We start from the raw sequence: 106,161 nt of genomic DNA, 5'->3' as shown, positions 1-106,161 counted from the left end.
CAAAAAAAAAAAAAATAGAAAAAACATACCGAACTAGACCATTTGGTCAATACCAAATTTATTTAGGTCTGGTCCTAGGTAGAGGTGGAAGTGGGCACGTGGACCAATAGGCCAGCACACCCTAGCACTGCTCATGACCCGTTTTAGTACGACACGGAATTGGCACGGCAGGGGACATGACCAATCCAAATACGACTTGGAACTTGACTAGACTCGAACGTGAGCCGGACATGGCTAAACCTAAAACAAACTAGACAAATAATAACTCGTCTAAAAACAATCATACTCGAGAATTATCCGACGCGAAATAATCAAAATAACTCTGTAACATCTACTTCAATTAGAATTCATATGAGACAATACAAAGTAGAAATACAAATAAATCTATGATAGTCATGAATGAGTACAACAACAACAACAACGCCTTAATTCCAAAATAATAAGAGCATGTGGCAGTGTACTGCGGCGAATAAATTGGTCGTCACTCGGAGAGAAGATCTTCAAATTAGCCACTATTATGAAGACAATAAACTTATTTAGAAATGTGAAGGTGTTCAAATGTCATTTTGGTGAGCCAAAAAATCTTAACTTTTTTACTTGAAAGTGCTCTCTCACATGCATTGAATAATTTCTCATGCTATTTTTTATATCACTCTCAAGTCTCAACGGTTAATTTTTCATAATAATAATTAACTGCCTTTTTTTAAAAAAAATATATATATATACAAAAAAAAAATTCTAAAAAATGACAATTTTCCCTCCTCTATAAATAGGAGTGTAATTTTCACATATTTTACACTCAATTCTTTCTTCTCTTATTCCCTTATATATCTCCTTATAAGACCATCCCCAAGCAAGGTCAATTGCTTGGTCATGACCTTGCTTGGTCATGGTTAATCAAGTAATTAGTATTGTTAATGTGTGACCAAAGGTGGGTAATTTGTGACCAAAAACAAGAAATAGTCAATTTGCGACCAAGATTGGTCAAAAGAGATATCTTATTGACCTTCTATGTGTCAATTTCTTATTGGTTCAATAATTATAAAACAATAAAAAAACAATGATTGAGAATATTGTAAAGTGGATAATGATTGAGTTGATGAATTAGGTCGCGACCTTCTGCTTGGGAGAGTGAAAATGGGTCAAGGTTAATAAAGTGGGATTAAGAGTAAAATCGGGTCGCGACCTAGTTAGCGCGATCACTGCTTGGGGATGGTCTAATATACTATAACTACTTTAGATCCCGTACAATAAATGCATGGAATATTGAGTTTTTTTTTTTTTGAATAAAGTACTTATATAAAAGTAATACTCCCTCCGGCTTGCTGTTTTCTTCCCATTTCATTATAATACTCCTCACATATATTAGAGAAACGGGAAGAAAAATAAAAGCCAGAGGGAGTATCACATTAATTGTTCATATATCTCGTCACAGCTAATAGACTATATAAGCAGTTGTAGTACAACTTGTGAAGTAGAATCCGAGCTTTGTAAGAGCAAGTCCAATGGTAAGCTAATTCCTACTAGCTTACATTTGCCACATTAAATTTTAAGCTACAAAATTTTTGAGTTAGGAGCATCCACAATGGTAAGCTAGTTGGTACTAGCTTACCTTTGCCACATCATTTTTTTGAGCAACAACAATTTCAAGCTACAAGTTACTCCAATGGTGAAGCCAATTTAGTATTAGCTTGATGAGACATAACTAACACAATTTTCTCTTAATTTATTTAATTCTTAATTTCTAAATAAAAAATAAAAACTTTATAAATGAGACAACTTTTTTTCTATTGGTTATATTTTTCTTGTGGGTCCATTTAAGCAGGTAGCTTAATTTTTCACTAGCTAGATTGGACCCATATTTTAAGATACTAACTTTTTATTGGTTGTTTACTTATGGTAGCTCCGAAGCTAGTTGCTTAAACAAAGCTAATCTATACATACACTTCCAATGGTTTAGCCACTAACTTGCAATTTTTTTAAAATTTTGCAATGTTTGTTCAAGAAATCCTGATGTTCAGACAACCCTATGTCCCTACTTGTTTATTCTATGAGTTGATTTTTTTTAATTTTTATCTAAATTTATCTATAGTTGAATGGCTAAATTGTCCATGTTGACACATTTAACTATATAGCATGAAATGCTAGTGCTAAGGCTTTAGCTACAATGTCAGTGTGCTGTTGATAAATTCTGTCATTTCTAATAGGTTAGACTGAGTGGTAGTCTAAATCTTTGAAGGGAGAGATGTCGTCAGGAAACTGATATGTTGTGGTTCTCAGTTTATATACCTGGCATTTCCCCAATTCTTATTTCAGACCAAGGTATCCGTCTTATTAATAAGACGGATACCATATTCTCTCACAAAATACCCATTTAGGGTGAGTGGAGAGGCACATGGAGGGTCCCACCTTTGTCCCCTCTACCCATTTCCTCTCACACAACGACCCGTCTTAAAATCCGACCCGTTTTAAGCAAGACTTACTCCTGGCATTTAGTTGTCCTCTATCATCCTCCTTATTATAAACTTCTATTTGAGATGCTCTAATGACATATACATGTTTCCCATTGAAATTTCATGTCCCTCCTTATACATCTTGTTAGTGTAGTATTCAACTAATAATAAGAAAAGTGAAAACATGAGAACCTAAAGGAAAATACTGATGCGGTTCAGATTTCAAACATCTTTCACAGTTATTGTCATTGATGCAGGTTCCTAAAGGTTCAATGTTCTTGATACTCAAAATTTGTTCAGTGTTAATAAGGAGTTCCTTTCTCCTGATGACAGAGATGCACTTTCCATTCTGCACATTGAAATTTCCTCGGATTGCCTTTCGCTTTTGACGCAATGGATGGGGAAACAGACCAAACATCATCATATTAGGAACATCTTGCAGGAGATTACTCTTCTTTCATCTGATTTTCATTGTTTCTGTTTTAGTTATGTTCGCAGGGATTGTAACTTAAGAGCTCATGCCTTGGCTAAACGGGCTATGGGCTTGCACTAGGAACCTTTCTTTCCAGCTGCCAAAAAAAAAAAAAAAAAAAACTTGGTCCGTTAAAATCTCCGGGACCTGATGGTATTCCTGCTATCTTCTTCCATAAGTGTTGGCATTTTATTAAGCATGATGTTGTTGGGACTGCCTTAGCTATCCTCAATGGTAATAGCTCACCAGAGTTTCTGAATAAGACTTTCTTAGTTCTTATCCCGAAATCTAGTGCCCTGAAAGCTTGATTGATAACTTCCGACCGATTAGCTTATGCAATGTTATAATGAAAGTCATTACTAGATGTATCACTAACCGATTGAAAAAGTACATGGGAAAACTAGTGGGTGACTTTCAAAATGCTTTTGTTCCGGGGAGGAATATTGGTGATAATATTTTAATTACAAATGAAATATTACACAAAATTTCCTCTTCTAGAAGTGGTAGGATGGGTAGGATGGCCTTTAAAGCTGACATGAGCAAAGCCTATGATCGGTTGGACTGGAACTTTATCAGAGGCACGCTTCTCTTGATGGGTTTCCCTCCTAATTTCATTCAGCTGATTATGAAGTGTATCACGACGGTGTCTTATGAAATTCTGGTAAATGGAGTTCCTTCAAGACGTATCCACCCGAGTTGTGGCCTTCGTCAGGGCGATCCTCTTTCCCCTTATATCTTTGTTATGTGCACGGAAATTCTCTCGTTAAACATTCTACGTATGGAGAAGGAAGAGATCATACGAGGAATAAATATCAGCATAAATAGTATCCCTATCTCCCATATGCTCTTTGCGGATGATTCTATGTTCTTTATTGAAGGTAATTCTAAAAGTTGCGAAAATCTTGACAACGTTATTAAAGATTATTGTCATGCCTCCGGCCAGGTTATTAATGATAATAAGTCCTCTATGATGTTAAGTTCGAGCTCTAGTCTGTCCTTTGCTCGAAAATGCTTGAAAACCTTCAACATACCGTGTGGCACTAATTTGGGATCTTACTTGGGTATCCCTACGGACGTGAGACTCTCAGGTGGGAATAAAAGTAAAAGGGAATTTTTTGAGTTTATCATTGATAAGGTTAGGAAGCGATTATCTTCATGGAATTGCATTCTTCTATCGCCGGCGGGTAGATTGGCTTTGATTTCTTTTGTCTTGTCCTCTCTCTCAGTTTACTTTCTATCGGTGTTCAAAATACCGGTAAGTGTGACAAAAAGATTAGATGCTATTTTGTCACATTTTTGGTGGGCGGGTCATAAGAAATCACCCTCTATTAGCTGGTGTAGTAGGCTTTTCCTAAGTCAACCCAAAAGGAAGGGTGGTCTGGGTATTAGACGTATGAAGGAGTTCAATCATGCACTTCTAGCAAAGATTGGATGGAGAATGATCACTCACCCAGATTCTATTCTCTGTAAGTCTATTGGTGCTAAATATAGTCTAAAGTGGCGTGATGGTGATCTGCTTTTTAACGATGGCAAGAGTAATTCTTCGTGGCGATGGAAAGGTATTGTTTGGGGCCTTCAACTCATCAAACCTCATTTAGCGTGGAACTTCTCCCCTTTTTCTGACCTTGGTGTTTGGAATACTAAATGGGTTCATGGAACGGTGCCGAGACCACGATGTGTTAAGCTTCTTACTGATTCACCCAACTTGTGTAATTTGAGAATCAAAGATCTTATTTGTAATGAAAGAATAGTTGGGACCATAGACTTGTGTCTATGTCTTTTGATGAAACTTCCATGAAGGACATTCTTGCTATTCCAATTCGATGCTCTGAAGGCAGCGACATCTTCTATTGGTCTGCCTCGTCATCTGCGAATTACTCAGTTAAGATTGGCTATCACATTGCTCTTCAAAATTACTGGAACACTTCAGCTTCCCCAAAGGACCGATCAAGAGTTCCTGCTGCATGTATGGGTGTCTTTCAAAAAATCCTTTGGAATGCCCGGGCCGAAAAGTGGATCATTCTCTTATGGAAACTTCTCACGGAATCGTTACCCACTGGGGAAGGATTCCTAAGGAGGGGCTTTGATGGTCCTTTTTCTTGCGTGCTTTGTGATTCACAAGAAACAGAATCACCGGAACACCTGTTTCGGGACTGTTCATTTGCTAATAGAGTTTGGGCTGGAAGTCTCCTGGGGATTAGGGCACATTCAGGGGATAATTTGAGTCTCCGGTCTTGGGTTTGCAATTGGCTCTCTGTTCTTGTTAAGGCTGATAATAAGCATGAGGCTTGTCTCTCCTTTTTGTGTACCATCTGGACTATTTGGGTGGTAAGGTGCAGGAAAATTTTTGATAGTATTGAGTGCTCCCCTATTGGTGCTATCTTTCATTATCAAGACTCTCTTAATTTAGCCCTTTCTGCTGAAGATGGGAAACCGGGGTCCATAGCTTTCCAAACACCGATGGAGGAGGACTTGACTGACCTTAGGAATGGAGTACCCTTTCCTCTGATTCAGAGTTCTGTGAGTTGCTCTCGGTCTCATATTTATGTGGATGCAGCGTGGTCTAAAAAGTTTGCTGCTGGGTTTGGCGGATGCATCCTTGTTGATAATGATATTGTTTCTGAATTCTGTATCAAAGGAATGGCGGAGAATGCTGAACAAGCGGAAGCTTTGGCAATTAGGGAAGCCTTAAAGTGGGCGCTCTCGCGCAACATCCTCCATATTAACATTTTCTCTGATTGTCTACAGGTTCTTGCCCAAGTCCTACGGTTCTCTCAACTCAAACATTGGACAAGGAACACTATTGACGATATAACCGATCTAGCGGCAAACTTTCATTGTATTTCTTTTGCTTATGTTCCTAGAATTTGTAATAAAGCCGCTCATAGGATAGCTAAGCGTGCTATTAATATGTAGGTCTCGTTAACCCGATTGTCAAAAAAAAAAAAAAAAAAAAAAAAGACTTTCTTCATATCTACAGCTGACTATATATAACACTTATTTTTCAAAGTTTGCCATTATTCTCACACTTCCTTCATATTGTTAGGATGCAGTTTTGACATTTCCTTCATACTGACAGGTGGTATAAATTGAACTAATTTAGAATGTTGCTTCTTTTGCAGTGCTTCAAAGAGAATTGAACCAGGTAAGAAGAGTATTTTTTTATGTGATTTCCTTGTTTAGATTTATGACAACTGTATAAACATGATTTTATAGAATGTTAACTTCATTATTTTTGTTGAAATAATTTGTGCAGGCCAGATTCCACGGAAGAATTTGTGACAGGCGCTTAGTTTCCAGGTTGCCAATCCCATGTCCACGACTAGTTCTAGGTAAAACGTTTCTACTATTATTCCTATGTTTTACCGTATTTGTTTGATTTAATTTAGGGTTAGGTGAAAATTAGGAATTAATTTAGAGTATTTTTTGGAGTCTCGGTAGATGCAAGTAGTTAGTCTTGAGAAGTTAAAATTGTTTTTAAACTATGTCCTGCCGACAAGTATTTGGCTTTCCGACTCGTCTTATTGGCTCTATTGATAATTTGTTTATTTATGCAAGACCCCTTGTATGTTATATTCTCATTTCACTTCTGCGTGTCGAATCAAATTCAGCCTGTCATGTGTGCAATGCAAGATGACCAGAGCAGGTCTGAGGCTGTCTAGAAGTTCGTCGCGCCAAGAAATCTCGTCCCTTGTACTTATTTATGTAACATTTCTATTTTTGTTGATGGGTTAGGTGTCTAAATAAATTTGAAGAAATTATGTATGATAGATATTTTGGTAATTGCCTTTGGATAATCTATTGATTGTATAAAGATATCTAATGTGATTATTGAACCGTCTTGTATTTGGGATCATGTGTAAGACTACAACCTTCAGCAACATGACGTAATATATTTTTTTTTATAAAAAACAATATTTATAGACATTAGATTTTTCTAAAGACAGATGTCTGTGATTTTTAACCAGACATCGGATTTTTCAGATATCTGATGCCTATTGTCCGAGATATACATCAGATTATCAAAACATCTGATGTCCATTTGACAAATAGACATCAGATTTCTGAAAAATCTGATGTCTATTGGTCAAATAAACATCAGACTTAAGTCCGATGTCTATTAGTCTTATAATGGATATCACTCAACTTAACTTCGGAGGGTAGTCTGATGTCTATCATGTTTTTTGTAGTAGTATAAGTTATATTTTAATTTTTTATATTATAATTTTTTTCTCTCGATAAATAGCAAATCTGAAAATTAAAGTTGAAGTTAATATGTTAATTAAAATAAGATGTTGAAATATTAACTCTGAAAAAAGAAGGGAGAAAAGTGTGGGATAGGACAGAGTAGAAATGTAAAGATAGATAAATATTTAATGGGATATGTGATGTATCACTTTCATATATACTTTTATAGCTCCCTTTACATCGTATTTCATACCGTTTCGTGCCTATTATATCATTTATATGCTTTATTTCAATGAACTGTCGATACTGCCGCTATTTTGTGTTTTGATGCAGAAATGACTCAATATGAGTGTGATCAAGCTGAGATTAGCATAGCGGAGGAGACGGCACGGTAGAGTACACGAAGCATGGCACGGGAAACGAGGAATCATGAAGACTAGAAGTCAAAGAAGAGAAGAAAGAACCTGTGAAGCAAGTTCCTCGATCGAGTCACTCACGACTCGATCGAGCACCTCTGACTCGATCGAGTCACCTCGACTCGATCGAGGATCCTTTTCGACGGATTTATTTCCGGAATTTCCTAAAACACTTATCTTTTATTATAAATTAGAAACTCGGGTTTTATTGTTGATTTACGTTTTATTTTTGCTAAGTATTGCTGGAAAACACTCTTAAGAACCCTAATCTTCCTTTTGTATGGTACTAATCTTTCCCCATTAATTTAATCATTGTTTTTATGTTCTTCAATAATTGTTTTATATTTGCGATCATGTCTTCATCTTTAATCATATTTGTTGTTGCTATTATAGTCATGAGTAGCTAATCCCCTCATCTAGGATGAAGGGGATCTAGGTTAATTAAAAGGGAAAGTCAATTAATTGCTATTGATATCATTAAAGTTGTTGTTTGATTGTTGTAATTCTTCTAGTTAATCACTTGAGGCCTGAGTTATTAATTAGTGTAGCGAATCGATCCTATCGCCGACCGGGTTAGAATTGATATAGGCTGCGACAATCAAATAGAGAGTATCTAATCATAGCGACCGCATATTAGAATCGATCTAAAGGGCATAATGGAGTCGACCGATCTTATGACCTTAAACAACTCGATAGATTTAGTAATTGATTGATAATCCCGATCGATTGATCTAGTGAACCTAATTCCTAGACTTTTAATATTATTGTTATTCATCATTTATTTACATTGCAATTAGTTTGTTAGAATCAACTCAAAACAAAACCCCCGAAATTGGTTACTTCTAGACAGTTTAAATACTCTTAGACTAGCTTTCACCGCCTCCCTGTGGATTCGATACCTGTCTTATCACTAGCTATTCTTGTTAGTCCTGAGATAGTTTTACTTTGATTTGGTAATACGACTTTAGCCACATCAAATTTGGCGCCGTTGCCGGGGAGGCAACAATTGTTTAGTCTTTTTGTGTTTATTTTGTCTTTTTGTCTCAGGGAACCCAGTTCCTTGAGACCGTTCTCACACTTTCTTGTTAGTTCTGTTTATGCCCAGGTCTAATAGGTCCGAGATTATACCTTTTGATCCTGAACCTGAGAAGACTTTTCGCTACAGACGGAAATTTAATCAAGAAGTGAGTCAAGTAGAAGACTTGAGTATACTTGACGTCGAAACGGCGAGCTCCACAGAGTCAGCCGGTCCGCCCTACGAAGAGGAAGAGGAAGAAATTCCTATCTCTGATATTCCTATTCCTGAAACTCCTGTTCCTGAAAATATCATCATGTCTACCCTAGCCAGTCACTCTGAGCCAACCTTAGATTCTATTCCACAAGGTTTCAAGCTGCCCACTTCTACCAATGGAACATTCGAGATTCGACCATCTTACATTAATTTGGTGGAACGAAACATGTTTGGAGGGATTGCTTGAGGACCCCGCAACGCATATGGAAAAGTTTGTCACTTACTGCTGTTCTATCCCATTAACAGCTGGAGTGACACAAGACAAGTTAAGCGGTGCTCTTTCCTTTCTCTACGAAAGATGGAGCCGCCGAGTGGTTAAGAGATATGGATATGGATACGAAGGAGTTACGGAATTTGGAATTCCTTGGCTCTTGCTTTCTACAAGAGGTACTTCCCGCCTCAGAAGACTAATGCTTTGAGGAATCAAATTACTAGTTTCAAGCAAGCAGCCACTGAAGATTTGAACGAAGCTTGGACTCGCTTCAAGCGTTTAGTTCGATCAGTTCCCCATCATGGTTTCCCAAAGTGGTTCCTTTGCAACCAGTTTTATAACGGGTTGTTTGACGATCATCGTGCCCTTTTGGATTCATCTGCTAATGGGAGGTTTCAAGATAACACACTAGATGGTGACGCGTGGAAGTTGATTGATCAGATTGCTACCCATACCGCAAGGTATGGAAATCCTAGGGAAGCACGCGAGGTGCGGGGTTGATAGTGCTTTGGCAAAGACACCGTGGAGGCTATTTCTGCCCAGATTGTTGAGATGAAGACTACCCAAACATTGGGTAGTAAAGAGAGAGTTCATGCTATGAGTCAGCAAGTAGAGGAGACTTGTGCTAGATGCGGTTTGGATGGTCATGGTGCAGCTGATTGTATGAGCACATTTGAGCGGGTTCTTGCCTTTCAAAGCTTACGGACAAGGTGCACAAGGTACACCTTTCTCCAACTTCTACAATGAAAGAACGAAGGAACACCCTTTCCTTCAATGGTCTAGCCAGAATGTGCAAAATCCGCAAAATCACAACCGCAAAAGAATACTTATATCCCTCCCAATAATCGCGGTAATCAACAACAAGGGGGATATCAAAGGCAAAATCAAGGAGGCCAGCAGTTCAACAATCAATATCAGCGACCTCCTCAAAGCAAACTCCTCAACAAATTCCTCAACAAGCTCCGAATAATGATATGGCAGAGTTGCGTAATCTTTTGCAACAAACTTTGTCAATGCGACAGGACATGCTATTTCGATTTTCGAGTTGATTGCCCATAACAAGATGCTAGATAATCAAGTGGCTCGGATGGCACTTCAAAACCCATCAAAACAGGCCCACGGTCTTCCTCCTCAAGGTAAGCAAGCTCATGAGCAAGCTAATGTTATCCAGCTGAGGAGCGGTACTTCTTATACGAACCCCGACCTGCAAAGTCTTGAGAATGAAGTGCCCATTTCTTGTTGATGAAGTCCCTTACATGCATCCCAAAGGATTGGGTAATTTGGAGCTTAGTGATGATGAGAAAGAGCCTGACGAAGTTGAAACACGAGCCGACGATAAAAGTAAAAAAGACGAGAAAGTCTGAACTGCCAAGGTTCTCGATCGAGTCACGAGCGACTCGATCGAGGATCAAACAGCTCGATCGAGTCACCCCGACTCGATCGAGGATCCAAAGTATTGCCAGCCGACGGTCTTTCAAAAGTTATTTCTAAAGAGAAGCAAGCCGAGCCCATAACTATTTCTCTACCTTTTCCTCACCGACAACAAAAATCCAAGCTGGACAAGCAGTTCGGTAAGTTTATGGAGGTCGTGAAGAATCTACAGGTAAGTGTCCCTTTTCTTGAATTGATTACTCAAGTGCCGGCTTATGCAAAGTTCATGAAGGAGATTTTGACAAGGAAGAGATCCTTTGACGCGGTAGAAACTATTGCTTACACTCGAAGTGCGGTGCCATGTTGCCAATTAACTCACCACCGAAATTAAAGGATCCAGGAAGTTTTTCTATCCCTTGTCAAATTGGTCATCTTTCTATTAGTAAAGCTCTTTGTGATTTGGGAGCTAGTGTCGGTGTTATGCCGTATTCTATCTGTAAAAAGTTAAATATGGGTCCGTTGTGATTACTAATATGACACCGCAGATGGCCGATAGAATCGTTAAACACCCCTGGGGGTGTTAGAGGATGTTCCGTTCGAATAGGGAAGTTTTTCATCCCCGTTGATTTTGTTGTCATGGACATGGTCAAGACAACCAAATCCCTATCATCTTGGGCGACCGTTCTTACATATCGGGGCGGTCATAGATGTTAGGCAAGGAGATTGACCTTAGGCGTGGGGGATGACACGATTATTTTCAACTTAGAAAAAGCATTGAAAAACCCCATGATAGAAGAGACTTGTCATAGTATAGATGTTGTTGATTTTACTATTGATGAGTGTCTTCCTATGTGTTTTGTGGGATCCTCCGGAGATTGCCCTGGTTTCGATCCGGTGATCGACGGGTTCATGGAGTCCAGTTCATCGAATTGAGAAGCTTCTAACTGGAGAGGAATGCCCACATCAGAAGGTATACAATTTGGGTGTCACACCTAGGGTAAGCGAGGTAAAGAAACCCGAATTGAAACCCCTTCCCTCTCATCTCAAATATGAATTTCTTGATGACTGTGAGATGAACCCAGTGATTGTCAATGCTAACCTTATCAAGGTCAACTATCTCGCTTTGTTGTTGTTTTGAGAACTCATAAAAAGGCAATTGGGTATAGCATTGACGATCTCAAAGGTATTAGTCCCGACTTTTGTATGCATAGAATTCACTTGGAAGAAGGCCACAAGCCTAGTGCACAAGGTCAGAGACGACTAAATCCTCCTATGCAGGAGGTGGTAAGAAAAGAGGTACAGAAATTACTTGATCTTTGGTATTATTTTCTCTATTTTCGATTCTAAATGGGTCGATCTGTCCAAGTTGTACCTAAAAGGGAGGTACTACAAAGTAGTAAAGAATGATAAAAATGAATTGATTGCTACTAGACTTGTCACGGGATGGAGGATGTGCATTGACTATAGGAAGTTGAACACGGCCACTAAAAAGGACCATTTCCCACTTCCTTACATTGACCAAATGTTAGAGAGATTAGCATGTCATAGTTATTTCTTTTACCTAGATGGCTACTCCGGTTTCTTTCAGATACCCATTCACCCCGAGGATCGTGCAAAGACCACTTTCACTTGTCCGTATGGTGTATTTGCTTATAGGAGGATGCCCTTTGGTTTATGTAATGCTCCTGCTACCTTTCAGCGTTGTATGATGGCCATATTTTCTGATTACATAGAGTCTATCATGGAGGTCTTTATGGATGATTTCAGTGTATATGGTACTGATTTTGATGTTTGCTTGAGAAACTTGACTAAGGTTTTGCGTATTTGTGAGGAGAGCAACCTTGTTCTCAATCGGGAAAAGTGCCACTTCATGGTAATCGAAGGAGTGGTACTCGGTCATTTGGTGTCGAGGTAAGGGCATTCAAGTGGATAAAGCTAAGGTTGAGGTAATTGAGCAACTCCGTGCCGGTTAATGTTAAAAGTGTGCGTAGCTTTCTTGGTCATGCAGGGTTCTATCGCCGCTTTATAAAGGATTTTTCTAAAATTGCTCAACCTCTAACTCAGCTTCTTCATAAAGATGCTCCTTTTGTGTTTACTGACAAGTGTGTTCAAGCCTTTGACAGGATCAAACAAGCACTTATCTCAGCTCCTATTATCCGATCTCCGGATTGGAGCCTTCCTTTTGAGATTATGTGCGATGCCGGTGACTATGCGATTGGAGCTGTTTTGGGGCAGCGAAAGGACAAGGTGTTACATGCCATTTACTATGCAAGCAAGACTCTCGACGATGCACAAATCAACTATGCTACTACAGAGAAGGAGCTTCTTGCAGTTGTCTATTCTTTAGACAAATTTAGAGCTTATCTTGTTGGTTCTAAAGTTATTGTACACACTGACCATGCAGCTTTAAAATATCTTTTAACCAAACAAGAGGCTAAACCTAGACTTATTAGATGGATTTTATTATTGCAAGAATTTGATTTGGAAATCCGTGATAAGTCCAGTCTTTGAAAAATGTTGTTGCAGATCATTTGTCCAGATTGAGATTCTCAGGAAGAGAGATTTTGCCCATCGATGATTCTTTTCCAGACGACCATCTTCTAGCTGTAGCTGCAAATACTCCATGGTTTGCAGATTATGCCAATTATTTGGTAGGAGGAACGCCTCCTCTTGACTTATCTTATCGCGAGAAGAAGAGGTTCATGCATGATGTGAAGAGGTACTGGGACGATCCCTATCTGCTCCGAGAGTGTCTTGATGGTATATACAGACGATGTATCCCGAGAGGGTGAGGTACGTGCCATCCTTTCTCATTGTCACTCTTCTTCATATGGTGGTCATCATGGTCCTTCTAGGACATTTGCTAAGGTAATGCAATCGGGTTTTTATTGGCCTACTATCCTTAAGGATGCTACTAACTTTGTCCGTTCTTGTGATGCTTGTCAAAGAACTGGCAATATCTCGCAAAGGCATGAGATGCCTCAAACTGGAATCTCCGAAGTTGAGATTTTTGATGTTTGGGGCATTGATTACCAAGGGCCGTTCCCTACATCTTTTGGGAACCAATACATATTAGTAGCTGTAGATTATGTTTCTAAATGGGTGGAGGCAATTGCCACCCCACTTGTGATGCTAAATCTGTTGTTAAGTTGTTTTGAAGACTATCTTTCCTCGGTTTGGAGTGCCTCGCGCAGTGATTAGTGATGGAGGCACGCACTTCAACGAGCGTCACCTCAATTCCCTCATGAAGAAGTATGGCGTTACGCACCGAAGAGGATTGGCTTATCATCCTCAAACCAGTGGACAAGTAGAAGTTTCCAACAGAGAGCTGAAACAGATCTTGGAAAAGGTGGTAAGCAAGAATAGAAAGGATTGGAGTCGGAAGCTCGATGATACTTTGTGGGCTTACCGTACTGCTTTCAAAACGCCGATTGGCACCTCACCTTACCGACTTGTCTATGGCAAGTCCTGTCATTTACCTGTGGAGCTTGAGTATAGGGCTATGTGGGCCATTAAGGAGCTGAATATGGATCCCTCACTGGCGGGTGAGAAACGACTGATGCAGTTGAATGAGCTCGACGAATTTCGACTGCATGCCTATGATAGTGCTCAAGTTTACAAGGAGCGAACGAAGAAGTGGCATGACAAGCATATCTTGCAAAGAGAATTTCATGTTGGTGAGAAAGTTCTCTTATTTAACTCTCGTTTGCGCTTGTTTCAAGGTAAATTGAAGAGTAGATGGTCCGGACCGTTCTTCATTCGATGTGAACAAATTTGGGTCGATTCACCGCATTCGACACGGGAAAGACCTTCAAAGTGAATGGGCAACGCTTGAAGACTTATTATGAAGGTGCTTTCGTGGGGGTAATAGAGGCTCTTGACCTCTTCCCCATTGATTCTTCTTACTGATGAAGAATTACGGTCGTGCGGGACCGCAAAAAAAAGCGCCTTCGAGAGGCGGCTCGGATTTTGTAAATCTTTAGTTTGTAATTAGAATTTAAATTCACGTATTGCTTTTGTTTTTATGTTTCTTTGAACTTGGAGAGACGAGGAGAGGGTACTTGATTTGCTTTCAAGTGTCTTTTGCAGGAATTTTGACGGGATTTGAAGCTATGAGTAACAAAGAACGAAGAAAGGAGCCCAAGCTTACTTCCTCGATCGAGTCACAGGCGACTCGATCGAGGAACCTATCGACTCGATCGAGTCAACTTCGACTCGATCGAGGAACCTGTGCTGAATTTAGAAAAGTTTAAAACGAGAGTTGGGTATTTTTTGAAATTGGTTCCTCGACCGAGTCACATGCGACTCGATCGAGGAACCTATCAGCTCGACCGAGTCACATGCGACTCGATCGAGGATCCAATTCAGACCGGGTTCCGCGTTAGATTTTTTTGCCGGTTTTGTGTTTCATTACTCTTATTTCCTTCACTTTGCTTCTTCCTTTTTCGACATATTCCTGCATTCTACCTCCTCTATTATTCATTCTCTCCTTATTCTTCATCAATCATCATCAAAACTCACATATAACTTGTGCTTACTTGCTTATTACTTGATTGAATCATTCTCTTGTGCTTATTTTCTCCATTCTTTGCTTAATTTGCCAAGGTAAGTCGCGTTTTTGGTCTTTACTTGTCTCGAAAATTCTGATTTTTCATGCTTAAATCTTGAGTTTATTGTATTGAATCTTCCCTTGCTAGTATACAATTGCTATTTCCTTGCTTTCTAGCCCCTTACTTGTTGAAATTCATGCCTAATTTGCTAATTTGGGAATTAGGGTTCTTCAAAATCCGGGTAGAAATTTTGCATTAAATTGGTTAGAATTGTATTCTATTGCTTGGAATCTTCAGTATTTGATATATACTCATGTTCCCCTAAGTTTTTGGATGCTTTCATTGTCATTTGGAGTCTTAAAAATTGATTTTTCAGACCCATAAGTGCCAAAACCGGGATTTGTTTTTGTGACATTGTTGGAGTTTAATTTTTACTTGTTCTTGTGTAGATAATGTCGACTTCCGGCAAGGAAATAAGCGGACTAGACAAAGGAATGCACCGGTTCAACAACCCGAAGTCATTCCGGAGGAGATTGTGTCTTCGGAGGATGAGTTGTCTCCCTTAGACGATTATCCATTTATCGAATTTCGTGACAAAGTGCAGAAGGACAGGTTTGTGTATCTGTTATCCAAGTCTATGAGTGCCACTCGATGTGTAGATAGGGAAATTTTGCGCACTTTGAAGATCGATGATATTATGTTTGGCATGTTTAATGAAATCGGGTTGCAGGGTCTTTTCACGCTCCACGAGTTATCCTACCCCCGCCCTAACCCTTGAATTTCGAGCTCTTATACTTATTTCCCTAGTGATCACCTAATCCGATTTCGTTTGCTTAATGTTGAACGGTCTTTAACCTTTGGCCGTATTTTCGAAATCTTGGAGTTGGATAAGCATCTTGAAGGGGACTTGTATGGTGTTGGTGGGTTGTCGCCGTTCGTTATTTTCCATTGTTTCTTGGTTATATGGATGCGGACGTTAGTGCCATGGCCTTGTTAGATGTCCAACACGTTTGCCTTCGTCATGTTTTTTGAGGTATCCGAGTTACTTGTTGTATGGTCGGAGTGATAAGAGCAAGACCTCCACTATTGAGGTCTTAATACTTGCTAGTTACTTAAATCCTTATAGGGAGGAGACATTCCAATTCTCTCCCCCTGCTCTTGTCTGCTCAGCATTTGATAGGGCGATTGGGCGGACGGGAACCTTGATTTGTGGTGCTCTTGTCACCAAAATTGCTAGGGCTGTTTGTGACTTTGAGGGCGATGACCCATATGAGCCCATGGCTGACTATGCGCCACTTGTTGATGATGACCACCTTCGCTACGACATTTCTTATATTGATATTAAGAACGGGACGGACCATTCTTTGGAGGGTCGCGGTGAGTCATACATGCTTCTTCCTTGCGCCCGTTTGCCTCATTGTTGACCCCCTCGAGGAGAGTACGGCTGTGGTGCGCCCACCACCCGTTACTTATCTGATTCCCGAGGATCTTTTGATTACTTTTCCTGGGTCTAGTACTACTACCACCACCGGCGGGCGCCGGAGACGTCGAGCACCCACTACCCATTTGCCAGGTTCCTACCAGCCCGCTCCTCCTCCACCTCCTTCAGCCTATTCCACTTCAGGCTATGCTCCAGGTTACCATTTTGATCCCGTCGTTGAACGGGAAGTGAGGATGCATACTGGCATCAACACTGCTTTGACGGAGAGGAGGATGTGGGAACAGATGGAGGCTATGACTTTAGCTTCGGGGGCGATGATCGCGGTGTGTCACCTTCTTACTACACTACTCCGGTGACGACAAATCGTGTGTTTCATCTTTACGGAGTGACTCCCACGAGTTTGGACAGTTTAGCACCGAGTTTGGTGCATTAGGCCGTCCCTTCTACACTCCGGTCCGCCCCTCTCGGCCCTACTTATTTTTGGGAGGACACCGGCATCCCTTGTTCCCAGAGAGGCCCGTTCGGCCAGTTTGCTGCTTCTACTTCCACCGCTGCTGCTACTGGAGGCCGTGTTAGGACACCCACTCGTGGTCGCGGACGTGTTCGACCACCCACTCGTGGTAGAGGCCGAGCGCAGCGCTGCCGTTCGATCCCGAGCTTATGTCCTTATATGCCGATATTGATGGTTTTGATGATGGTTGGAGCCCAAAGAGTGGTGGTGGTCACTACATCCCTCTTTTTCCATTTGGTTTGGGGAGGCTCTTGCATTACAAATTTGGTATTATCTTTCTTGTTTTGTTTTATTGCATTTCTTTTTACCCTCTTTCCTTTATTAGTAGTGTCCTATAGGTTCTTTGGTTTTTCGTGTGATTCTATCTTTGTAGGCGTCACAATGAGGACACTGTGACATTTAGGTTTGGGGGAGTGTGTTTATTTCTGTTGTGTGCTTTTATTTATTGTTGTGTGAAAAAAAAAAAACAATCAAAAATTCAAAAAAATTGAAAAATCATAAAATCCAAAAACATGTCTTTTATTTATTTTTGTCTTTTTTTGAGTCGAGTCTTGGTGAATTGTATAGCAATGATGATAACTTGCTTTGTCTTTGCATTTGAGTCTCATTTAGCTGTTCATGTACATTGTTTTGACCTGTTAGCTATGATGACCAAAGCTCTTTACTCAAGTCTTGACCGTCACAATATACCTTATGCCGAGTAGACTTGACTTTATTTTGTTGGTAAACCACTTAAATTTCTGAGGTCTTTAGAGCTTCCTAGGCCGGGAACATTAATAAACCGGTCTCATTGTTATTTAGGCTAATGAGTGTGGTCTCCTTGTGGTATATGTAATATCAAACTGCATAAGTGTGACATTAGTTTCTTAGCTTTTGCGCGTTCATTTGATTAAGTACATGTGGATAGGCGATTCTCATTGTTCAAATAAGCCTTACATTACCCAGTTTTGTTAGCCCGTTTGAACCATGTAGCCATTTTATATCTTATTTCTTAGCTACATTCCAGAATTTGCCTACCCTTTTCGGGACAGTCGCAGTTGTTTGAGCCTTATTGTTATAGCTACTTTGGTTGGGTTGGGACTTTATTTGTCATGTGGGTAGTAGCTATCTTTTTATAGCAACTGTGTGATCTCTTATGTGGAAAAGGAGAATGTTATGAAGCAGAAAAAAAAAAAAAAAAAAAAGAAAAAAAAGAGCTTCGAACAAAAAAAAAGAGTTCAAAAGAAAAAGGAAAAAAAAGCTTCGAAAAAAAAAGAAGAAAAAGAAGAAAAGATGAATAATGTTTGCTTCATTGATTATGTTAGGAGATCGTGTGTGGTAATTACTGGAGTCTAATGCACATTTGGAGAGCCTTACATTTCTCTCATATGTTGTCAAAGTTGAGATTATTTCTCCAGTTGGATGTTTGATTTATTACTTATTAGTTTTGGCTATTGGTCTAGAGCTGCGACTACCGTCTGAGCCCCACATATCCATACGTGCTTTGGCACAAGCCATTTCTATACCCATGCCACTTTACCACCATTCTGTCCTTGATACATGTACTTGGTCTGTTTCGTGAATGCGTATTAGCTGGAGGATCTCTTATCACATTAGATTGCATGCATATCTCATAAGTTGAGTGAGTGTCTTATTTCTTTCTATCTTACATAGATCACCCATTATGAGTGCATGAGTGAAACCGCGAGAATCCGACAAAATGGTCTTGCAAGGTTGAAAAGTGTTTGGTTGAGTCTCGGTATCATGTCACATCTTGAGTAAGAGCTGCGTTAGTCTATTACCCGTGCTTTTGAATTTGTTTTATTAGCACAACTTCGGTCATTACTTTGTTATAGATATGGACAGCTGAGTCTTGTATGTGCCTAGACATTTGCTCTGAGTTATTCATTCACCATATGTTTGTTGTCCTTTGTTTTGGTCTGATTGCTTTGCTTGAGGACAAGCAAAGGTTTGGTTTGGGGGAGTTTGATGTATCACTTTCATATATACTTTTATAGCTCCCTTTACATCGTATTTCATACCGTTTCGTGCCTATTATATCATTTATATGCTTTATTTCAATGAACTGCCGATAAATCGCCGCTATTTTGTGTTTTGATGCAGAAATGACTCAATATGAGTGTGATCAAGCTGAGATTAGCATAGCGGAGACGGCACGGTAGAGTACACGAAGCATGGCACGGGAAACGAGGAATCATGAAGACTAGAAGTCAAAGAAGAGAAGAAAGAACCTGTGAAGCAAGTTCCTCGATCGAGTCACTGCTGACTCGATCGAGCACCTCTGACTCGATCGAGTCACCTCTGACTCGATCGAGGATCCTTTCTGACGGATTTATTTCCGGAATTTCCTAAAACACTTATCTTTTATTATAAATTAGAAACTCGGGTTTTATTGTTGATTTACGTTTTATTTTTGCTAAGTATTGCTGGAAAACACTCTTAAGAACCCTAATCTTCCTTTTGTATGGTACTAATCTTTCCCCATTAATTTAATCATTGTTTTTATGTTCTTCAATAATTGTTTTATATTTGCGATCATGTCTTCATCTTTAATCATATTTGTTGTTGCTATTATAGTCATGAGTAGCTAATCCCCTCATCTAGGATGAAGGGGATCTAGGTTAATTAAAAGGGAAAGTCAATTAATTGCTATTGATATCATTAAAGTTGTTGTTTGATTGTTGTAATTCTTCTAGTTAATCACTTGAGGCCTGAGTTATTAATTAGTGTAGCGAATCGATCCTATCGCCGACCGGGTTAGAATTGATATAGGCTGCGACAATCAAATAGAGAGTATCTAATCATAGCGACCGCATATTAGAATCGATCTAAAGGGCATAATGGAGTCGACCGATCTTATGACCTTAAACAACTCGATAGATTTAGTAATTGATTGATAATCCCCGACTGATTGATCTAGTGAACCTAATTCCTAGACTTTTAATATTATTGTTATTCATCATTTATTTACATTGCAATTAGTTTGTTAGAATCAACTCAAAACAAAACCCCCGAAATTGGTTACTTCTAGACAGTTTAAATACTCTTAGACTAGCTTTCACCGCCTCCCTGTGGATTCGATACCTGTCTTATCACTAGCTATTCTTGTTAGTCCTGAGATAGTTTTACTTTGATTTGGTAATACGACTTTAGCCACATCAATATGGATAACCCTCATACGTTTAGTCTTATGTGGAAATCACCCCCATGACTTTCAGTATGTGCATATTAGCTCCGCAAGTTCACACTATGGTACAAATCAATTTTAATTTAAAATTTGTGTATTATATATATATATATATGAAAATTATTTAACATAATTAATGAATATTATACAACCACATATATTATTAATAATTTATTAAAACTCAATTTTACCCTCTTCTTTATCACCACGCCACCACATGCCTCCCTCCGACCACCACATTACTATCGACAACACCTACATCAAACATGAGATTAGTTCAAAATCACCATCAACCAACCATGAAGATTGCCATACTCTACCTGTGACCACCTTTACAACCATCTCGTCCTAATCGAAACCGACCCGGCAACAAGAACCACCATTCAATTCCTAAGCTCCGAAAACCCAATTTACCCACGAAATCTCTCTTTCCCGTCATTGAAAAACTTGCAAAGGGGGATGGTGTTTCATGTAGTGAGGTCGGATTCCGAAACACACGGCCTTGATGTTCCATTCTCCGATAAGTAGTGTTCTATTATCGGATTCCGAAACACACAACCTTGATGTTGTGCTGGTCTGGGCGGTTAGGAGTAAACGTATGAGGGTTATTTGTTACTTCCCCGTTTAACCGATGTATATATGTTTTGGTGATAATTCAATAATTGAGACGATGAGAGATAAATGAGATAAATGATAAAAGATATTGTTGTGAAAATTGTTGAATATTCACCACACTAAGGCTGAGCAAAAAATCCGATTATCCAAACTGATCCGATATCCGATCCGAATTTTTGGATATCCGATCCGAAAGTTAAGTTTGGTTTGGATATCTGATCCGAAATCTTTGGTTTTGGTTTGGATATGGATATTAAAATTAAAATATTTGGATATCCGATCTGATCCGAAACTATAGGTTTCTAGTATAATTTCGATAAAATAAAATTCTATTTGCTACAACAACTTAATTAATGTTTAAAATATTAGAGAAATATCTAGGTGGTATTCAAATTTTATAGCGAGAACAATGGAATAAGAATACAAAAGAAAATCATCATGTAAAACTATGAATATAATCGTGTTTCAAACTTAATTTTAAAGTACATTCAAAAATATGGATATCCGCATCCGATCCGATTATTTTGGATACCCGAACATTGGATATCCGAGACATTTGGTTTGAATATTGGATATCTAACTTTAGGATTTTTAATATGGATATCCGATCCGAAATAGCATTTTGGATCAAATACCCGATCCGTACTTTGTCCTACACCACAGTGTATGGTCTAATAGTAAGCATTTTAGGCCTTGGCGTGATGTACTACAAAATACAAATATATTGCAGTCTTACAACGGAAATAGATCATCTCCATTTCTTTTTCGCTCATTTTCTCTCACAAACATCTATCTATCTATACTATCTAATTAAAAGGCTACCTTAACACATTTAATTTTATTCAACATCACCTTAACACATTCAATTTTATTCTACATAGGATTTGTACTCCTTATTAATTTGTGTAATTTCTATTATTTTTATCTATGAAATAATTAATAAATTTATACAATATAGTTAAAAAGCTAACTAAAGCATTCAATTTTATTCCAAGTGACATTCTCATAATTGATTTTATTTATTGTTTGATTATATAATTATCATAATTAAAAATTTAGAATAACAAAAAAAACCATATAAAATAAAAACCGCTAAATCTTTAACAAATTTTCACTTAAAATTTGATAATTTTAACCCTTGAAAAGCAAACGGGGATTAAATAGAAAAACGAATAAAGGGAGTGGACAGTAGTAACAATAGGAAGTATCGTGTCATTATGTTTAATTTTTATAATTCACATCCTATTTTATAATTTGCCATGTTCATTTCCAAATAATTCGTGTTTATACATATAGTATTAACCAAAAGGGGGAAACTTATACAAGACCCGTAATTTTTTCAGGTGTTTCAAAACTAGTTATTATATTATAATATATTTCAATCTCATTCACTTATCTTTTCATTCCTAAGTATATCAACAACCACCCGATCGGACACATATTTAATCAAAACCATTGAGAAGTAATGGACATTTTTTAAGAAATGGAAAAAATCCTTACTCTTTTACAACATGCCTGAGGATGACAAAGTTTGGGAGTTGAGTACGTTAAATCACCGTTAGTTTCTCTCACTTAATCAAGGCCAAATCTCCCTTCCCTGGCTTATCGCTTTCAAAAATTTTTTAGGGGGTGTTTGGTTCAACAAATTCTAGAATCAGGTATGAGTTTAGAATGTTCCAAACACATACCTTGTTTTTGGTTGGAGTTTTTTGTAATTTGGATACTCGTACCTCATACTCATGAGGTATGAATTTCTCATACCCAATGAGGGAGGTGGGTATCATACTCAGACAACTTGAAATAGGATCCTCTCCATTTCATAAAAAGAAATGGAGGGTCTATTTCCTCTCAGCAGTTGAGATCGTTTTTCAGTGCAATCCAACGACTCTTTATTTATAGATAACATTAAAGGAATAATAAAGTATATTGGACAATACATAATTATATGTTTGTTGGAGAGGAAATGAACCCTCCATTAATTCCATCTTCATACCATTCCCTGGTATCAAATTCATGTTAGAAAAAAAAAATTCTATCAGCTACACGTATTGTTGAATCGAAAAAAATTCAACCTCATAAAGAAAAAATTATAAAGCACCCAAATCTATAAATATAATAAAAAAGACAATCTAATACATCATATTTCACCATTCCACTATCTAAGAGTAATTTATCAAGCCACATCATCATCTCTTCTTTTGAAAAGAAAAAAGAAAACAAAAATGAAATTGTAAACATTAAATGCAAATAATAACATAATCACAAATAATAAATATTAAACTTTAGCCTACTTAATTTTAAAATAACTTAAGCAACAATAAAAACTTAAATACATACTCCCTCCTATTTCCTTATATCTTCCCTTTTCTTTTGGGCACAAAAATTAAGAAAGGGGGAGAAAGAAGGAATAAAGTAGAATAAAGTATTGTAAGTTGTGAAATTTATAGGTGAGAGAAAATAATAAAGAATAAATGATGAATAAAGAATATATAAAGTAATAAGAGTTGTTGATTTTTTAGGAGAGAGAAATTAATAAAAAATGAATAAAACTTACCAAAAAAGGAAAAAGAGAAGATAATCAAACTTGTGTGAAAAGGGAAAGAGGAGAGATAATAGGAAATTGGAGGGAGTACTAAATTTTAAATTTTACGTTTATTATTAGAATAAGATAAAAGACAAATAAAAATCACATCATTATAATTTTATGCAGTTTATAAGAAATTAACAAATTTGTAAACATTAACTGTTAATTAATAATAGTAAAATAAACAATAGAGTTTGGCTTTTTATATTTTTCGATAAAAATAAACAAAAATTCAAAATCAGAATTCAGACTAAATTTTAAATTTTGTTTTTAATTGTTATAATAAATCAAAATGATAAATAAAAATCACATTACTCTAATTTTAAGTAGTTTATATATGCAACTCCCAATTTTTGATATATGTTTCCCTAATTTAATTAAATTGAATACATCTATCATCTATAAATCTAATTAAAAAGCAAACTAAACCACCTACCGTCATCCACAAGTCATATATTACTTTCATAAGATAACTTCTTAACCACTTTCATGCAAAGTGGATTTTGTAAAAAGAAAATAATAATAATAATAATAATAATAATGAAAGCTGCTAAGGGTGTGGGAGCCCAGCTTGTTTCTCGGCTCCCCACCAATTTCATGTAAACTTTTATTCTTATTTTAATGAAAGCTGCGCGCATCCCTTTATAATAAAAAAAAAAAAAAAAAAAAAAAAAAAAAAAAATAATAATAATAATAATAATAATAATAATAATAATAATAATAATAAACTGGTTCAGGTCTCATGGGGATAGAGTCTACTGGTGTAGGGCACTACATGGTACCTCAATTATTCCCAGCCATAAATTCACTCTCTCACTTGCTATTATGCATAAGCTTCCTACTACTGATCTGCTAGTCACTCGGGGGATGTTTCTGGTGAATAGATGTGTGCTCTGCAAATCCAAAGCTGAAACCCATAGACACCTCTTCTTTGACTGTGCTTTCTCGCAGCAAGTCTGGAAAAACCTCTTGCAGTGGATGAATATTAGCAACAGGACCATCAATCTCTGGACTGAGGTTCGTTGGATTGCTCAGGCTAAAGGTTTAAGACATTGGAAGCATGCTTTGCGTCAGAGTTGTATAGCTGCTGCAGTTTACTTCATTTGGCAAGAACATAACCAAAGGATCTTCATGGGGAGAGACAGCATGGTGGATCATATTGTTAGTAACATCAAGATAGCTATTAGATATAGACTATTTACTCATGCTTCTAGCTCTAGTTGCCTGATGTCTATGTTGTTTTGATTGTTTGATTCCATCCTCTAGTGGATAGCTTTGTAAGTTTTTATCCTCTTCTAATAAAATGAGGTATATCTTCTTATAAAAAAAAAAAAAAAAAAAAATAATAATAATAATAATAATTTCAGGCTCATTTCTTGCTGCTCTATCATCTATAAAACAGTGACTAAAATTATTACTCTGAGAATGCAAGAGCTCATGCCTGGTCTGGTTGGAGAGGAGCAAACAGCATTCATTAAGGATAGGAATCTATTTGAGAATGTCATGCTTACCCAAAGCCTTGTCAAGGGGTATCAAAGAAAAGGAATCACTCCTAGATGTATGCTCAAGGTGGACATTAACAATGCTTTTGATTCACTCCAATGGCCATTTATTCATCAAATGTTAGCTGGGTTGGGCTTCTTTCCCCTCTTTGTCAAATGGATTATGGGCTGCATTACAGGGTCCTGGTTTACTATCAAAGTCAATGGGTCACATCATGGGTTCTTTAAAGGACAAAGTGGAGTGAGGCAAGGGGATCCTCTCTCTCCTTATCTCTTTGTCCTTAGCATGGAACTCTTGTCTAGGAAGCTCAGACACTTATGTAACACACCTAATGTTTCTTTCCATCCAAAGTGTGTTAAGCTTGGTCTTACTCACCTTGTATTTGCTGATGATCTCATTGTAACAACCCGGCCCAAACCGGGTCGGGAGCGGTTAGTTATGATAGCTCACCAGGCTGTGTACATGGCCCACAGATCAACACGGGTCCTTTACAGCGCATTTTGTCCTCACTCATGCGCATCCCGGAAACCTTACAAGGAGGTCACCCATCCTAAGACTACTCCCAGTCAAGCACGCTTAACTTTGGAGTTCTTTCACATGGATGACCATAAAAGAAAGTGCACTTTGTTGATATGAGTAGTACTTCCAATCCCTTTAAGCACTAGTCATTTAAGCCTATCACTGGACCTCTTCAATTACCGTGGGGTGTTACAGTCACCCCCACTTGAAGAACGCAACGTCCTCGTTGCGCCTGGGAGCATAACTGCTAACCCAAAATCCTCCTCCGCTAGGTGTGTGATCACAATGGAGCGTATAACCACTGCCTCCAGGAGCGTATAACAACTGCCTCCGATCACCACACGGTCGCAGGGTTGCTCTGATACCATTTATAACATCCCGGCCCAAACCGGGTCGGGAGCGGTTACTTATGATAGCTCACCAGGCTGTGTACATGGCCCACAGATCAACACGAGTCCTTTACAGCGCATTTTGTCCTCACTCATGCGCATCCCGGAAACCTTCCCAGGAGGTCACCCATCCTAAGACTACTCCCAGTCAAGCACGCTTAACTTCGGAGTTCTTTCACATGGATGACCATAAAAGAAAGTGCACTTTGTTGATATGAGTAGTACTTCCAATCCCTTTAAGCACTAGTCATTTAAGCCTATCACTGGACCTCTTCAATTACCGTGGGGTGTTATACTCATGATCTTCCTTAGGGGTGACCTGCCTACTGTTTCTAAAGCCACTGAAGAGCTTGCCCATTTCTCAACCCAGTCTGGCCTGACTGCTAACCTGGATAAGACTGAGATCTATTTTGGAGGAGTGAGTGAGGAGGTTAAACAGCTCATCTTGCAAGCTACTAGTCTGCAGGAAGGTGTATTCCCATTCAGGTACTTAGGGATTCCCATCCATGCTTCTAGGCTTCATGCTGACATGTATGGTGCTCTTCTTCTCAAGCTGCAACAACTGCTCATTAGTTGCCCATCTCAGTATCTCTCTTATGTTGGGAGAGTTCAAGTTCTCAACTCTGTTCTCTTTGGCTTAGGCAACTTCTGGTGCTCTTGCATCCTGCTGCCACACCATCTCAAGGAACACATTCTAAGATAAGCAGGCAGTTCTTCTGGGGGTATTTTCCTGGTTGCAAGAAAATGGTCTATAAAAGCTGGGATAGTATCTGTGCTCCTTGGGCTGAGGGTGGATTTAACATTAACAACCTTACAGTCTGGAATCAGGCAGCAATGCTTAGCTGGCTCTGGAAATTAGACCACAATAAGGGGTCCATTTGGGTGAACTGGATGTCCAAATACTATTTACAGGATCATTCCATCTGGTTGATGGAGATAAGGGAGCATCATCCTGAGTGCCTTCGTGGTATTATTCAAACCAGGGACCATTGTATTGTTCAGCTGGGCAGTAGCTCCCATGTTAAGCATCTATTGCAGCAATGTACAGTGGCAGGCAAGTTTTCCATCCAGCATGCTTATAATGCTTTAAAGACTAAGTATGCTATCACTGAGTGTAGCCCCGCCATTCAGAAGGGTTTTTATCTTCCCAGGCATCGTGTTATTCTGCAATTAGCTGCTCATGACAGGCTCGCTACTGTAGATCGTCTGGTCAGTAGAGGCCTCCCTATGGTTAACAGGTGCTCTCTCTGTCAGAGGCAAAGTGAATCTACTGCACACTTGTTCTTTACTTGCAGTTACTCTACTGAGGTCTTACAGGCCATCAAGCAATGGGTAGGGGTCAACACTCCTGATAATTCTCTGCCGCAACTGTTAAGTTGGGCTAACAAAAGGAAGAATAGAAGGCATTGGCGCATTCTATGGGTTCAGAACAGCATTGCAGCTACTATATACATCATTTGGAGTGAAAGGAACCTGCAAATTTTCGAGAATAAGTGTAGACCAAGTCATACACTCATACGGGATATCCAATACACTGTTAGCATCATCTTGTTTGCCAAAATACAGGATGTTTTTCATGAAGAAATACTTGATAGTTTCCTAGCATCTAGGAAATAGTCTCATGAAGCCGTGTGCATTGTACCTTAGAGGGTTTGCTTTTGTAAGAAATCTCTTGTATTCTTCCTTTGGAATATAATGAGAAATTATCCTTCTTGAAAAAAAAAATAAAAAATAATAAAGCAAAGCTTTTTCATTCCATTTCATATTTATGTTTATATTAAATTTGTTAATAATAAAAACATGGTGCTCAAAAGTCATGAACTTTGCTCCATATTAATTTATTTATTAAATTTGATAATAATGAAAAAATTAAAGATGCTCAAAAGTCATAAAATGCATCGTCAATACGTGATTGGCGTCTTATCTACAATTGCCATAACAATACCATAAAACCAATACCCCGTGCATTGGACGGGAACCAAAACTAGTTATCTTTTATCTTTCAAAGTATATTTCGCGGGTGAAGTTTTTCTTGATTTTTCCCATATTTATTGTTTTTTGTGAATTTTATTTTGTACTTGAATGCGATTGTATTGTGAATGAGAATGTATCATGAGTTTTTTGATGAATTTTTTTTTTTTTGGTTTTAAAGCACTAACTAAAAATTGGTATACCCATGATGTTGAATAATTTTATTTTATATAAGTAATGACATGTTTTTATAAGGATTTTGTACTTTTCTTTATATACTAAAATTTATTACTTTATACAAAAAAAATTATGATGTAAAATTTATTTATACCATTAATTATTACGAGTATTTTTTTATTAGTGTAAAATCATTACTTCTTTATTTGATTCCTAATACATGTAAAAAAAATGAATCAAACAATTGGAAACAACCAATCAGGAATCAAGTTCTAACTCATACGGCTACCACCAAATCCATATCATTCCATGAATCAAACACCCCTTATCTTTCTTGCAAAATGATGAACCCATATGCACAAAAAATTATTCTAAAAAATTATTGTTGTGATACCATATTAGTACTATGCATTTGATGTGAAAAAATGTAGAACGAATTATTATTAATGTCTTAAATAATCTCTTTTTTGTGTCACTATGTGCTGCTTCATAATCCGATGTTTTTCTTCGTTAAATACTTTTGTCGATAATGCTTAAATTAAAAAAAATCATATAATCCCTTTGTGTTCTAGGAAAATTATAAAAGTACAAAAAAGTTATATTTTAGTGGGATAAAATATTTTAACAACAATAATTTTTTATAGATTTTTTCTTTTACATACAAGTAGTTTGTAGTACTCTTTGTATTATATTTGTAGGATCTGTAAACTTTTATTATTGACATTACGGATATTATTCTCGTAAGAGTTCGAATTTTCTATCTTATGAAAATGTGACACAAGATCCAGAATTATTTCATGGATCTGATCAATATAAAAGTATTATAATTTATACTCAAATGCTTGAGTATACAACTATTTAACATTATTGGGAGTTAGAGACCATGTTGGTTAACCGTTCACACTCTTTGACTTTGATTTCTGTATATACATTATACGAGTAGTTGAATGTATTTAGTTAACATGTGTCGTCTCAAAGATGAGAGTTGAGACACTCTTATGTTAACTGATCGATGCATTTTGTATCATGTTTTAGTGGTTCTCTTATGTCAAACTTTTAGTAAGACTATAAATTAAATGTTGGAAGTTTGTGTTTCTATAAAACTTTTCTTTAACTCTAAAACTGACACCTACATTGTGATTTTTTTTATTAAACTACTGAAAACTCAATTTATATAACTTATTCCTCATTTTGAGTTCATGACACTGATAATTACATGCATCACATACATAAAAAAAATAATACGAGCTTATCCCATCCAGAAGTGCTAAAACAATTACTGGATGTATGTTAGGTGTGAAAAGATTATTAAGCATCCTTCTCGTGGATCTCGTCAATGACTTCACCATTTCAAGCCACGCGCATTGCGTTTTCGCAATATTGGCAAAGTTGCTCAGAAGTTTTGACTACCAAAACGAACCTGAAAGATCATAGCGCGATCTTTCTTTTCGATATATATGATGGCTAAAATAGTAGTATATTTAACGGGGATGCATAAGGGACAACTTCTTTTCTTTTTGTTGGAAAAACGACTTTGTCATAGTTATAGTCAAGTTACGTGAAAAAATCAACAATTATATACTCTACAAAATTGATATAGTTGACTGATTTAGTATAGTTGCTATGATTTTTGTTTTTGTGCTTAGATCCCAAACTGATAACTGGGAATGCACCTTAAAACTTTGTCTTACTAATTAAGTTGTCACTAAACAATGCGGAATTGGAGTTTAAAAAACATTTTGACATACATGTTTCTTTCGTAAATTTTTATGTTGAAATTTCATGTAAGTATTACAGTTTTTAAAACGTTGCTCATTTTAGTTATTTTGAAACTTGCAATGTAGAAGGCGGATTTAATAATTTAGAGGTCTAATATGTGAAGAAATTTGTGTCCTTTTTCATAAGATTTTTTTTTTTTTTTTACCTTTTTATACATGCATAAAACTTAAAAAAAAAAAAAGGTTTCATCTAAATATTTTATCTTACGCGGTTCTCATTTATCGTAGTCTTTTGCACTTGTTGTACTGAACAATTTGATCATTCAATAACATCATCGTTCATTTGTCATCCATCAACAATAATCACTTTTTCTCCTATTAGCCTTTGTGCAAAAATAAAAGATAAGCAAATGACTGAAACGGGGAGTATATAATAATGAAAAAGAAAAAGAAAAAAAGATGATGACAACAACAAAAATAACAATAATCGTGGCAAACTTTTAGTAATTGTCACAATATATGTATTGGTTAATCAATTTTTTTTTCTTATAAGGCCATTTTGTCCTCAAGGCTTCCTGCACTGAGTCAAATTCGACATTGGTTTACCTGTGTTTATACGTAGGTCTTGTAACCCTAATTAACCATAGCCATAATTCTTATATTAAAATATTAATTTCTTTTCATTAACCTATTTTTACGCCATATTTCTTATTTTTGATGTTTTATCAAGACCTACCTCAATCTACTTAAAAATTAATTGATAAAAAATACACACCAAAATATGTCAAATATGGTTTTAATTTGTAAAACATTTAAAATTATGTATTGATATGATTTATTGAAAAAAGATATTTTTTTTTCTTTTGATGGTTTTTTTCCCTTTTTTTTTCTCTCCATTGTCGTAAACACGCATATCGCTTACAATCTAAGGATATGCGACGCGAAGCACACTTATGTCATGATTAAGCTACCACCGACATATTGGTGAAATACGGAGAATGAGAGGATGTCATACCTAATGCGAGAGGAAGAGAATTAAAATTTGTTTTGACAATTGTTACAAGAGGCGTGTCATAATGAGTTGCCCCTATGGAACATGCTGAACTTAAAGATTGATCGATACTTCCATTTAAGAAGAATCTACACACTCAAAACGCTTATTACAAACGACATAGGAGATATACTCGTTGAATTAATTTTGGTGGTGGAGCTCAATGTTCATGCAAACTATTCTGAGGATGGTGATAAGCCTTACATGAGAAGGCATCCGCCAATGCGCATTGTGAATTATTTTACAATACAAAAGCATGTTGTTGTATTTGTAGGCGAGTACGAAGATAATTCTTTATTTGCCGCTAATAAGCATGTGTAACCTTTATGGATTTACCAAAAACTCTGATGCATGGTCATAAAGACTTGAGTTTTTTTTAAAAAAAAGACTTAAATGTCGTTAAGCATAGTTAAATTCATGATTGTTTGCACATGTTTACATGTTTACTACTCCGTATCTCTTAATTGACAGGGTACAAAATATGAGCTCGTGGATGCCATTAGTAGCAATGGCGTTCTGTTGAATGGAATATGGTATCACTGCAATTTCACAGCTACAAATGACATTTCATCTGAATCATCCACTAAGTTGTTCTTTGCCGAGTTGAAGACTGCTAGACTGAAATCTGGTACTCTAAGTACATGGTCACTGCTTGTCGCCCCATAGATGGTAAGACACACTCTTATGTTAACTTTTCAACGCATCAGTACTTTTTTTATCGTGTTTTAGAGGTTTTCTTACGAAACTTTTAGTAAGACAACAAATTACACGATGAGATTTATGTTTCTTTGGATCTTTTCTTAAAACTTTAAAACTCTCTTCACGTTATTTATTCTTGTTTGTGTTTCTGTGGATGTTTGATTTAAAACTCAAATTACACAACGTATTCCTGATTTTGAGTTCATGACACAAATAGTTACATGCATCACATACACAATAAATTAATACGGGTTTATCTCCTCTACAGATGCTAAATCAGTTATTGGATGTGATATGTGTGGAAAGTGTCTTCAACATCCTACTCGTGGATTTCGTCAAGGTCTTCATCATTCCAAGCCACGTGCCTTGCGTCCTCGTAGTAATGGCAAAGCTGCTCGGAAGTTTTGATTACCAAAACGAACCTGAAAGATCATAGCGTGACCTTTTGGATATATATGGTGGCTGCATTAGTAGCTATACCGAACAATACTAGAGTAATTAAAGAGGATGCACGGTGGGTCTTTTCTTTTTGCTAGGAGAACGACTTCGTCTTAGTTATAGTCAAGTTCTCTGATAATTGTTCTATTTCACAAAATTGACATAGTTGGCCGAGTAAGATAGTATAGTTGCTATGATCTTTGTTTTTTGTGATGAGATCCAAAATTGATAACTGGAAATGCAGCTTGAAACTTTTGTAATCGTATTATTTATTAGATAATGAAAGACGCGTTGTTGATGAAAGGGGCCTTTCTTCTTACTTTCCTTTTAGCTTGATTTCAGTTCTAGACGCGTTGTTGATGAAAGGAGAAGATTCATCATACGGCCGGAGGTGGAGGCCGAAGAGTGTGCATTCGGAGGTGGGATATTCTCCTTCAATGTCAACCTTGCAAAGAACAAAATCCAACTGCCTGATACATTATTCGACAAAAAATGGATACCAATTGAGCATGTAACCCCAGCAAAATAGACAAAAGAAGAAATCCGTCTTGATAATAAGACTCGTTTTATTATCAAGACGGATACTTATCCGATTCAAGAAAGACTACCTGAAAATCTTTTGAGGTATTAATTTGACAAACCACAAGTGGTGTGGTGGGGGCAAAAAATGTCACCACTTTCATTGTATTTGACCCGTCTATAGCAATAGACGCAATAGATGGGCCCGTCTATAACAAGACTAATGGTAATAAATGCTCATAACATCAACAGAAGAAATTATTTTGGAGGAATACCTAAAAATCAAACATTAGAATAGTCAACTGCTGTGAACATATGAAGAATGAGTGTGACTGGAAAAGTGAGAACACAAAGCACACACCTTGACAAAATATTAATTGAACAAATCCCTACCAAATTTCATACTCCGTACTATACAACAATAGGTCTTGGTATAGACGGGTGGGGCGAACAGACGGGTAAAGACCTCTAATAAAATGGGTAGGGGGGACAAGGTGGGGCACTCCCCATGTGCTTCCCACTTTATGACAAATGGGTATTTTGTGAGAGAAAGTGGTATCCGTCTATAGTGTTCGTCTATAAGGAGAATTTGTGACTATACAATATTAATGTAAAAAAGTACTATGTGTGAATAAAAAAGTCTTGTTTGACACTTTGACATCTCGTGATTTAACATATTTCCATTTTATTACCTTAAATTTCACTATTTACGTACATTTTAAGGATGTATAGGGGTATTAATTTTGAATTTGATGATCAAGAGATTAATATACAAAATTACTTTATTAGCTTATTTAAGGAGTACAAAATAGAAATCATTAAAATCACAACTAACCATGAATTTGTTACCGGGTTTTCTATCGTAGACTTAAGGACACATGTTAAAGAGAAACTTAAAATAAAAATTGACAATAAATATCTGATCGAAAAATGAAATTGATTTTCTACTTCAATTCTTGTGATTTTTTCTATGTCAAACCTATTTATAACGCGTTATCATAAAATATACGTTGGAAAAAAAATCGATTTTTGATTATTATATTTAGACAGAGCACACTTTTTTCAGGCTTGTGTTTCTATGTTACTTCCAGCTCAGAGTAGCATCCACAATTGAAGAACAAAGACTTGTCTCCTGTGTCAAGTCTTACTTTCTACACCAACTTCAACATTTACAGTATTCTTTTATTATTAATTTATTATTTATTATTTTTATTATGCTGCAACAATAACATCACACAATCTATCTAATTTGATTTATACTGTATTCATTAAATGATTCTCTGTCATAATCATCATCCCCTTCAGTTTAAGGTAATCAATACTGTTTTTAATTATGTTTTTTTTTTACAATTTAATTGAAAGTTTAGAACTTTTAATTTTATAATTTGAGCTAGAATTATGCAAATAACAATTTGATCATATATACTTATTAATCTTAGAATTATGCAACTGGGTTTTCTTAAATTTCTAGTTTTGATGTATTAAATTTCTAGTTTTGTGGTGATATGTTTAATTGTTGTAATTTTCTCTGAACCCATCAGAGCAATAGCAATAGTGGTTCTTATTCTTGGGGTTATCAATAAGAATTCAAAATAAAAAGTTCTTCTATTGCACCTACAAGGTTGTTCTTAATTTTAAGAATTACTAGGTTTGGTGCCCGGCTACGCCCGGGCTACCTTTATTTAACATTTAAATTTTATTTTCTATGAAATATGATTTCTCTAAATTTGGTTAACACATACATTTACAATTTAGATATTAAAATTATGATGAGAGGTAAAATTAATCAACAAATTATGAGACACGTTCACCTCTCCCGCTGTTAATATTATTACTTTCAATACATCCCCTGTTAATACTATTACGTTCACTACTTCTTCGGTTACTGTTGTTTGTTTTACTATTCGTGCTATTTTTACGGTTAACCCGTTAGTTTTGTCAAGGTCGTATATCTAAATAAAATAATATTTTCTTAAAATCGAATTGTTAGTTAATTTTTCATACTCTTTCCGTTGTTCTTACTGTTACTTTCATTAAATGTGTTGTGACTACTATTACTTTCACTTCTCCTGACGTCATCCGTTGCTGCTAGTATGACTTTCACTACTCCCGTTGCTATATATTATTGTTGCTTTTACTACTCACATGGAAGGTTACTATCATAATAGTTGATTATCTAGTTGTATTAGAGTTATATATATTTAAATAAATCTAAAATATTAAATTAGAATATTATTTAAGAGCAATCATTATTATTTACTAATTAAATTACAAATCTAATGAATTATGGAATATTATATTTTTTGAAAATCTGAATTGATTTACTTACCTTTAAATAGTTTCCAAAATATAACATATACTTATATTATATTTATGTATGTTAAATAATTAACATATTTATATACTAATTAATACCATAAGTGGGACTCGCCATATTCTAATATTCTCTAAATTTATACTTTTAACCAAAACTATATAATATTTACCTTGAAGTCCCTTGTTCAGGTCCATCACACGACGCTAGCGATTTAAAACTATATAGTATAATTAATGTGTATAGATTTATTTAATTACATGGAAGTCCCTTGGTTTCTGGAATTAATATATAGTATTGAAGTTCTAAAATAAGAACTTGGTTGTTTATACATGGGAATTTGGGGACCAATAAACATGACTTTGAAAATTGTGAATACCAATTACATATTTACTATTTTCCATTTAACAACTTTATAAAATTGTCATCTATTGTGAATAAAAGTTCTTAAACATTGGAATTAATGAAATGTGATATGCCAAGATAAGAACTTTAGGTAGAGTTCTTCTATTGCTATTGTTCTTAAGCTAAGATGCTAATTGAATCATTATTGTATGTCCTCGGGACACACGTTAGAAAAACCATCTTGTTTTGAATTCGAAGTTCATTAATTTGTCTCAATTTTCATTGGAAATGTGCTGTTTTAGGGTGGCAAATACTATTTGAGATGCTGATGATCTTGTGTTTCAATTTTTGATCCTTAGATAACAAAATTTGGGAAATTATAATATTTTGCTTGAAATTCTATACTTGGTTTGTGAACTGAAAAATTCATAGATCTTCCGAGTGTACCATGTTACCGTACACCCTAACCAATAATAAGTCTCGTTTTGTTATCGGGTTTTCTAACATAGCCTTAATAACGACACATATTAAAAACAAACTTAAAATAAAAATTGACCAATAAACGAGAAAAAGAAACATACAGATGTACTACATCCAACTTTTTTATTTTTTGAGCATATATGTATTTTTTTTGAACTTATTATCTCAAACTTTATTTGTTTTTGAGCATATGTGTATTTTTCTGAGCATATTAAAGTTTATAAGTTAGAGTTTAATTTTTTTCCGTCAAAAGTCAAATTTAACTAAACTTATATGTAGTGTTTTCGAGTTTTATTGTAATTTTTTAGAGCTTAATATTTAAGTGAATAAACTCAGAAACTTCATATTGAAACTCATAAACTTTAAAACAAAACTCAAAAACTTTATTATAATACTCAAAAACTATAGAATTGGAGGTAATACATCAGATGTATAAACCACTTACTGCAAATAAACATCCGATTGAAAAATGAAATTGATTTTTACTTCAAATCTCATGATTTTTTTTTTGTCAAACCTATTTTTTACGCGTTATCATAAAATATACGTTAGAAAAATCGATTTTTGATTATTATATTCAGACAAAAACACTCTTTTCTGGTTGGGTTTCTACTTTCTATGTTACTTCCAGCTCAGAGTAAAATGCATCCACAATCGAAGAACAAAGACTTGTCTCCTGTGTCAGGTCTTACTTTCTGCACCAACTTCAACATTTACAGTATTCTTTTATTATTAAATTACTGTATTATTTATTATTTTTATTATGCTGCAACAATAACATCACACAATTTATCTAATTTGATTTATACTGTATTCATTAAATGATTCTCTGTCATAATCATCATCCCCTTCAGTTTAAGGTAATCAATACTGTTTTTAATTATGTTTTTTTTTTTTTTTTTTTTTTTACAATCTAATTGAAAGTTTAGAACTTTTAATTTGAGCTTAGAATTCTGCAAATAATAATTTGATCATGTATGCTTGTTTAGATTAGAATTATGCAAGTGGGTTTTCTTAATTTTCTAGTTTTGTGGTGATATGTTTAATTGTTGAATTTTCTCTGAACCCATCAAGCTAAGTTGCTAATTGAATCATTATTGTATGCGCTGAGGGCACACGTTAGAAAAACCGTCTTGTTTTGAATTCAAAGTTCATTAATTTGTTTCAGTTTGCATTGAAAATGTGTTGTTATAGGATGCTGATGATCTCGTGTTTCAATTTTTGATCCTTAGATAACAAAAATTGGGAAATCATAATATTTTGCTTGAAATTCTATACTTGGTTTGTGAACTGAAAAATTCATAGATCTTCCGAGTGTACCATGTTACCGTACACCCTAACCAATAATAAGTCTCGTTTTTTATTCTATTTCGATTATGCTTAGTTATTTTTGGTCAATCTTATTAATCCAAATTCTCTTATTGGTTGGGGTGTACGATGATGTGGTACTCCCGGTGGACATAAGAATTTCTCGAACTGCTTTAGTTCAATATGAATTTTATGGTTTGGGTATTGAATGAATTTTATGGTAGTAGTATTTTTTCACTAAATTGATTGTACTTTGTAATCAATCAGACATGAGCTGTGGCTGTTTTGGAGGCCCTTTTTCTCAGAAGAAACAAATTTCTTCCCCTTCTGTCAGAGAATTCGAGGGTAATTACTTGTTTTTCTAAGATGATCGTTTGATCTCGTATGAAGTTTTGCGTTTATGAGATTGCTAGGTGAAAGAAAGCTCATATCTTTCTTTCAAAAATTGTCATTCACTGCTTCCTTTCCTGAAACATGATTTCAAGAGGTAGAAATGTAAATTCAGAGTTACAGGAAGATGTCAGCTATACATTCTTCATAGTTTGTACTGTTTCACGATGTTGGTCGAGGAATGCTTTCTGATTGATCAGAATGGATAATCATGATTCAGCATTCATTTCTATGACCATAGCGATTAGCGATGATTAGTTTCTAAGCTTTTGTGCGTCTACTTTCATATTTTACTTGGTATCTTATGGTTTTAAAATGTCTTGCCTTCTTCAAACAGGAAGGTTGCTTCAGAACATCAGACAGTTCTCGTACAATGAATTAAGAGCAGCAACAGATAACTTCAATCTCAACAATAAAATAGGCCGTGGAGGTTTTGGAATAGTTTTTGAGGTAATATAAATAAACTCGTATGCAGGACTGTATTCATGATTTTAACACCGTGGTTTAGCTGCGTAACGTTCTTAAGACTCTTATGGAAATTTTCTTGTTTGTCACATAAAATCGTCTCTTCTTTACCTTCCCTGGTGTCACGCGGTGCCCTTGAAGTTTCGAATTTTGCCCGAAATACCCAATTTTTTGTTCCGGAAAACTCTAAGAGGCTATAACTCGTGTCTACGAGTTTAGAAAGTGATAATATTTTTTTTCAAATCGATTATCTTTCCGAGAACTACGATTTGAAAAAAAAATTGTCGTATTTGGATCCCGTGGCTAGGAGTTTTTGTACATCAAAAAGTTTTTTTTACCGAACAAATTTGGAGTGACCATATCTCTTGGTCACCAATTCTAAACTTGACAAATTTGTTTTTTTCAAGTCGTAGTTCTCGAAAAGATAATCAATTTGAAAAAAAATACTATCACTTTCTGAACCCACAGACACGAGTTATAGCCTCTTAGAGTTTTCCGGAACAAAAAAATGGTTATTTCGGGCAAAACATCAAAGTTTAAAGGCACCGCGTGCATTTTCCGTATTTTCTTCCCTTTTTGAATGCATCTAGAAGCTTTAGCCAAATTTGTGACTCTTGTGGAAGTTCTGATTACGCCGAAGATTGAGACGATTGCTTCACAATCAAAAGAAGTGTGGCCAATATAGTGAGCCTTATTTGGTTATTCTATCATAATGCAAAACCTAAGAATAGCGCGTCTTTAGCTCCATTAAAAAAGGGAATACATTTATTCTTTGGATATACTGCTACATTAATTGTGGAAAAAATAAAGTTGTTGCGTTTACTCAGGGAATCCTCAAGGGTGGACTCCGAGTTGCTGTGAAGACACTTTCAACCGAATCAAAGCAAGGGCTAAATGAATTTCTGTCTGAAATCAACACTATTTCAAATGTGCGGCATCCAAACCTAGTTGAGTTGATCGGATGCTGTGTTGAAGGCCCAAATCGTATCTTAGTGTACGAGTATGTAGTAAATAACAGTCTAGATCGCGCATTATTAGGTAAGATCACACTCTCTAAAACGACTCTTTGGCGAATTTGCGAAGATCTAAGGTGTCATTATGCTAACTGTTATTCTTGCAGGTTATACTAGCGATCGTAGTAAATTGAATTGGGAAAAGAGATCAGCTATATGTTTGGGTACGGCTAGGGGTCTCGCATACCTTCATGAAGAACTCGTGCCACCCATAGTGCATAGGGATATCAAAGCTAGCAACATACTTCTTGACGGAAACTTTCTTCCGAAAATTGGAGATTTTGGGTTGGCTAAGCTGTTTCCTGAAGACATCACTCACATTAGCACAAGAATTGCAGGAACAATGTATGTATTCTTTTTAATTAGGATCCTCCGATTAACAATATCGACATTTAATAGAACAGAAATATTTTAGGATATTCTCTCGTGTACCCTTCAACTTTTTCATTTTCCAAGATGTACCCCTCTTTTCTTACAAAAAAAACTTTGACCGTCAATAACTCTTGGTTACAAGTTCAGAATACGACATTTTTTTTTTCAAATTGACCGACGTCTCAACTGGTAGTCGGGAATTATGGCCGGTCAAAGTTTATTCGTTAAAAAGCTTTGATCAACCATAACTACCGGTTACGAGTTCAAAAACAGTGAATTTTTTTTTTCAAATTCAAGGCCTTGACGAGATAATTGGTTTGAAAAAAAGAATTACCGTTTTCTGAACCCGTAATAGAGAATTATTGTCGGTCAAAGTTTTTTGTGAAAAAAAGATGGGTACACCTTAGAAAACGAAAAGGTTCAGAGGTACACAAGAGAATATCCCAACATTTTAAAAGCACCCCATGAAATTTTTTTATATCCGCTAATGTGAAGACCTGACAATTAAGGTTGACACTATCGTGTTCTTGATGCAGGGGTTACTTGGCACCAGAATACGCTTTGGGTGGTCATCTGACAAAAAAAGCGGATGTTTACAGCTTTGGTGTTCTCATACTTGAAATAATTAGTGGTCGAAGCAATTCGAGAGGAAATTGGGATGGATCACAAAAATATCTTCTGGAATGGGTATGTCTGTTAGCTATCGTCTATGTTACTTCGACACTTCATATGAGCTCACGTACCCGTGTCCAACACCCGATCCTTGGACACTGGTATGACACTCGGACACTTCATTTTAGACCAAAAACTTCACAATTTTTCTTAAAATTGCCGTGTCCGACACTTGGATACGCACCCGTGTCCGACATAGGCTATCGTATATTGCGAGAAAATACTCTCGTATAGAAAGCTACTCCGTTTTATTGAATTCAGATAACACTGCAGTTTGTAATATGAGGTTTGTTCTTGTTAGGCTTGGAATCTATACAAGGAAGGGAGAGTCCTGGAAATAGTAGATTCGGAAATGGGAGTATACGCGGAGGACATGGTTATAAGATACATGATAGTCGCTTTTTTCTGTACTCAAGGAGCGGCAAATAGAAGGCCGCTAATGAGGCAGGTTATTGAAATGCTCTCTAGGAAAACACGACTAAATGAGAAGCAGCTGACAGCCCCGGGGTTCTTTCTTGAAACCGAGGGCCCACAGGAGCAGACGACCATCGGCTCTAGCTCACTTCACTTCAGCTCTGCCCCTGTAACAATCACTCAAGTGACCGCAAGATGAATTGAGTTTACTACGGTGTACCATTCTTTATTTGATTCTTCGAAGTCACTATTTTAAGCATTGGACTACAGAGAATTACATTTAGTGTAGTAAGATTGACTTGTTCTTTTTAAACTTCTACTTCAGTATTGAGATCGATAGTCGATACTCAATATTATCAGAAGGAAATATATACAGTATATGGTTTGAGGCATGATATTAAATCTCTGATTGAAATCGTTCTCCGTGGTTTGGTAACTCCGTTGTGTTTGATGTTTTGACCAGTATACAACTGGTGGTAGTACATCAGATGTATAATCTACCTACTGGTATTTAAAACCATGGATTGAGTGGTTTTCCCATGTGATTTTTAAGAAGCGAAAAATCGCATATGGAAACGGTTGAGAGAAAAGTTGGCTTTGTTTCCCAGTTCGTTTCTCAAGAATATCTGCTTTCTTGATAGCTGAGCGTCGATTTGGACAGGATTGAGGATTAATTCGCGAGTAGGTTTAATGTAAAGTTCTTAGTTTCGTTTTGAATGCTCTGCATTTTTTTAAAAATCTGTTAATTCGATTGTGCTTTGCATTCCGCAATAAATACTCCGTAACAAAACTTATCTCGTACTGAAAAAGAGAATTTGTAGGCGAATACCCCGTATGATTTAGGTTTGTGTTGACGAGAAACACCAAAATCGAATCCATAATTTTAATACAAATTTCTTAATTAGGTAATGAAAGAATGAAAAATCCTTCACAAGAGGAGAAAGAACTACAAGGCTCAAATCGAAACTCCGATCATATCCTCCAACACAAACAAGCCTCGTGATCCAGGCTCGGAAAGAATCCATCTACATAAGTTTAGTTTCTTTCTCCAATAGTACACAGCTTAACGAAATCAAAATGGTAGTATGAAATTAGGACGCCGTAATAAGCGAAAAGAACAAAAAACCGCTTTAGACAAATCGATCGTGTTAAATCAAGCAGCAGCCACTGGCTCGGCTTCTGGCTCAGGCGCAGCCTTTTCAGCTGTTGCCTCTGGTGGAGTTTCGGTTTCGACCTTTTGAGGATCGATAGGGGTAGCAGCTTCCGTAGAAGCAGGAGAGTTCTTTGCCGCATCCTTTCCAGTTGTAGCATCTTTACCAGTTTTAGCATCTTTGCCAGATTTAGCATCTTTACCAGTTTTAGCATCTTTGCTATCCTTGGCAGGCTCGGGTTTGGGTGGAATCATGTGGGGTGGGGGTGTATGCTTGAGCTTAACTAGTACCTGACGCATCCTTGACATGTCGGTTGGCTTACCGGGCTTTGGGCCTTGGATGACAGTAATGGACGCTTTCTTGTCTTTGTCTTCTTTCTTTTTTCCTCTCTTCTCGAGGGTGGGAACCTCATAAGGAATGAGCTCGGCTATTGCCTTCCAGTATTGTTTATCCGCATCTTTGTGGAACATGTCTTGGTTCACCAAGTATACCTGATACAAGCAAATTCAACAGCAGGTAGGTTAAAAAGAGGCAACAACAACAACAACAACATCAGAGCCTTAATCCCGAAATGATTTGGGGTCGGCTGACATGAATCATCCTTTGGAACCGTCCATTGGTGAACGCACACCTCAATGCGAAAAAAAAAGTGAAAAGAAAAAGTGAAAAACAAAAAGGATAGAGGAAGTAAAAAGAGGAAGTAATTTTTTTGGCATAGAGGAGGTACAATGCTTGTACATATGGGGGATTCGAAACGTCAACCTATCGTATTGGTTAAAATTAAGAGGGTAATGGGGGAGAAAAAGTTAACATTGTTTTGAAATTATAAGCAAGTAACCTTTTCTTTGGTTCTGTTGTCATTTTTGTTGGTCTCGGCGTTTTGTCTCCTCTTCTCCATAAAAGCACGTTTGAACTCCTCAGCTTCTTCAATAATTTGCATCCTCATTTCCTTCTCCCTCTTCTCCTTCTCCTCCAACCTAATGGCATTCTGACTGCGCCACACAAAGCATAAAATATCCACTATTATAATTCTAGTAGAGTAAATTTGCAAGTAACGGATCAACTCAAAGACACCGTTCCCTAAAATGGCACAAACACGGATCCAGAAACCATGGACACCAGTTAAAAGATGTTAAATTTTGGATCCTTTTTAGTTTTTACAACTACGCCTCCATAATTGGGCCAACCGCCACTATAACAAGCAATGATTAATCTCATTGACGTAAATCTAAATTTCAACGTCAAATCATCTTTCCATCAAAACAACCACAAATCTCACACTATGTTCGCTACATGACAAACCGGCAGAACACATTCAAACTCGAAACAAATATACTTAAAGACACGAGGCAATTTAGAACATGAATGTTTTTTTTATCCAAGTCATTAAATATACACAAAAAAGTTAGCAAGGGTGCAGCAAGCCACCATCATGCTCTGGCATTCATCAAATACAGCCAATAACATCTAACTGGCATCATCAAATACAAACTACTCAAAATTCATGTTTGGAGCGCAAATTCCTGCACTAAGAATGATAAAATACTAGGATGGGTCATATAGTCTGGGTTTGCTATAATCGGGAACTACACATAGACGTGGCTGGATTCTAGCAGTTGTTCAAAGGTTTACCCATGGTTTTTCCTCAAATAGGGTAGAGCCGCAGAGAGCCCCGAATAACTGTTAACAGAATACTTGCATGATGACAGTTGCTGCAAATTAGAACTGATGGTATGGGAAAAGCAAGGATCAAATGTGACTGACTTACGTGTTCAGCATATTACAGTTAAACCGTAAAGATATGATGATTCCATCCCCTTTATCTTGTTTCCATTTTAGAGAAAGAAGTCAATTGTTTAGAGTTTAGACAATGGACAGGAAAATTACCATAGAAATAGAAAATTCTTTGTATGTTTGTAATCAAATAGAAGACATGCATAAACACGCATCAGGTTGAAGACTAAAGTTGGGTTTGTATAATCGACGACATTTTAAGTTTTAAGATCATTGCAAATTTCCAGCACTAATGATATAGTAACTCAGATAAAGATGCCCAATTACAAAATCCACATCCTCAACTTTTTATGCCTAGACAATTCATTACCTTATATACATCAAAATACTATACCATAACAACCATCAAACTCATCCAAATTCAGATACTTACTCAGAATTAAAGCACACAAATTAATGAACGCAACAAGTATGGTTCTTTCGAGCCAGAACAATATTAGTTATCATGATATAGTAACTCAGATAAAGATGCCCAATTACAAAATCCACATCCTCAACTTTTTATGCCTAGACAATTCATTACCTTATATACATCAAAATACTATACCATAACAACCATCAAACTCATCCACATTCAGATACTTACTCAGAATTAAAGCACACAAATTAATGAACGCAACAAGTATGGTTCTTTCGAGCCAGAACAATATTAGTTATCATTAGCCTCATATACACACAAATCTAGATCTGATCTATTACTGAAAAGGCAACTATTAATGGATTCCCAATCATGGATCTAAAAATTGAAATTGAATCAACAGTTGTCAGGATATCAGTGCATACACAAATTGAAAAGGAAAGTATTAAATAAACAAGTATGGAAAAAGTCTAACTAGATCCACATACAACTAATCCATCAGATCAATCAAAGACACTGATCTTTAAAATGGCACGAACAAGGATCCAGAAATCACAAACAGCAGTCAAACAATGTTGAATTTTGGATAATTTTTACAAAATTGCAGCTATAGATAGGCCACCAGCCACTATAACAAGCATGATAACTTTCATCTACGTAAAACTATCATCTTTTCATATAAAAACCCACAAAGCTCACATTATGTTTGCTCAATGACAAAACCGGTAACACATTCAAACTCAAAACAAAATACACTTCAAAACACAAGAGGCAATTTAGAATATGAATGTTGTTTAGCTGAGATATAATATATACACAAAACAATTAGCAGGGGTGCAACACGCATAACTGATTTCTAACAGGATCCAACTAACTTCACATAATTAAGAGCCAATCAGCGGTAGAACGAGGTGGCTACCAGTGACTACTATCCCTATCCAATTAAAGAAATCAACTTTTTGGTATAGATTTTTGATTTTCCTAATCAAGATCCAATCAGCGGTAGAGCGAGGGGGATACCAGTTGACTACTACCCTCTAACCAATGAAAAAAAACCGAACTTTTTGGTATAGAATTGTGATTTTCCTAATCAATAGTAATTAGCCGCCTAATCAATCAGATACAACTAACTTAGGCTATTTAAGATCCAATCAGTGACGCAACGACAGCAACCATTAACTGCTGCTTCACCTAACCAATGAAAAATACCGACTTTCAAATTCTTTTTTACAATCATAAATAGCTTGCATCCCCAAAATTTCTGATCTATATTCATCACTTCATATCCTACTTCGGCCATTAGATCAATCAAATCTCGAAATTAAAAACCCGCAATTACAATTACCTAACTTTAAATTGTAGCGCTGTCACTAGATCAAATCATTAAAACATCGAAATCACGCAATTACAATGACCTAAACTTTAAATCCTAGCTCCGCCACTAGAACAAATCAAATCACTTCCACGCAATCACAATCACTTAATTTTAAATCCTAGCTCTGCCACTAGATCAAATCGAACCACCAAAATTAAACCAAAAACATGAACATGATAGCATGCTATTACAATTACCGAATTTTCCCTCCTATCCCAGCCACTAGATTAAATCAAATCACTAAAAAATTATACCCACGCAATTACAATTACCTAACTTTTAAGTCGTAGCGCTACGTCACTACTCACTAGATCAAATCAAATCACTAAAACATCGAAAACACGCAATTACCATTACCTAAACTTTAAATCCTAGCTCCACCACTACATCAAATCAAATCAATAGAAAATTGAAAACACGCAATTACAATTACCTATATTAATCCTAGCCCCGTCACTAGATCAAATCAAATCACTAAAAAATTATACCCACGCAATTACAATTACCTAACTTTTAAGTCGTATCGCTACGTCACTACTCACTAGATCAAATCAAATCACTAAAACATCGAAAACACGCAATTACCATTACCTAAACTTTAAATCCTAGCTCCACCACTGGATCAAATCAAATCAATAGAAAATTGAAAACACGCAATTACAATTACCTATATTAATCCTAGCCCCGTCACTAGATCAAATCAAATCACTAAAAAAATTAAAACCACGCAATTACAATTACTTAATACTTTAAATTAAATCCTAGTTCCGCCACTAGATCAAATCACGCAACCACAACTATATACCTAACTTCAAATCCTAGCTCCGCCACTAGATCAAATCACGCAACCGCAATTATATACCTAACTTCAAACCCTAGCTCCGCCACTAGATCAAATCAAATCATAACAATTCGAAGTATAAAAATTCAAACAATTCAAAACAAAAAGAGAGATCAATATTATACCGACGCCATTCACGAAGAGCGGAACCTTCTTCATTCATCTGATCAGGAGGAGGAAGCATAGGACCATCAGCCGCCAAAAAAACACCATCACCTTCACCTTCAAAATCTCCTAAATCGTACGGTGCACCATTACCGTTCGACACGTGGACAGCGTTATCAGCGGCGAAAGGAGAGTAACCGAACGGCGTCGGAGAATCATCGGCGACTGTCTCAACAGTAACATCATCGTCACCAAACGGCTGAGACGGTGGTGGCGCGTCGTAAGGGACGTATCCGTCGTCGCCGACATCGTTGAATGCGTCGAACGACATGTTGAATTATACGGCGGCGATTGCGGTGGTTGTTGCGGTGGCGCGAGTGGTGGTTAGGGCGGTGGATCTAGAATTGAGGAGTTGGTGTTGGAATTTGACTTTTTGATTTTGATTTGTCGAGTTGGATTGTTGTAATGTTATGTAATGACTGCCAGCTTTTGGTTAGTGAAGGAAGCGTACTACTTTTAAACTAATTTTAGAGAGAGAGAGAATCTAATCGGATGATTACGAGACGGTCTTACACAAGTTTATTACCGACTCATTATTACTTTTATCACAAAATCTCATTTGTGACTGCACGTATCCGTCACTTTGGAGTGACGGTTACCATTTTCCCTCACAAATGACCCAAATAGAGGAGAGAGGGAAGCACATGGGGTGCCCCCACCTTGTCTCTCCTATCCGTTTTGTGAGTGACATTATCCGTCACTTACTCCAACCCGTTTTCAGCAAGACTAATTGTACTTTTATAATACTTGTATGAAAAGATCGGATTTTCTAACGTGTGCCCTGTAGAAAAACGTTAATAAACTTATTATGGAAAGATTATAAAAGATTCTCGTAAAACTGCCGGTATGAACTTATCTTTACCATACTTAATGAGAACATCTTATAAATCTTTCCGAAATAAGCTTATTAACGTGTGTCCTAACGTGTTAGATAACAAGAGTTAGCTCAAGTGGTAAGAGCAAATGAATACCTGTATAAGACGCTTTTATACAAGTTTATTTATAACTATATGGAGTATATGATAAGTTTGATCATCTTACCCTAATTTAAGGTAAAACCGCGTTAAACAAGACTAATTGACTTACCGCTAGTAAAAATGAAGTTTTATAGATTAAGACAGTCTCACGATGTAACAGTATAAAATTGTTATTTTATTGGTTAAATATTTAGATAATCCATTTGGTATAGTCACAAGAACCGTTGTGATTATCACCCGTCATGTTTTTATCAACCTGTCATGTTTTATCAACTATGCTAGCTGACATCACATTTCTAATATGTGACTGAGAATCAATATTTCACCATGCACTATGAAAAGTCGAAGGAAACGGAAGGGAATTGAAATCCTTTTCCTGGTTGTTATGTTTTACGTTTGGTCTTCTGTTACAACGTAGCAATCACAGGAATAATTCGTCACGTCGAAGAGAGTCCAGATCTGTGTGCTTACTTTATACTTCAATAATCTGAATAGATCCACCTAACTACTTGTGATAATCATTAATCACGACTCGCTTTTTACGATCCCAGATGTATGGCGAATAGGGTCAAGTTGATTTCACAATCTATCCAAGAATGTGATGAATTCTCCAACCATTCCCTTGGGATTTCGGACCTGAAAAAGGCAACTTTAGAACGACGAAAGAAAGTCAAAGGCTTTGTTTTTTGAAGCTGCCATCTTTGAATAAATCAGCCAGACCGATGTCAAAAAATTGATCTCCCCGTCTGCATGTATACATGCAGAAGCTATACCGAGATTGAACAAGACAAATACAAGGAAACAGACCTGACACTAATTTCAACTATACATCCTACATGAATACATTCACTCAAGAGTCAAGTATAGCACTCTGGCTCTAGCCTTTCGAGCAACAATCGAATCATCTAGCAAAGGAACATTGGCTCCTCGACAATGCTGAAGGGTAGTAGTATCAACACCTTGTACAACACAATGTGGCGGAAAAGTCCAAGGATGACATTAACTCAGGTCATTTTTGTAAATTGCAAACCCCCACTCAAACCTCGAAGAATTGATCATCTGGTGAAAAAACGCATGGCGGCAAGGCTTTTCCTTAAAATCTGTGGTTCCTTGTGTCAATGCTGTGATACTACCATACCTTGCAACATCCGATAGTCTCCCGAGACATTTAATGTGTGTATATATATTATACCATTTTCAAAGCACGGGAGATGCATTCCTAGGATTCCTTGAAGATGGCATTCGCTGATAAACCTGAGGATATTCTGCCTTGTAACGTTTGTTTGTCGTCACTTGTAATGACCTGCAGTTAGCGATCAATAACAAAATGCGTAAAAACTTTGCCAGGGAAAGATCCCTCCTATACAGGTATCACAAATTCTCATTATAACCCATGAGCACTTAGATCAACTGGCAAGGGGTTGTTCTAGCTTAACCAAAGGTCTCGTGTTCGAGCCCTGGGTGTTAAAACTCATGAGGGAGAGCTTTATCGCCCTAGTGGTCCTACCCGGCTCGAATCCGGATTAAACCGGATGGTTTACACCAAAAACAAATTCTCATTATAGACGGGAGATATCCGTCTATATAGACGGGCCAAATATCCACCCACTTTAAGCATAAGACAAGCAACAAGTTGCATGGTGGGGCCTAAAAATGTCACCACTTTAAGCATATTTGACCCGTCTTTCACTTTAGACGGATATATCCGTCTATAGTGAGACTATTTCAAGCATAAATAAAGAAAATATGGCATTGCAAAGGACTTAGAAGGATTATTTACTCAATATTCTTAAATTTGGTTTTATTTTCCTTATATCCTTGCTTAATGAATATACTAACCTTGGAGATCCCGGACGTTTCAATTGACTAGGCATGGACTTAAGACTTGCAAGAGCTTTCTCAGCAGCCTGAAGAAAAAAATTGAAAACAGTCAATACAAATTGATACAGCGCAAAACCTTTCCACAGAAGAACGAACTTCTACCTGAATCTTCGCTTCGTCCCACGTTAATCCTGTGCCTTGGCCTAGAACTTTACCATCTATTGTCACCTGCACCAAGAATTGTATGGATTATGTGGTCGCCATTTTATGATAAACCAATTTTAAAGGGATTTCAAGCCATACGAAAAACTATGAGTACCTCTACATGTACTTGATCTCCTTGGTTGGTACTAGTAGAAGATGGAGACGGAGCTCTAAAATCAATACTGAGTCCGTCCTTCATGCACTGTCACATATATAACGATAAATTAGTCAAGCACATGGATCAAAAGAAAGTGTGTTGTAACAACAAATACAATCTCACGAGACCTACCAATTCTTTAAGAGCAGATACTGAACTAGCAGAGTCCTTAGAATCATCGACATTAGAGTCATCTGGTTTAGTTGGCTCAACTGAAGGTGATGTCTCCTCTTTAGTTACGGGTCGATCACCAGGAGAATGTGAATCACTTGGATTTCTGATGTTATTGGGACTCTGACCACGACTTGTGTCACTTTGTGGAGTGCTGGAATCTGACTTAATGTGGGTCAAGTATCTATCTGTAATTTAAAATATCATCAATAACTCATTCTACGAGTAGAATAAATCATTACGAAATCTCTGAGTACAGATTATAGCATAGCTGCATAATGATGTTAGTCCTAGATTCGGGAGCGAGGATCTTACCAGCCAGATTCATCAAAGCAGCTTCTGAAGCGCGATACTGGGCTTCCTTTCTTTTAACACCAGTTCCTTCACCAACACGCTCCCCAGAAAAATAAGCCTACACATAATATTTTCATACCAAGTTCAATAGCAAGACAACAAAATACTAAATAGTAGTCACTGTGATGACTAAAGTTATCGTACAAAAATATTGTCCAGCAATGAACTATCCGAGCAATGACACTTATCACTGATTACCACCGACTCCATTGATAAAACACGATCTCTATACAAGGCAAGCTTAATCTTAGAAGCACCACCTACCTAACTTATCAACCTTAAATGCTAAACATGGGCCATTTAGGGCGTACATTGAGCCATTGGTAAGACCGTCAAAATTAGCCTCGAAAGGCACCAGACATAAGAACACACAAACAACAAGAAGTCACGCAGTATTCCTCTATATCACCGACTAAACTATGGTCACTAAGATGACGAGGCAAATCTTTGTCATCTACCAACATAATTGGCTACATTGTAATCTTCGATTTCGACCAACTTCGACATTGTTGCATTTATCGCCTCTATAAACTCAATACCGTTAAATTATGATTTCCTTTTTAAGTATTTTCCATATCTAACTGAAACAAAGACTTGGTATTCTTTGACTTATGATTTTCCATTTTCCTTTTTTAGTAATAACAAATGACCAATATTTTGTTGATTTTGTCCTCCTCCCTTTCCCTTCACTCACTATTGCTTCAAATCCTTCCATCTAAGCAAACCCTAGCTAGTCAGTATTCCATAAGAAAGGATTTTGTCTGATTTTGGTATTATCAATGGTATATTCATTTCAACCGCCACAACCATGTTAAAGAAGAATATGGACAAGTGGAAAAGTAAATGACACTAACTTTCCAGAACATAGATAACTAATATGGACAGCAACCGCGTGACTATGATAACCATACCTAGGAAAACGAAGAAATACGACAAACATAAATAATAATAATAAAATGTTTGCACATGAGAGTGCACACACCTCCATTAAGAACCTCAACTCTGTGGAACGGACCAATCCTGTTTTAAATTCAACCTACAAAAGTCAATATATCAATCAACAAATAAATAAACAAAGATGGTAACTAGAAACATAACAAGGAAGTAAGTTGATAACCGAAGCCACCGAATCTCTTAAAGGCATTCTAACTTCTAAGCATTACCTTCGCTCCAACCTTCGCTGCTATATCATATAAAGCACCAGAAGGAGTTTCTGGAAACGAACTACCCCGTTTGGGCACAACTTCAGAATCCTTGATGCTTGATGATCTACTCAAGGAGATGTCATCACCTTTGAAAGAGAAAACAATAGTTTTAGATGTACAGAAGAAAATTTTCTAACATTAGCCCTTGACCTTTATAACAAGGAAGAAGCAACAACTAAGAGACAGACATCACAACTGCATCAAAGAATGGGATATGGTACAAGAATTATTTAACTCTCGATACACCAAAATACTTTCAGTAGGTATCGTCCTTTCCAAGTTACTCCTACTATATAAGTTTAGAACTTTTTTCTTCTCAATTTATTAATGACAGACACCAACATTTCACAGTTTACAAACTAAAATGTATTTAAAGAGGTTGCAAGATAAACAAGTTATTCCCATAATAAGTCACATTATCCATAGTACTGCGGAAAGCAATGATATCAATATCTAAGATTATTTAACGTTAATTATAGTGAAAATTTTCCAATTTAGACTCACTGATTACCTTTAAATGACTGGTGGCCAGGTAGTGAGTGACTTGATCTCAATCTGTCGTCTCTTTGAGGAGCCTGCAGTAAGAAAATTCGGCTTATTTTTTTACCAGCATCTAACAACAAAAAAGGATTTTGATTTCTGTTACACGACGTCTTTCAAATAAAGTTGTTTCCTCGTAGAGTAACATTCAATGCATCTTCAACATCAAGAAATTTCTACAACAATCATAGTAATACAAAGGAAAATACAAGATATCTCTAATATTGAAACCAGACAGTAATGCTGAAGAGAGGGAATTTACCTCCCTCGCCGGTCTCAGTTTTTCAGGAAAAGGTCGATTTGATCTAACAGAACTATCCACCCTTCGTTGAAAAGGAGGTGGCCGTTGCTTTTCAATATATCCAGAATCAGGACCAATAGGATATTCTTTAGGTCCGGGTCTACTCATCGGTCCTGGGCTCATGTGACCCTCAACTGGAAACCAGCTCCCTCGTGATTGCACCCGTGGAACAGAAACAGGACTGGACCCAGGACCAGGAGCTTGAATTGGAACTGGACCCGGACCCGGACCCGGACCTGCGAGAGGCAGTGGCCCGGGCATATGACCTGCGACAGGTGCTTGAAGTGGAGATCTAACAGGAAACTGAGCCTCATTTGGTAAGGTTTCTCTAAAATCATGCCCGTGCTGCAATATGAGAAGTCGCCTCCTTGTATCAGGATCAAGCTCAGATTCAGGTACTTCACCTTCTTCTCGCGCAGGGGAATTGTGCAACCCTAGCTCTGGAGGACCAATACTATTTAGTGGTCTAACTAACGGTCCTGCTTGAGAGAACAAGTTAGTAAGGAAAGGTGTCAATGATGCTTGAGCGGTAGGCTGAGGGATTGCCATGGAAGGAACAGCCATTGTGAATGGCAGAGAAGACGCCAGTTTGGGATCAAGAGTAACACTTGCCGGAGAAGGTGCAGAAGGGAATGCTGTTGAAACTAAAGCTGCTTCCTGTTAACAGAAACACAAAAATTTAGGTTTTGTGTTGCTAAACAATTAAAAATACACACTCATATTCTCATGATAGTATTAAATTAATCAATGAGACTAATTCCTATGAGAATTTAACGGGGTAGTAGAGCCTGTAGGTTTATAGGTATAAGATAGGTAGAGCCAATAGTTAAATGAGTTGATCTCAAATTATAACTGTGTGAGACCATCTTTCAAGAGACTGATAACAATAATTTACCCGAGGAGAACAAGAAATAATGAAACATAGGGAGCTTTCTTTTCCATACGGTAGAGAAACTTTAAAACTCATAAAATACCCTTAAAAGTCATCATACAAGATTTACCTTGAGCCTTCTTTCAACCTCTGCATCTGCCATTCCATCAAAACCGAGTTCTTTATTCCCGTTGGAACCAGAGCCATCATCCTGTGTGCCGGAACAAAGGTATTAGCATATGGCTCGCAAGAAGAAAAAGGCAACCGTCAAACTAAAAAGACCAAATTTTCTGTCAGCAGCCCAAAAAAACCAATATCAGAAAAGAAGCAATCATACCTCGGCCACCAAATAATTTTTGACATCAGGAGGAATTGGGACATCTTTCGGATTATCTTCAAAATGAACTTCATTAATCCGTGGCAAGAGAACATCATCGAATTCTCTGCCAAAATTCACATGTCAAGTGAAGCTAGAAATAGAACATAAATACAACACAATAAATCTATATGCCATTTAAGGCAACCAGGAAATAACAGAGAGAGCTTGTAGAACAAAAAAAATGTTGAAACACAAGCTGTACTCCCAAAGGCAGTAATATTTGCAAAAATTCCAAAACAGCCAAAAACTTACTTGAAAAAGCCACCTCGAACATTGCACGCTACGTTTCTAGCAACACAGAGAACTGGAATGGCATTATTTGCCTACAATACGAAGTTACACCCGTTAAAGAAAAAGGAAATTCAGCAATATATGTTTGTTGGGTACACCAGACAGACTAGAAATATATTACCTCCGCCTGGGGTGAATAATATGGAGCAAATGCAGGAACAACATGCACTCGAGGCTGATCTTTCTCATCCCACACCTTTAACCGATCATCGATCACCAAACCCATTTTCGGATGACAAATGCCATCATGGAAAACATTAAATAGCGACTTCTTTGATCCTATTAAACACAAAAACTATGAATGTGAAATACTGCAGTTCATAATAAAATTCCAGTAGATCTACATGAACCTCCTCCGAATATAAACAAGGAAACACAAACAAAAAATTGACAACTTTATGAATAACTGCACAATATAAATTGCAACTTTTTTAACTCTTACCGGACTTGACACACACAATACGATCCAAAACTTCTGTTGTACTTATCAAATTGGAGTCAGGATCTAGAAGTCTCCACATTTCCAAAGCATAATCTCTTTCAGCCATTGTACAAACATAAACCTCAAAACGTTTACGACCTCTGGCAGTTAAGTAGCTGCGTAGTTCCTCCCATGCAGGTCTCAGTCTTACAAGAACACTTGTATCACGAATCTGAGCATGTACAACATTTAAAATATCAGAAAACAATCCTATAACAGTAATCACATGAACTATCAAATATGTAACCAAGTACATATCTGTGACCACTTGGTTATAGGTTATATAACAACAACATTACCCCAATGCCTCAATGGCTCCCGCAAATTGAAGGGTAAGAGAAGGGAAAGGGGGGGGGGGGGTCGGATGTACGCAGTCTTACCCTTGTGTAAGCAACACAAAGAGACTGTTTCCGAATGACCCGAGATGAAAATTGGGTCGAAAACTACATCGAATGGCTGTTACTTCACAATTAAAGCAGCGCAGTCACTTTAGGTTAGTATATCAAGAAGAATTCATACATTTCAAGCACAAGGAGGAAATTCTTGCAGAAAACCAACCTGTGGATTTATTCGAGTAAGAACAATGTTTTTATCTGGTAACCGTATAAGAGGTCTAACAATAGTCTGGTGATTGTCCGAGAGCGCTGGAACCACCTCTGCTTGAATTTTGTGAACTTTACCATTGTCCACCACTTGATCAGTTTCAGCATACTGCTTTAGTATAGCCTTGTCCTCCTGGTAACGTTTCACTTCAGCAGTCATACCCGCAATTCTTTGCGAGTCAATTTCTACAATAAGTTTCCTTTGCAAGGCCTCAATCCTATCCTCAAATGACCGCAACGTGTTTGCAACGATCAGTGTCTCATCAAGGTCAAAAACAATGCCAAGACATCTAAGATTTAACATGTCAAGGCATGCTTCATATAACCCTCGGGTAAGACTGAAACCCCAAAAGCAAGCGGTTTTGTCCATCCTTCTAGAACGCATCGCCACAAAATGAATATCCTCATCACCAAAGGGCACAACAACAGTCTGCAGAATTACAAAAGCCAGAGCATGGTTCATGACTTCATGTCAAGTTGAATCAAAATTACTTCTACCCTATGTTGCTCAGACTCTTTTAATAGTATCTGAGACAGATGGGTTCCTATGTAGCGTACTCGGCTATTTTTAAAAAAATCTGCATAAATTGGCTTAAAATGAGGTGTTTAAGTGTCATGTCAGGTTCGAGTGTTGGACATATGGTCATGTGGGGGAATAAGAAAAGTTGAAGTTGCAATCTTTTATTCTTAATCATAATAAATCATTGTTCATCAAAGCTCAAAGTTTCACACACCAACAAAGCAGTTTACAGCCCATGGCAGCATTCAAATTGTAATTCCACCCAATTAAGTTTTATTCGGCATCCAAATTAGTTAAGAACCCAGTTTGCACCAAACATCAAGTAAATTGTCAATTTCATAATCAGCCAACAACACCAATGTACTAATAAGCACCGCAATCTTTTTAAACCTCTCAATTTATTTCCATATCAAACTGAATAATTTTAGTAGTATCATAATTAATCATTAAATATTTAAATCGCCAATCTTTCCAATCCAGTTCCATCAAAGTGTCAGTACCCTAAATCCTACTACAGTATATCTTACATGAATTAATTCATCACAAAACTTCAGTTCGACTCAACACTCATGTCGATAGCCAAAACATGTACATTCTTATGACCTCAAAATGTCACATGTCCTTTGCAGCTCCATCACTACATCAAGTATACATCATGACCCACATGACTAGGTTGCTTCATCAAATTGTACACCAAAATCCACCAAAGTGTCAATCTTTCTAACCCAGATCATCGGAAAATCAGATTACTCATTTTAGTCCAGCCAATTCTTCATTTAAAATAAAATCATCATCATCATCATAATATTTGTTCTCATCAAAATTACTCAGCAAACCACAACTAACCCAGTTCACAACTAATGTCAAAGGTCAAAACTCATCTTCACATCAACATTTATCTCATCATCTCAACCAATAAACTTCAAATCTAATCAAATTAACTTAATATCGCAAAAATCCATTCAACTTCATTCATCAACCCGCAACTAATGTCAATGGTAAAAAAATATCGTCCTCACAATCACAATTTGTCACCAATTCACCTCATCTAAACATATAAACTTCAAATTTAATCAAATTAACTTAATCTCACAGAAATCCATTCAAGTTTATTCATCAAACCACAACAAAACCAGTTCAACACTAATGTCAAATTCTCAATGGTCCAAAAACCCCATCTTCACCATCACATTTTTCTCACTAATTCACCTCATCTCAACCCATAAACTTCAATTTAACGAAATTTAATCGAATTCAATCATATCATATTTAATACTTAAAATCAAGATAATTCAGTCATTAAACCACAACTAAAACAATTCAAAACTAATGTCAATGGTCCAAAAAACTTAATCTCACTAAAATCCATTCAAGTTCATACATCAAACCGCAACTAAGCCAGTTCAAAACTAATGTCAATGGTCCAAAAACCCGTCTTCACAATCACATTTTTCACAACAATTACCACATCTCAATCAATAAACTTCAAATTTAACCAAATTTAATCCAAACTAACTTAAAATCATCAAAAATGGTTCATTTATCTTGGTTATATTACCTTGTTTTCTCTGAGACAGGTAGAATGCAACCCAAAAAGCTGTGTATCATGAGGATGTTCTTGTTGTTGTAGATGAAATAATGGTGACTTGTATTCAATCAATTTGAAGCAAACTCCAGAAAAACTACAATTTTCAGATGAAATTGTATGAAGTACAGCAAGTGGATGACATCTTTCACCACTCTTTGATATTTCTCTTATCTTCAACCCATCCCTCAATAATTCAACTACTTCAAATGAATTTGCATATTTATATTCATCAAAATATGCTTCTAATTCTCCAATTATTTTTCCCTCTTCATCATAAATCACTGTTTTCATCATCTTTTTAGTCTTAAATTTAGCTAAATTTTAGGGTTTCTAAAAATGGGTTTTCAAAAAATTAAAAAAAAAGTTACTAATATGAGTAATTATTATGTATGATCTACTAATTTCAATCAAAGATTCTTCCTTTTTGTTGAATTTAGACTTGAAAATTAATTCCAGAAAAAGGGTATTTAAGAAAAATTGAAAAAGATACTGATTTGGGCGTTTATGTATGATCTGCTAATTTCTAGGGTTTGTGAGAGACGAATAAATTCCTGCAAGTTTCAATTTTTCTTCATCTTGTGTTCGATTAATCGATTCACAATTCAATTAGCAGATCTATCGAATCAAAATCCTTTCAAAGATTACAACGCCATGGATCCGAATCACGAGACTGGAAAATTAGGGTTTTTGAGCGATAATCGTACGATGATTGATACGAGCGATAGATTTAAGTCCAGTATGATGTAAAATTCGATTGATACGCGAATTTAATTAGGGGTTTTTGCTTGAATCTTGATTGTTTGAATGAAATTGTTTTAATTGTGAATTTTCTTCGGCGATTAAAAAAGTGTGTGGGGGAAAAGGGGGAAATAGAAAACCCTAGGGGTAAAATGGTAATTTCAAAATTCCACTACAAGATGTGAAATGTGATGTGATGTGCGAAGGTCGTGAGGGGAAGAATGTGTGATTGAAGAAATTGGGGATTTTGATTTTATTGATTTTGTTAATTAGGTCATGAAATATGAGTGTGTATAATAATTGTATGATTGTATGAATGATGAGGCTTTATCAAATTCAAATTTCAATCAATCTCCTTTTAAGTGGGTGTTGATTGTATGTGAATGGTAATGAATCGGGTTAGAATTTGAATGACTGGAGTTTGATTTGTATCGATTAGTTACTTTAAAATGTTGTATTGATCGATTTGTTATTTGAGCAGCTTGTTTCGTACGGTTTATACGGATGATCAGATGTCACCTGGAAATGAAACGGATGTTCAAGTGAGAAACACGTGATTAGTTATAAAAATAAGTTATTAGGGAGCTAAGTGAAGTAGTTTTACACTAATGAATCAGGTTTGAATCGGGACATCGGGTTAAGTTCACTACTTAGGCGATTCTTTCGTCTTATTTATTTCATGACGTTTGTGTTACTTGTGGATAAAGCGGAGGGTCGAGGGGAAAACACGTGAATCATTAAATGTGTTACGTACTTACGTGGTAAAATTGTGAAGTGGTTTCATGCTAAATGATTACTGTATATTTTAACAATTGGTCTCCCTTGTGACGGGTTACCATTTGTGACGGATATTTTGTGAGATAAAATGGTAACAAAATGGGTTAGTGGAGAAAGGGGACCACATGAATAGTGTTACAGAGAGAGAAAAAGTGGGTACATTGTGAGGTAAAATGGTATCCGTCTTCAGCTTGTGACGGATATGTCATGTCTTCAATGAGAATTTGTGATATTTTAATTAAACGTATGCATAGAGAAAATAAAAGGTTGAGTATTTTAGGTAGTAAATATCTTAATTTGGTAAATTATGTTACTCGTACTATTTTGTTATAAAATGAAGAATATCATGGATCAAAAAGATATTGTTGGCAAGGATTCAAGGAATAACGACTCACCATCCACTCGTCATACATTTTTATCCGTCACTATGTGGATAAATATTTAACTGATGTAGGTGAAGTAGCAACCTAAACTCGTTTGACATAACGCTGATGTATATTATTCGAGTGCCTCAAAGACTCTTGCAAATTGCGGGGTAAGGTCATAAGAGGGAGACAGATGTACCAACCTAAACTTATTCAAGGTTACCCATAATCAATCATTCATGACGACATATAACATTTATAGCGAGAGTTATTTTTCAGCGTATATATTAATGTATACAACATTGTGTTAGTTCTAGAATCGAGATTAGGTAAAGAAGTATGATTCTATAAACGACAAAATAACTTTCAAATCGGAAGTTATTTTTCGGTAGTAACATATACGACACCAAAATCGATTAGTTATGTCGCTCATGTGATAGGAAAAGAACTACAGTTCCATTTACGCGTATCATCTTGTTCAAGATTAAAATTATTAGATATTAAATTAGATTAGAGGTGATCATGGGCCGGGCCAATGCGGGCTTGGGCCGGGCCCTTCTAATAAAAGCGGCCCATTTGTGTGGGTCGGGCCGGGTCGGCCCAGATGTGTGGGCTTATTTAGCAAGCCCAAACCCGGCCCTTATGGGCTAATGCGGGCTTTTGGGCCTAAATGGACTTTTTCGGGCCCTAAAATTTACGACTTACCCTAGGAAATAATTAGCGTAATACCTTCAGTTACAACTTTTAAAACATACATAGTGTATAAAATTGCACAAAATATGATGAAATGCATATTAATTGCTCTCTAAAATAAAATAATGACAAAAATCACCACTTTAGAATGCTTAATCATGCATTCTTAGATATGATTTATGTTATGTATACCTTGTTTTATAAATTTAAAAAAATATACTTGAGTTTGTAAAGAGTTGAGTATAACTTTAACGCTACTTTAATAGGTTTTATTAGAAAAATATTCATTATTAATAAATATGGGCCGGGCCGGGCCAAAATTTGGGCCAAACGCTTGGCCCAAGCCCGGCCCCAAAATATTTTGGGCCTTTTTAGGCCGGCCCATGGGCTTTTTTGGGCCAAAACTAAAGGCCCAAGCCTTTCAAAAAACCGGGCCGGGCCGGATAGGGCCAATGGGCTGGGGCCATTTGATCAGCTCTAAATTAGATACACCGAATATATCACGTCATTGCACATTTAAGCCAAGAAAACACCCATTTCTCATTCAAGATTAGACATAAACCTCTTCTCTATTTTTTTCCTTTCTATCCATTTGTTGGAGTAGGGAGTAGGACTTCTTTTTTCCGCTTTTTAAATTTGAACCGAACGAAATTGAACCGAATGAAGTTTGAATCGAATGAATGGATGAAATTTGAATCGAATCGAATCGAATAATTTGAATCGAACTAATTTGATTTGATTTGAATTGAATGAAAATAATAATAATAATAATAATAATAATAATAATAATAATAATAATAATTTATTATTATTATTATTATTATTATTATTATTATTATTATTATTATTATTATTATTATTATTATTATTATTATTATTAGAAGAAGAATAAGAAGAACATTAATAATAATATGGGTAATTTAATAACTTATACCTTGAATAAGCCACTTTTTCAAATCTTATACCTAAGATAACTTTTTTTAAAATCTTATACCTAAAATAATATTTTATTCCAAACTTGATACCAAATCTGAAAAAAATCCTTGAATTAACAATTTTACCCTTACTAATTAAACATTGTCATCATCTGCCTCACCTATTAACACACACATCCACGATTACCACCACTAAAAACCATCAAATTAGTAAGGGCAAAATCGTTAATTTAGGGATTTTTATAAGATTTGGTATCAAGTTTGTAAGAAAATGTTATTTTAGGTATAAGATTTTAAAGAAAATTACAAGTTATCAAATTACCCTAATAGTATTAATATTAATATTTGTTCCGGGTGTAATTCCAGAGCAAGTATCGTTACCACCCGTGGCTTGTAGAATAATGTCTTGAGTTGAACCCTTCTTGCCTCTATTATTCATCTCGGCTTCTTGATGGTTATCAAATAATACCTCGCAAGTGCACGATTTATCGTTGTGCAAAATTGAGGGTCGATCCCACAAGGAGCTAGGAAGACTACTAATCGTTTTGACTCTTTTGTTTAGCTAAGTCGACAATAAATGATGAGTGTAAATATCTAAAAACTAGACTAAACAAAATGAAATGCAATTTAACTAGAGAATGTAAAATGAGCAAGAAGGACTTAGTTGTAATTCAAATAATTAAAAGGCCTAGAACTCGGTTCTCCCACAACAATTCGTAATTCCACATACTAATTCCCTAGGCTAATCACTCGGGTAGACAAGCAAGGAGGAGATGGCTCTAATTCGCCTAAGACCCCCCTCTCGGGTTCGAAGTAGGACACTAGCACTACCCACCAACCCCCCTCTCGGGTTCGAAGGTCGGAATCCCTAACTCAACACTCAACAACCCCAAAAACATGCATATTTCCGAGGAGGTCAAGAACTTGGTCAAGGTCATTAAGTACTCATCGTAATCCGAGTCATCCCACTCCCCCTCTCGGAGGTCGATTTCAAACGCTAATTTAGAGGTGCCCTACCCGGTTCTCCTTTTCGGTCTCAACCTAGGTTAACAATATGGTCGAATTCCGGGTATCCAAATCACAACCTAACCAACTCTCGTTGGTGGTCAAGGGTCATAAATCGACACTACCCAAAAATCAATCCATAAACCATATCATTCCTCTAAACTACCCTCACCAATTTTCCCAAATAATTAGCCTTTATGTGAATCAATTAATGAAATTACTCATGTCGGGTCAAACCGAGTCCTAGTAGAAGACTACTCACTAATCATGTTTCTTAAGACAAAGGAGACAATAAAGATGGATTCTTTAATCATGAACATGGTGGGAGAATAAATTCTACTACTAATCATGCAATTAATCAACAAAATTATGAGGAAAGACAAATTAATCTAAGATGGAAAGAGATTAATGCAAAAAGACACAAACTTTAACAATAACAACTCAAAGATTCGATCTTTGAGAGCAACAACAATGAAAAACAAAGAAAAGATGAACAAGAGAGAGATTAGCATCAATTAAACAACAAGAAATAGTATTCTAACATGAACAACTAAACAAGAATTAAGAGAAAAACAAAATGTAAACAAATGAAATAAGGAAGAGAAATTATACCACTTAATTGCAAAAGGTGGAAACTTGGATTGGAAGAATGAAATGATTCTTCAATTCCCCAAATACAACCCAAAATTACTAATTGTAAACTAATGAAAAGAGAAGAACTTGGATAAACAAGAGAACAATTGTATTAATTTTTGAGTAAAGATTACAACTTGGGTAAGAGGAAAATTAATTTAGGGTTCTAAAATATTTGAGAGAAAGATGAACTAGTCTAATTTTCTAATCTAATTTCTAAGGTAGTAGTTGTGTAATCCCCCCCTTGTTCTATTCTAATGTGGTCTTTATATACCACTTTACTAATAATTCCCCTACACCTAATAATAATAATAATAATAATAATATTAGTAATAGTCATGATACACTCACGCATCCCCCAAAGTAATTGAACAAAAAGTAGACAAAAAGGACAAAACAAGGAAAAAGGACGAGCGGGGGTTCTTTGCGGTCCACCGCCGCCGGCCGTGTCACCGGCAGCGAGGCCATTGAGAAAAGAGCGAAAAAAAAAGTGGGATGTGTGTTCTGCGGTCGATCGACCGCCAGGGCACCGGTAGAGAAGACAAAGTTGATGCGAGTTTGTTGATTGTGGTGCGTTGTCGGCTAGCGGCTGCCGGTCCCTATACCGGCAGCGAGGACTTCACAAAAAAGAGAACAAATTGGTGTGTTTTGCCGGTTAAGGGAGTCGGCTGCCGGTTGACCGGCAAGACAAAGCTTCATCAGTTTTCATCGATTTGAGTGGGCCAACATTCTTCATTCTCGTCTTCAATTCTGTTGTTGCTTTGATTCCGAGTTCATACCCGATGATGCGAGTTGATGATGATGCGGGTACGGATGGTGACTGAATATGATGATGGTTGAATTGCAGGGGAGTGAAAATGGTGATTGTTGAGGTGAGCGGCAATGTTGGTGACGGATGGTGTTGAAGTCGTGGTGGTATGGTGGAAATGATGGTGGTGAAGTGTTGCAGGCAGGGAACAACAATGGTGATGGGCCAAAAATGGTGAAGGTGATAAATGATGGTTATGGTGTTTGTCGGGGGTCTTTGTTAATGGAGATGGTGATTAATGGTGATGGGGTAGTATGGTGAATGGTGGCTTATGCGGATGGTAATGGAGGTTGGAGGTGATGAAGGTTGAATGGAGGATGGTAATGGAGGTTGGATGGTTATGGTGAATTAATGATGATGAATGAATGGAGAATGATGGTGAATGACTGATGAAATGCAGGGGACGGGTCATGTTGGTTGTTGTCGAATTGTTGGTGATGAGCTCAGGGACATGGTGATGAACAGAGGAGATGCGAAAACGGGGATGGGTTAAATTTGGTGTGTTGGTGATGACATACGAAGGGGATGAAAAATAGTAAAGGAAATGATGATGATGAATGAATGGTGGGTTGATACGTGGATTGGTATTTGCAGAGAAACATGACTGTGTGTGACTTTGGTTAAGTATTGGGTCAACTTTGACTTTCTTGCACATATCCAACATCTTTTAAACATGTGACTCCCGTCTTGACTCGCTTCAATCCGACTTGCTTCTCAATTTCCGTCTCATTTTACTCTAACTCGAATCTCCACTTTATTGCCGCCGCGCCTATAAATTATAATAAAATGATATTAATACTAATTATTACATAAAATCCGACTAATTATTAAATATAACTAAAATGACTAATAATTATAAATTAGTAAATTAATAGCAATGCGAATATTACAATAAAAATACGATTAAATATTAAATATGACTAAGACACCTAATTATTATAAATTAGTAAATAGATGAGCTAATTAAACAATCAAGCACGCAAAATCGAGTCGGAATAAGGTATAAATGCGGGGTAAAATACAACTAAAATGCTACTTATCAAATCTCCCCACACTTAAACCTTACTCGTCCTCGAGTAAGCTCATTTAAACTAAAGCGAGACCCTTAATATAAAAGACTAGCTAAACTAATTATATCCGATGAGAGGCAATTAACGGGCCTTCTCCGTCCCTTCGACTCACACCAAAACACAATGAGGTATGCATTTCGATGCAAGGCAAGTGGGGGCTTGCGGAAAAATTCGACACATCCATCATTTAAGCACAAGTCGACAAATAAGATGCATCTACAAAAAGTCAAACCGCTTTCCTCATCTAAGCGGCCGTTTTTTCTTCTTTCAAAAACCGAACAAGGAGAGTCATTAGTGGAGGATGTCGTCTCCGGGTCTTACCAAGGTGTCAACTCCCTAATTCTAGCTCAAGTAGCCAACATTGACAACACGGGATGCCAAAGAAACAAATTCTTGGCGGGAAAAGGGAAGTACTTTGCTATACTCCCAAGAATGACACGACGCACACAAGATTCGACTCCATATCAAACCTTTGACCAAAAGGAGACCAAAGCCCGACTCTCACGGGTTTCACTAGTCACTCAAATGAAAAAAATGGGGTGATTTTTGTGACAAAAAGTAACCAAAATCACTCTCCTAACTCGACTTGCGAAGCATGCCCGCAATCTAATATGGTACTATATCCAATATCCGCAAGAGAAATGTTAAATGATGCACATACAAGAGAGACAACCGGGTTGTAATGGGGCTTGGGTTAGGTGAAAAGGGATCGGTGCAAGCACCGTTTTATGACATGTGAGGCTATCGGATCGAGTAGTCGCCACATCTAACCAATTCATTAAACTCAACCAATGCAAATGAATTCCTCCACAAAATATGGCAAGATTGCCATTTTCAAAAAGCATTCAATTCTTCTTCAAAACAAACTCAATTTTGCAAATTACCAACCCTTTATTTGAGACAAAAATATACATTCTTTTCTTTTTGCTTTTTCATTTTTTTTTTCTCTTTTTCTATTTGTTTTTCTTCTTCATTTTTTTTTCTTTTCTCTTTGATTTTCTTTCTTGCATTTTTTTTTTTTTTTTTTTTTTTTTTTCAACTTGTTCACCTCTTATTAGACAAAAGTAGCCAAAGTTGCATTTCGCTCATGTGGCATTAAGATCATACACCTCAAGGAGAGTCAAAATTTCAACCCAAATATACTCCACAAAAGAACCACAATGACGAACTACTCAACCAAGGTGAGTTGTTTATGGGATGTAGTTAATTTGTTGGCAATAGAAACGATAAGGCTTAGGCTCAAAATGGGTTAACAAAAGGAAACAATTGACTCAAGGGCATAACAAAAACTTATTTGGCTATTGTGAGGTTACTTTATTTGAACAAAATTGTCTCAATATGCACATCGACACTTCTACGGTAAGGAATGAGCTCCATACTTATGCGTTTTAACATGACATACCACGTAAGGAGAACTACTCTCATAACCTAAACGGGACCGGTTTGATGGACCGGCCATATAGAGGCTCTATCCTCACATTTTAGTAGCTATATCGGACCTAGGTCAAGTCTCGGGCCTAATACGGTCTCACAAGGTGGTCGTTACTTGGTTGTTAAGCTAGACTTCCGGGTTTTTGCAAGCAAAAACCCTAACATGTGTCATCAAAAGGCACGAGCTATTAAAAGGGAAAAGACACGGGCAAAACAAATTATCATCATTGGCAACATATGCCCTCCACATTTAGACTCCCTAAGCAAATATTTACAAACACGATGCAAAGTGTATGGATGCAAACTACACATATGAACAATCTACGTGAATGCAAGAGTGAACACATATACACATTTCTAGTCTAGATGCAAACAATATCTAGTCCTAACAACACACCAACAACACACATATCCAAAACGGTTCCCAAAGGGAACACCCACATCACATATCCCGTCCTCCTCCATGCTTATATATACAAAAAGAAAAGGAAGGATAAAGGAGAAAGAATTGGAAGAATTTTACCAAGCGTCTTCTCCGATGATTCATGTGTTGCCTATCAAAAAGGTTAGGATAAATGCAATATATATAATATGATATAAACAATGCAATATTTTTGAAATTTTTGAAATTTTTCAATTTTTAGGCATTTTTGTATTTTTCTCAAATTAACAAGCAAATATATACAAATATAAACAATATGCACAAAGTGGATATTTCCCTCCCCACACTTGAGATTTACATTGTCCTCAATGGAACAAAGCATAGGGAGAGAATAGGAAAAATAAATAACATATTTTTGTTGGTTTTTTGAATTTTCCAAAATGTAAGAACATGTTTTTGATTTTTTTGAATATTTGAAAATAAATAACATGTTTTTGGTATTTTTAAATTTTTCAAGTTTTTAAGATTTTTATGTAATGAATCCCCTCCTCACACTTAAAACGGAAATTGTCCTCAATGGAACAAATGTAGGGGGGGAACAAAAATGCAAGTAAAGTATAAGTAAGGGAAGAGAATATATACAATTTAGTGGTTCTTGAGGGACTCCACCAAACCTCTCATGCAAAATTGTCTTGCTTGAATCTCCACTTAGCATGATCCATGTCACTCAAGGCACGGAGAAGACGGTCAAATGCTCTATCAAAACCTTCAACTAGACACAAGTAGTGCCAAGCTATAGCAAACAGCACCCGACCTCTCTTCCAACACTTCTTATCATAGTCCCTCTTACCCTCCTTGGCTTCCTTTCTAGGGTCCTTTTGATGGTTAGAACCCTTAAACTTGGAATGGTAGTTAGGTGGTAAGAGGAACGGAATCTCATAAGTTTCACTTGTTGGACAATTCTCTTCTTGGTCACCAAGGTAAGGAAATTGGTAAGGAATAGTAGGTGGAGGAGTCAACTTCTCAACATTGAGGTTCATGGTGTTGTCATTTTTATCCCAATTTTCTTGACTCTCCTTTTGACCCGAACTATTTCCATTGAGAGCCGCCTCCAAGGCATCAATTTGAGCTTCCCAATCACTTGAAGAATTATCCGACCAAGGTGCACCTTCAAAAGAGCTTAGAACAAATGAATCCGGAGAGTTCAAATATAATTCAATCTCATCATCAATTTGGTCTTCAAATTCATCTTTTCTTGAATCATATTCACCCAAATCTTCCTTCACATCAACTCCCAACACATCATCAACTCCATCCCCCTCCTTGGTTTGACAAACTTCAAATGGGTCCAAATATGAAGGCTCAAGATTATGCTCATTCAAACAATCCTCCAACACATCCACTCTACAACAAGAGTCACTCATAGAAGGAGATTTCATGGAGTTTTCCAAGGAGAATTCTATCTTGTCATCACCAACTTGAAGAGATAGTTTGCCATTTTTCACATCAATCAAGACACCCCCCGTAGCAAGGCAAGGGCGTCCTAGGATGATTGGAATTTTAGAATCTTCGGGGATATCCATCACATAAAAATCACAAGGAAATTCAAGTTTACCCACTTTGAGTGGGACATCTTCCACAAGGCCAATTGGATACCTCACCGATCTATCCGCAAGTTGCAAAGATACTCTTGTAGGTGAAAGTTCAAAACCCTTCAATTTCTTGAAGATATTGAGAGGCATGAGGCTAATGCTTGCCCCCAAGTCACATAAGGCTCTCTCAATATGAACGGTCCCAATTGTGCATGGTATGGAAAAACTACCCGGATCTTCAAGCTTTGGTGGCATCTTGTGCAATAGGATAGCACTACATTCTTGTGATAAATTGACCATGGTACTTGGACCCAATGAATTTTTGTTGGAAATCAACTCCTTCAAGAATTTTCCATATGCGGGTATCTCCTTGATGGCATCAATAAAAGGCATGGTGATGTTCACACCTTTCATCATGTGCATGAATTTCCCATACTTTTGCTCAAGCTTTGCTCTTGCCAACCTTTGAGGAAAAGGAATTGGTGGCACATATGTTCTCACAACTTGTTCCTTGGGTTTTTCAACAATTTTGGTAGGTTCATCAACTACCATGGGAGTTTCCACAACAACCTCTACAAGATCATCTTCAACCACTTTTGGTGGTTCAACCACAACTTCCGGTTTGCGACTCTTTTTCCTCTTTACGAACACCCGGTCTTCCAACTCCCTACCACTCCTCAAATGTATAGCATTAATGGTCTCGGTTTTACCCGGAAATTTTCCATTCGAGGCTTGAAATTGACTTATTTGAGAAGCCAATTGAGAGATTTGATTATCCGTCATTCTTTGGGAGGCTTGCATTTGAGTCCTTAGTTGGTTGATAGAAGATGTTGTCTCCTCTTGTTTTTGGTTGGAATGAGTGATGAATTGGTTTTGAGAATTCATCAATTGCTCCATCATGAGCTCCATGTTTGATTTGGGTTGGGTTGATAGTGGAAAGGGTTGAGAATTTTGTTGAAATGGTTGGGAATTTTGTTGAAATGGTGGGTTGATTGGTTGATTGAGTGGTTGGAATTGTGGTCTTGGTTGGAAAGTGGGATTTTGCTTTTGGGCTTGGAAATTTGGTGTAAATTGTGGATTTTGTTGGAAAGTGGGGTTTTGGGCATTTTGTGAGCCATTGGAAAAATTTTGGTGGGCTCTCATTCCGGGATGGTATTGATTGTTGTTGGAGGCTTGTCTAGCCGGAATTGATTCCCACACTCCATTCACTTGCTCCATACAAATTGCCTCTCCCATCATCAAAGGACATTCATTTGGTGGGTGCCCTTGATCTCCACAAATCTCACAACAATACACTTGAGACCTACTTGATGAAGAGTTTCTAGAGGTGTTGCTTGAGTTCAACAAAGCAATTTGTTGCTTGAGTTCTTCTATCAACCCTTTAACCTCAACATTGTTGGCCGACTCAACGGTTATCTTTCCCTTCCTCTTGCGCCTATCATTATTCCAATGAAAAGTTCGGGAAGCCATTTCCTCAATAAGCTCCTTGGCCGTCTTGTGATCAATTTTATCTAATGCCCCCTTTCCCGAGCCGGAATCTAGGTTCATTTTCATTTCATTGCTCAACCCCTCATAAAAGTTGTTGATCAACTCATCATCTCCAATCCCGTGATGAGGACACAACCTTTGGAGTCCCTTATACCTTTCCCATGCCTCGTAAAGGGTCTCATCATCATGTTGGGTGAAGCCTTGAAGCTCACTCTTGATTCTTGCGGTCCTTTGTGGTGGAAAGTACTTGTTCAAGAAGGCCTTGGAGACATCATTCCAAGTTCTAAATGAATCGGGCTCACAACTCTTCAACCATTCCTTAGCACTCCCCCTCAAGGAATAAGGAAAGAGTCTAAGGCGGATGGCATCCTCCGACACTCCATTTGCTTTGAACATGTCACAACTATCCAAGAATTCATTAAGATGTTCATTGGGGTTTTCGGTGGCTCCCCCTCCGAATTGGTTTCCTTGGACTAGTTGCAACAAAGTAGCCTTCACATCAAAGTTATTGGCTTGAATAGGTGGCTTGACAATACTTGGGTTCACCACCTTCTTCGGAGCTAAATTATCCCTCATAGGAACCGCGGCCATTGTTGGTTCTTCGGGAATTCCAAATGGATTCTCAAAGAACTCAAGATTACCCGGTTCTTCTAAAACACCTTCCACTACTCAAGAAAGGGATTAGTAACAAAGAAAGACCTAGTCTAAACTAGAATAAAACGATTAATATCTAGCCTTTGCTCCCCGGCAACGGCGCCAAAAACTTGATGGTTATCAAATAATACCTCGCAAGTGCACGATTTATCGTTGTGCAAAATTGAGGGTCGATCCCACAAGGAGCTAGGAAGACTACTAATCGTTTTGACTCTTTTGTTTAGCTAAGTCGACAATAAATGATGAGTGTAAATATCTAAAAACTAGACTAAACAAAATGAAATGCAATTTAACTAGAGAATGTAAAATGAGCAAGAAGGACTAAGTTGTAATTCAAATAATTAAAAGGCCTAGAACTCGGTTCTCCCACAACAATTCGTAATTCCACATACTAATTCCCTAGGCTAATCACTCGGGTAGACAAGCAAGGAGGAGATGGCTCTAATTCGCCTAAGACCCCCCTCTCGGGTTCGAAGTAGGACACTAGCACTACCCACCAACCCCCCTCTCGGGTTCGAAGGTCGGAATCCCTAACTCAACACTCAACAACCCCAAAAACATGCATATTTCCGAGGAGGTCAAGAACTTGGTCAAGGTCATTAAGTACTCATCGTAATCCGGGTCATCCCACTCCCCCTCTCGGAGGTCGATTTCAAACGCTAATTTAGAGGTGCCCTACCCGGTTCTCCCTTTCGGTCTCAACCTAGGTTAACAATATGGTCGAATTCCGGGTATCCAAATCACAACCTAACCAACTCTCGTTGGTGGTCAAGGGTCATAAATCGACACTACCCAAAAATCAATCCATAAACCATATCATTCCTCTAAACTACCCTCACCAATTTTCCCAAATAATTAGCCTTTATGTGAATCAATTAATGAAATTACTCATGTCGGGTCAAACCGAGTCCTAGTAGAAGACTACTCACTAATCATGTTTCTTAAGACAAAGGAGACAATAAAGATGGATTCTTTAATCATGAACATGGTGGGAGAATAAATTCTACTACTAATCATGCAATTAATCAACAAAATTATGAGGAAAGACAAATTAATCTAAGATGGAAAGAGATTAATGCAAAAAGACACAAACTTTAACAATAACAACTCAAAGATTCGATCTTTGAGAGCAACAACAATGAAAAACAAAGAAAAGATGAACAAGAGAGAGATTAGCATCAATTAAACAACAAGAAATAGTATTCTAACATGAACAACTAAACAAGAATTAAGAGAAAAACAAAATGTAAACAAATGAAATAAGGAAGAGAAATTATACCACTTAATTGCAAAAGGTGGAAACTTGGATTGGAAGAATGAAATGATTCTTCAATTCCCCAAATACAACCCAAAATTACTAATTGTAAACTAATGAAAAGAGAAGAACTTGGATAAACAAGAGAACAATTGTATTAATTTTTGAGTAAAGATTACAACTTGGGTAAGAGGAAAATTAATTTAGGGTTCTAAAATATTTGAGAGAAAGATGAACTAGTCTAATTTTCTAATCTAATTTCTAAGGTAGTAGTTGTGTAATCCCCCCCTTGTTCTATTCTAATGTGGTCTTTATATACCACTTTACTAATAATTCCCCTACACCTAATAATAATAATAATAATAATATTAGTAATAGTCATGATACACTCACGCATCCCCCAAAGTAATTGAACAAAAAGTAGACAAAAAGGACAAAACAAGGAAAAAGGACGAGCAGGGGTTCTTTGCCGGTCCACCGGCCGCCGGCCGTGTCACCGGCAGCGAGGCCATTGAGAAAAGAGCAGAAAAAAAGTGGGATGTGTGTTCACGGTCAGTCGGTCGACCGGGGCACCGGTAGAGAAGACAAAGTTGATGCGAGTTTGTTGATTGTGGTGCGTTGTGCCGGCTAGACGGCTGCCGGTCCCTATATACGGCAGCGAGGACTTCACAAAAAGAGAACAAATTGGTGTGTTTTGCGGTTAAGGAGTCGGCTGCGGTTGACCGGCAAGACAAAGCTTCATCGTTTTCATCGATTTGAGTGGGCCAACATTCTTCATTCTCGTCTTCAATTCTGTTGTTGCTTTGATTCCGAGTTCATACCCGATGATGCGAGTTGATGATGATGATGGGTACGGATGGTGACTGAATATGATGATGGTTGAATGCGGGGAGTGAAAATGGTGATTGTTGAGGTGAGCGGCAATGTTGGTGACGGATGGTGTTGAAGTCGTGGTGGTATGGTGGAAATGATGGTGGTGAAGTGTTGCAGGCAGGGAACAACAATGGTGATGGGCCAAAAATGGTGAAGGTGATAAATGATGGTTATGGTGTTTGTCGGGGTGCTGTTAATGGAGATGGTGATTAATGGTGATGGGGTAGTATGGTGAATGGTGGCTTATGCGGATGGTAATGGAGGTTGGAGGTGATGAAGGTTGAATGGAGGATGGTAATGGAGGTTGGATGGTTATGGTGAATTAATGATGATGAATGAATGGAGAATGATGGTGAATGACTGATGAAATGCAGGGGACGGGTCATGTTGGTTGTTGTCGAATTGTTGGTGATGAGCTCAGGGACATGGTGATGAACAGAGGAGATGCGAAAACGGGGATGGGTTAAATTTGGTGTGTTGGTGATGACATACGAAGGGGATGAAAAATAGTAAAGGAAATGATGATGATGAATGAATGGTGGGTTGATACGTGGATTGGTATTTGCAGAGAAACATGACTGTGTGTGACTTTGGTTAAGTATTGGGTCAACTTTGACTTTCTTGCACATATCCAACATCTTTTAAACATGTGACTCCCGTCTTGACTCGCTTCAATCCGACTTGCTTCTCAATTTCCGTCTCATTTTACTCTAACTCGAATCTCCACTTTATTGCCGCCGCGCCTATAAATTATAATAAAATGATATTAATACTAATTATTACATAAAATCCGACTAATTATTAAATATAACTAAAATGACTAATAATTATAAATTAGTAAATTAATAGCAATGCGAATATTACAATAAAAATACGATTAAATATTAAATATGACTAAGACACCTAATTATTATAAATTAGTAAATAGATGAGCTAATTAAACAATCAAGCACGCAAAATCGAGTCGGAATAAGGTATAAATGCGGGGTAAAATACAACTAAAATGCTACTTATCACTTCTCCTGCAACACTGAACGAACTGAGGGCTTGGCTTTGTGCCAAGCGTACTCACTCCGACGCTCAAGTCAGTGAACTTAAAGGATTAAGTTGTGTTACTTGGCTAGGTATGTATTGTAGAGAGATAAAGAGGATATTACCAGATGAATAGTGTATTTAGGTTAAGTTGTGGGATCCTTTCCTCAATGAAGGTTGAGGAGTATTTATAGACTTTCACCTTTTGTCACGTAGTGGCCAAGTGGCCAAGTGGCTAGCAGGTGGAAAGACCGTTCTACCCTCGGCCGATGGACCTATGACAGGCCGGCCGACGGGTCTTGGATATGAGTACGCGGATATGTCTCTCCCGGTGGCTAGGTGCCGCCGGGACCAGTGACAGCCGATGGATTGCATCGGCTAGGGTGTCCGATATGTTGACTTTCTTTGTGGATGTCTCTGACCTTGCTCAGTGTGTTGACTTGGTCAACGGTGCAGAATATGCCCCATCAATTTGCCCCCAGCGTAGTCTATGCCGTGGTATGGGCTCCGATGTATGTTGAGCATATATTCTGCACAAGTAATTTTCGCAAATTTTCTCAGATCGGCTTCTTCTTGTGCATCGGCGTGGCTCTTGTTAGGCCGTACCATATACCATATCCCCCTCCACATGGATGCGTAAAGGGCATCCGATGTGGAAAAAAAAGAACATGACGGCCGAGACCGGGGGCCGAGAGTCCGGTTGATTTTGATTGCCCCGGCCGTGCTTCCTAGCTTGGTTGATCGGTGGCGGCGGAGACTAGATACCTAGGAATTTGTTGAGGAAGATGAATAGTCGAAGAGATGTGAATGGGCGTGTTGAAGACGCTTGGTCACTGTTGCATTGATTGACGTTTAAGCGTTGCGACGATTGACATTCCGTGGTTGCATGCTCGACACGTGTCGCTCGCCGATTGGCCGTCGCTTCATGGGTCGTGCTCGATTGGTCCTTCTTCATGGGCTTTTTCCCTATAAATAGGGCAGTTTTTCCGTGATTTTGGTCGCTAATTTCATTTTCTCAAATTTTCTCCAAAATCTTCATCTTTCTAAACTTTCAAGGGCTTCCTTTCCTTCCAATCTTCAGAGTCTTTGATCCGCGAGTTTTTTTTTTTTTTTTTTTAAGGTAAACAAACGAATTTTTTCTTTTATCTTGCTAGTAATTTGTTGTGAACATGTCTTCTACTGATGCCGGGACTAGCACTTCTCGCGCCGGGGTTCCCGTCGCGTCTTGACGAGGAGGGGATACTAGATGCCATCCCGCTAAGGTTTGGGGGCCCTAGGTCTCCTTCTCCCTTAGTTGGCCTGTCCATTCCGGAGGAAGGGGAGGATGAGGATGATGCTGATGATGATGGTGAGAGGGCTCCTGTTGATGGTGAGAGGACGACCATCCCGGATCATGGTGAGGCCTGCAGGACTGGCCTCGACCGTGCCTCGGACAAACAAATTCGCAAGCGATTAGGAGCAACTCTTTTCGGAGATCATTTCTCCTTCGGTGAGGGGTATAAAATTGTTATCCCTGAGGAGGGTCAGGTGGTCTGTTGCCCTCCCCCGGGCCATATCGGCGTGTACATCAGGCATTTGGAGTATGGGCTCCGGTTTCCTTTGAGCGAACACGTCATGGCCATCATCAAAGCTATGAACCTTGCCGTGGCCCAACTGCATCCGTTGGCCATGAGGACGATAATCGGCTTTGTGTGGCTCTGTCTCTTTAAAGGGGAGGTCCCTACGGTCAACTTATTCCGCCGACTTCATAGTCTTCGGCCGTCAATCGCCCGAAAGGTGGGGTGGTACAGCGTGCAGACGGAGACATGATATGTCTCCGTAAACAAGCTTACTTCCTGCAAAGACTGGCAAGAGCGATGGGTGTACGTCCAAGTGCCGGAGGACTAACCATTGCCTCGGTCTTTCCAGAGTCCCATTCACTTGCGGTGTGAGACCCGGGAAGAGTATGAGAAATATATCTCCCGGGGTAGCAAGGTCAAGATGGACGCTTCGTTGGTCCCTCTTACTGCGGATGAGAGGCGGGCAATGCGGTTTGTTTGATCTTTGAAGGGATGGTTGCCCCCAACTCGGATTATTCTTCAGACGAGCCGCTATGCGCGTCGGCCTCATACCGGCCCTCAGCCGTGGTGAGTAGGGTCGGTGTGAGGCCCACCTTTGCTTGTTATGTTCCTGTTTGGAGCTTTCTTACTTCCTTTATGTAACTCTTGTTTGATCCCTTGCAGATCGGTTTGTAAGAAAATGTTATTTTAGGTATAAGATTTTAAAGAAAATTACAAGTTATCAAATTACCCTAATAGTATTAATATTAATATTAATACTAGTAATTATCCTAATTTGAGTCAAATTAGGATGATAAACGAATAGACTTTGAACATCAATCTAGCAAATCGGTGCTCCATTATTTCATCTAATTAAATTGATGGTTAACCGTGGTTTATTGTGACTATCTAGATCTCTTGACAAGGAAATAGGAATGCATTCACAACCAATTGGCAAAAAGATCATGCTCTTTTTATTGACTCATAAAAGTCAAATATTGATACTCTATTTCGAGAAAAGAAAATGAGATAGCATTACCCAATGATACTGAGGATTATATTGTCATTGTTATTTTTCTCATTTCTACCCAGAACATCGAAAACATCTTTACCATTGGAGTCGCGATCAAAAGCCTTGAGAATCTCGCAACCAACTTTTGTCATTTTTACATTATCATGACATTCTCGTTGGCCTTTTATCGTAACTTCATGGACACGATAATGTAGTTCCAACGGAAATCAATCCGACCATCATAAAACTCGAGAAGATCATACCGAGCGTTTACTAGTAACGTCCATTTACCCGAAATCAATACGAGTATACGACCTTCATGTCATGCATTGTTAGCTAAGAAATCAAGGATCAGCTTGTTCACCACTTTAGGGATTTGTTCATGAGAAAAATGACAACCTTGAGGCAAGATATGGACCTGCAAATTTGGGATACGTTCTTTTATTATACCACTCTCGACGTACTCTTTAATCCCCGGAAACTTCCACGAGTAGTCATCTCTGCCCATAATCATCATTGCCGGAAGCTTCAATACCGGGTCATGTACGTCAAACTCTTCATCAAGTGACCTACAATAGATGAAATCCAGGTTAACAGTTGACAGTTCAGACTTCAGAGTCCTCTGCAACCCGATTCAGATGCGATCAAACCAAAAATAGAAGTCACCATATAAGTTCAGATTCCTTTTTTGTTAAGCCCTCGAAACTGTAATTTCCGAACAAGATAACTACAACCACTTGTTGCAGTGATAACATATGCAAAAGGAATGAATGAGTTACCTATATGGAACCTGAAGAGCAGTCTCGAACCCGGATTTTTCATACAATGAACCATAATATGCAATGTCATCTTCCGATAACCAAGGAGGAAGAGGATTCGATAAATCTACCATATCCAATATCTCTTGGTTTTCTTCAGCAACTGGCAATTCAGTCTTGGAAAACAGGATGTATATTTTTCTTACTACTGTCTTTGCATCAAAACGGCCAAAATCCGCTTCTGCTCTTCCAGGCTCCTGCAATAAAAATTCAGGCTAGGTAAGAAATCAAATTTAGGGTGTGTTTGGATTGAGAGATTTGGAGGGAAAGGGAGGGGAGGGAAGGGAATTGGAAGCGTGTGAAATCCATTGTTTGGTTAGCAAAATGAAGGTAGAGGGATTTAGAGGGGAGGGAAAATGGATCCCTCCATTTCCCTCCTACAAGGCAAATTATTTCCCCACCAACATAGGCAAGATTTGGAGGGAAAATCACATCCTCCATTCTCCCTCCCTCCCCTCCCCTTCCATTCCTTTCCCTTCCCTCCTTCCCCCTCCCCTCCCTTTCCCTCCAAATCTCTCAATCCAAACACACCCTTGACAATCTTGCATCAGAAAAAGCTAGTAACATAGTTAGCGCATAAATACTATCCTACAACCAGTTGTATAGTAGCATTTTACAACCGCTTCAAAGTTGTTGAGCTCTTACACAAAGTTGTTGAGCTATTTTAAAAGTTATTGAGCTATTTTACAAAGTTATTGAGCTTAATAATTATTCTGTTAAGCTCAATAACTTTGTATCATAGCTCGATAATTTTGTTAGTAGAGCTCGATAACTTTATAATAAAGCTCAACTACATTAAATAACTTGTATATACAACCAGTTGTATAATACATTAACTGTACAGTGCAGAATCAACGAGTTTTGTCTGAGACGTTTTCACATGTGACACTACCAACATCCTAATGTATCCTTCATTCAATTATAGAGTTACAAATTGATCAGGTCGATCTCATGTATAAAACCGTCTCATATAATCATCTTTTAGTGAAGTTGTAAAGACAAAGGGACAATTTACCCTCCATCTCGAGATATAGCAGCCCTCGGGCATTTGTTCAAGACTCTTTGAACGGCCGCCGAGAGGTACGTATGGCACTCCAAGTGTGATTAGTCCTAGGACACGATCTGAATGAAGAAACGCAAAGACGCATGCAACCCTTGTTCCAAAATCCTTTGCTATGAGAAACACCTGCAAACATTTCTAACATTGAGAAACACCTGCAAACATTCTCCAAGAAGCTGCAAACTGAAGAATTGAATATACAGGTGCGGAAATAACTCAAAATCTCAAATAAGACCGTTGTACACTTGTACGTAGTGCCGTAACAAGGAAAAGTCTTTTTAGTGTGTGTTTGACCTGACTTTTAAAATTGTTTATGGACTTAAAAACACTTTTTGGCCAAACACATCATTATTTAAAAGCTAAAAAAATTTCTCAAAAACCGAAAAACCATTTTTTTACCTATAAAAATAGAAGTAACAATTTGGTGCTTCTGCTTTTGAAAAACACTTTTAGAAAATTAAGCTTCAAAAACAAAAACTCATTTTCAACAAGTTAGGCCAAACATGCTTTAGAGTCTGAATTTTCAGTAGCAAAGCATTAATTTTCGTAGATAACTGGTTTATAAACAGAATTTGCCACTAAATTTTGTCAATAGCTAAACACCTTGTCGCTAATTTAGCTAGTCAATTAGCGACTAAAACTAGCTAACAACCTAGAGACGAAAAGGGTTGTACTGTTCTTCAACAAGGAAAAAATTTGAAACTTTTAGTTAATTTTGTTTTCTATTTTCTCGTTTACCTTATTCCATTCCGTCACCTTAGGAAAAATTTAAATTAATACAGCTACAGATCCTGGTTTCGCTACTGCGAGTCTGTAACCTCATTTAATGATAGCAATAACAAAAGATACAACGGTTTTACGTAAGACCAACTGACCTTGGAAAGGGCAAGATGATCGATGATACCAAGGAGATCAAGTACAAGGTCCAAAAACCTCGTCGACTGAGGGTTAGATGGTACCTCAGATAAACCATAACCTCTAAAATCAGGAGCTATAACTCTGTACCCTGCATTTGCAAGAGCAATCATCTGATGCCGCCACGTGTACCATATTTCTGGAAAACCATGCAGTAATATCACCACTCTTGATCCTGCTAATCACCCACACATGTACACAAAAGTAGAATAATCGTCAAAAAAATGCACAAATTCTTATTTAAGACGGTGTTAAGCGTAAAACGAATCTACAGCGTACCAAATTACTAATAAGCATTAATTAGTGTAAGATATACATAAAATTAACAGTGGTGGAGCGAGGGGGCTACCAGGGGCGGTCGCCCCCACCGGCGTTCCAAAATTTTGAAACTTAGTTAAAATTTTGAAATTTTTTCGAGGTTGCTTTATATTATAACTACCTTCCCCCCGCTGAAAATTTTCTCCCCACTGCCTTTAAATCCTGGCTCCGCCATAAAAATAGAGTGATCAGTTTTTTTTTTTTTTTTTGGAATCCACTGTCAATAACGGTGTATAATTCCCTCATCCCGAGTGCTCTCAGGAAACATAAACGACTAGTCAAACAGTTTCCTCCATTTCCACGAGGATCGAACCTGACCTCATGGTTAAGGGAAACCATTTGGTTAAAATAGAGTGATCCGTAAAAACGTACAAATTCTTATTTGAGACGGTGGTAAGTGCGTAGAGCGTACCAAGTTACTAGTAAATGTGACCATATAATATGGATCAGGATTTTTTGATGGTTGGGTCCATTTCAGATATAAATTTGTGTAAAAACGCCTTGAAATACAGATGTTTAATTGTTTATATATTAATTAATTAATAAATGAGTGATAATCATGGATTTAATTGCAAGATAAAATGAAGGATTAGTTAGAAGGGAAAAGAAGGAAAACCTGTGCCAGTTTCAGCAAAGTGAAGCTTCAAACCTCGTACTTGAATGTAACGATGCTGAATTTGGTCCATTTTGTTGGAAGATATTAGAAATTGTGGCCGGAGAGTATAAGAATAAGAAGAGACTTATACAAGTCTAAAAAATATTTGGGAGTGTTGACTGTTTTGAGTGTTGACTGTTTTGATGAATTCGGATCGTAAATACTCGATCTAAATAACCCGTTTCCCCCTCTAAAATACGGACTATATGAGGTGTTTAGACGGAAAATGGTTATTTGAATCGAGTATTTAGCTCCGGTTTTTTTGGAGTATATAATTATCAAAACGGGTAAGTGATACATATATGTCTATCATTTCATTTTAGACTAGGTTTAATGTATTTTGTTCATTATCTTTGATGTTGGACTATGTTCAATGTCTTTTCTTCAAGCCTTTGCATTTAGACTACAAATAGTAAGGACTAGATTCAATGTTAGTAGTTACTTCTTTAATATAAATAGAGGCATTTGGCCTTCATTTGTAATATAGATTTTGAAGAGAGAATTGAGATGAAAAAGAAAAGAAAAAAATTCGTTTTATAAGTTTGTAATTCGTGAATGACGCGTTCAATAAAAATCGTTAGAGTTTGACGCGATCAAGCTTTAGCCCGAGGAATATTCAATAAGTCTTGAGTATTTCACCATTACTCGTATTATAGGTCTAGCACCGAATAAATATTTCAATAGATCTTTTTTTTTTCCATCTCAATTCTCTCTTCAATATTTATGTTACAAATGATGGCCAAAGGCCTCTATTTATATTAAAAAAAAATAACTACTAACATTAAATCTAGTACTTATTACTTGTAGTCTAAGGTCATGTTTTTTTTGATCGAAACTTATCGATCGAATCGAATCGAATCGAACTTATATGATCTCGAATCGAATCGAACTTATAGGATTCGAATCGAATCGAATCGAACTTATAGGATTCGAATCGAATCGAATCAACTTATAGGATTCGAATCAACTTATAAGATCGAATCAACTTATAGAATCGATCGAACTTAAATTAAGTGAGGTATAGGATCCGAATCGAACTTATAGGATCTCGAATCGAATCGAATCGAACTTATAGGATTCGAATCGAACTTATAAGATCTCGAATCGAACTTATAGGATCGAATCGAATCGAACTTATAGAATCGAATCGAACTTATAGGATTCGAATCGAATCGAATCGAACTTATAGGATCTGGAGTGAACTTATATTAAGTGACTTTAAGTCCAAAAGAACAGGGCCTAAATGCAAAGGCTTAAAGAAAAGACATTGAACATAGTCCAACATAAAAAACAATGAACAAAATACATTGAATATAATCTAAGATGAAATGGTAGCCATATTCGTGTCAGTAAGGTTGTTTTTTAGTCTACATATTGGAGAAGACTTGATGAGTTAAGATCGAATTTTAAAGAATTTGTTTTTATTGTGTTAGTTCATTTCTCGTCGCTTCGTTCAATTTTTTTTCCCTTTTGATCTTAGGATCAAATTCGGATTATGGTTATTGTTAACGCTGAGTTTGAGTTTGAGTTGAGTCCATTTGAATTGGGTAGTTTTGTTAAGTCTATATCGGAGAGTGTACCTATCAATAAATGTGATTTTGCGAACTAAGTGTATCAATAAATTGCACAACTTTGTGACCCTCATAAAATTTATATTTGAACCACAAATCAATTTTAGCGCGCTATATCTTATTTAAAATAGTAACCAAATAAAATACATTAAACTGGAGAAATGTGACCGCAACTCATTTCACTAATTCTAAATTGGCCAAAACCATCAATTACACACAACCGATCATCAGAACTAGTTGATATAAAAAATCAAATGTCCGCGATGAGCTTCAAAACAACATAAAATGTTAAATTAGTTGAAACTGATGAACTTTTTGACGCGCTATTTCTAGCTTTCAATTATTTAAAATTCGTCAAAGGAAACACACTCTTCTCTTAAAATTTAACCGAGTGACATCTTTAAAACCTCATTTCACCGCTTCAAATCTCTCTTTAATTTCTGCTATAAATTATAAATTAACAAATTATTCCTAAAATAAATAAATAAATAAATCAAAACGAATTAAGAAACCTTGTAGGATCCGGATTAGCTTTCAAATCAAATCTTTATAAATGGAAAAAACAAGAATCGACCCCACCTATACAAAAACCTGAAAACCAACATCAAATAAATCAAAAATTAGAAAAAAGAAAAAAGGAAAAAGGAAAAAAAGATAAGAGGGGAGAAAAGAGAAGAAGATCACGAGGATTTCTAGAGAGAGAAATTAACGGTAATGATTGGCTGAGGAAAGAGAAAATCAGTAACAATGGCGGATTTTTAGCAAAGATGAAGATTTCTGTATCGCCGTTAAGATCGCAGAAGATCTAGCGCATTGAATTTAATCAAGTTTTTCTGGTAATTTCATCACTTTTTGTTGTTGAAGTTTTTAGTTTTTTATCAGTCACATTGAGTCAAAAGTTTTCTGATGTTAGTTGTTGAAGTGTTTGAAATCATGATTTGTTGTTGAATTTATTTGATTTGTGAATTTAGAACTGTGATCAGATTGTTGATTGTTTAAGTTCGGATTAATTTAATGAGATTTAGAAGATTCTGAGTGAATTAGGTAATTTGATTGATTAATCAGCGATATGAACTTGTTTTTTTAAGCTGAATTGTTATGATTTGTGATTTTGAATTGAGCTGAATTCGATGTATTTGTATGATTTTGAGTGAATAAGGTTTTATGAAGGTGTTTTTGAGCTGAATTGTTATGATTTTTGATCTTGAATTGAGCTTTGGCAGGTGAAGAAGCGAAAATATTGATCAATTGAGTGAATTAAGTTATTTGATTGATTAATCGGCGATATGAACTTGTTTTTGAGCTGAATTGTTTGATTCGTGATCTTGAATTGAGCTTGAGCTGGTAAAGAAGTGACGTACTGATCAATTTGATATATTTTGCGAGATTTTGAGTACCTTGGGTTATTTGATGGATTATTCGGCGATATGAAGGTGTTTTTTATGAACTGTAGTGATTTGTGTCTTGAATTTAGCTTGAGCAGGTGAAGAAGTGAAAGAATTGATCAATTTTATTTATTTTATGGATTCTTTGATTCGTCTGAATTGATTTTGTCGAACAAAGTTAGCTTGAAATTTGAGTAAATATCAGTCAAACTGACTTATCGGTCACTTCTGTACCAAAAATCAGCTTAAAATTTAAGTGAGAGTGTGAGACCTGTCAAGTTATTGATGTTATGGAGATTCTTGGATGATTTATCAAAGAATAGTGATGTTATATAACTCATTCGTGTTTTGTTGTTTCTCAATGAGTGTGTGTGTATGTGTGTGGTCTTGTTTTTGGAGCTGTCGCGACTTGTATCGGAATTCTAGGCTCGAGTTGATGAAGGAGTTAATAATAAAAGATTTGAATAAAAAACTACTTAATTTGGATGATTTGGAGTAGATTGAAAATTTGGGAGGTGGGAACGGATTAGTAATGTAATCACGCAACTTTCAAAAATATGAAAAAATTAAATTAAAAGATTGTAACTTTTGATTGCTTAGGTGAGCGGCAGCCTCTGCTAGCTCCGCTTTCGCGTTTGAGTTATATAAAGAGGGCCGGAGGAAATACAAACATTCTGTCCCCTCGAGTTTTAAGAAATGTATTTTCTTTGTGTTAAAAGTAAATCCTATTTCGCCTGTGAATAAGAAAAAAAAAAGCGGGAACACAAAAATTTCAAGTTATTAACTTTGCGTGGGTCTTTCATTTATGAGAGGTCGAGTGATGATATTACGCATGATCAAGACATTTATTGTTGTTCTTGGGAACATTGTAAACTACGGACGTACAAATGATAAATCTCAGAATAGAGTAATTGTTATATATACCAGCAGATATGGCAGATTTGGATGATTTGCTGCTAGAGGCAGCGGGAAGAACTGGAGGATCAAGTAGAAGCAGGCACTCTGGTCCTCCGTCCAGAAGACGGCATGAGAATCCATATTCTGATGATGGCAGTGACTCTAAGGACGAAGATTCCGATGACAATCACTTATATGGGGGAAAGAAGTCCTCTACGTCTCAAGTTCCCCTAAAAAAGAGGGGTAAAGATAGAGATGATGATGATCAGGGCAGCCAAGATGATGATGAGGGCGAAGAAGCTTTGGGTCGTGAGGGTGGTAGTGGCGATGATTCTGATGTCGGGAGCGACCTTTACAAGGACGAGGACGATAGACAACAGCTTGCTCAGATGACTGAGCTTGAAAGGGAGCTGATCCTGTCCGAACGAGCAACGAAGCAAGATGATAAGAAGTTGCATGAGCGTGTGAAATCGAGGTGGAAGACTGATAATAAACCTCAGCCATCTAAGAGGGAGAGCACCCCTTCACTAGCTTCCTCTCGTGGGGTCCGCACATCAGCTAGGTCTGCTGACAAGGCAGCTCATAAAGCTGATGCCCTGAACGAGCTTCGTGCAAAACGGATGAGGCAACAGGGGTTGGATTCCTCGAGATTTGGCTCGGGTTCCCGAGGGCATTCCCCTGTTAAAAGAAAAGCTTTTACTTCTGCTGGCTTGAGCAGTTCGAGTCAAAGTGATAGTGAAAGTGAATCCAGGAGCGATGACGGAAGATCAAAGAGGGGTAGGAGAATGGATAATAGTGATGATGAAATGTCGAAGCATCGATCCAATATCCCCACATACGAGGACATAAGGGGGATTACAATTCGGAGGTCCAAGCTTTCAAAATGGTTTATGGACCCTTTCTTTGAGGAACTAATTGTCGGGTGTTTTGTACGGGTTGGGATTGGCATGAAGTCGGGTCAAAGTATCTACCGACTGTGCATAGTTCGGAATGTTGATGCCTCGGACCCTAACAAACAATACAAGCTTGACAATAAGATGACATACAAATTCCTGAATTGTGTATGGGGAAGTGAAACCTCGGCTGCTCGATGGCAAATGGCTAGGATTTCGGACTCTCCTCCTCTCGAGGAAGAGTACAATCAATGGAAGAAAGAGGTGGAGCGCACAAATGGGAGGCTGCCCACAAAGAGTGAAGTTGCAGACAAAAAGGCCGAAATTGAAAGAGTTAACAATTTTGTGTACTCTGCTGAAACTGTGAAGCAAATATTACAGGAGAAGAAATCAGCTACCACAAGGCCATTAAATATAGCAGCTGAGAAGGAAAAGCTTCGAAGGGAGATGGAAGCCGCTCAATACAAGAACGACGAAGCTTCAGTGGAGAGAATCAAGGCTAGGCTACAAGAATTAGATAAAGTCCGAAATGCCCGAGATTTTAAAGACTCGAAAGCTCAAAGACTCACTGAGATGAACCGAAAGAACCGAGTTGAAAACTTTAAGAATGCATCTGAATTGAAACCCGTAAATCTTAACCTGAAACAAGGAGAAGCAGGGTATGACCCCTTTTCCAGAAGATGGACTAGGTCTCAGAATTATTATAATGCAGGAGGTGCCGGTAATAAAGCAAATGGTGAAGTTGAAGAAGATGTCGGGAACAATGGAGGAGCAAATGGGGTGGTGGCCACAGCTGCCGCCTTAGAGGCGGCAGCCGGGGCCGGTAAGTTGACCGACACCAGTGCCCCGGTGGACCAAGGGACAGAATTTCACATGCTGCATGATTTTGACCTCCCAATCTCGTTGACTTCCCTACAGAAATATGGCGGAGCCCAAGGTGTTCTAGCCGGGTTCATGGCAAGGAAGCAGAGGATTGAGTCGAGTATTGGATATCGAGTGCCTGAAAATGACGGTCGTCGACATGCTTTGACTCTGTCTGTGAGTGATTATAAAAGGCGAAGAGGTCTTTTATGATTATGCATTCGGATTTCCTCCTTGAAGATAACCCAGAAAGGTAATATGATGTTGTTCAATTACTGTACTATTAGTATTCTTACAAACTCTCATATTTATTTTCCGGCAAATTTCCGTAAATGGAGGTTTGTTTTATTTTCTTAAAGTTCATATAGATCATAAACTGGAAAACTAACTTCCAGGAATGTTTGTAAAACTTTTTTTATACCATTTTTATTTAAGAGTTTTTTATGACATTAATCCTTGTGTCGTTTTTCAATGCGAACTCATTTGACTGTCGTGTTATGCATCTGATTATACCGGTAATTAGTCCTGTGAGACGGTCTTATACAAGAATTTACTTTTTTTTTTGCTTTTCCGATTTTGTAAATCAGTCTCAAAGGTAAATGTATTGATCATTAAACACTCATATGTCATGCCATACTTGTGAAAATTGAAATTGTATTTCTCTCACTCATGTTTTTTACAATCTTTAATTTTAACCCTTGATCCCTTAATATTATTCATTTCATGCAAAATTAACATATAAAAAACCGTCATGGAAACCCGCCTTAATAATAATAATAATAATAATAATAATAATAATAATAATAATAATAATAATAATAATAATAATAATCCTAAGGAGGATGATTTCTCTAAACAATATTACTCAATTTCCTCTAATAATATTACTACAAAATTCCTAATTTCTTCATGTTTTTGCTTGCCTCTAACCTCTTTTTTAGGTTTTTTTATCCTTGTTCTTCTTGCATATAATTCCTTCACCATTTTCTTATACTTCACACCTTCATTCTCTATGGAAAATGCCAAACAAGCTCATGAGAAAAAGTTCCAAAATTCGCAATTTTCGTCTTCGACACCCATATATGCTATGAAAGAAGACATACCAAGGAAAATCCATCTCACATTTTCTCCTAGTTCAACTTTTTTCACCCAAGCTAAGAGTTTCAAATCTCGTAAGGCAAAACCGGTGTTGAGAACCCTTTCATTGTCACAAGTTCCATCAAGGTTGTTTTCGAAGCAAGTGAAGCAATTTTTCGTAGAGAATTCTTGCAAAATTCGAGTTTTCATGACATGGATATCGTCCCTTGAGTCGTTTGGAGATCGAGAGAGGTTTTGCATTGAAAGTCTTTTTAAGTTTCATCCAAATGCATGCTTGCTCATTGTTTCAAACTCCATGGATACATACAAAGGAACCCAAATCTTGAGACCTTTTCTAAGGATGAACTTCAAGATTATGGCAATCGCTCCCGATTTTCGCTTTCTTTTCAAGAATACAATGGGTGGTGATTGGTATAATGAGTTAGAGAAGGGAAATGTTAAGATAGGGGACATATCATTAGGGCAAAACCTCTCGAATTTGCTTCGACTTGCCCTTCTTTTCAAGTATGGCGGAATTTATATGGACACCGATTTCATAGTATTAAGGAAGCTAAATAAGCTGAAGAATTCAATCGGAGCACAAATGATCGATCCAAAGACAAAGAAATGGAGTAGATTGAACAATGCATTGCTAATTTTCGACAAGAAACACCCTCTTCTGAACAAGTTTATCGAGGAATTTGCCTTAACTTTCGATGGCAACAAATGGGGACATAATGGTCCTTACCTAGTATCAAGGGTAGTTGAGAGGCTAAACGAAAGCGAGGGATTTGATCGACAAAAGAATTTTACGATTTTGCCCCCACCGGCGTTTTATGTAGTGGATTGGGTTCGGGTTGGGAGCTTATTCCAAAAGCCTAAGAATGAGTTTCACTTGCAATGGATTAATGACAAGCTTAAGCAAATTGAAGAAGAAAGTTATGCTATTCATTTGTGGAATAGACAAAGTAGAGGGATTATGGTTGAAGATGGAAGTATAATTAGTCATTTAATGAAGAGTAATTGTATTTTTTGCAATTCTTCAATTTCAACTTTGTAAATATCATATATGTTCCTAATTTCTTGATTTACAAGAAATTTTTTTCATTTTTTTTGGATGGAATAGGGGCTTATATAAGGTTTTTTTAATTTTTTTTATATATATAAACCGGGGTGTCCACCGTCGACAACAATGTATAATCACCTCACCGCAAGTGCTCTCACGAAGAGGTAAACGACTGACTAAAGAGTTTGCTTCATTCTCATTGGCAGAGATGAAATTATTGAACCATCCGCTCTTATTTTAAGGATCCCTAAAAAAACGATTTCATAATCCCGCATAACCGTCTTATCGTTTTATTCGGTAACGAGAGAATAATTTTGTACTTCAGTTTTGCTCGTATTTTCTCCTTAAAATTTCCTTTCAAATAAACTTACCATGTACTCTTAGAATCTTAGGATACATATTAGAAAAACCGTAAGCTTAATGCTGACCCTTTAGGATTTTCAGCAAGCGATTTTGATGTCAGTGTCTCAGACTTGTCAATTGGAGACTGGACAACCAATTAATGTAACACACGACAATAATTGTTTTACGTTACTTAGGTTTCAATGATAATTTCATTGAAATATTCAAAGTTGTTAAGCAAATGTAATTATCATGGATGATGTATATTAGTTTTAATAGTCATATAAATTTGATGATGTAACTGCTAAAACATAGACTTGACTAGGTAACACACGAATTTTCTATGTTCTCTAGAATGGCTAATTATCACATAACATAAATAACTAAATAAATGCATAAACTCGATATTTCAGGTGTTTATTAGGGCATTAAAAATGCCAAACACGACTATTTTGTGAAACGCGTTTAGATATTGGTCTTAAAATATAATGTCGAAACAATATGATCAGAGACTATGCCTTCTGGATTTTAAGTTTGTCACACCCGGGTGGTTGACCTAATATACATGGTTTGCAGGTTATCATGTTTACTCGAGAGGTTATTCCGTGCGCACCAAAGGTAATGGCTGCACGTTCTCCCGTAAAGCGAAATATGGAAATAAAAGTACCATAAAAAGTTTGAATGATTGAAAATGAGCATTCTAATTAATACTATTATACAGAATAGAATTCTATGGAGTAGTACATAACACAAGAACACAACTCAAGTAACCTACATCCTCAATCTTCATCTGGAGGAATCCCCATCGAATCAACATACATTATCCCGGTATCTCAAAGGCTCCATAATCTAACACGACTAACATTTTTTTTTTTTGAAAACAAAAAATTGTCCAAAAAGAATATAGTATAACAGCATCATATATTTTCACCCAATATCAAAGGGTCTTCTAATGTGGGATTGTGGGTGTAACCATGAACCCGCTAGTAACGCGACTAAAAGAGCTTACAAACCCGAACATCAATCTTCGTACTCTCTCTATTTCAATGAATAGAGAAACAGTCTACGAGACTTATCACCGAAATAGAGGGAGTACAGTCTAGGCAAAGTTCAGTCAAGATTTATCGTACCACATAGCAATCCCAAACTAGCGAGAATTTGGCTCTTGTGGAACTAAGCGAACAGTATCCGTGAGCTCCATTTCACCTCCTCCAAGCGTTTCATTCTCGAACATTTGTTCAATCTCTTCCAATGATTTCCCTCTAGTCTCCGGAACACATGTGTAGACAAAAACAACAGACAAGGCCGAGATCAAAGCAAACCCAAAGAATGTTCCTGCAACTGTAATTGCAGCAGTGACAGACAGAAATGACATTGATATCACCCCACTACTAACTCGACTTCCAACCGCCCCAATTCCCGATGCTTGGGCCCGAAGCCGAAGTGGGAATATCTCAGATGTCAAAACCCAACAAATCGGCCCAATCCCAACTGAGAAGAATGCCACATTTCCACAGACAAATAGCAATGCTAATTTAATCCCGATTGGTTGATGCCCGAGGAATGCTAGACTTGCGCTAAGTCCTAATAAACAAACCGTCATTCCGATGGTGCTGACGTAAAGCAAAGGCTTTCTGCCCAAATGATCAATTAGGAAAATTGCAATTAAGATGGAGAAGGTTTTGGTAAACCCGACAGCAACTGTGGAAGCAAGAAGCTCAGTTTTGTCAGTTATTCCAGCATCTTTGAAAATTGTGGGGCTGTAATAAACGACAGTATCAATTCCCGTAATTTGTTGAAATATCTGAATTCCACAGCCAGCGATCAGCATTCGCTTAACAGCTGGTGTTGGAAAGATGAACTCTTTCAATATAGCTTTTGTATCATGTTTTTCGCCATCAGAACCTCGTGCAGCTTGCTGTATTTCAGCCAATTTCTCATGGACTTCTTTTTCATTGTCAATAGTTTTCGAAAGAACCAGCGTTGCTTCATCAATACGATTTTGCATTACTAGCCATCTAGGAGATTCCGGGATGATAAACAATGCACCTGCAATAAATACAGAAGGAAGAATCCCAACACCAAGCATGACTCTCCAGCTGATGTGAGCTGGAAGCCCGGCAAATGCATAATTCGATATATAACCCAAGAGAATGCCGAAATTTATGAAAATCTCTGGAAATGATGTTAATGACCCTCTTGCTATTGCAGGTGCTATCTCAGCAATATACACGGGAGCGATCATGACTCCAAATCCAATCCCGACTCCAGCAAAAAGACGGCCTGTTAGTAATACCCCGAAATTTGGCGCTAGTGCCATGATAGCAGCACCGGTTTGGAAAATTCCTGCAGCTAATGCCATTGTCCATTTTCTACCTATTGCGTCTGATGTTTTCCCACCGGCTAAACTCCCTAATAATGAAATAATCGATAAGATACCAACCAGGACTTCTATTTGCACATCTGATATCTTCAAATCTTCTTGAATGAATAGAACTGCCCCACTCATTACACCAACATCTGAAACAACACCCGTATAAGACTTTGAAATTCACTTTACGACTAAGCAGATAAACGAGATTATGAGCAAGGTAACAAGAGCCAAACAAACTAATTAAAAGAACACAACTTTATCCATGATAACTGCATTTAAACATATGTTACTCAGACTAAAATAAGGATAAGGCGCGGGGGTAGTCTTTCAAAATTCAAAACACATGACTCATTTTTGGCTCTTTTAGGAGAAATGACGAATGGGAAAGGTTCAGGCACGAATTCCATGCACATATCCTTGAGTGTTGTGTCAGACACGGGTACAACTTAAAACAGAAAAGGCGAAGACTCAAATAACTTAAATATGAGTGCAATGAAGCTTAACCTACTTGGGTGAATAAAACTCGATCACTTAAATGATGATTTGGACCAACTAGACCTTACTCGATCACTATCAAGTGCCACCAACTAGACAAAACTTCGAACTAACAATCATTTATCACCTAATCAACATACAACCCTTGCATTCTTATCAATGAATCTACATTAAAGACGATTACCCGAATCTAACAATCTACAACAATACAACCCCAACACTTCACATTAAGGTGATTAACAGACATTTAAGTTTCCCCAATCAAAGATCCAAACCAAATTAAATCCACATTTTTCAACATCACCTCATAATGCATAAAATAAATAAACAAACATAACACATAGGATAATAAATACTTGCAGAAAAGCATTCAGACCAAAAGTCACAGATCTCACATTCAGCAAAATGTTGCATCCACAATATAATACATTGCAGATGTCAGCTAAAATAGTTGGTAAAGTTACGAGGGGTGGTACTCATAACCTGGGTTCAAATCCCGTCAGCAACATATTTGCCCATGTGACTCTCTTTCATAATTAATCAAATAATCAACACATTAATACATTGCAGATGTCAGCTAGCATAGCCGGTAAAGTCATGAGAGGCATGCTCATGACCAGAGTTCAAATCCCGTCAACAACATATTTAATCAAATAATCAACACATTATCAATCAAATCAACATAATTACATCACAATAACAAAATAAAAACAGAAAATTACCATAACCAAGAAGAACAGAATTGAGGGAAGCAAAAACAGCAGAAGCCATAACAAATTTTTTAGTACTACTTTTCCTAAGAACATGAGCCTCATATTCAGCTACAACATCTAATTCCTCCAAATCTGGTGAATCCATTCTCCTATACTTGTTCTTCATGTTATTTATTCCCACCACATTTTCCCCTCCTCCATTTTCCTCCATACCCATCTTCAAGTGTCGGTGTCTAACACGGTGTCGGACACAGATACGCTAGATGGTAGAAGTGTCCGTGCTTCCTAGTAAATCTCACAAAAATGTACAAAAAAACAAAAGTTTACAAAAAAATAATTTTTTCTACCATACCCATCTTCAATTTGACCTTAAAATCCCAATTTTTTTTCAAAGTTTCAATCTTTATAGCTCTATAATACTATAATCTTAATAAATCACACAAAAAAGTACAAAAAAATTAATGTTTTTGGGGGAAAATGAAATTGAATAAAGTCAATGTAATTTCATCAATTTTTGACTGATTGAGAAAAATGGAATTTGACCCTCCTTAACTAGATTGCCCAGATCTAAAGGAAACTTAAATTCTGGGCATCAAATATTCATAATTGTGAATGTGAATTGAATTACAAGCAAAAAATGTATGAAGAAATGAAAGAAAAGGAGGGATTTTTTTGTTGGAGGTCAAAGAGTGGGTGCTGTTTCAATTCATGTGTGTTGTTTCCTCGGACAATAATCCAAAAAACACGCCAATATTATGGGAATAAAATAAATATATTCAAATAAAGTAAGAAAATCAATAAATAAAGATTCTTTTAATAAAAATAAAAATAACAGAATAAGACGATCGTTTTTTTTTATATTGAACACCACTCAATTATTACTCTCAATAAATAAATGTTTTATGTATGAATAAGAACAATCTTTTTTATTAAAAATCACTTATTTATTACTTTCAATAAATAAGTGTGTTAGGTATAAAATTTACCGTTTTAATCACGAAATGAAATGTCTGTATAAACATTTTGAAATTAAGTTTTTATTCGCAAATTATAGAGTTGAACGATTTGACATCGTGCATGATATTAAAGGAGTTCTTGTTAATGCAAAGAGAACGTTTTAACTTTTAAAGTGTAAAACGGTCGCAATAAATTTATTTTACAATAATATTTGTACAAGGCAGTTTTACCCAATTATTAATGTAAAATCCAATGAAGATCACATGTCCCATTTTTGTGTCTCATTTTCTGTCTCATGCATACTCCTTTTGACACATAGACATAAAAATACATATTTGGTTTATTATTCGATTTTAGATGTTGATATGTCAATGCATTAGTAGCATGAGACAAGAGATGAAACATTGGGACAAAGGATCCTCATTTCACAATTTTTATATAAAACTGTTTTACATAAGTATTATAGTAAAATCATGTGATTATTTACCTAAAACCCGTCACTAAAATAACTTCCACCAATAAAGAAATTAAAATATTTTGTTATATGATTTTATATTGTGATATTATTGTTGTTTTTCGATAGTTGGGGCAATCTCTTTTTAAGTACATAAAACGGTTTTATAATACTCTCTCTTTATTTTATTGTTATTGTAGGACATTGTACGAATATTTTTGATTCAATTATTCTCTCTATAGACGGATATATCCGTTTAAAGTGAAAAACGGGTCAAATATGCTTAAAGTGGTGATATTTTTGGACCCCAGCATACAACTTGTTGCTTGTCTTATGCTTAAATGGGTAGATATTTGACTCGTCTATAACTATAGATGGATACCTCCCGCCTATAATCACAATTTGTGTTTTTGATTGTTTGTTGGGTTAAGACTTAGAATGATAAGATGATGACACGTGTATAGCTGTATTTGATCATGTGTGTTTTTTAAGGTTTGAAGGTGACGTGGAGGGTTTGTGTAGGTGAGGTGCATGGAATTATGGTGGTCTGACGTTGCATGGAATATTATTGCTTAAGTTAGTTATAGAGATGTCCGACTGTCGGTGATGGTATGAGGTCACACTCGTGTTTTAGTCAATGTTTATTTATTTATTATTACTTTCAAGATTTTTTTTTTTGACAACATTCATAGATTTTTTGGTGAAGACTTAAAGGCAAATATTAATGTCAAAGAATAAAATGTCGGTGTCATTCGTTTTGCTAGTGCATTATTAATCAGTTTACTTTAATTAAGCATAAAAACGAGTGACACAATGTAAATTTTTAATATCGCCCTATTTTTATGCTGCATTGTGACTATAATCACTGGAATAAAAGGAGTTGGGTTTGAAACCGAGTTATTTAAGTTTGAGATATTTCTGATTGTGACACTTTTGAAATCGTTAAGCACACTTTGTTGGTTTGTTTTTCTTTTTTTCAGAGGAAGAGTCGATTTATTTTGCATTTAGAATTTGGCATATTTTGGAAAAAAGAATAGGAAGATTATAGTGAAAATGAAATAATAATGTCTAAGTGCTATGATCTTATTGACAAAAAATAACAATCCATTCAGATATGCATATGAGTACGGTCCTTCTTGAGACCCGTGTAATAATTCTGTGGAGCCATTTAGAAGAAATAATCCGGGTTTTCAAATAGTATAGTTATAGTATAATTATGATTTTTATAGTGTAAATAATTCGTTTGTTACTATCGTTAAATAAGATTATGAGTATGGACCATGGTGTAATTGACTAGTTGTACTTGTAATAGTCTTACTAATTTTAATCAAAAGAATTAAGTAACGTGCAAAAACCAAAATAAAAATAAAAATAAAAATAAAATTAAAAACTCAATACTATTTCAAATTTGAAAATCTACAAACGATAATAAAAATCAAATTTGATGGCCGACGACTTTTTTCATTAGACTATTCAACATTATTATGGGCTATACATTTGAACGATCAATGGACTTCTCTTCAAATTACCAACGGATCATGTATTCATGTAGTCCAATTACTAGTACACCACATATGGCCCAACAATGCATCGTCCCTAACTCACTCTTGAGCCCATTAATGTTTAAAGTAGCTACAATTATTAGGAAACGGGATGAGGTCGGGTGTAGCCTTACCCATATCCATTATCTGCACGACGACATTCAAAATTTACACTCGTAAATGATGACTATCATTAGCAGTGAATTTTCCAAACCACAATAAATACATTGCTGATGTTAGCTGGTAAAGGTCATGAGATGCGGTGCTCATGACCTGAGCCGGAGTATTTACAATCATGTAAATTTAGAAAATAGAAAGGTGTATGTTAAATTTTTTGTTGGTGTCAAATGAGGCAAAGGCGTCAAGGCCAGTAAAACTCGTGATCTATTATCCACAATTCCACATATCTCTGTCTTAAATACTAGGCTAAATTATTTTCATTAAAGGCGTGAGAATCGAAACCGGACAAAAACAAAAGAAATCGAAAGAATAGGGACAAGATAAGAAAATCACGAGCCATATATATTAGTGTCATGATGATTTTACTATTTTCTGATCCAAAATTTTACGTAAAGGGGCTCAAAGTTGTCTGCTGAAAGACAACATCAAGAGGCAGCTGGAATGGAGGAGAAGATGGTCGCGACAGCAATTTGTGGATCATTGTTATCTTCTGAAATTGAAGGGCACGGAAAGCAACCCATATCGTTTCCCGCTTCGCCTCCTGGTTGTGATTCTAGCAGCTTGCCAGATGTGCCTATGGATTCCAACAGTAGCAGTGCGCCTGATGAGGCCTCGAATGATACAACGAAGGCCTGTAATTCTTCCTCCTCTACTAACTCAACATCTCGTCAGTTCCGCTTCATCAACAAGAAGCGATCTCATAATACATTTCATCTCTCATCTCAAGATTATGATAATTCGCTACATGGTATGAATTTAGGATTCTACCACCCAAGGTCCATGTTTTTTATGAGGGTTCGTACCCTCGTCTCTAAAACCATCCAGACGGGAACCCCCCATGACGAATTTCATGGGACAGCAGAAGTTCCTATTTCTCGTACGATGGAGAATTTTTTACACATTAGTACTGTTGAACAGACTGACAGTGTTCAGTTGGTTAAGGAGGAAGCCGACATACAGGTTGATAAGAAAACCCGTCTTAATTCAGACTCTCCATATCCTACTAAGATCTCATCGATCCAGTTTGAGTTTGCGGCTGTCAGGGAGCTTTCACTTACTAAGGAGGGACATTACCACACGAAAGTTGGCAAGGATCGTGCTTCTGCCAATAAAGGGAAAAGATCTATGGTTTCAGCTTCTTTTTGTAGGTACACCCGCACTACTGTTACCGCTATGAGAATGAAGCGGAAGGATATCCATTCTCTCGAGTTTGATGCTCATTACCATCCACCGTTCAAGAGAAGTCGACTTGTTTATTTGATTAACACTACTTGTACTTGGGTAGCACGTAGTTTTGGGGTTGCTAATGCCCCTTTGTTTGTACTCTAATGTACTCCGTTCTGATTTTATTTATTTATAACAGTTTATTGTTGTCAAACTAGTTTTAGAATAGTAGATGTTCCACTTTGAGAGGAGGTAACCATAAATTCCACAGTGCTAATATTTTTTTTCACTATTGTTAGACAAGTTTTCAAATCAATCAATCAATCAATCAATAGTTAAGTATATTAAGGTAATAACAATAATAACAAGTGATTATGGGTTTGATTTCTTAATCTTGCAAATGAGAAATTCAAATTTAAGAGGGGTCGATTTGGCTATTAAGTTGCTTTCAGTACTCTAAGGAGATTACACCAGGTACCGTCCGGCTGTAGCTATTGGTAGGAACTAGGAAATACCCCTGGTCATCACAAAAAAAAAAAGGCATTGCTCCATTGAACCATTGAATACTTGGTACATTTAAGATTTTTTTTCAATGTTTACTATCAGTTTAGTAAATATATTATACAAGCATGTTTATGATTATACTAAAACTGTATCAGATCACATTTCATCAACTTCAGTATTAGAGGTTGAACCACAACACTTTGATTTGATCAAGGACCACAAAGAAGATGATAATTTTCCAACCGTGTTACCCACATTGATCAACCTTCTTCCCGCAATTTGACCAAAAATGATCAAAAACTCCAGAGAGGGGACAACGGTCAACATGACTAAGCTCTTGTGCATAAGAATGATTAGCAAAGTGCATGCAACACAAGTGGCGATAGCAATGGCTGGAGCAATTGATTTTGTCGTGACATATAAACCCGTCATGAATGTCATAATTGTTGCATGAAGTGAAGTTTGTAGTAAAAACACGCTTATGTCTAAGAGTGATATTGAATTGGCTTTGTTAGCCGTTGTCATGATCCATAGGAGACAAAAGAGAACCATCATTGACGAGCACATTGCCACCACGTCAGCAACTAGGAACACCTGAAACATCGCCTTTCGTAGGAAGAACGGAGTTCCATTACTGCTGTCTAAACCGCCAGGTACAGCAAATGCTGCAGTGAAAGTGATGGTGGCTAATAAAGCTGCTATTACACCTATTGTGTTTGTATATGCTTCAATCTTTGTAGTTGGGATGCCGTACTTACTTCGATGTCCCGATAGTAATTTTCCGTTATAGAATAGGTTTCTCTCAAACTAGGCACCCACAAAAATCAAAATATTACTACTTAAACGGAAATGGAAAAAAAAAATCTTAATTGTAAAGTTTCTTAAGTTTTACCCTGTTAGAAGAGAAATGTGAATAACTGATACAAATATGCTTGTTAGATAAAGAATATATTGTGAATATTTTTGTAATATGTTTCCGTATTTGTATCAGTTGTTCGTAGTAACCAGGGGCGGAGCCAGAAACTTATGTATGGGGTAGCGAATATCTTAAGCCTATGTCTATTTGAAAATTTGGAAATTTAAGCTATGTACAATGCAACATATATAAAAATCAAAACTACAAATTCACAATTAACAATCAAATAGATGCTATGTAATGGCTTAAAATTTTTCATTTTATGATTCAATTTTTATCTTAATTTTGTTTTTGAAAACTTATTTTGATTCTTGCTTTGTAATTACAAAGAATTTTGATAAAAATTATTTTTCAAAATTCATTTTCCTTAATTCAACAACTTATCTTTACCTTATTTTCCGACAATAATTTTGATTCGTACTTTCCGTCATCCATAAAAAAATTAATTCTCAAGCAAAAAAATAAAAGATGAAGACTGGGGGAATTGAACACTAGACTTCTTGACTTAAATACTCTTTCTTTACCACTAGACCACATGCAGTATACTATAAACTTGTACATTTACTTATAATTATTCTTTCTTTAATCAGAGTTGGGGTAGCGGAAAATCGACTTCTTAACTGATTTTTTTTTGTTTGGGGTAGCGGCTGCTACCCCTTGCTCCTTAATGGCTCCGCCCCTGGTAGTAACTGTATCATTTATATTAGAATAGAATAGAATACCGTCTTAAGCTTGTATATATACTCTTCTGATTATTCAATAATAATCAAGCATTAAAAAAATATTCACAATATTTCTACTAGCCACAATTCTTGGGTACGAGTTCCAAAAGGATCACTTTTTTATATTGATCGTTTTTACGAGATCTCCAATTTGAAAAAAAAAATGTTACATTAATTACTTTAGTACGAAGTTTATGGTCCACCTAAATGCTTAAATGTTTCTATGATAATAAACAGGGCGATCATAACTCAATCGATCGAGTTCAAAAGGCAGTGATTACTTTTTTTTTAAAAAAAAAAACAACTTACGAGATCTTTGGTTTGAACGCCAAAATTATAAACATTCAAATTTTTATTTAAAAAAAAAGGCACAGTTAGAAAATTATAAAATTTAAAAATACTCGTGTGAAATATGAAAAGATTGTTTAAATAAAATAAAATAGTGCAAGACTAGTAGAGTAATTCTCCCTCCATTTATATTCAAATACACCATTTGGTTTTTATGACACAATTCATAGTTGAAAAGAATTTTCATGCTTCCTTGTAATATATAAGCAAAAATATTGTCTCATACCTGATTTATTTGCTTGAAGAGAATATTAACGGATCTTGTTTGATTTGCTTTTATGAATTTTATAAGAATATTAATCATTATGACGCTGTTTGGTAAACAGCATATTAGCCAAATTTTAGCATATTCAAGGCTTTTAGCATGTTTGACCAATCAATATGCTAATTTTAGTGTTTGGTAAACATCATATTGAAACAGCATATTTGGGGTCAATATGCTGTTTTACAATATCTTCTTACCCCAAAGATATTGGTTAGCATATTGTAAAATAGGAAATTTTTCTCCATTTTACAAAGAAAACTAACAATCTACTAATCGTAATCTGCCAATTACCAAACACTCAAATCAATTCTGCTAATTATAATATGCTAGTCAAACCTTCTGATAAAATCTGTCATTTATAATTTGCTTTTACAATCTGCTTATGCTGAATTTAATCCGCTGTTTACCAAACAGGACCATATGTTTTTTTTAATGTAAAACTAAGGATAATTTCGACACAATTTGTGCATTAAAAAGTGTGTAAAAAAAGAGAAATGATGTATTTGATTTGAATGGAAAGAGTACTCCGTAGACCGATGGTTGAAGGTCTATAAGAAAGGGAAACAAAGTTATTGATTTCCTTTGTTGGTATTTGTTTGACACAAACAAAGGAAATTCCAAACAAAGAGAATGGAAATCCCTTCCTTACCCCTCAATCCATCTAATTCCTTACCCCCCAAGATATGAGATTTCATAATCCTTGTTACCCTTCAACCACCTTATTTACCTACAACCACACTTGCGACTCCCACCACACCAGTCACCATCAAGGCGTCATCGACACCACCACCACCAAAACCACCACCACGGCTACCCCACATATACCACCACCATAACACCACCGCCACAATCACCATGACGCCACCACCACCACAGCCTCCCCACCACCACCACTACCACCCTACCTAAACCACCACCCGCACACCAAAACAAACCACAACCTACCACACTTCATTTTCTTGATGTAATCGAACAACTAATTAAGTTTTAGGTAATCTCTTATCTTCCCCCCTCTTACCCTTTCTAATTTTCTTTCCCTTTCTTTAACCAAACGCCCTCTAAATATAATGTTTTTATCTAAGAATTCAATACAATTTTATAGTATTAAAGAAAATTTTCAATTAGGGTGTCTTGAGAGTTTTGCTAAATGCCAATTTGGGTGTCTGAGGTTTGAGTTTTTTCAGTTTGGGTACCTGAGGTTTAAGCATATTGTCAAGATACAGCTCACCCATGATAAAGGCACATGTGAGTATCCCACATTGGAAAAAGAGGAGAGAGTTGTCTATTATATAAACCAAGGAGTTACTCCACCCATTTCCAATTGGTTTTGGGATGGAACCTCCTTGGACATATCAGTCGGACTCTCTCTCCTCCATGCGGGTGCGACCCAGGCCCGATAACGAAACTTATCACATATTTTCAGCTTGGGTGCCCAAGGGTCAAGGTTTGGTTAGTTCTATTTAGGGTGCCTAAAGTTTATACATAAAATCATTTTAAGTACCTTTGATAAAAAAAATCTTTTTAGAATATATCAAACATAAAAAAATATAAATTTATGTTCCCTTTAAATAAAATTTATTTTATTTATTATACCAACAATTTTATAATCGAAACTTTTTCATAGTACCCTTGAACTTTGGCAGATTACACATGATATCCTTCATTTTAAGTTTCTACTTATGGTACCCCTGTGTTCAGGGGCGGACCCAGAAATTTTCGTATGGTGTAGCAATATTATAACGCACTAAAAATTACGGAGTATTTGGTTAGCTACTGCACATATATATCTAGTCGTCTAGTATAAATTAGACATTTTTTGATAAAAAAAATAAACAATTTTCATTAAAATTTAGCCCAAAAATTAGAGTAGCACATTTGTGGTTCTTTAAAATAAATGAAGTGAAATGTGATTTGTAGCTAATAACTTTGACGTTATCATGATAGTTTTCCCAATTCCCCCATCTTATGATATTCAAGATTCGCCATAACTAGTTTAAGCTAAAGCATAACAAATCAAAATATGAATCTTATTTTGTACGGTGTAATTCACAAAATAACGTCAATACAAAAATACTTCATAGTATTCAACTTAGAGACATATCTACTTCCTTCATTTCAATCATTTTTTTTTACCTTTGATTAAAATATTTTTCACAAATAATAGAAAAGATAAAGAAATGAATATGACCGACTATTAGATATCTTCTACATTTTGGGTATTTATTATTATTACCACTCAATATATGGCCTCCATTATTTTCCTTTGTATAAAGATACAGGGGAAAGTAGATAGACAATTAAAACAAATAATTCATACTAATCAACTAGGGAGTACTAATGCTTCATTAAATATTTGTTTAATGGTAGAGAATGCATTATGGAATAGGGTATTGAAAAATAGAAAAGGCATTAAACTAATACAAAACTAGTCAACCATGGACATTTAATGGTGTAGCAAAGATGGATTTTCTCAAGGAATTTTTTTGTTTTGGTGTAGCATATGCTACACCTCAGCTAAGCGTGGGCACGCCCCCTGCCTGTGTTTACCTTTTTCTTTCTGAGAATACCCTTTGGTAAATTTCCATCATAATGTCGTTACTTTGATGGCTTGTGACGCCTTTTTTCTTTTCTTATCTAAAAGACTAGCATTTTATCATTTAATATCTAATCCTTATTTTTTTTATATATATATATATCAGTGCAAAGTTGCACGGGTTCTAAACTAGTTGATAATAATATAATAATAATAATAATAATAATAATAATAATAATAATAATAAAAGTTTTCTTTGAATTTTACGTGGTACCTCTAGCTTTTCAAAAATATCAGCAGACCCTTAAACTTGATGAAAACATTTTAAAAATATCTAAAAAGATATAATTGTCTCTTTTAAATGTTTAGTTTTTACATTTTTGATTGATTTTTTGGCAATAATTTGTCGTGCTATTAACATAAACTATTGTTTACTCAATCGTAAACATATTTTCTTTACAAAGTTAACTTTTTTAAAATATGATTTTAAATAGTTTGGGTATTTTGAGAACATTTTACTAAGTTTAGAGGGTATCAGTGACGTTTTTAAAAACATAACGGTGCCACGTAAAATTCCAAAAAAAAAAAAAAAAAAAACACACACACAAGTAGTGGATATAAAATCGACAAATAGGATTATACATCCAGTTGTACCATAAGCATTGTACAACAAACATATAAGAATCCGAGCTTATATGTATTTTTTCTGAGCTAATTCAAAGTTCAAGTTTTTAATGTGTAATTGGATGAATTCAATACTTTCTAATAAAGCTTATATTATTTAACATAAAGCTCTTTAACTTTATCACAAAGCTCAAATTTAACACCGTAAAACATATACAACTGGTTGTATAATCTATAAATTATATAAAATCCTTAATAATAAAAACTTAGCGGTTAGCCAGTTACCTCGCGAGGAAGATGCTCAGCTGATCCAATCAAATTATAACACGAAACTCCCTCGTTGTTTTCTAGTGACAAATGGTAAGCATATTTGGTTGACTTCCTTAGACGAGTATTTGGCCAGTTATCAAGAAAAAACTGGGCACAATCAAAGTGTCGATTTTTAATAGCAAGATGTAGTGGTGTATTCCCATCATTGTCCTTGCTATCCATTACATTCCTATCATCATCCGTCAACTCATAGTTGAAAGGTGAAAAAGGATTTTTTTCAGCAGGTTGAGATACAAACAAATGCCAAAATTTCCTTCCTTTAAAATCAGCAATTTGTCTGCAGTCGGGAAACTCCGAATGCAGAAGTTTAATCGTGGGGTAACTACGCCTTTGAACCGCGATAAGTAGCGGGGTAAGACCATCTTCGTCTTGCATATAAGGTAGCTCCGCATTTACGTTCACCAGCCTCTTCATTAATTTCTCAAAGTTGTCATTGCAACTTTCACTGAATCTACGAACTGCATTGACATAATGGTATGACGATAAATAATATAAATACTCTTAATGTTGCACTTTTTAAAACTTAACACCTTATATTTTTTTTTTAAAACTTAATGTCTTAATATGCACTTCATTCATATTTTGGTACCTTCAGTGGATTTAGGCCAAAAAAATGTTAAATACTTGCATGAGTGAATCAACCGTGACTTGTAGTTATAAGAGGGAATGGAAGAGGTTGGAAATTTGAACGAAGTGCATTATAAATACGTCATCATATTTAAAAAAATGGCTGGAATATACCATTTTTTAGGCCTAAATCCACTAAAAGTATTAAAATGTGAATGAAATGTACATTCAGGTATTAAATTTTAAAAGAAAATTCATAAGGTACCAAAAAAACTTTAATAATCTGACCATAGCTTATTCAATTTAATTCCCAGAGAAATGCAGTACCGTAATGATATGAAATAAGATGAAGAGGGTTCTGATTGCGGTTAATGGTGTAATAAATTGATAGTTGTATTTAGTATTTCATATTTAATAATGTTTATTAATAAAAATGTGATTTTTATCAATTTTTGTAAATTAATAAAAATGTGATTATTAATAAAAATGTGATTTTTATCAATTGTTGTAATATTATTTACTTTAACCAATTGTTGTAATTTGTTGTAATTATATTTAATTTTGCCAATTGTTGTAATTAAACTTTTATCTGTACATTATTTTGTATTGCATAATTTCACAATTGTATTATTTACGTACAAATTTTTTGTTTATAAAAACTAAGGTGAGCAAAGAATAAACAACATAAATCACAAAGAAATTAATTGAGATGTGAAGTAATGGGGTCCACCATCATTGCTTTTTTGGGAAAAAAATTAAAAAATAAATTTGTGTATGATGAAGTGGATGCATGAGATTGCTTTAAATGTTCTGGTATTTATAAAGATAAGATGTGGGGCCAAATCCGTAAGCTCAAACAATATAACGTAAACAAATCAATCAATACTATATATTAATTCCAGAAACCAAGGGACTTCAATGTAATTAAATAAAGTTATACAAATTAATTATACTATATAGTTTTAAATCACTAGCACCGTGTGATGGACCCGATTAAGGGATCTCAATGCAAATATTATATAATTTGGATTAAAATTAAATTATATAGAAGCTTGGTAATTTTCCTAAGCATGGTCAATTTCCTTAAAATAAAATAATTAATTAAGATGGTCAATTTCCTTAAAATAAAATAATTAATTAAGATGGTCAATTTCAAGGAGACTAAAAGAAATAAGATGTTTGGTAATTTTCCTAAATATTTATAGAAGGCTAGGAGATGGTCAATTTCCTTAAAATAAAATAATTAATTAATTAGTATAAACATGCACACCTATGATATTATTATTATCATCATAAAATTATAAATTAAATTTAAAATCTATGCAATTTAATTAAACTTTATAGTTTATTAGATGTATAGAGATGTTAATTATTTAACATACAAAAATATAATATAAGTAGGTTATAAATAATTCAAATTAGATTCCATAATATATAATATTGCATAATTCTTTCAATTTGATTGCATATATGTAATATATTTATATAAATATATAACTCTCTTAAAATTGCATGCCTAAGTAGTGAAAGTAATTTCGTCAGTAAAGAAAATAATTGTAGTAACATTGGATATAGTTATATGATAGTAATCACTCATTTGAATAGTAAAAGTAACAATATTATCAGCGAGATTAGTGAAAGTGGTAGAAACAACAACGAGAGTAGTGAAATAATCAATATTAATGCGGCAATAGTGAAAGTAACAATAATTACGGCGCGAGTAATGAAATTATCAATAATAATGCGGCAGTAGTGACAGTAACAATAACTACGGTGGGAGTAGTGAAAGTAACAATGATTACGGGCAAGTAGTGAAATGTTATTACTATTCTTTCATTAATAAGAGTAAAATATTAATAGCGGGAGTAGTGAATTTATCTCAAAATTTATTTAATCGTAATTTTAGGATATGTTATAAAAAATATATTAATGATAAATTTATGGGTTATGCAACTTTAAGTAATTTTATTTAATGAAAAAAAAATTTAATGGAACTAGAGGTAGCCCGGGCGAAGCCGGGCACCAATACTAGTAAGTATAATAAAGTACTAAATAGGAATTAAATTATCTCATTAAGTCATAATATATTAACAAGGATTAAATCCTCAATCATTACCAAAATTAACTTGAATAATAAAATCATTTAGTGGCAAATAATTTATACCATATAAAAAAATCGACTTATACAGCCACAATGTCAACCATAACTTTAATTTGTTACTCTTTATACAACCTTTAACGTACAACAAAAGCTCCATTAATATCTTCAAATTTACTAGATCTCATAAAATTAGCACTGATCTTATATAGCTTCATATATGTTCCAAATCTCGAAATCTCGATATTATGCAAATCGTATGTCTGCAACTTTTCTCCATATATTAAACAAAAAAAAAAAATCCATTGCCAAAATTAACTTGACTAATAAACATGTAAAGCTGAAAAATTTAGTTGATTGGTTCATATATTTCAAATCTCGAAATCTCGATATTTTGCATATATTATTCTGCAACTTATCTCATATATTAAACAAAGATATAAAAAAATCATTGCCAAAATTAACCTGAGTAATAAACATGCAAATAGTATTCTGCAACTTATTATACACCACGGTGTGAATGTTTCTTTTAAATTTTTTTTTATTATTTTGGTACAATGAGTACTACTTTTACCAATATCGATAATTTTTAGTTACATGTAATGATATTATTATTTTTAATAATAAAAATAATAGAGGTTAAGACAAAGATAATTGAAGTATCAACTAATGGTAATAAATATCCTTTTTTTATCTCTTAATGCTATTGTTATACACAGTTTAAATTAGTATGTTATAACAATTAAATTAAAACTATAGTTAATTTATGTAAATAATTTAATTTATAACGACTCTATATAATATAATCTATAAAATGCCGTGTTGTAGCACGAGATCTAACCTAGTAGTGAGATTAATTAAATAGAAGGCGATATTTTATTGTAGAGTGTCACTTAGGCGGAAAAACTAAGCGGGAACATTTAGAGATGTGTTAATCTTGTAGTATATAGAAGATGCTCCGAAATTAATTCAAACCGATTTCCTAATTTTTAGTTAACTAGTTTAGATCACGCGTAGTGCGCGGTATATATAGAGGTTTCACATTTTAATGTATTATTAGCATAGACCTCGTGTAATTTATGCACAATATATATGAAGTTTTACTTTTTAGTTTATAACTTGACAATTCATTAATTTTTTATGCGTTCGTATCTGTATATTTTGATTTAAAAAAACTCAATATTGAAAAAGTAATCAAGATAATTGAGTAGGGTTAGAAATGTCTCTTTTAATGAGATCATTTTTCATAATCATTTTATTTTAAAACATTTTATTTATTTTGTAGATTTGATCCGCAATTTCTTATATTATCAATGAAGAGGCAAATCTTGCAGATTGTGAGCATTTCAATTTATGAATATATCCAATTAAAAGATTATATCCATTTATAATTCAAGATACATATAGAATAGTAAACATTTAGTAAATATTCCTCCCTTCTAAATCATTTATGCTCTACAAGATTTTGCTCTTGTGAGAGCTTCTAAATCATTTATGCTCTACAAGATTTTGCTCCGGTGAGGGCTTGAACCTGAGTCTCTTGGAAATTTCACCCAAATTTTAACCACTAGACTTTACCCTACTATTATTTATACAACAAGTTTATTGTTATTTATCAATCAAGTTTATGATGCTAACTTGTCCTTTTTCTCAAGATTACATCCCCTATTATTATTATTATTATTATTATTATTATTATTATTATTATTATTATTATTATTATTATTATTATTATTATTATTCTTTTTATAATTTTTTTTTATGATGATAACTTCTCCTTTCCTCAAAATTACATCCTTATTATTATTATTATTATTATTATTATTATTATTATTATTATTATTATTATTATTATTATTATTATTTTGGTTTAAAAGAGTGCATATGTCGTGGGTGAGAATCGTAAGAGAGTTTTTACCATATAAAAAAACTCTTGTTCTCTAAAATTACATCCCCACTAGAAATTCTACAATTTAGACAGGTGATTATTCAATTTAATTCGCAAAGAAAATGCGGTACCGTTATAATGGGAAATAAGATGAAGAGAGTTCTGATTGCGGTTAACGGTGTAGTCAGCAACGTCCTCATCCATCTCGAGCACCTTCAAAGCAATACCGAAATATCCAGCTTTAATCGCAACGTGAAGTGGCATGTCGCCGTTGACGTTCTTCAGTCTCCATGGTCGCAAGTGGATCCCATCTTCTCCCTCTTTCTGAAAATACTTACAGATAATATCCAGTATTTGTTTTGCTTCTGGAAAATCATTTCCTTTCACAATGAGATGAACAAGAGTATCGCCATTACGGTCTTGTTGACTGATGAGTGAGGGAAGCATTTGTATTGCTTCTCCGATGAACTCTACAGCTTCACCAATCTTTACAGTACTACTATTTTCCTTAAATATATATTTCGATAATACATGGAGAATGTTGCCTCCCTTGAAAGTGTGCGAACCCAAGAAAGTAATTCCTAAGGTGACCAGTTGTTCCTTAAGGAATGCTACATTTCCTTGTAATGCAGCTTCGTACTCTTCTTTTGTCAATTTCCGCTTGTGCTGCACCAATGTCTCTGTAGTTCTCATCTATAAATATAAATAATTGTGAATTGAACCAAAGTTAAATTATTAGTTACTAAATTAATATGATCAATTAAAATGATTGTTAAACTAATGATAAAAGTGAAGGGCTAGCATTAACCTTAAATAGACATTATTATTGCCTTATAAGGAGGTAAAGAGTTGGTCAAAGAGTTTGACTCATTCCCATAAATAGGGATCGAACCCCTGACCTCATAAATCATGGCTAAGGAATGAGGTGAGCAACCACACACCAAACCCATTAGGTTGCCTTGTTTGGTAAGTGGGAATTGAAATTAAGTTCACAAATTTAAATGTTTGGAAAACTTAACCACCTGAGAATTGAATTGAGCCACCTTTTTGTAATCTTATTTTTTCACATATTTTATTCTAAGTGGTAATTTGTGTTTTTTTATTTCCTACATAGTAACCTCATTTTCACTAAAAATGCCTTTAATTGGCCATAACT

The 106,161-nt window shown here is 36.2% G+C and overlaps 8 protein-coding genes and 1 non-coding gene across 12 annotated transcripts; 5 read left to right on the top strand and 4 right to left on the bottom strand.

Annotated features, from left to right (window-relative positions):
- The first annotated feature begins 24,715 nt into the window (after positions 1-24,715).
- On the top strand, positions 24,716-27,318 carry LOC141594466 (uncharacterized). Its single transcript, XM_074414483.1, has 3 exons — positions 24,716-25,038; positions 26,014-26,286; positions 26,343-27,318. The coding sequence occupies exons 1-3, from the start codon at positions 24,716-24,718 to the stop codon at positions 27,316-27,318; spliced, it is 1,572 nt and encodes a 523-aa protein (XP_074270584.1).
- An 8,671-nt stretch (positions 27,319-35,989) lies between these two features.
- Positions 35,990-40,483, top strand: LOC141596067 (putative serine/threonine-protein kinase). 2 transcript variants are annotated; one of them, XM_074416085.1, is made up of 7 exons: positions 35,990-36,098; positions 36,989-37,066; positions 37,449-37,561; positions 38,404-38,614; positions 38,697-38,934; positions 39,498-39,648; positions 39,935-40,483. In XM_074416085.1, the coding sequence occupies exons 1-7, from the start codon at positions 36,032-36,034 to the stop codon at positions 40,244-40,246; spliced, it is 1,170 nt and encodes a 389-aa protein (XP_074272186.1). In that variant the 5' UTR covers positions 35,990-36,031; the 3' UTR covers positions 40,247-40,483. The 2 variants fall into 2 exon arrangements, with proteins under 2 accessions (XP_074272186.1, XP_074272187.1); XM_074416086.1 differs by having other exon boundaries at positions 36,062-36,273.
- Positions 40,484-40,918: 435 nt separating this feature from the next.
- On the bottom strand, positions 40,919-46,223 carry LOC141596065 (clathrin light chain 2). The gene is made up of 3 exons (XM_074416084.1): positions 45,692-46,223; positions 42,037-42,190; positions 40,919-41,689 (listed from the first exon to the last, which is right to left on the bottom strand). The coding sequence occupies exons 1-3, from the start codon at positions 46,000-46,002 to the stop codon at positions 41,201-41,203; spliced, it is 954 nt and encodes a 317-aa protein (XP_074272185.1). The 5' UTR covers positions 46,003-46,223; the 3' UTR covers positions 40,919-41,200.
- A 1,163-nt stretch (positions 46,224-47,386) lies between these two features.
- LOC141596064 (RNA polymerase II C-terminal domain phosphatase-like 1) lies at positions 47,387-57,336 on the bottom strand. The gene is made up of 17 exons (XM_074416083.1): positions 56,164-57,336; positions 54,042-54,515; positions 53,445-53,655; positions 53,124-53,281; positions 52,964-53,034; positions 52,670-52,775; positions 52,463-52,543; positions 51,423-52,118; positions 51,132-51,195; positions 50,579-50,706; positions 50,398-50,451; positions 49,377-49,473; positions 49,023-49,249; positions 48,849-48,935; positions 48,692-48,757; positions 48,548-48,615; positions 47,387-48,011 (listed from the first exon to the last, which is right to left on the bottom strand). The coding sequence occupies exons 1-17, from the start codon at positions 56,485-56,487 to the stop codon at positions 47,906-47,908; spliced, it is 3,018 nt and encodes a 1,005-aa protein (XP_074272184.1). The 5' UTR covers positions 56,488-57,336; the 3' UTR covers positions 47,387-47,905.
- Positions 57,337-68,225: 10,889 nt separating this feature from the next.
- Positions 68,226-68,332, top strand: LOC141597846 (small nucleolar RNA R71). Its single transcript, XR_012523060.1, has one exon. It is a non-coding gene; the product is annotated as a small nucleolar RNA R71 (small nucleolar RNA).
- A 6,237-nt stretch (positions 68,333-74,569) lies between these two features.
- LOC141593998 (epoxide hydrolase 3-like) lies at positions 74,570-78,376 on the bottom strand. Of its 2 annotated transcripts, none has more exons than XM_074414215.1 (5): positions 78,202-78,376; positions 77,228-77,445; positions 76,308-76,478; positions 75,254-75,489; positions 74,570-75,043 (listed from the first exon to the last, which is right to left on the bottom strand). In XM_074414215.1, the coding sequence occupies exons 1-5, from the start codon at positions 78,269-78,271 to the stop codon at positions 74,797-74,799; spliced, it is 942 nt and encodes a 313-aa protein (XP_074270316.1). In that variant the 5' UTR covers positions 78,272-78,376; the 3' UTR covers positions 74,570-74,796. The 2 variants fall into 2 exon arrangements, with proteins under 2 accessions (XP_074270316.1, XP_074270317.1); XM_074414216.1 differs by having other exon boundaries at positions 77,228-77,442.
- A 2,011-nt stretch (positions 78,377-80,387) lies between these two features.
- LOC141596062 (protein RTF1 homolog) lies at positions 80,388-84,300 on the top strand. Of its 2 annotated transcripts, none has more exons than XM_074416081.1 (2): positions 80,388-80,647; positions 82,127-84,300. In XM_074416081.1, exon 2 carries the CDS (start codon positions 82,129-82,131, stop codon positions 84,058-84,060), a length of 1,932 nt encoding a protein of 643 aa, XP_074272182.1. In that variant the 5' UTR covers positions 80,388-80,647; positions 82,127-82,128; the 3' UTR covers positions 84,061-84,300. The 2 variants fall into 2 exon arrangements, with proteins under 2 accessions (XP_074272182.1, XP_074272181.1); XM_074416080.1 differs by having other exon boundaries at positions 80,389-80,647; positions 82,124-84,300.
- Positions 84,301-84,512: 212 nt separating this feature from the next.
- LOC141596063 (uncharacterized protein At4g19900-like) lies at positions 84,513-86,045 on the top strand. The gene has a single exon (XM_074416082.1). The coding sequence runs from the start codon at positions 84,599-84,601 to the stop codon at positions 85,982-85,984; it is 1,386 nt and encodes a 461-aa protein (XP_074272183.1). The 5' UTR covers positions 84,513-84,598; the 3' UTR covers positions 85,985-86,045.
- A 969-nt stretch (positions 86,046-87,014) lies between these two features.
- LOC141596061 (putative polyol transporter 4) lies at positions 87,015-90,660 on the bottom strand. The gene is made up of 2 exons (XM_074416079.1): positions 89,924-90,660; positions 87,015-88,852 (listed from the first exon to the last, which is right to left on the bottom strand). The coding sequence occupies exons 1-2, from the start codon at positions 90,129-90,131 to the stop codon at positions 87,480-87,482; spliced, it is 1,581 nt and encodes a 526-aa protein (XP_074272180.1). The 5' UTR covers positions 90,132-90,660; the 3' UTR covers positions 87,015-87,479.
- Between the last annotated feature and the right edge of the window lie 15,501 nt (positions 90,661-106,161).

Source organism: Silene latifolia, chromosome 8, assembly GCF_048544455.1.
Source record: "Silene latifolia isolate original U9 population chromosome 8, ASM4854445v1, whole genome shotgun sequence".
Taxonomy (NCBI): domain Eukaryota; kingdom Viridiplantae; phylum Streptophyta; class Magnoliopsida; order Caryophyllales; family Caryophyllaceae; genus Silene; species Silene latifolia.
Note: the sequence above shows the minus strand (reverse complement) of the source record. Positions and strands in the feature narration are given on the sequence as shown.

Coding starts and splice junctions, on each gene's coding strand:
- LOC141594466 (XM_074414483.1), top strand. CDS start 24,716: ATGCAAGAGCTCATGCCTGGTCTGGTTGGAGAGGAGCAAACAGCATTC. Junction 25,039..26,013: donor AAAGGACAAAGTGGAGTGAG/GCAAGGGGATCC, acceptor GATCTTCCTTAG/GGGTGACCTGCCTACTGTTT. Junction 26,287..26,342: donor CTCATTAGTTGCCCATCTCA/GTATCTCTCTTA, acceptor TCTTTGGCTTAG/GCAACTTCTGGTGCTCTTGC.
- LOC141593998 (XM_074414215.1), bottom strand. CDS start 78,271: ATGGACCAAATTCAGCATCGTTACATTCAAGTACGAGGTTTGAAGCTT. Junction 76,479..77,227: donor ATCATCTTGCCCTTTCCAAG/GTCAGTTGGTCT, acceptor AAATGTTTGCAG/GTGTTTCTCATAGCAAAGGA. Junction 75,490..76,307: donor GCTATATCTCGAGATGGAGG/GTAAATTGTCCC, acceptor TTTTTATTGCAG/GAGCCTGGAAGAGCAGAAGC.
- LOC141596065 (XM_074416084.1), bottom strand. CDS start 46,002: ATGTCGTTCGACGCATTCAACGATGTCGGCGACGACGGATACGTCCCT. Junction 42,191..45,691: donor GCTCTTCGTGAATGGCGTCG/GTATAATATTGA, acceptor TGTGTGGCGCAG/TCAGAATGCCATTAGGTTGG. Junction 41,690..42,036: donor ACAACAGAACCAAAGAAAAG/GTTACTTGCTTA, acceptor TGCTTGTATCAG/GTATACTTGGTGAACCAAGA.
- LOC141596063 (XM_074416082.1), top strand. CDS start 84,599: ATGGAAACCCGCCTTAATAATAATAATAATAATAATAATAATAATAAT.
- LOC141596067 (XM_074416085.1), top strand. CDS start 36,032: ATGTTACTTCCAGCTCAGAGTAAAATGCATCCACAATCGAAGAACAAA. Junction 36,099..36,988: donor AGACTTGTCTCCTGTGTCAG/GTCTTACTTTCT, acceptor GTAATCAATCAG/ACATGAGCTGTGGCTGTTTT. Junction 37,562..38,403: donor GTTTTGGAATAGTTTTTGAG/GTAATATAAATA, acceptor GCGTTTACTCAG/GGAATCCTCAAGGGTGGACT.
- LOC141596064 (XM_074416083.1), bottom strand. CDS start 56,487: ATGATGAAAACAGTGATTTATGATGAAGAGGGAAAAATAATTGGAGAA. Junction 52,776..52,963: donor GTTCGAGGTGGCTTTTTCAA/GTAAGTTTTTGG, acceptor GAATTTTGGCAG/AGAATTCGATGATGTTCTCT. Junction 48,616..48,691: donor GGGACGAAGCGAAGATTCAG/GTAGAAGTTCGT, acceptor TTTTTTCTTCAG/GCTGCTGAGAAAGCTCTTGC.
- LOC141596061 (XM_074416079.1), bottom strand. CDS start 90,131: ATGGGTATGGAGGAAAATGGAGGAGGGGAAAATGTGGTGGGAATAAAT. Junction 88,853..89,923: donor TTCTGTTCTTCTTGGTTATG/GTAATTTTCTGT, acceptor GTGTTGTTTCAG/ATGTTGGTGTAATGAGTGGG.
- LOC141596062 (XM_074416081.1), top strand. CDS start 82,129: ATGGCAGATTTGGATGATTTGCTGCTAGAGGCAGCGGGAAGAACTGGA.